Here is a 117,490-nt window from a genome sequence, read left to right as displayed (position 1 = left end):
AAGAAAAAAAAGCCTATACTGACCTCCTGTGCTGGCGCCGTTCCAAACACCTGCATCCAACACTACACTGCTCCAGACCAGCAGGAGGGGCAAGATGCACTGCTGCGCTGCTGAGCCCTGTCCCTGGCTGGAGTGGGGGGAACCATGTAGTGGGTGTGGGTGGAGGAAGAAGCTCAGGGGAGCACTTGAGAAGGAGGATATAAAAAGGGAAGCCATCTTGGGAGTTAGTTCAGTCAGAGGAGGACAGTGAGAGGAGCAGGAGCTCTGTAGGAGCTCTGCTCAGGAGGAGCGGGCCTGAGTTGAGAGGCCCAGGAGGGAAGGCTGAAGAGGAAGAGAGCGGAGGAAGGCTCCAGAAGTGAGGGGACCCCAGGGGCACAGAAGGTGCCCCCCGTGCGCCCGAATCTACCAGGACGTGGAGGGATCAGGCCGCAGAGGGGACCGGCCCCTAAACTAGTGGAGAACTACAAGGCTCAGCTAGAAACCAGAGGCTGCTGTACTTGCAAGGTGCAGCTGCCAACCACCACAATTACATCACCGAAAAGGTGGCCACAGAGGGTCCAGGGGACTGCAGGTCGCCCGACAAGATCCGAGGCTACCGGCTTGGGACACTGATTGTGAGACACAGGGCAGGAGGGTGAGAGCCAGCGCAGGAAGACGACCGAGGAAGGCACATAGAACAGGGTCCCGTTTAAGTACTCCTGAAATACTTGAGAGATTGCTGAACCCCTTCCTTGGTGATCGCAGGACGACGTGGGAGGTTACTCTGGTACTTGTAGCCTGGAGTTCAGCAACTGTGAGTAAACCTGAAAGACTGCACCCCACTGTGTCCTTGAGTTATTATCTGCGCATCACCTGCACTACACTGCACAGCAACATCTGCCTCATTAATCATCACTGCACCACCCTGGAGCTTAGCTCTACCTGTGGAGAGCTGAACCAACTCTGCTGCATCACCATTAGCTCCAGAGAATCTGCACCACAGAGGCGGCTCAATATAGCCGCATACCACAGGTGGCGTCATGAACATTAAATTATAAAAACTATAAAATCCCCTTTTATTGACCACCCTGGGTCACGGACCGGGTCACTGCCACTGTGACATCCCCTGCACCGACCGGCCTGGCACCGAGTATCCCACGGCCCAGTGGGCGCATCATATTTGGCGTCACGAACAGGATATAAACCCACCCGTTATCACCGGGTATTGTGCACCTAGAGACTGTGTTGTATACTGAATGTGGCGCCTGCCCCAGGAAAACGGGTGCCATTATGTGCGTTATCAAGGACAACAAAGAACCTCCCATCGTGGGCCGGGTCCCAGAATGGTGCCAAAAGCGCAACCCGCCCCATGCGCCTGTGGTCATATACCTGGATCTGTCCATCAGTCTGGGGAAGCCGCCTCCGGGTGCGGCCAACAGCAAGCAGCCATGTGACCACCCCATAAAGGGGAGAGGAGAGAAGAAACCTTGGAGACAAGGCGGAGTCTCCAGCAGTCTAGACGGACCGCACCCGGCAGGCAAGATGGAGAGAGGTCAGCCTTAAGCTCCGTCTTGTGGTCTGCAGCCCGCGGCAGAACCCCTCACCCTGGAGGGGATGCTAACAAAGTTGTCCCTGGAGGACACCAGCTTCATCCGGGATGAGATGCAAGAACTGGGCAGGAGGATGGAAGAGGCCCAGCAAGCTGCGATTGATGCCTGGAGGGCGGAGCTCGTGGATAAGATGGTGACCTGGCAGCAGTCGGCGCTGCAAGTGACCGGCGGCGCCCCGGCCCCGGTGGAGCTGCACACAGACCAGGAGGTGTCAGGACGAGCTGAAGCGGTCGCGGGAGCAGGTAGGAGTGAAGTCCCTGTCCCGGACGCGGCAGACGCTGCTCCATCTCTAGTCCCCCTGCAGGAACCTCCGTCCCCAGGCGCTCACGCCCTGGATCTGCTCCTGGGCCCGGAACGATCAACCCCGGGCGCTGGTGACGCAGACCTGCTCCTAGGCCCCCTGCTAGAGTCACCTGCCCCTACACCTGAATGGGTGTACGAACACATGGTCTGGGACTGGTCCGCGGAGGTGGAAGACCAGAGCCTCCCGTTGCTGCCCGCTCCTGAGTCCTCAGTCGCCCACCAGGAAGAGGGAAACCAATTCCTGTGGGAGAACCCGGGGGGGGACCTCATGGGTTTTCCCGGGGAGACCCGTAGGGTGGCTGCACGCCGGGAGGAGCATTGCTGGCAGGAGCTCCTGCAGCTAGAGAAGGAGTGGCGCATCCGGCGGGTGCGCTGGGAGAAGATGGAGGCGAGGAACATGGAGGAGAAGACTCGAGCCCGCAAGGCAAAAACGGCCACACCCAGTCCCCGCATAGAAGGGACTGTCGTGAAGTTCGACCCTGACGCCGGGTGGGGCTTCATCAAAGAGCCAGAGGCCGCGACGGATCTATTTGTTAACTGGAGGGACGTGGAGTCCCACCTCAAGCAAGGACATCCTGACCGAGATCTATACCCAGGTGACCGAGTCACCTACACCAGGCACCGAGGTGAGCAGGGCTGGTATGCCCTTCATGTACATAGAGTAGTGGAGGAGGAGGAGAGCATACCCCTGCAGTCAGAGGCTGACGACCCGGCTGGGCCAGCCTATAGCAAACAGGTGTCTCCCAGGAGGGAGCACCACTATTGAGTCAAATGGAACTGTACTGTATATAGTTACCCGGAAGGGTACATCCTTGTTTGAGTGAACTGAAAACTTTTGTGTGCATAATTACCCGGTAAGTGTATACAAACTGACAGGCTGAGGACTGTGAGCAGCCAAAAACTTTTACTCTGTACATAGTTTGCACTTATTAAAGTGCTTCTTATTGGTTTTATATTAAAAGACCACTGTACAAAAACCCGTTGGCGTGGCCGAAGACGTGGTCCAACACCTGGATTACCTATGCCCTGCAGCCATGCCCAGGGCCTAAGTTGAGAGTTTTCGGACGGGTCCCTCATGTTCATCAGATTGCACCTTCTCCAGTGAGATGAACACCCGTTTATGGATCTCACTGTGTTGAGTTGAAAGATGTGTTTTATGAGAAAAAGTGTTTTATAAATGTGAAGAAAATTGTATTGAAAAAGTTTTATAATGTTTTATAGAAATTAATAAGAAACATGTAACATTCAAGAAATGTGCCTCCCATAAAGGGAAGAAAAAGTTTGTTTATGATCTTATATGCGAATGCATTCTAAAATTTGCATGTCTTTAAAATACCTTGTGCGGGTTCAGTCGCCACAGAGGTACTGCATCTCACCCAGAGGTGTGGTATCTTACTCTCAGGTAAGGATGGAGTACTGCCTGGGACCTAAACACCTGCATCCAACACTACACTACTCCAGACCAGCAGGAGGGGCAAGATGCACTGCTGCGCTGCTGAGCCCAGTCCCTGGCTGGAGTAGGGAGAACCAAGAGAGGGGGAACCATGTAGTGGTTGTGGGTGGAGGAAGAAGCTCAGGGGAGAACTAGAGAAGGAGGATATAGAAAGGGAAGCCATCTTGGGAGTCAGTTCAGTCAGTTCAGTCAGAGTAGGACAGTGAGAGGAGCAGGAGCTCTGCTCAGGAGGAGCAGGCCTGAGTTGAGAGGCCCAGGAGGGAAGGCTGAAGAGGAAGGGAGCGGAGGAAGGCTCCAGAAGTGAGGGGATCCCAGGGGCACAGGAAGTGCGGATGCCCCCCATGCGCCCGAATCTACCAGGACCTGGAGGGATCAGGCCGCAGAGGGGACTAGCCCCTAAACTAGTGGAGAACTACAAGGCTCAGCTAGAAACCAGAGGCTGCTGTACTTGCAAGGTGCAGCTGCCAACCACCACAATTACATCACCGAAAAGGTGGCCACAGAGGGTCCAGGGGACTGCAGGTCGCCCGACAAGATCCGAGGCTACCGGCTTGGGACACTGATTGTGAGACGCAGGGCAGGAGGATGAGAGCCAGCGCAGGAAGACGACCGAGGAAGGCACATAGAACAGGGTCCCGGTGAAGTACTCCTGAAATACTTGAGAGATTGCTGAACCCCTTCCTTGGTGAACGCAGGACGAAGTGGGAGGTTACTCTGGTAGTGGTAGCCTGGAGTTCAACAACTGTGAGTAAACCTGAAAGACTGCACCCCACTGTGTCCTTGAGTTATTATCTGCGCATCACCTGCACTACACTGCACAGCAACATCTGCCTCATTAATCATCACTGTACTGCCCTGGAGCTTAACTCTACCTGTGGAGAGCTGAACCAACTCTGCTGCGTCACCATCAGCTCCAGAGAATCTGCACCACAGAGGCGGCTCAATATAGCTGCATACCACAGGAGGCATCACGAACATTAAATTATAAAAACTATAAAATCCCCTTTTATTGACCGCCCTGGGTCACAGAGCGGGTCACTGCCACTGTGACATCCCCTGCACCGACCAGCCTGGCACCGAGTACCCGACGGCCCAGTTGGCACGTCACCGCCATCTACTGGTCAAACACAATAGAGAAAGTATAAGCCGAAAGAATTGCATTAGTAGGAACGCAAGAGTGTAGTGCATGTTCCCTTGTGGAAGAGATTGGAGGAGACACCAAGTCAGGTGATAGATGTGGTGCAGTTAATAATTATAAAAGGCCCAGGAGAGCAGTAAAGGGGAGGAGTTGGCGCTCGAACCTGTAAGAGGACTGACGTGCAGTACAGTGATCTGGTTTATTGCCACCATTACGAGAGACCAGATCCAAGTAAAGGAGTCAAGAGACCAGATCTGAGTAAAGGAGAAAAGAGACCAGATCTTAGTAAAGGAGCTGAGATACCAGATTCGGGAAAAGGAGTCGAGAGACCAGAATCTGGGACTTGTGGCCTAGCGGGTAGCAATGTCGACTCCCGTTAGGGCCTGTGTGAAGTTTTGTGTAGCCTAGAGAGCGACAATAGTGACAGACCCAGAAGTGACAGTAACACCCTTTGGATTGGGATATTAAGAATAAGACATCACTGACAATAACAGTTATTTAATGGTAATAATAAAACGATAGAGTGTAAATAGAATTGTGTCATTATCCTGTTCATCTGAATTACTGTTTTCCTCTTGTAACATAACTTGTTTAATTTTCACTGTTTGCATTATCACCTGATATTGTGCCTGTCAAGGATAACAGCCGGGAGTAGTCCAGATTCAATCACCGCCTCCAATTGTAAAGGAAACGCAACTCCGCTGCCTCCAATTGTCAGGACAATTACGAAATTGACTGACAAATGATGGATGCGGTTGCTGATGCTTCCCCTACTAGGCCAGTTATTGGGGGACTCACAGTGAGCGTATGGTATATACACCTCCGATACAATCACGCCAACTCCACAATAACAAAAGGGATCTACTAGCTGCCACTACCAATTGTTTATACAGGCCGCTTGGACACCCATTACAGGTAGCATATGGCTTCAGGGATGCGGTTTACAGAGCAAGAGGATCAAAGATATTACATTTTGTATATTTAATCCGGAAAGGTAGGCAGTGTTTATAAAAAATAAACAAAGATGATACAAAATAGGATTAAAAAATACGGTACATATAATTACATGGCATAGAAAGGAATAACAAAAGAAAATTACTAATCCTGATGACACAGAAATGGCTCAGAGATTAGCGGAGGGAGGTACTCCTTAGGAAAATGGACAGAACCCACAGCAAGCTGCTCCTTCCAGGACTGATAAATGACCAAACCCAAATTTTGCTTTTTATTAGATCAAGAATATACCCACATACCTCCCCTTTGCGAGCTCATGTGGGGGCTGGTTGTGGGATGTGCTAGGTCCTTCAGAATTTTATGAGATACCCAACTTACAGAATATCTTCACCAAGGGGGTAGATGTTGTAGTCATATTTCTTATCGTGATTTTACCTCTCTATAGAGATGAAACATGACATGGATAGCACCATCTATTAGACTGATATTAAGTTGGAGGGGTTCTGCCGGCCTTACAGTCATAAGAGTGAATGCGCTCTGTATGTCCCTTTGCTACCACTCAAAAATATATCTCTGATAAATATCGAATTGATGCAAACTTCAATATTCATCACTGACCATTGACTCTAAAAGGATTGGGCGAGCCGTGCTTTGATCAGAGGATGCTTGTGCCTGAGAAGCGTACTTCCCCGCCTCTGTGTAAAGAAATCTAAGTCTTGCTATCTTTTTTCCAAAACAAATCTCCTGTGGTCATTACATGTTCACTGCAGGAAGCACCTACTTCAATGGGGTTGAATCTTAGTTCTTTCTTTCATTTACCCAGCTATAATTAGTATGTTTCTTCCACAGCTATAATTAAGCCTATATGTTCAATGTGAGGTTGATATGTCCCCTCTCCGTAGATGTCTTTTGGATTTTAATTTTTCTCTATGAGAGTGCCAAAGACACCCTTTTGACTGTGTTATTCGAATAAATAATTGTTGGTTTAAGTACCACTGTTTCCTCATTGTCTGTGACACGCCCCTGGGCCTGAGTCGCGCAGCGTTGCGCACGCGGGAGCCTACCCGGAGCCGGATCAGATGGGGGTAGTAGTCTCTTGGCGGTGACCCGGTCCGTGCCCAGGGAGTCAGACTAAGTGGCAGTCTATTAGCAGTAGATGGTGGATGACTACGCCACCCGTTGAATGCAGCTATGGAGCTGCCGCTGCAGGGCAGACCGCTGAGGCCGGTGGAAGGATGGTGCAGCGTGGATGGTATAACCCCCAACGGGAGGGGTATGGCCTCAGGGCAGCCGACGTGGAAGATGGGGGTAGCAGGAACCACTCAGAGACGGTGCGGTGTAATTCAGGGTCTTTACTGGTAACAACGATAGACCCTCCCGGAGTACTTGCTAGCGAACGGGGCCTGGTCAGTCCTTGAGCAGATGGGATCTCCCCTGGCCAGGCAGAGTTGTAGGCCTCCCAAACTGACTGTACTCTTCTGGCTACCTTGCTAGAAGCGGATATAAGTAGCCCACGTCCCTGAGTGTACTGTGTGGTGCTCACCCGTATGGCCGGTGACTCGGGGCCTTCTATTGGCTTCCGCTCCACGATGGCGGTGCTGGTCCCACACGTGTGACCGTGCCTTCGGGTTTCTGGGCCTGAGGACCTGAAATCCCCTGCCGGTCGGCTTCTGCTGCTGGGTAAGAGTTAGTCCCCACAGCCTCGGACGCCGGGTCCGGTAAGAAAGCTTCTCAGTCAGGGCGAGCTCTGCAGCTGCCAGCCCCTGACTCGTAGTAGTATTGCTCCCACTGAGCTCCAGCTGTTTCTTCCTATGACTGTTTCTTGTCTCTACTCTCCTGGACTCCTAACCCTGCTTCAGCCCCGGGTTTATATAGGGGAAGTTCTTCCCCTCCCAAGACTGGGCAGGAGGTGTGGCATGCACAGGATCCCTGACCAAAGGACCTCCCACCTGCTCTCAGACATAACATCTCTATCACTGTGGCAACCAGACCCCTGGGGTGTCACATTCCCCCCTAGTGAAATTTAGTACTCCGGGACTAAACATATTTTGGAAAAACATAACAAGATAAAAACAATAATAATACAATAAGAAAAACATATAAAGATGGTTACGGCATGTCCGTAACCGGGTGCAGTCTTTGAAGAAAAGCAAGGTGTCCATTTCACCAAAACAGGGAGACGTATCCAGGTAGGGGTTTGTCCTACCCCGAGTCCTTAACAGTCTTTAGTCCGTCCTGGGTTACGCTCCAACTATGTACACAGGATTCCCGGTAAATCCACCAAGGACTCCTACAAATAAGCTACCAATCTCACCGCCGGAGAGTTCCACCTGTTGCCGTCGCATCAGTGCCCGGATCTCTTTCTGGAGCACCCGCTGCTCGCCGGAGCTGGCGTTCTTGGCAACCTGCTGTAAAAGGAAAATCACCTCTGCAAGACAATTTTCAATTACATTAGTTCCTAGAGTTATTTTTGGGTGACTCTCATGTTTGTCAATATCTACAATGATCAGTCCCTGTGCTGCCAGTTCGACTCTACCGATTTTGATGGTCACCTCTTTAAATCCGATCTGTGGCACGGGCTGGCCATTGCTGGCGATGATACTCAAGTCGTCGTCAGGGTAGCGGGTAATATCCGAGTCATTCCAGTACTGCTTAAAGAGCACGTACGGGATGGTGGTGACCTGTGACCCGGTGTCCAGTAGGGCACTCATGGGAATGCCATCCAGTACCACAGGCAAGACTGGACGTCCTCCCACATATCTGTCGCGCCAGTTCGATGGGCCTGGTGATCTTTTTCCTGGGGGTTGGCCCTCTACCCCAGGTTGTGCCCGTTTAAAGAACAGTACCTTGCCATATGTCCGGGTTGATTGCAGCGGCGGCAGATGGGTCGTCCGTCCTCGGTGTATCGGTCACTGGGTCTTCCTCTGGCCGGTGGGGTCCTCCTTGGTCGACGCCACGGGATGTCCTCCGGTCCGGATGCCAGCTGGATCTTCCCTGGGGTGGAAACCTGTAAAGACTGCACAGTTCGGGTTAGCGCAGCAACGCTCTTAACTAGCTCTTGGACCTGATGGTGTAGGTCTGGAGCCGGGTCATTGTCCAAAGCCTGCGCATCAGCTCCCACAGGCCCTGCCGACAAGGGCGCCGCCTCCTGGTGGTAAGTAATAGCTGGGCGCCTGTGGGTCATAACGCCACCCGGTGCCGGTTCTCGGAGCACCCGGATAGCTCTGTCCTTGAACTGTGCAAAGCCCAGATGGGGATCCTGTAAGGCCATCGCCCGCAACTGGGTTCGGTGGGCATTACAATACAGTTCCTCTATAAATTGTTCAGTCAACAGCCTGTCCTCGTTTCCCACTCCATCAGGGTCGGTCTGCTTAATGGCCCTCAGGGCCTCTTGTAGGTTTAGTGCATAGTCCCTTATACTCTCATGCGCTCGCTGCTTGCACCCGTAGAATCTAAGCTTAATCTCGGCTGAGGTGCGGGTATCAAAGGTATCCTTCAGCCGGGTTAGTATCCCTGCGACAGTCTTCCTCCCAGGTGGCCAGGATTTTACTTCCCTTTTAGCTGCCCCGGTTAGTTGGGCCACCAGGATGCTCACTTTTTGCTCTTCTGTGAGGGGGTACACCTGGAAGAGGCTATCCAGCTTTTCTCTAAAGTCATGCAGGGTATGTGACTCCCCTGAGTACTGGGGTAGCCAAGCTGCTCCCGGGATATAGGGCATGGTGAAGGGCATAACTGCAGCAGCGGTGGCGCTGGCGGGGGGTTGAGGCAGTGAAGCTCTCCTCCGTATCCGACATCTTCCTCCCCCCTAGTGGACCGTGGCCTACCTTGCGATGATCCTGTTCCGTAGGCCGCGGCTCCGCAGTAGATCGTCAGGGTTGAGGACCTTCCGTCGCGCTCCGGTGACGTCGGCGTCTGCTGGGCTCCTTCCAGGACCTTACGCAACGTCCGGACGTGAGGCGGGGCTTCAGTTCTCGCGGCTTTCGAAGTCCACGCCCCTCTTCTTCCCGCGCGGCGTCCTCAAGATGGCGTCCAATGGCGGGAAAACTCCACGGATGGCGGGAAGAAGGCCGAAGATGGCGGGAAAACTTCGCGGACGGCGGGAAGAAGGCAGAAGATGGCGCCGGATGGCGGGAAACCTCACCACTGGTAAGTTTGAACAGTCTTTGCTTTTCAGGCACGCAGTACCCGGTGGTTGCGGGCACGAAATCCTGCCGACTACGCCAAAAGTTGACACGCCCCTGGGCCTGAGTCGCGCAGCGTTGCGCACGCGGGAGCCTACCCGGAGCCGGATCAGATGGGGGTAGTAGTCTCGTGGCGGTGACCCGGTCCGTGCCCAGGGAGTCAGACTAAGTGGCAGTCTATTAGCAGTAGATGGTGGATGACTACGCCACCCGTTGAATGCAGCTATGGAGCTGCCGCTGCAGGGCAGACCGCTGAGGCCGGTGGAAGGATGGTGCAGCGTGGATGGTATAACCCCCAACGGGAGGGGTATGGCCTCAGGGCAGCCGACGTGGAAGATGGGGGTAGCAGGAACCACTCAGAGACGGTGCGGTGTAATTCAGGGTCTTTACTGGTAACAACGATAGACCCTCCCGGAGTACTTGCTAGCGAACGGGGCCTGGTCAGTCCTTGAGCAGATGGGATCTCCCCTGGCCAGGCGGAGTTGTAGGCCTCCCAAACTGACTGTACTCTTCTGGCTACCTTGCTAGAAGCGGATATAAGTAGCCCACGTCCCTGAGTGTACTGTGTGGTGCTCACCCGTATGGCCGGTGACTCGGGGCCTTCTATTGGCTTCCGCTCCACGATGGCGGTGCTGGTCCCACACGTGTGACCGTGCCTTCGGGTTTCTAGGCCTGAGGACCTGAAATCCCCTGCCGGTCGGCTTCTGCTGCTGGGTAAGAGTTAGTCCCCACAGCCTCGGACGCCGGGTCCGGTAAGAAAGCTTCTCAGTCAGGGCGAGCTCTGCAGCTGCCAGCCCCTGACTCGTAGTAGTATTGCTCCCACTGAGCTCCAGCTGTTTCTTCCTATGACTGTTTCTTGTCTCTACTCTCCTGGACTCCTAACCCTGCTTCAGCCCCGGGTTTATATAGGGGAAGTTCTTCCCCTCCCAAGACTGGGCAGGAGGTGTGGCATGCACAGGATCCCTGACCAAAGGACCTCCCACCTGCTCTCAGACATAACATCTCTATCACTGTGGCAACCAGACCCCTGGGGTGTCACATCTGCGCTGTTGCATCCCCGTACCTTTTAACAATGACTGAAAATGCTACTGCCTGATCTACATGGAAAATAAAGGATATACAGTATACAGTCGTTCCCAAAAGTTTTGAGATTAACACAAGTTTTGGTTTTCACAAAGTTTGCTGTTTTAGTGTTTTTAGATCTTTTAGTCCGATGTTTATCTGGTTACTGAATACAATTATCAGCTTATCATAAGTTTGTAAACTTTTATTGACAAATACATCAAGTTTATGCAAAGACTCAATATTTACAGTGTTGTCTCTTATTTTTCAAGACTTCTGTCCTTCGCCTTGGCAGCTGGATATCAGCTTCTGGGCCAATTCCTGATTGATTACCGCCCATTCTTGTCTAATCAGTGCTTGATGTTTATCAAAATTTCTGTATGACACATGAATTGTCTCAGGATGCTTTACTTTTGGCATGACAAAGGACTCATGGTATCGCTCACCTTTTCTTCTCTGAACGAACATTCTTCCAGACATCCCAAGCAGACTGAAGGGGGCTTAATAAGAGAAAATTTGTTATTGAAAGTTTAAAAACTTATGAAAGCTGATAACTGTACTACAGTAACCATAGAAACATCTAACCAAAACATATAACACTGAAGCAGAAAACTAAACATTTGTGGGAGTCTCAAAACTTTTGGCCACTACTGTATACGTTTTGTGCAGAGTGACTCTACATTTAAAAAAAAACATAGGCCACTATGCTTATTAGTACAGCATAGAAACATGGTATACCTCTGAAACATACCAAAAACACACTCTGTGGGTGAATGGCAGCCTATGGCTACAATGAATGCATGCAACAGATATTCACTAGTGTTGAGCGAGCATGCTCGACACTGCTCGGTACTCGCCCGAGCATCTCACTACTCGGGATGTTCGGCGAGCACCGAGCATTTCCGTGTTACTCGGGCGGGAGCTCGGGTCTCCGCCCTGCACGTTTGGCGCTCTTTACAGAGCCAATGAACATGTAGGGATTGCCAGCCAGTCACTGTAATGCCGCAGCCATGTTGTTTGTGGGCATTACAGTGATTGGCTGGCCGCACAGCGTCACCTCGAATATTTAAAACCGGGCGCCGCCATCTTTGACACAGTCGCTCCGGATCAGACAGTGTAGGGACAGCGCTGCAGAGCTAGGGAGAGATTTATCCTGCAAAATAGTTAGTGTAGGGTCTGTAAAGGCTGCCAGATCAAACAAACAGTCCTTCTCAGGACTAATATCCATCCCAGATATCAGGCAGGCAGGCTGTATAGGAGACGCAGTGGTTATACCAGCAAACGCTGCATTACAGTCCTGTGTGCTCCTGTTGGTCAAATTGCTAGACTTAGCTCCAGGTTTCAGGGGCCAGGAAAAATCCTTTTTTTTTTTTCATCTAAATCCTGTATTTTTTTTTTCCTCAGTCAGACTGTACAAATACGAGTCTTATTAACCTTTTGGTATCCCCCCCCCCCCCGACAAAAAAAATAATTGAGTGTGTCTGTGACTGTTCAGACACCAATATATCTGTTTAAAAGAGTCTAGTGTAGGCCAGAGAAATAAACTGTGGTTTTGCAGTTCAACGGGTCAAATCTCTGTATTATCCTGCTTTTGGCATTTTTTGCCGTAAAAAAAAACTGTAAGGCTATATGCCCACGATGCAGAAATGAAGCAGAAAATTTCTGCAGCATTTCTGCATCTCCCTGGCAGAAAAAACGCATGCGGATTGTACATGCGTTTTTCCTGCGAAATACATGCGGATTCACATGCGTTTCCGCATGCGGATTTGTAGCGCCCCGAGGGTTCGGTCGCTACAGAGGTATTGCATCTCAACCAGATGTGCGATATCTCACTTCCAGGTAAGGATGGAGTGTGGATCAGGACCCTGACACCTGCATGCATTACACCACATTTCCAGGGGGCAGGGCGACCGATATGCTCCAAGTAGAGCAAAACAGTCCCTGTCCCCGGCTGGAGTGGGGGGAGGGAACACCGAGGAAGGGGGAACCCTGTAGTGCATAGGAGGGAGAGGGCAGTTCCTGGGTGCACCTAGAGGGAGGTATAAAAGGTGGGCACCATCTTAGTTCAGTGGGCAGTCTGAGAGAAGAAGTGACAGAGTAAGGGCCTCTGCATGGGGCTCTGCTCCGGAGGCGGGCCTAGCCTGTGAGGCCCAGCCAGCACTGAAAGAGCAAGGAGAGAGAGAGTTCAGTCAGAGGAGAAGACAGGGAGCAGAGGTTCAGACCGAGCTCTGCTCCGTAGGCAGGCCTGAGAGAGCGGCCGGAGCCTGGAGGAAGGAGAAGGAAGGAAGAGGAGCGGAGGAGGCTCCAGGAACAAGGAACGAAGGGACCCCAGGGGTGTGGACGGGCGAGTCGCCACCGCACGCCCGAATCTACCTGCGTAGAAGGGTCAGGCCAAAGGGGGAGACCGGTCCCCGAAACTAGTGGAGGCGGGGAACTACCCTCAGCTAGAAACCAGAGACTGTGACATTTTATGTGGCGCAGCCCCTCGCTACACCCGCTAGGAAGGCACCACATAGGGTCAGGGAAACTGGCGCCAAGGTTTACCAGAGAAGGCCCGAGGCAGCCGGACAGAAGCGAGGTCACTGGCGGGGTATGACAGGCCAGAGAAAGGACACACAAAGGGGGTCCTGTGATACGCTCCAAAGTTATCTGGGAGTAGGCCGAGCCCCTCACCTGGTGAGCACAGTGCGACGTGGGACGTTATGACCAGCTGTAGTAACGTGGATAAAGAACTGTGAGTAAAGACCTGAATTGCATGACAGACTCTGTGTGTTACTGCTGCTCCCGCGCACCATCACCCCCAACATCCACGCTTGCTGCCCTGAGGCTATACTCCTCCCATGGGGAGTTATACTATCTTCTGCTGCACCCACAACACCAGCCTCAGCGGTCTGCCCTGCACACAGCCTAATAGTGTCTCCCTGACTGGTCAGACACCAATATATCTGTTTAAAAGAGTCTGGTGTAGGCCTGAGAAATAGAACTGTGGTTTTGCAGTTCCACGGGTCAAATCTCTGTATTATCCTGCTTTTGGCATTTTTTGCCATAAAAAAAACTTCTAATAGTGTCTCCCTGACTGGTCAGACACCAATATATCTGTTTAAAAGAGTCTAGTGTAGGCCAGAGAAATAGAACTGTGGTTTTGCAGTTCCACGGGTCAAATCTCTGTATTATCCTGCTTTTGGCATTTTTTGCTGTAAAAAAAACCTGTAACAGTGTCTCCCTGACTGGTCAGACACCAATTTACAATGGGCAAGGCACATGGCAAGGGACGTGGAACTGGACATTCTGGTGATGGTGCGTGTAGAGGACGGGGCCGTGGCCAAGGTGAAAATGTGCCACAACCAACAGCCACATCTTCTCGCTCCCACTTCTTGACCGAATTACTAGGGAACCACACTACAACACCAGTATTGCGAACTGATCAGTGTGAACAGGTTATTAATTGGATAGCAGATAATACTTCCAGTTACCTGGGCACCACCACCTCCGGTCTGTCTTCCACACGGTCAAGTTTTAGTAGCCGTGAGTCTCGACCGCATACTCCTCCTCACCCTGATGCTCCTTCCTCCCACCATGCCGAGTGTCGTCAGACAGCAACTGATCCCACACTTGGACACTCTGAACAGCTGTTCACTGGTCCATTTCCATATTTGTGCCCCTCGCCTGCTCCGCTTGAAGTGGTGGAACAGGAGATCCCACGTAGCGATGCCCAAATATTTTTACAGCCACGGCCACAGGAAGTCGACGCTGGCAATTTGTCACAAGAGGTGGACGATGACGAGACACAATTGCCAGGAAGTGAGGAGGAGGATCGTGGTGCGCAAGTGGAAGAGGAGGAGGTGGTGGATGATCTAGTAACTGACCCAACGTGGCAGGAGGACACGCAGAGCGAGGCCAGCAGCACACAGGGGGAGAGAGACAGAGTACCCCAACAGGCAGGAAGAAGCAGTGTGGTGGCCGCACACAGAAGGCGGGCAACAGTTCCCCGTAACACCAACATGAGGGACGTTGCCAGTACAACCGGTAGGTCTTCCAGAGTCTGGAATTTTTTTAAAGACTCTGCTGATAACCCCAAAAAGGCCATTTGTACCACCTGCCACGCCAGCTTCAGCAGGGGTGACAAAACTTCCAGCCTGACAACCACCAGCATGATCAGGCACATGTCAGCAAAGCACCCGATTTTGTGGGGCGAACCCCAGGGTCCACGACCAGTGTCAGCGGGTGTCACCACTGCTTCTTCCACTGTTGTGCGTATAATAGAACCCCCTGTTGTGCGTGCAAGGCAATCCCCTGTCCATACTGCATGCAAAGATGCCCCCTCCTCTCAGTCTTCACTTGTTATGGCAGTTTCTCAAGAAACAGCATCAACGTCCACGTCCACGTCCCACCGCAGCGTTCAATTGTCCATATCCCAGAGCTTTGAATGAAAGCGCAAATTCGCAGCCAATGCCCCATAAGCCACAGTCCTAAATTTGCAAATTTCACGACTGCTTGCGTTGGAAATGCTGCCTTTTAGGCTGGTGGAGACGGAATCCTTCCGCAACCTTATGGCGGTGGCCGTCCCTCGGTACTCGGTCCCCAGTCGACACTATTTTGCCCGGTGTGCCATTCCCGCACTACACAAGCACATGTCCCAAAACATCTGCCGTGCCCTCAACAACGCAGTTACTGGTAGAGTCCACCTGACAACGGACACGTGGACAAGTGCTTGTGGCCAGGGATGGTACATCTCCCTGACGGCACACTGGGTAAACATAGTGGAAGCCGGGACCCAGTCGGACCTTAGGACAGAACACATCCTCCCCACACTGAGGATTGCGGGCCCTATGTCAGTCAGAGTTGCCCCCCACAGTGTACAGCTCCTGCGCATCATCCTCCTCCTCCTCCTCCTCATGCTCAGCCTCCATCTCAGATATCACCACATCAGTTACAAGCTGGAAGCACTGCAGTACTGCCTCAGCCAAGCAGCAACAGGCTGTGCTGAAACTCATAAGCTTAGGTGATATACCTCACACTACTTGTGAGTTGTGGAAAGCTGTGAAAGAGCAGGCAGATCTGTGGCTGAGACCGCTGAACCTACATCCAGGCATGGTCGTGTGTGACAATGGCCGTAACCTGGTGGCGGCTCTGAGGCGAGGCGAGATCACACACGTACCATGCCTGGCTCATGGGCTTAACCTCGTGGTTCAGCGTTTTTTTTTAAATCGTACCCCGAGTTGCCAGATCTGCTCGTCAAAGTACGCCGTCCGTCAGCTCATTTTCGGAAGTCTGCTACAGCTTCCGCCGCCCTTGCTGTGTTGCAGCAGTGTTTGCAGCTTCCGGCACACCCACTGGTGTGTGATGTCCCCACACGTTGGAACTCTACCCTCCACATGTTGAAAAGAATTTGTGAGCAGAAGAGAGCAGTTGTGGAGTACCAGCTGCAACAAGGCCGTCGATATTCAGGTCAGACTCCACACATAAGACCTCAGGAGTGGACCTGGATGTCTGACATACAGTGGTGGCCAAAAGTATTGGCACCCCTGCAATTCTGTCAGATAATACTCAGTTTCTTCCTGAAAATGATTGCAATCACAAATTCTTTGGTTTTATTATCTTCATTTAATTTGCTTGCAAGGAAAAAACACAAAAGAGAATGAAGCAAAAATCAAATCATTGATCATTTCACACAAAACTCCAAAAATGGGCCAGACAAAAGTATTGGCACCCTCAGCCTAATACTTGGTTGCACAACCTTTAGCCAAAATAACTGCGAACAACCGCTTCCGGTAACCATCAATGAGTTTCTTACAATTGTCTGCTGGAATTGTATACCATTCTTCTTTGGCAAACTGCTCCAGGTCCCTGATATTTGAAGGGTGCCTTCTCCAAACTGCAATTTTGAGATCTATCCACAGGTGTTCTAAGGGATTCAGGTCTGGACTCATTGCTGGCCACCTTAGAAGTCTCCAGTGCTTTCTATCAAACCATTTTATAGTGCTTTTGGAAGTGTGTTTTGGGTCATTGTCCTGCTGGAAGACCCATGAGCTCTGAGGGAGAACCAGCTTTCTCACACTGGGCCCTACATTATGCTGCAAAATTTGTTGGTAGTCTTCAGACTTCATAATGCCATGCACACGGTCAAGCAGTCCAGTGCCAGAGGCAGCAAAGCAACCCCAAAACATCAGGGAACCTCCGCTATGTTTGACTGTAGGGACCGTATTCTTTTCTTTGAATGCCTCTTTTTTTTTCCTGCACACTCTATGGTGATGCTTTTTCCCAAAAAGCTCTACTTTTGTCTCATCTGACCAGAGAACATTCTTCCAAAACGTTTTAGGCTTTCTTAGGTAAGTTTTGGCAAACTCCAGCCTGGCTTTTTTATGTCTCAGGGTAAGAAGTGGGGTCTTCCTGGGTATCCTACCATACAGTCCATTTTCATTCAGACGCCGACGAATAGTATGGGTTGACACTGTTGTACCCTCGGACTGCAGGGCAGCTTGAACTTGTTTGGATGTTAGTCGAGGTTCGTTTTCCACCATTCGCACAATCTTGCGTTGAAATCTCTTGTCAATTTTTCTTTTCCGTCCACATCTAGGGAGGTTAGCCACAGTGCCATGGGCTTTACACTTCTTGATGACACTGCGCACGGAAGACACAGGAACATTCAGGTCTTTGGAGATGGACTTGTAGCCTTGAGATTGCTCATGCTTCCTCACAATTTGGTTTCTCAAGTCTTTGGTCTTCTTTCTTTTCTCCATGCTCAATGTGGTACACACAAGGACACAGGACAGAGGTTGAGTCAACTTTAATCCATGTTAACTGGCTGCAAGTGTGATTTAGTTATTGCCAACACCTGTTAGGTGCCACAGGTAAGTTACAGGTGCTGTTAATTACACGAATTAGAGAAGCATCACATGATTTTTCAAACAGTGCCAATACTTTTGTCCACCCCCTTTTTTAGGTTTGGTGTGGAATTATATCCAATTTGGCTTTAGGACAATTCTTTTTGTGTTTTTTTCATTGAAGACAAATTAAATGAGGATAATAATACCAAAGAATTTGTGATTGCAATCATTTTCAGGAAGAAACTGAGTATTATCTGACAGAATTGCAGGGGTGCCAATACTTTTGGCCACCACTGTATGTACCATCCTGACAAACTTTGTGGAGTCCACCAAGATGGTGAGTGGCGATGACGCCATCATTAGCGTCAGCATCCCACTTGTCTGTCTTTTGCAATGCTCTCTGCAGAGAATTAAAGAGGAGGCATTGCAGCCAGAGTATGATGAGATGGATCAAGAACCCGTAATGGGCGATTACACTCAGCCCAGCCTCATCTCATCCCAACGTGCATTGGGGGACAATGAGGGAGAGGAGGAGGAGGAAGAACAGGAGCTGGTATCATGCGCTGTAGACGGTAGTACCTGTACAACTGTCATACAGTCGGTTCAGTGTGGGTGGCCTGAGGACAGGGGGAGCAGGAGGAGGAGGAGGAGAGCATGGTCAGTCATCATCTTGGTGAGGACACGGAAGTCTTGCCCGTTACCAGTCTGGCACGCGTGGCTGACTTTATGTTACGCTGCCTTAACCGTGACCCTCGCGTTGTCAAAATGTTGGGTGACAGTCATTACTGGTTGGTGACACTTTTAGACCCCCGCTACAAGGAGAAATTTCACTCTCTTATTCCTGAGGAGGAGAGGTCTACAAAAATGGGGCATTACCAGAAGGCCCTTGCTGCAGAACTGTTAAAAAAATTCCCATCTTTACACGCCAGCGGCAGAGGTCACAGTTCGTTGCCCAACCAAGGTGTACAGGCGAGAGAGACGCAACTCCAATCCAGCAGAGGCAGGGGAACACTGTCAACATTCTGGGACAGTTTTCGGATACCCGCCCAGCTTGCAGGCCCTGAGGCGCGAGGTACTCTCACAAAGAGTGGAAAGTTTCAAAAGATGATGAGGGAGTACCTTGCCGACCGTACCAGGGTCCTCCATGATTCCTCTGTGCCTTTTAATTATTGGGTATCCAAGCTGGACACTTGGAATGAACTTGCTCTGTACGCCTTGGAGGTCCTGGCCTGCCCTGCCGCTAGCGTGTTATCAGAGCGTGTTTTTAGTGCCGCTGGGGGAATTATAACTGATAAGCACACTTGCCTGTCAACTGACAATGCTGACAAGCTGACCCTTATCAAAATGAACAAGGGCTGGATTGGGCCTGACTTCTCATCACCACCAAATGACAGCAGAGTAACATAAAGTCAAATCCACTGTGTTATTTCGGGAGGTGTATTCCCATGCACCGCTTCACACCCACACATGGGTATACGCTTCCTCATTTCGGCTGTATTTTGCTCTTCTCCTTATCCTCAGCCTCCACCACCACTATACCACCAGGGTGACCATGGTCCATGTTGCCAGCATTGCAAGTTCCACCGTCCTAATTTTTGGAAGCTTTTGCTTGGAAGGCATAGGTAAACACTATGGGAGACCCACTCCCCAATAATGAGAATAATGTTTTTAATATGCTGTACTGCATGGCTCTTGTAAGGAGAAGGAAAACCGTCTTGTTAAGCTACTGCGACCTCCACCACTTTTCCAAGGGGCATTGATGTTGTCTTTTTATTCCACTGCGACTTCCACCATTCATCCAAGGGGCATTAAAACCATCTTGTTAAGCTACTGCGACCTCCACGTTTCTTCCAAGGGGCATTAAAACCGTCTTGTTAAGCTACTGCGACCTCCACGTCTCTTCCAAGGGACATTACAACCGTCTTGTTAAGCTACTGCGACCTCCACGTCTTTTCCAAGGGATATTAATACCGTCTTGTTAAGCTTCTGCGACCTCCACGTCTCTTCCAAGGGGCATTAAAACCGTCTTGTTAAGCTACTGCGACCTCCACGTCTCTTCCAAGGGGCATTAAAACCGTCTTGTTAACCTACTTCGACCTCCACCACTTTTCTATGGGGCATTGATATTGTCTTTTTATTCCACTGTGACCTCCACCATTCTTCCAAGGGGCATTAAAACCATCTTGTTAAGCTACTGCAACCTCCACGTCTCTTCCAAGGGGCATTAAAACCGTCTTGTTAAGCTACTGCGACCTCCACCACTTTTCCAAGGGGCATTAAAACCATCTTGTTAAGCTACTGCGACCTCCACATCTCTTCCATGGGCATTAAAACCGTCTTGTTAAGCTACTGCAACCTCCACCACTTTTCCAAGGGGCATTGATATTGTCTTTTTATTCCACTGCGACCCCACCATTCTTCCAAGGGGCATTAAAACCGTCTTGTTAAGCTACTGCAACCTCCACCACTTTTCCAAGGGGCATTAAAACCGTCTTGTTAAGCTACTGCAACCTCCACCACTTTTCCAAGGGGCATTAAAACCGTCTTGTTTAGCTACTGCGACCTCCACGTCTCTTCCAAGGGGATTAAAACCGTCTTGTTAAGCTACTGCGACCTCCACCACTTTTCCAAGGGGCATTAAAACCATCTTGTTAAGCTACTGCAACCTCCACGTCTCTTCCAAGGGGCATTAATACCGTCTTGTTAAGCTACTGCGACCTCCACATCTCTTCCAAGGGGCATTAAAACCGTCTTGTTAAGCTACTCCGACCTCCACCACTTTTCCAAGGGGCATTAAAGCCGTCTTGTTAAGATACTGCGACCTCCACCACTTTTCCAAGGGGCATTAAAACCATCTTGTTAAGCTACTATTAATGATCTAGTGGAAGGGTTGCATAGTAAAATAGCAATATTTGCAGATGATACTAAACTTTGTAAAGTAGTTAATACAGATGAGGATAGGGCACAGCTACAGGAGGATTTAGATAAATTGGGGAGTTGGGCCAAAAAATGGCAAATGGGGTTCAATGCCGATAAATGTAAGGTCATGCACATGGGAAAGAAAAACAGCAGTCACCCATACATATTAAATGGGAAACCGTTGGGGAAATCTGACATGGAGAAGGACCTGAGCGTCTTGGTTAACAGCAAATTAAATTGGAGTGCCCAGTGTCAGGCAGCAGCTGCGAAGGCAAATAGAGTCATGGCATGCATCAGAAGAGGAATAGGGGCATATGATGAGAACATTGTTCTTCCTCTGTATAAAGCGCTGGTAAGGCCGCACTTAGAATATTGTGCACAGTTCTGGGCTCCGGTGCTCAGGAAAGACATATTGGAGCTAGAGAGGGTACAAAGGAGGGCGACTAAGGTAATAAAGGGAATGGAGGGACTAGAATACCCAGAGAGGTTGTCAAAATTAGACCTATTTACGTTGGAAAAGAGAAGGCTTAGGGGAGACCTCATAAACATGTATAAATACATCAGGGGGCAGTACAGAGATCTCTCCCATGACCTGTTTATACCAAGGATGGTGACAAAGACGAGGGGGCACACTATGCGTCTGGAAAGGAGGTTCCTGCACCAGCATAGAAGGGGATTCTTTACGGTCAGAGCCGTGAGACTCTGGAACTCTCTGGGAGAGGAAGTGATGATGTCCAACTCACTTAATGAGTTCAAGAGAGGCCTGGACGCCTTTCTTGAGAACAATAAAATTACATCTTATGCTTAGTGATAGTTAATTAATCCAGGGATTTAATCTGACTGCCAGATTGGAGTCGGGAAGTGAATTTTTCCTCAATGATGTAAATTGGCCTATACCGCATGGGTTTTTTTTGCCTTCCCCTGGATTAACGCTGTAGAATAGCTGCAGTGCACAAGAAATAGGCTGAACTGGATGGACGCTTGTCTTTTTTCGGCCTTATAAACTATGTAACTATGTACTGCAACCTCCACGTCTCTTCCAAGGGGCATTAAAACCGTTTTGTTAAGCTACTGCCACCTCCACCACTTTTCCAAGGGGCATTAAAACCGTCTTGTTAAGCTACTGCGACCTCCACATCTCTTCCAAGGGGCATTAATACTGTCTTGTTAAGCTACTGTGACCTCCACCACTTTTCCAAGGGGCATTAAAACCGTCTTGTTAACCTACTGCGACCTCCACAACTTTTCCAAGGGTCATTAAAACCATCTTGTTAAGCTACTGCGACCTCCACGTCTCTTCCAAGGGGCATTAAAACCGTCTTGTTAAGCTACTGCGACCTCCAACACTTCTCCAAGGGGCATTAAAACCGTCTTGTTAAGCTACTGCGACCTCCACATCTCTTCCATGGGGCATTAAAACCGTCTTGTTAAGCTACTGCGACCCCCACCACTTTTCCAAGGGGCATTGATATTGTCTTTTTATTCCACTGCGACCTCACCATTCTTCCAAGGGGCATTAAAACCGTCTTGTTAAGCTACTGCGACCTCCACCACTTTTCTAAGGGGCATTAAAACCGTCTTGTTAAGCTACTGCGACCTCCACCACTTTTCCAAGGGGCATTAAAACCGTCTTGTTTAGCTACTGCGACCTCCACGTCTCTTCCAAGGGGATTAAAACCGTCTTGTTAAGCTACTGCGACCTCCACCACTTTTCCAAGGGGCATTAAAACCATCTTGTTAAGCTACTGCGACCTCCACGTCTCTTCCAAGGGGCATTAATACCGTCTTGTTAAGCTACTGCGACCTCCACATCTCTTCCAAGGGGCATTAAAACCGTCTTGTTAAGCTACTCCGACCTCCACCACTTTTCCAAGGGGCATTAAAGCCGTCTTGTTAAGATACTGCGACCTCCACCACTTTTCCAAGGGGCATTAAAACCGTCTTGTTAACCTACTATTAATGATCTAGTGGAAGGGTTGCATAGTAAAATAGCAATATTTGCAGATGATACTAAACTTTGTAAAGTAGTAATACAGATGAGGATAGGGAACAGCTACAGGAGGATTTAGATAAATTGGGGAGTTGGGCCAAAAAATGGCAAATGGGGTTCAATGCCGATAAATGTAAGGTCATGCACATGGGAAAGAAAAACAGCAGTCACCCATACATATTAAATGGGAAACCGTTGGGGAAATCTGACATGGAGAAGGACCTGAGCATCTTGGTTAACAGCAAATTAAATTGGAGTGCCCAGTGTCAGGCAGCAGCTGCGAAGGCAAATAGAGTCATGGCATGCATCAGAAGAGGAATAGGGGCATATGATGAGAACATTGTTCTTCCTCTGTATAAAGCGCTGGTAAGGCCGCACTTAGAATATTTTGCACAGTTCTGGGCTCCGGTGCTCAGGAAAGACATATTGGAGCTAGAGAGGGTACAAAGGAGGGCGACTAAGGTAATAAAGGGAATGGAGGGACTAGAATACCCAGAGAGGTTGTCAAAATTAGACCTATTTACGTTGGAAAAGAGAAGGCTTAGGGGAGACCTCATAAACATGCATAAATACATCAGGGGGCAGTACAGAGATCTCTCCCATGACCTGTTTATGCCAAGGATGGTGACAAAGACGAGGGGGCACACTATGCGTCTGGAGGAAAGGAGGTTCCTGCACCAGCATAGAAGGGGATTCTTTACGGTCAGAGCCGTGAGACTCTGGAACTCTCTGGGAGAGGAAGTGGTGATGTCCAACTCACTTAATGAGTTCAAGAGAGGCCTGGACGCCTTTCTTGAGAACAATAAAATTACATCTTATGCTTAGTGATAGTTAATTAATCCAGGGATTTAATCTGACTGCCAGATTGGAGTCGGGAAGTGAATTTTTCCTCAATGATGTAAATTGGCCTATACCGCATGGGTTTTTTTTGCCTTCCCCTGGATCAACGCTGCGGAATAGCTGCAGTGCACAAGAAATAGGCTGAACTGGATGGACGCTTGTCTTTTTTCGGCCTTATAAACTATGTAACTATGTACTGCAACCTCCACGTCTCTTCCAAGGGGCATTAAAACCGTCTTGTTAAGCTACTGCGACCTCCACCACTTTTCCAAGGGGCATTAAAAGCGTCTTCTTAAGCTACTGCGACCTCCATGTCTCTTCCAAGGGGCATTAAAACCGTCTTCTTAAGCTACTGCGACCTCCACATCTCTTGCAAGGGGCATTAAAACCGTCTTGTTAAGCTACGGTGACCTCCACCACTTTTCCAAGGGGCATTAAAACCGTCTTGTTAAGCTACTGCGACCTCCACCACTTTTCCAAGGGGCATTAAAACCGTCTTGTTAAGCTACTGCGACCTCCACCACTTTTCCAAGGGGCATTAAAACCGTCTTGTTAAGCTACTGCGACCTCCACCACTTTTCCAAGGGGCATTAAAACCGTCTTGTTAAGCTACTGCGACCTCCACGTCTCTTCCAAGTGGCTTTAAAACCGTCTTGTTAAGCTACTGCGACCTCCACGACTCCTCCAAGGGGCATTAAAACCATCTCGTTAAGCTACTGCGACCTCCACATCTCTTCCAAGGGGCATTAAAACCGTCTTGTTAACCTACTGCGACCTCCACCACTTTTCCAAGGGGCATTGATATTGTCTTTTTATTCCAATGTGACCTACACCATTCTTCCAAGGGGCATTAAAACCGTCTTGTTAAGCTACTGCGAGCTCCACGTCTCTTCCAAGGGGCATTAAAACTGTCTTGTTAAACCACTCTGAACTCCACAGCTCTTCCATGGGGCATTGAAATGTTGTTTTTAATTAACTCTAACCTCCATGACTCTTCCAACGGGCATTGCATTTCCTCCTAATTTTAGTCAGCTTTTGCTTTTCAATGCATAGGCGAACACACTAAGGGAGACCCACTCCCCAATAATGGGTAGAAGGTTTTTAGTATGCTGTAATCCACGTCTGTTTCAATGGGCATTGCTGTTCCTCATATTTTTTGGAAAGCCTTCCATTCACTGCTTAGGCCAACAGTGCACAGGAGACCCAGTTGCTATAAATGGAAAAACCGGTTTAGTTAAGGCCCTCTGACCTCCATGTCACTTCCAAGGGGCATTGGAGTGCCTCGAAATTTTTGGTAGGTATTGCACTCACTGTATTCCCTATAACTGTGTAGCCAGCCACTCCTTTTGGTACAGAAACATATCCTACAAGACATGTGTGGTTGACTGGCCTGATATTTATGTGAATGGTCCCTGTTCCTCCTGCTCTTTCTCCTTTGACACCACCTCATCCATCATTCATCACCTGAAGCTTTGTTTTAACGGGAGTCATAGAACTGGGATAGTAGCAGGAAAACACCCAGCAATCCTCGGAGGAGGTAGGATATGCGCCAAAACGCTGACCACCTCAGTGCTAGACGCTACTACATACATGCGCTTGCTTTCCAAGGAACAGAAAGCTAAGGAGATAGATGGCCTCATGATCATGAATAATTTACTCGTTGTGTAAGAGGCCGACCACTGCTGCTGTCTACCTTCTGAACTTTGTGTTGAAGCCTGATTGACCCAGGACCCGCAATCCTCTATGTCTGGAGGACGTGTTGCATCCCAGTGTCCAACTGTGTCCCGGCTTCCACTATATTAACCCAGTGTGACGGCGTCAGTCAGATGGACCATCCCTGGCCACATTCACTTGTCCACGTGTTTGTGGTTAGGCTGTCCTTCAAATAGGGGCGGCTGGGGACCGTGAGTGGGCACCCGGCCGCGGGGCGGATGGGGACTGAGTATGGATACCTCGTTGCCGAAGAAGCCATGAGGTAGTGGCCAGCTTCGGCCTCCTCCAAACAAAAAGGCCCCATTTCAAGTGCAAGCTAGCAGTATGGTATTGCAGCCTGGGGGTGGGTGGCAGGTTGCACACTTATGCTTGCATTCCAAGAAAACAAAGCAGATGCTAACTTCTACCATCATCATCATGCTCCTCACCTTGGCACTCTCAATTCCCCTGATGGAGAAGCCAGGGCCCACCGGAGGAGTCTGGTTCTCTGGTGGGCTCGTCCAATGCTGCCCTAAAGCAGGCCAGGCTAAGAAAAGTGTGGGGGAAGTTGACAGGAGAAATAGGGGCGGCTGGGGACCATTTATGGACACCCGGCCGCCCCCAGGTGGCTGGGGACCGTGTGTGGACAATCGGCCGCCGGGATGGCTGGGGACCGAGTATGGACATCTGGCCGCCCCCTGGGGACTGAGTATGGATACCTCGCTGCCATGAGGTAGTGGCCAGCTTCGGCCTCCTCCAAACTGAAAGGCCCCATTTCAAGTGCAAGCTAGCAGTATGGTATTGCAGCCTGAGGGTGGGTGGGTGGCAGGCTGCATACTTGCGCTTGCATTGCAAGGAATGGGGGAGGTACAATTGAACACTGCCCTGGGACGTGGACTTGCACAGGGATAGTTGCAAGTCTGCATCTTCTGATGTGGCAAGGATCACTTCTGATGGGCACACTTTTAGGCAGTGACCTGGGTGTCAGAGATGCTTCCAGGGGGTCTTCCCCATGCTGTTCCCATGTCTTTTCAGCACTGTATTCATGTGTCACACAGCACATGGCGAGATATTATTGTAAAATGTTAAAATAACATTTCCCGGTGAATGCATTTGTCCCGGTTGAAAGCAATACAAAAGTGCAAAAACGCATAAAAAATGCTACTTGTGAACATAGCCCAAGGTGTGGAGGAGTATTTTTGTTTTTGGTTATTTATTTTACCTTATACACAAGTCTTTACCCTGGAAAGGAACTTCTTTGCATATTTCACAGTAAAACCGTTTCAGTTTCGTTTTTGAACGTTTTATTGTGAGCCCGTAAAAGTGGTTTAATACCTCTGACCACGATGTTGACAGCAGTGACCTGGGGGTCAGAAATGCTTCCTGGGGCGATCCCCATGCTGTCCCCATGTCATTTGAACACTGTCACTATCGTTTTGGGCACTTTTTAGGCTTTCTACAGACTGCCGGGGGAGCGGCCGCAAAAATGCTCGGGTCTCCCATAGACTAACATTGGGCTCGTTGCTCGGGTCGAGCACCCGAGTATCACGGTGAGCTCGGCCCGAACTTCGAGCACCCGAGCATTTTAGTGCTCGCTCAACACTAATATTCACCCAATGTAAAAAAAAAAAAAAAAAAGGACTCTCTGTGAACATATCCTTACAAGTAACCGCATGACGTTTTTTACACAGATTTTAATGCCAATATAAAAAAACTGTGTTTGCACATACCTTCAGGTTATATTCAGATGGAATTTTTTTCATGTAACTTTGGAGAGGATTCTGCTTCAAGATCCATGTAAAAAAACCTTTTTCAAATTCTCTATGGATGAGCTTCCTATTAATTTCAATGGGAAAACATACCTATAATGCTCACAATGTTTTTTTCACTGAGTCTTTTTACATAGTTTTGGGGAGGAAAATAGTCTGAAACTTTAATTTTTTAAGTAGTTTTGTAGCTACATAATGTTAACAAAAAAGATTCAGTGTGAACAACATTTGAGGTGTTTCTGCTTCGAAAAAACAACAATCTAAGGGCTCATACCCTTCACCGTTAAAAAAATTGGTCTGATGTTGTTCCTGAAAAGTCGGACGAGTGTCATGCGAGTACAATGCGATTTTTCTCACCTAGCATCCAAATGACATGCAAATGCAATCCATATACAATGCGATTTTTACATTAGCTTTTACATAGAGTAATTCTCTATGTCATTTAAAGATAGTGTGACGGGGTCACTGACGATGTATGTGAGGGGAGATATGTGCCATGAAGGTTGCTATCTCCCGTGATATGAAACCCAGAAAATTCTCTCCAGCATGTTATGTGCTGAGGGGTTAATCAGTCATGACAGGGTTGGTTTTTTGTGAGTTGTAAGAGATGGATGGGACAGCTACTCACCATATCTCCACCTCAAGGGTGTGGTTTGGCAGGTTGAATGGCCACTGAGTTTTTTTTCTGTCTATGTGTGTTTGAAGGCAAGGATGTCTTTAGACTAGAGCTCAAGTGTGAGCTAAAAGTTTATTGTTTCCCACAAGGCTGGAGCCGCAGTGGAAAGGCCTCTCTACTTGCTGTTTGTTTTCAGATGTGATAGAAAGGGCAGTTTTGTGTTACTATTTTGGTTTTGTTGGTTTATGACGTAATAAACCATGGACTTTAACCCCAAGTGTTCCTGTATCTACCTCTGTGAGCAGCCGAGTGAGCCAATTTACCACACTTGGTGTTTCGAATGCGGACAATGTTCCAGTTCCTGCTACAGAGAACGTTATACAGTTGTGCTCAAAAGTTTACAATCCCTGGCAGAATTTTTATTTTCTTGGCCTTGTTTCAGAGAAGATGAATGATAACAAAAAAACTTTTTCTCCACTCATGGTTATTGGTTGGGTGAAGCCATTTATTGTCAAACTACTGTGCTTTCTCTTTTTAAATCTTAATGACAACCAAAAGCATCCAAATGACCCTGATCAAAAGTTCACATACCCCAGTTCTTAATACCGTGTATTGCCCCCTTTAAACACAATGACAGCTTGAAGTCTTTTGTGCTGGTTGTGGATGAGGTTCTTTATTTTCTCAGATGGTAAAACTACCTATTCTTCTTGGCAAAAAGCCTCCAGTTCCAGTAAATTCCTGGGCTGTCTAGCATGAACTGCACGCTTGAGATCTCCCCAGAGTAGCTCAATGATATTGAGGTCAGGAGACTGAGATGGCCACTCCAGAACCTTCACTTTGTTCTGCTGTAGCCAATAACAGGTCGACTTGGCCTTGTGTTTTTGATCGTTGTCATGTTGGAACGTCCAAGTACGTCCCGGCTGATGAGTGCAAATTTGACTCCAGTATTTGCTGATAACGTGCTGCATTCATCTTTCCTTCAACTTCTACGAAGTTTCCTGCACCTCTAAAGCTCACACATCCCCAAAATATCAGCGATCCACTCGGTGCTTTACTGTAGGAATGGTATTCCTTTCATCATAGGCCTTGTTGACCTCTCTCCAAATGTAACGTTTATGGTTGTAGCCAAAAAGTTAAATTTTGGTCTCAACACTCCAAATTACCTTGTTCCAGAAGTTTTGAGGCTTGTCTCTGTGCTGTTTGGCGTATTGTAGGTGAGATACTTTGTGGCTTTTGCGCAGTAATGGCTTTCTTCTGGCGACTCGACCATGCAGCCCATTTTTTTTCAAGTACCTCCTTATTGTGCATCTTGAAACAGCCACACCGCTAGTTTTCAGAGAGTCCTGACTTTCAGCTGATGTTATTTGTAGGTTTTTCTTTGCATCCTGAACAATTTTTCTGGCAGTTGTGGCCGAAATTTTTGTTGGTCTACCTGACAGTGGTTTGGTTTTTACAGAGTCTGTCTGGATCCCAGAAACTCACTCAGCTTTTATGCACACGCACTGATTACAAGCAAACAGGTCCCAGATGAGGATGTTACCTTTAGTAGCCATTCAAACCCATTTGTGTCAAATTCTGTGCATGTTATCACGCCAAAATCACCAGGGTATGTGAACTTTTGATCAGGGTCATTTGGATGTTTTTGGTTGTCATTAAGATTTAAAAAGCGAAAACACAGTAGTTTGACAATAAATGACTTCATCCAACCAATAACCATGAGTGGAGAAAAAGTTTTTTTTGTTATCATTCATAGTGTAGTATCGGTGTCTCTGCCCCCTGACAGGCAGAGACGCTGTCCCTCTTACCGCCGCGCTCCCCGCCCGGCGTCCTCGGACGCTCCTGCTTCTGCTTCTGCTGCTGCCGGCGTGAGCAGCTTCCCGGGCACTGTGCTTAGGGCGCGCGCGCTCCCTCCCTCTTAAAGGGGCCGCGCGCGTCGTCCTAAGGATTCCCCGGCCAATGGTCAGAGGACCTCTCATATAAAAGGCACCTCCTCCAAAATGGAGGTGCCCGTGCAAGGTTGTAGCTTTGTGTGTTAAACTCTGCTTCAGCCCTCAGGTCCAGTCTGCCTGCCTGACTACAAGTCCAGTCCGCCAGCCTGACTACAAGTCCAGTCCGCCAGCCTGACTACCAGTCCAATCCGCCAGCCTGACTACCAGTCCTGCCCGCCAGCTTGTCTACTCTCCAGCCCAACAGTCTGTCTACTGTCCAGTCCACCAGTCTGTCTATGGGCCTTGCCCGCCTGCTTACCTGGAAGCACCTGCATGTTACCTGCCGTGCCTACCTGCCAGCCTACCTGGAGGCTCCTGCTTGTTACCTGCCGTGCCTGCCCGCCCGCTTACCTGGAAGCACCTGCTTGTTACCTGCCGTGCCTACCTGCCAGCCTACCTGGAGGCTCCCGCTTGTTACCTGCCGTGCCTGCCAGCCTGCTTACCTGGAAGCACCTGCCTGTTACCTGCCGTGCCTACCTGCCAGCCTACCTGGAGGCTCCTGCTTGTTACCTGCCGTGTCTGCCAGTCCGTCTACCCTAATCACCCATCAGCCTGCCTCCCGTGCTCATCTGCTGTACCGGTCAGTCCCTGCCTACTGACCCGTGGGAGTCACCTGCTCTCATACAAGGTCAGTCCCAGAGTAGCACCTGGTCCCTCTGCTCGGTCGTTCCCTGGTCACGGAGTCGATTGAGGCACCGTACGACCTTGGTCAGTCCGAGTTGATACCTCGTTACGCCCCTCTGGTCCCTCCTTGCACCGCAGCACAGAGGTTCCACCACCCGGATCCGCAACACATAGTCTCTGAAACAAGGTCAAAAAAGCAAAAATTCTGCCGGGGTATGTAAACTTTTGAGCACAACTGTATTTCCTGGGTAAATGCTGCCAGCCAGCGAGAGACATGAAAAGAAGCATGGCATTCCTGGGTATTTTACGATGCGCAAGTAGTACCCCAATCCGTAAGTAGTATACAAGAAACACTTGGCACTTGTTGGCTTCATTCAAATAAATGAATTTTAATTGCTTATAGAATATCCAGAATAAATGAGACGTTTCGATCAATCAGACCTTCATCAGTCCTCTGGAGTGTGCTGAAACTGCATGCTACAGTGCTTTAAGGCTATCTGTGGTATCCACAGCTCAGATATGTGGCGCTCAAATTGATATTCTATAAGCAATTAATATCATTTATTTGAATGAAGCCAACGAGTGTCAATTGTTTCTTGTACAAGCCAGCGAGAGATGTCAGGGAGCATGGAGGACATAATCAAACACCTGATCCAGACACAGCAGCAGCAGGAGACAAACAAGCTACTGCTACAGCAGATACAACAGCAGCAGGAAAAGCGGCAACATATGCAGCTTCTGGCGAGCGCAATCAAGGTCAGGTTGACTGCCCCACCCCAAGGTCTGGCTGATGACTCCCACTTCCGGAAGGCGGTAAGTCGGGCCATGCAGAAGATAACCCCAGGGGATGTGGAAGCCTTTCTCACATTTTTCGAGAGGGTAGCTGATTGGGAGAAACTTACTCCAGAACAGTGGGCGGAGGTGCTGGCACCATATTTGACAAGTGAACCCCAAAAAGCGTATTATGACTTAGCACTACAGGATGCCAAGGAATACGCCAAGTTAAAGACTGAAATCTTGGCATGCCTGGGAGTAACTATGTCGGTTATAGCCCAACAAGTCCACCATTAGGAATATGCCGGCGACAAACCCCCTCTCAGATGTTTGACCAGAAGTGGTTGCATCCAGAGTCTTCCACTCCTGCCCAGATGGTCAAGCGTGTGGTGATGGACAGGTTCATCCATTCCATACCCAGGACAGTACAGACCTGGCTTGCCCATGGCGATCCTTGGAACGCGGACGACCTAGTTGGCCTAGTAGAGAGGTACCAGGTTGTAGAGAAATCCCTAGGGAAACAGGACATTGTCACGTCCCCATACTGGAATACCCAAAGGGAGGCGGGCTCACCACGGAGGGGGTCTAGAATCAAAAGTTGGGGGTGTCCCAATTCCACTGAATGTCCACCAAAGGCTGTTGTTAAGGCCGTGGTTTGTTGGCGATGTCACAATCCTGGACACCAGCATGGAGACATCTGGGCGTAGAGAAAAGTAAAGAAAGGATAATGCGGAGGTTCTATTGGCCCAGATATTACAGGGAGATCCTACATTATTGTAGGTCCTGCCCCACCTGCCAGATAACTGCTCCCTCTTCTCACTTCCGAAGTCCCCTAGTCCCATTACCTGTGATAGACGTCCGATTTGAGAAAATTGCCATGGACCTAGTAGGTCCCCTAATTAGGTCAGCATTGAGACATCAATATATCCTGGTGGTCATGGACTATGTTATACGTTACCCAGAGGCTGTACCACTAAGGAACTCATCTGCCAAAAGTATAGCCCGAGAGCTTGTCCATATTTTTTTTTAGGACGGACCTGCCAAAGGAGATCTTGACAGACCAAAGGGACACCCTTCAAGAGCAAGGTAATTAAGGTGCTGTGTAAGGTCCTCCAGATTGCCCAACTGCGAACCTCAGTCTACCATCCACAGACGGACGGCCTAGTGGAGCGCGTCAATATGACCTTAAAGGCTATGCTCAAGAAGGTCATTCAGAAGGATGGTCACGACTGGAACTATCTACTACCATTCCAGCTCTTCTCTGTCAGGAAAGTTCCTCAGGCCGCTACTGGCTTCTCTTCGTTCGAGCCCCTGAATTATCGACATCTGCAAGGGCTCCTGGATATTGCCAAAGAAACCTGGGGAGCCGAGGTCACGCCCCATCGGAGCATCATAGAGCATGTCCCCATATGCAGGAGAGAACGGCGAAAGTGATGAATATCATGAAGGCGCATCTCCTCTAAGCATAAGAGGCACAGGCAAGGTTTTATAACTGGTTAGCGAAACTGAGGCAGTTCCAGCCTGGGAACTGCGTACTGGTTCTTATTCCCACCATCGAGAGCAAGTTCCTGGCCAAGTGGCAAGGCCCATACGAGGTGGTGGAAAAACTAGGTGAGGTTAAATACAAGGTCCACTGGCCAGGACGAAGGAAACCTCAACAAGTTTACCACGTGAACTTGCTCAAGCCATAGCGAAATCGGGAATCACTGGATGCTCCTTACCTGGGAGCCTGTTCCAAAGCTAATTTGGAGGATGTCACGATTGCGGAGACTCTATCGCCGGCCCACAAGCAACAGTGTCGAGAATTGCTGCAGCAGAACCGTGACCTATTCTCAGAGTTGCAGGGGCGTACGCAGATGGTGGAGCATGATGTCCTGACAGAGCAGCATCAAAGGGTGAGCTTTTAACCATATAGAATACCCGAAGCATGCCGTGAGATAATCTCAAACGAGGTGAAGAGAATGCTAGACTTCGGCATGATAGAGCAGTCAAAAAGTGGATGGTCGAGTCCCATCATTCTCGTACTGAAGCCCGACGGTAAGTGGCGCTTTTGTAATGACTACCGCAGGCTGAATTAAGTGTCCAGTTTTGACGCGTATCCAAAGCTTCACGTCGATTAACTTATTGAGAGACTTGAACCCGCAAGGTATATCACCACCCTCAACCTGACAGGACTACTGGCAGATCCCCATGTCCCAGAGTGCCAAAGGGAAGACGGCCTACTTCACACCTGATGGGTGTTTTCAATACACCAGAATGCTTTTCGGACTACAGGGTGCCCCAGCCACCTTCCAAATGGCCATGGATCGGATCATAGCTCTGCATTAAAGTATACCACATTCTACATAAATGACATTGTGGTCTTCAACCTAGACAGGGGTAGTCATCTACCAAAGGCGGTCTTCAACCTAGATTGGGGTAGTCATCTACCAAAGATACAGGCAATTCTGGAAGCTCTGAGAAAGCCAGGGTTTACCATAAATCCAAAACAATGTGCAATAGGGAAGGAAGAGGCCAAGTACTTAGGCCTTAGGCTATATTGTTGGGAGAAGCGAAATCAAGCCACAAGTAATCAAGGTCGAGGCAATATAGAAGTGGCCGTAACCGCTTTCCAAGAAGCAGGTGAGGGTGTTCCTTGGTATTGTGGGATATTACCCGTTTACCCCAAAATTTCGCCTTAATTGCCGCACCGCTGACAGATCTCCTTAATGGAACCAAATCGACAATAGCCAAATGGACTGCTGAAACAGAGGTGACATACACAGCCACTTGTAGATTTTTTTTTCTCAGTCTGATCTGAGAAAAAAATTGCAGATGAGCAGGCAATCGTAGAATAACATTAGTTATAACGTGCAATCCAATTTTTTTTTTTTTACTGATAGTATGGGGGGTATGGGAAAACCATATGATGTGGTGGTTTTCACCCATTTCCCCTGCAAAAATTTCACCACAAAAAAATGTTTTGCTTGTGATTTATGTGTGGAAAACGAGTCAAAGAATTGACTTTTTTTTAACACGCGTTAAAAAAACGGGCGGAAGAAACAGCGTCACGTCATTTCTTGCGGAAAGAGTTGACACGGCGACATTTCTAATAAGAAGACGAGAGGAAAAAATGAGCACTATAGGGGGGTTTCTTATGCAAATGATTCGGGGCTTGTTGAAAGCAGATTTCAAGCCCTTTTTTTCTGTCACGTTCAGTATTTGGTGAGTTTTTTACCTCAGTATTTGTAAGCTAAAACCAGGAGTGGAACAATCAGAGGGAAAGTATAATAGAAACACGTCACCACTTCTGTATTTATCACCCACTCCTGAGGTACTGAGGTAAAAAACTGACCAAATACTGAATGCGAGAATGTGGCCTTAATATGTGGATTCTGGTGTGAAACCAGAACCAAAAAAAAGCTTCAAAAAGCTCAGACGGAACATACCCTGAGAAGTCACTAAGAGTTTTATTGTAACTTGGTGTGTGTACCTGATATTTACACTGTACATGTAATTATCTCCATATTTCCGTTATTAATGAGCTTTGTGAATGAGTTTTCTCCAACACTGCTCCCGCTCTCACCCTGCACTACCGACAGTGGCCAGTAGATGTCGCTGCACTCTCTGGTTCTACACCTGTAAACTTTCTCGCTGCTCTAGCTGCTGTTTCCGGTCTCCGTTCTCCGGTTGCTTGGTTACTGTGACGCTGCCGGAAGTTGTGATCAGAAGTGGAGCGCTGTGTGTCTACAGGGATGCCGTAAATCGGTAACGGGATGGAGGAGAACAAGCTGCGGGCGGGGCTGGAGAATTACAGGATCATACGTGTCGTGGGTAAGGGGAGCTACGGGGAAGTCAGCCTTGCCGCACACCGAGCGGAGGGGAAGCAGGTAATACGTGTGCACTGTGTCCTACTGGTATATGGGCTGTGTAATGTACAGAGCTGTGCTGTATGGTGTCATGTACGACCTATAACACAGTGTACTGTTATACAATGTGTGATCAGACTGTACCGCAGTGTGTGTATGTATGTATATATACAGGGTGGTCCAAAAGTAGGTGGAAAGTAGGTGGACAGAAAGTGTAATCAGGTTATGAAGGGGGAGATTTATCAAACATGGTGTAAAGTGAAACTGGCTCGGTTGCCCTTAGCAACCAATCAGATTCCACTTTTCATTCCTCACAGACTCTTTGGAAAATGAAAGGTGGAATCTGATTGGTTGCTAAGGGCAACTGAGCCAGTTTCACAGATCTAGTTTTCACAGATAGATCTCCCCCAAATCTGTTTTCTTTTCAGATAATTCAGATAACACATAATGACAAATAATTTAAATACAGATCAAAGAAAATGGATTTTAACAGAGTATTGGAAATCTCAAAATGCTGAAACCATTAGAGCAAATTAGGCTGAAACATTTGGTAATCAAGCCCCAAAGAGACAAACCATTTACCTCATTCGTGACAAATTCAATGCCACTGGCTCAATCCTTAATGCTCCAAAAACTGGTCGACCCAAAACCGTCTGTACAGAAGATAATAAACAACTTTTTGCTGAAACATTTGTTCAGAGTCCAAAAAAGTCCACCAGAAGAGCCTCTTTGGAATTGGGAATTTCACGAGCTTCTATCATGCGAATCCTGAAATCTATTGGGTGGAAAGCTGATCGTCTAATTCATGGTTTATTGGAGGATGATCCAGACAGGTGGCTGCAATTTAGTGTTTGATAAATTTCCCCTTCATAACCTTATTACACTTTCTGTCCACCTACTTTTGGACCTCCCTGTATATACATACATATACAGTCAATGTGAACTGAGGTCTAAGATGGCAGACATACAAGAAACAGAGGCATGTTCACACTAGCAAAAAAGAAGCAAGACAAAAATATATCTCATACCCTACCATAATTATATATAAATGTAAAGCAAAATTGCATAATAAATATAGGGTACTTAGTGAACTATTTTTGATCAAAAAAAGTATACAAGCCGTCCCACCAGCGGCAAGGTGACCCTAAATTGGGACGGTACCTATACTGCCTATATTAAAAACCTTACTGTATATCAAAGTTGAAGTAATGCATATAAAAGGGTAGACAAATAGGACCGGGTCCCAACTCCAGACCACCTAGGCCCGTGGTAAGCTACATATATACCAATCAGTTCAACAAAGGGCATGCCACACCCTTAAATTGTACAGAATGCAAACAAGTCAAAAAACCAGACAATGTGAACTGAGGTCTAAGATGGCAGACATACAAGAAACAGAGGCATGTTCACACTAGCAAAAAAGAAGCAAGACAAAAATATATCTCATACCCTACCATAATTATATATAAATGTAAAGCAAAATTGCATAATAAATATAGGGTACTTAGTGAACTATTTTTGATCAAAAAAAGTATACAAGCCGTCCCACCAGCGGCAAGGTGACCCTAAATTGGGACGGTACCTATACTGCCTATATTAAAAACCTTACTGTATATCAAAGTTGAAGTAATGCATATAAAAGGGTAGACAAATAGGACCGGGTCCCAACTCCAGACCACCTAGGCCCGTGGTAAGCTACATATATACCAATCAGCTCAACAAAGGGCATGCCACACCCTTAAATTGCACAGAATGCAAACAAGTCAAAAAACCAGACAATGTGAACTGAGGTCTAAGATGGCAGACATACAAGAAACAGAGGCATGTTCACACTAGCAAAAAAGAAGCAAGACAAAAATATATCTCATACCCTACCATAATTATATATAAATGTAAAGCAAAATTGCATAATAAATATAGGGTACTTAGTGAACTATTTTTGATCAAAAAAAGTATACAAGCCGTCCCACCAGCGGCAAGGTGACCCTAAATTGGGACGGTACCTTGTTTGCATTCTGTGCAATTTAAGGGTGTGGCATGCCCTTTGTTGAGCTGATTGGTATATATGTAGCTTACCACGGGCCTAGGTGGTCTGGAGTTGGGACCCGGTCCTATTTGTCTACCCTTTTATATGCATTACTTCAACTTTCAAAGCAAAAGGTAGCTACTTTGAAGAACCTAGACTATAAGACATATTTTCAGTTGTTTCACACTTTTTTTGTTAAGTATATAATTCCACATGTGTTAATTCATAGTCTTGATGCCTTCAGTGTGCATGTACAATTCTCATAGTCATGAAAATACAGAAAAATCTTTAAATGAGAAGGTGTGTCCAAACTTTTGGTCTGTACTGTGTATATATATACATATATATATATATATATATAGATATTACCACAATGAATTTTAAACAAAACAATTCAGATGCAGTTGAAGTTCAGACTTTCAGCTTTCATTTGAGGGTATCCACATTAAAATTGGATGAAAGGTTTAGGAGTTTCAGCTCCTTAACATGTGCCACCCTGTTTTTAAAGGGACCAAAAGTAATTGGACAGATTAAATAATTGTAAATAAAATGTTAATTTCTAGTACTTGGTTGAAAACCCTTTGTTGGCAATGACTGCCTGAAGTCTTGAACTCATGGACATCACCAGACGCTGTGTTTCCTCCTTTTTGATGCTCTGCCTGGCCTTCACTGCGGTGGTTTTCAGTTGCTGTTTGTTTGTGGGCCTTTCTGTCTGAAGTTTAGTCTTTAACAAGTGAAATGCATGCTTAATTGGGTTGAGATCAGGTGACTGACTTGGCCATTCAAGAATATTCCACTTCTTTGCTTTAATAAACTCCTGGGTTGCTTTGGCTTTATGTTTTGGGTCATTGTCCATCTGTAGTATGAAACGATGACCAATCAGTTTGGCTGCATTTGGCTGGATCTGAGCACACAGTATGGCTCTGAATACATCACAATTCATTCTGCTGCTTCTGTCCTGTGTCACATCATCAATAAACACTAGTGACCCAGTGCCACTGGCAGCCATGCATGCCCAAGCCATCACACTGCCTCCACCATGTTTTACAGATGATGTGGTATGCTTTGGATCATGAGCTGTATCACGCCTTCGCCATACTTTTCTCTTTCCATCATTCTGGTAGAGGTTGATCTTGGTTTCATCTGTCCAAAGAATGTTCTTCCAGAACTGTGCTGGCTTTTTTAGATGTTTTTTAGCAAAGTCCAGTCTAGCCTTTTTATTTTTGATGCTTATGAGTGGCTTGCACCGTGCAGTGAACCCTCTGTATTTACTTTCATGCAGTCTTCTCTTTATGGTAGATTTGGATATTGATACGCCTACCTCCTGGAGAGTGTTGTTTACTTGGTTGGCTGTTGTGAAGGGGTTTCTCTTCACCATGGAGATTATTCTGCGATCATCCACCACTGTTGTCTTCCGTGGGCGCCCAGGTCTTTTTGCATTGATGAGTTCACCAGTGCTTTCTTTCTTTCTCAGGATGTACCAAACTGTAGATTTTGCCACTCTAATATTGTAGCAATTTCTCGGATGGGTTTATTCTGTTTTTGCAGCTTAAGGATGGCTTGTTTCACCTGCATGGAGAGCTCCTTTGACCGCATGTTTACTTCACAGCAAAACCTTCCAAATGGAAGCACCACAGCTCAAATCAACTCCAGGCCTTTTATCTGCTTAATTGAGAATGACACAACGAAGGGATTGCCCACACCTGTCCATGAAATAGCCTTGGAGTCAATTGTCCAATTACTTTTGGTCCCTTTAAAAACAGGGTGGCACATGATAAGGAGCTGAAACTCCTAAACCCTTCATCCAATTTTAATGTGGATACCCTCAAATGAAAGCTGAAAGTCTGAACTTCAACTGCATCTAAATTGTTTTGTTTAAAATTCATTGTGGTAATGTCTAGAACCAAAATTAAAAAATGTTGTCTCTGTCCAAATATATATGGACCTAACTGTATGTATGTATGTATGTATGTGTATGTGTATATATATATATATATAGATATATATATATATATAGATATATATATATATATATATAGATATATATATATATATATATATATATATATATATATACATATACATACATACAAACACACACACACACACACACACACACACAGTGGTCCAAAAGTAGGTGGACAGAAAGTGTAACAAGGTTATGAAGGGGGAGATTTATCAAACACTAAATTGCAGCCGCCTGTCTGGATCATCCTCCAATAAACCATGAATTAGACGTGGACGATAAGCTTTCCACCCAATAGATTTCAGGATTCGCATGATAGAAGCTCGTGAAATTCCCAATTCCAAAGAGGCTCTTCTGGTGGACTTTTTTGGACTCTGAACAAATGTTTCAGCAACAAGTTGTTTATTATCTTCTGTACAGACTGTTTTGGGTCGACCAGTTTTTGGAGCATTAAGGATTGAGCCAGTGGCATTGAATTTGTCACGAATGCGGTAAATGGTTTGTCTCTTTGGGGCTTGAGTACCAAATGTTTCAACCCAATTTGCTTTAACGGTTTCAGCATTTTGAGATTTCCAATACTCTGTTAAAATCCATTTTCTTTGATCTGTATTTAAATTATTTGCCATTATGTGTTATCTGAATTATCTGAAAAGAAAACAGATTTGGGGGAGATCTATCTGTGAAAACTAGATCTGTGAAACTGGCTCAGTTGCCCTTAGCAACCAATCAGATTCCACCTTTCATTTTCCAAAGAGTCTGTGAGGAATGAAAAGTGGAATCTGATTGGTTGCTAAGGGCAACTGAGCCAGTTTCACTTTACACCATGTTTGATAAATCTCCCCCTTCATAACCTTATTACACTTTCTGTTCACCTACTTTTGGACCACCATGTATATACACACACACACAGTGTATAAACATATATATATATACATATTATATGTACACATTTTATATATATATATATATATATATATATATATATATATATATATACATGAAAAAAAAAATATATATATATATAGCAAAGGCTCACTTGCTTTTGTTCACATGGGCCTATAAATACACCAGTTTTTTGCACTGAATCTGCTATTGAGCGCTGGCCCCTTTTTTTTTGCTTATGTCCCATAGGTACACAGCAAGATTACATACAGGTGCATCTCACAAAATTAGAATATCATCAAAAAGTTTATTTCAGTTCTTCAATACAAAAAGTGAAACTCGTATATTATATAGAGTCATTACAAACAGCGTGATCTATTTCACGTGTTTATTTCTGTTAATGTTGATGATTATGGCTTACAGCCAATGAAAACACAAAAGTCATTATCTCAGTAAATTAGAATACTTTATAACAACAGCTTGAAAAATGTTTTTAAAATCCGAAATGTTGTTCTACTGAAATGTATGTTCAGTAAATGCCCTCAATACTTGGTCGGGGCTCCTTTTGCATCAATTACTGCATCAATGCGGCGTGGCATGGAGGCGATCAGTCTGTGGCACTGCTGAGGTGTTATGGAAGCCCAGGTTGCTTTGATAGCAGCCTTCAGCTCGTCTGCATTGTTGGGTCTGGTGTCTCATCTTCCTCTTGACAATACCCCATAGATTCTCTATGGGGTTAAGGTCAGGTGTCTGTCATCTTCCTCTTGACATTACCCCATAGATTCTCTATAATAGATTTTCTATGGGGTTAAGGTCAGGCGAGTTTGCTGGCCAATCAAGCACAGTGATACTGTGGTTTGTAAACCAGGTATTGGTACTTTTTGGCAGTGTGGACAGGTGCCAAGTCCTGCTGGAGAATGAAATTTCCATCTCCAAAAAGCTTGTCGGCAGAGGGAAGCATGAAGTGCTCTAAAATTTCCTGGTAGACGGCTGCGCTGACTTTGGTCTTGATAAAACACAGTGGACCTACACCAGCAGATGACATGGCCCCCCAAACCATCACTGATTGTGGAAACTTCACACTAGACCTCCAGCAGCTTGGATTGTGGCCTCTGCACTCTTCCTCCAGACTCTGGGACCTTGATTTCCAAATGAAAATTGGACCTCTGGGACCTTGTGGAGTGTGTCAATGACTGCCTTCTGGACATCTATCAAGTCAGCTGTCTTCCCCATGATTGTGGAGACTACTGAAACAGAATAAGGGACCCTTTTAAATGCATCAGAAGCCTTTGCAGGTGTTTTTTGTTAATTATTTTAATTTACTGAGATAATGGCTTTTGTGTTTTCATTGGCTGTAAGCCATAATCATCAACATTAACAGAAATAATCACTTGAAATAGATCACTCTGTGTGTAATGACTCTATATAATATATGAGTTTCACTTTTTGAATTGAAGAACTGAAATAAATTAACTTTTTGATGATATTCTAATTTAGTGAGATGCACCTGTATATGACTGTGTCTTTTATATCAGTGATGTACAATTTAGCTTGTGTACCTTTTAAATATACGTCATGCGCGCTTGTGTTACTGCTTTATGAACAGAAACATCACCACATGGGCCAGTAAAGTCCAATAATTTAGCACTTTATCTTCTTGCTGTGCTGCCTCCATTTGGACATTCTACTTACATCTTCTTTACCCCAAAACAGTAGCAATAAAAACTGCCGCTAACTTCACAGAAAACAAGCCCCAACACCGGTCACTAACGTAAAAATAAAAAAGTTTCCGATGTCAGAAAATAACGACATAAAGCACTTTTTTTTAATATATATATATATATATATATATATATATATATATATATATATATATATATATACCAAGTTTTGAATTTTTAACTATTAGATTCTTCTTTTTTTATTTATATAGTGCCAACATATTCAGCGGCAGTTTACATTTCAGACAATTTACAGACATTATCATCACTGTCCCCATTGGGGCTCACAATCTACATTCCCTATCAAGTGTGGGAGGAAACCAGAGAACCCGGGGGAAATTATTAATAAAACTCTGCAAGTTTGGTATCACCGTAATCGTAGTAACCTGAAGGATCATGTTGTCATCTAATTTTTACCATACAAAGAGCAGCGTAAAAACAAAACTTGAAACGCAATGGAAAAATGTATTTTTTTTTTTTGTTTTTTATTCACCATTTTACCTAAACTTGGATTTTTACCCATTTTCCAGTAAATTTATGGGAAGGTGAATGTTGTCATTCAAAACTACAACTCGTTCCACAAAAACAAACCCTCAAATGGCTATGTTGAAGGGAATATAAGAAAAGAAAGTTATGTCTCTTGGAAAAGGAGAGAACAAAAAGACAAATGTCCAAAAACAAAAAGTGGCTCAGTCTTATAATGGTTAAAGTATTCTGTTTATTTCAACATTTCTGCACATGGCCATTGACCTCAATTGGATTTTTGACAGTTCCCATCAGTTTACACATTTTTAATAAACACTTGTCGGTGGGCTGTAGTGCTCCGACAAGGTTGGGCACCAACTTCTGTTACCCTAGGTTCCCACATATACAATGAGCATGTTGGGGTTTCCATTGGACTTCCTGAAAAACAGGATTCTGCCCTGATGGGGCCATTTAGCCTGCAAGATGAACAATGCCAGGATAGAGGCCAGACAGCCTAAAATGACTCAGCCGCCCTCAGGGCACAGTTGCCAGCTCAGTGTTCAGCTGAGAACACAGTATGTCTAAACCTAGCATTAGGGGATGTGCACACTGGACTTATCTGCTGTGTGTAATCCACAGTAGCAAACAATGCTGCAATTTTAAATTTGCTGAAATGCTGCAGTTGTTGCTGCACATTTGACATTTGCATTACAAAATGACATGCTGCGGATTTTAACCACTTTGTACGTATGGTCCTAACAGTAGATCCTGCGCTGAGGTGACCATTTGTGAAGAAGACAAAAGAGCTGAGTTCCCTCCACAGGTGGTAGATGCTGGTTATTTTACATAGCCGGCATCTGTTTCTGACAGCAGCGTCCCTCACTGAACTCCGATCCGCTGTTGTTAACCATTAAGATACCGCTGTCAATCTCTGATGGCAGCATTTACATGATGTAATTACTGGGACAAATAGGTCACAGGGCGTCGATGGATTAGTGTGACAGTTGGGTCCCCGTTGAAGGCTGTGGTATTGCAGTATGTAGTCTAAGCGATCGGTTGATCACAGGCTCCTGTCCCCTTAGGCAGGGGTGGGGAATCTTTTTTTATGCCAAGGGCCATTTGGATATTTATAACATCCTTCGGGGGCCGTACAAATTGCGCACTATCTTCACCCACAAAGTACGTCCTGACGCCGCCGGCACTGGTGTCAGGATGTAATCTTTCAATGCACGTGCCTCAGCGTTCAGTAGTGAACACTGCGTGTGCGTGATCACAGAACAAATACAACTGCCGGCCCAAGCACCAAGGTCCAGTTAAAAGGTCATCACGGGCTGTAAACTGCCTGCGGGCTTGAGGTTCCCCACCCCTGCCCTAAGGGAACGAAAAAGTGTGTAAAAAAAAAATAATAAAAAAAAACATTCAAAATTAAATCAACCCCTTTTCTCCCATGAAAAATAAATTCATCTAAAAAAAAATAAACCTCAAAAAGTCCGATCTATCACAATATAAAATTAACTTCTTAACGACCACCGATACGCATTAAAACTGCGTCCATTAAGGGGCCTTATTCCCTCATTGCCGTTTTAAAAAGGCTGTGGCGCCCCCCAGAGTCTGAAATTCTCTGGTGTCTCAGCTAACCGGGGTACCTGAGACCCTGAAAAGCATGATCAGGGTCTTTTTTTCCCCTGATCACGTGATCGCCGTTATTCCGTGAATAACAATGATCACCAAAAAAAAAAAAGTGTGCCCGCGGTTACAATCATTTCTCTCTCCTCTGACATGATATACATGTCAGAGGAGAGAGAAATTATGCCCCCTGAGCCCACCCGTTACCTCCGCAGTCCCCTGTATCTCCTGATCCGGCAATCCGTTATTTTCCTGTAAAAAAAAATTGGTGGACGCCCGCTGAGATTTGCCAGTCGGTATCTGGCAACAATAGGAGATTTTTCCTATTGGTTCCTGTTGATCATTGTGATAGACCCTATCACCGTGATCAAAAGCAAAAAAAAATTGTAAATCAAATCCCCCTTTGTCACCCCTTTAGTTAGATAAAAAATTATAAAATATATATATTTTTCCATTCTTTGCTGTTAGGGTTAAGATTAGGGTTGGGGTTAGGATTAGGGTTGGGTTAGGGTTGTATTAGGGTTGGGGTTAGGATTTTTTCAAAAGTAAAGAAAAAAAAAATGACGATGTGTTGAGCGTAAGTGCTCGCTATTTGAGTTTGCATTGCTTGCTCAGGTATACACCGAGCATCGTGGGTGCTGGTGTGACATGCTCGAGTCCCCGCCCCACATATTTCACGGCTATTATATAGCCAAAAAAAACACGCAGGGATTGCCTGCCATACACGGGCTATCCCCTCATGTTCTTTTTGGGTGTCTAACAGCCGCAAAGCATGCGGTGCGGGGACTCCCACATCTCACTCGAGCACCCGCGATACATGGTGCATACTCGAGTACCCGATGCAAACTCAAGGAGCGAGCACTTGCGCTCAAGACTAATGACGACATATTCAATATGACGACTAATGATGAGCGAGCATGCTCGTTACGCGAGATTTACGAGCATGCTTGGGTGTTTTCCAAGTATCTTCGGCGTGCTCGGGTGTCATGTTTGAGTCTCTCTGTGCGCATAATTTGCCATAATTTGCGATTGTTTGACACCTTTAATACATGTGAGGAATGCCTGTTTCTTAGGCATTCCTCACATGTATTTAAGCTGTCAAAACAGCCGCAAATCATGCACACGGAGTGACTGAAGCATAACACCCGAGCACGCTGAAGATACTCGGCGAGCACCCGGGTATGCTCACCGAAAGGGTTAACAGAACATACTCACTCATCACTAATGACGACCTAATGTTATCAAATTCTGTGTCGTACCTCTGGGTTCAAAATGCTCACTATACCCCTTAGTAAAATCCTTGAAGGCTGTAGTTTCCAAAATGGGGTCACTTGTTAGGGGTTTCCACTATTTAGGCACGACAGGGGCTCTCCAAACGCAACATGGCGTCCGCTCTCAATTTCAGCCAATTTTGTGTTCAAAAAGTCACACAGTGCTCCTTCCCTTTCAAGCCCTTCTGTGCACCCAAACAGTGTTTTTTCCCCACATATGGGGTATTGGCGTACTCAGGAGAAATTACACAACAATTTTTGGGGTCTATTTTCTCCTGTTACCCTTGTGAAAATAAAAAAAGACGGGGTTTGAAGTAAAATTTTTGTGAAAAAAAAGTTAAAATGTTCATCTTTTCCTTCCATGTTGCTTCAGTTTCTGTGAAAAACATGAAGGGTTGATAAACTTTTTGAATGTAGTTTTGAGCACCTTGAGGGGTGCAGTTTATAGAATGGTGTCACTTTTGGGTATTTTCTGTCATATCGACCCCTCAAAGTAACTTGAATCGTGATGTGGTCCCAAAAAAAAATGGTTTTGTAAATTTTGTTGGAAAAATGAGAAATTGCTGGTCAACTTTTAACCCTTATAACTTCCTAGCAAAAAAAACATTTTTGTTTCAAAAATTGTTCTGATCTAAAGTAGACATGTGGGAAATGTTATTTATTAACTATTTTGTGTGACATAACTCTGATTTAAGGGCATAAGAATTCAAAGTTTGAAAACTGCAAAATTTTTATTTTTTTTACCAAATTTCCCATTTTTTTCACAAATTGATGCAAGTGATATCGAAGAAGTTTTACCATTATAATGAAGTACAATATGTCACAAAAAAACAGTCTCAGAATATATTTTCACAGTGGCAGTGCGCTCTCTCAACGGTTCAGATCAGCAGTAACAAACCACCACCAGAGTACACAGTTAGGCCTCTTTCAGATATTTCCGGTACTGGAAAAACCAGCACCAGAGATATCTATGTCCGTGTGCACTTGTGTGGCAACTGTGTGCCGAATCAGGATCACATGTACCAGCACCTGGGAATCAGGGGTACAGCTAGTTTCCACGGACCGTGTGTCTGTGGGCAAAACATGCTGACACGTCCATTTTTTTTTTCGCAGCACGGGCAACAAAATGTCCCGCACATGTGCACAGTGATGACACATACCGGCGTCTGGGAATCAGCGGTACCATTAGCGCTGTTCCCAAGTGCCGGTGCTGAGCGCTGCCCTTATCATTGAGGATCCTATCCCAATATGTAGTAGGTGTAATAATATGAGCAAATATTGAGGAACGAGACATAGCGAATCAGAATACCTATACAACATTTCTAATTGGAGGTATTTGCTGATGATATTATTATCATTATTAATAATAATAATAATAATATTAAACCTACTACATATTGGGATAGGATCTTGGAGATGGGAATAGCCCTTTAAATAATTAAAAAAACTTTCCAAATGTGGTATCAGTAATCATACTGACCTGGAAAATTGTGTTTCCGGCTCATTTTTACCACTTAATAATTCTATAAAAAGAAAACTTTAAAAACCAGTGGTAGAATTGCATTTTTTTAACTATTTGGATTTTTTTTTCCCTGCTTTTCAGTACATTATATGGTAAAATGAACGGTGTCCTTAAAAATTGCACCTTGCCCCGCAGAAAATAAGTCCTCATGTGGCCATTCTGTGTTGACAGAAAAGTTAAAAAAAGTGTTCATTATATGTCTTTTTCTCACAGTACGTGATTAAGAAACTGAGCCTCCGCAACGCTCCTCGCAGAGAACGGAAAGCGGCAGAACAAGAGGCGCAGCTACTTTCTCAGCTGAAACATCCCAACATTGTGGCATATAAGGAATCGTGGGAGGGTGACGATGGCCTGCTCTACATCGCCATGAGCTTTTGTGAAGGGGGAGACTTGTACCATAAACTTAAGGAACAAAAGGGCAAACTTCTTCCAGAAAGCCAAGTAGTGGAGTGGTTTATACAGATCACCATGGCACTACAGGTAGAGTTAAAAGGATTTTGGGCAACTTTTTGTAACTTGATGGTAATAGTCTTTGTGGTGTGAGGACAAGCTCCAAGTGTATTTGGTCACTTAGGTGCCCTCTGTGCGCCCTGTCCTTGGATCTACAAGATTTCTCATTCTGGAATTGTCTCCTTAGTAGCGGTCATCCCCGACATTGGCCCAGTTTTACTGGTGCTGATGCTATAGCAATGGGGTCATACGTTGTGTCCGTTTCACACTTCCGACATTCTCGATCCGAGTTCAGACCACCATGTACAGACTGGCCTCCTACATGGCTGTTGAGGTCAGGTCAGGAGATCTGTTGTCAGTCCATACATCGCGGTCCATGCTCAGACCATGAATGTCAAACGTGTAAAACCGGCTTTACTTGCAATTTCCTTAGTTAACTGGTGTCTTTTGTGAACATAGCTCTCCATTAACTGTTCTGCTGCATTTTATCAACTCTTTAATGTCTAGGCCTGTTTGAGCCTTAAAAGGAACCTATCATCAGAAAATAGAACTATTATTGAAATGGTGTTTTTGTTTTAAATATATTTTTTACATTTTGGGGGCATTTTTATTTATTTATTTTTCAATATCACAATCTGTATTAAAAATAAAAAATATATAATTCTTGAAATTTACACGCTAACCAGTGGGGCTTTTTTAGACTTTAATGTTCTGTTGTTTCAGGAAACAACACATGTACATTAGCCATAATCCGCTATAGTCTTTTGCATTAAAATACCTAATGAGCTTGTGTAAGGTGGGCAGCAGAGTCAGCTATCACATCGCCTATTGTGATTGGTGGGTCTTGTGTTATCACCTGTCATTGTAATTCTGCCTTTGATGATATTGAGCCTGCTGAAAACTCTGCCTGAAAGGACATGAAGTATAAGTCTAAAATAAGCCTCAATGGACAGTGTGAAAATTGCAAGATTGCTAATTTTGTCTTTCAATAAAGATCATGATATGTAAAAAACAACATTGCAATTTTTTTTAAATACATGTAACAGAAAATTGTGTCTAGGGAGGTAATCACTATAGAATTAAAATGGTCACCAACTTGTTACACTGACAGAAACCTGTCCTAGAATTTTGATAGGACAGATGCCTTTGAGCATGTGCAGTAGGACGCGTCATTGCTGTCATCTCAAGATACTTAAACTTTGTACTGTCATTCTGAAAGACAGTGTCCTCTTCTTACCTCAGCCCCCTGGTAGCTCCAGTTTTAGATTAGAAATATATATTGGATAGCAGTGTGAGCAGCCTCTTATTACCTCAGCACCCTTAGTTTCTCCTCTATGAGATCAGATAGACAGGGTGGACAGCAGTGTTAACAGCCTCTACTTACCTCAGCACCCCTGATATCTCTATTAGATCAGAGGGACATCAGTGTGAGCAGCCTCTTCTTCCTTCAGCCCCCTTAGTATCCTCTCTATTAGATCAGATAGACATGGTGGATAGCAGTGTGAGTAGCTTTTTCTTATCTCAGCACTCCTTGTATCTCCATTATTAGATCAGACAGGCAGGGAGGACAGCAGTGTGAGCAGCCTCTTCTTACCTCAGCACCCCTGATATCCCTAGTATTAGATCAGATAGACAAGGTGGACAGCAGTGTGAGCAGCCTCTTCTTACCTCAGCTCTCCTGTTATCTCCAGTATTAGATCAGATAGACAATGTGGACAGCAGTGTGAGCAGCCTCTTCTTACCTCAGCATCACTGGTGCAAAGCTCCAAAGGCACATACCAGTCCACAATATATCCAGAAATTATAGAAGCAGCACTCCAGTTCAGTGAAAAAAGTTGATTTTAATTGCCCATATGGCGACGTTTCGGTCCACAGTGGGGACCTTTCTCAAGGGCACCTGTCAGCTGATTCATGCTGTCCAAACCTCAGGGAGCATGAGTGAGAACCTGGCTGCACAATTGCAGCCAAGTAAATTTCTCTCTGAAACACTCCATCGTTTCAGAGTAGGTATAGTTAGAAGATCTAACCGCAGATTAGACTAGTCCGGCTCCTCCCAGCATCGCTCCAAGTGAGTGACAGATATCTCTCTATGGGAGAGACCTATCAATCACCTGTAGCAGTGCAGAGAAAAGCCGGCCAGGGGGTGGCGCCAGACTAGTCTCGCCTCTTACTTTGGTCCGGAGCATTTCAGAGAAAAACATTACTCTGGTGCAATCGTGCAGACAGGCGCTGATTCATGCTGCCAGTGGTTTGGGCAGTATGAATCAGCTAACAGGTTAAGCTTTATTTCAGCTAACTGTACAAAAAGAAAAAAAAATCCATTTTCTTTACAATTTATTGTTTATTCTTTATTCTTGAAATTTGATATCAAAATAAGATGTTTAAATTCTCTCCTTTATTTTGGTTGTGTGTTACTTAATGTGTGAAGGGAGTGGTTATAACAACTCCCGGCGTCATGGTAATTGACTGTTGGCTCCCCACAGTTAGGCAGCAGAGAGCCGGCTGTCAATCAGCGTGACATCAGCAGTCATACCTGGTCAACAGAGTAGAGCGAAAGAGAAACTGCTGCTCAGTCTACGTGACATCAGCGGAAGCTGCAGAATCGCCGTCAGGAGCGTTCAATGACCACTCTCTGCCAGTATAGCTCAGCGCTGGGCAGAACAGGCAGGTAGATAGCAGCTACCTGCCCGATAGATCTTAGACCAGTAGTAAAAAAAAAAACCAATATGGGCGGTTGTTAATGGGTTAACCAACCTTTTTTTGCAAGTTTGAGCATTCAGCTGATTGTTTTTGCACTTATAAAGCTGTTTCATGCAATGTCCTTGTCATTGTCTGCCATTAACGTCATTATGTCCTCTTTTCACAGTATTTACACAATTTGCATATTATGCATCGAGACTTGAAAACGCAGAATATTTTCCTGACTAAATCTAACATCATCAAAGTAGGAGACCTGGGGATTGCTCGGGTCCTGGATAGCCAGTATGACATGGCCAGCACTCTCATTGGGACCCCTTACTATATGAGCCCAGAACTGTTTTCTAATCAGCCATACAATTATAAGGTACTGACCCATCTACTATACGTTATTAAATGTTATTTGTATTGAAGGGAATCTGTCACCATGTTTCTGCTACCTAATCTGTCAGCAGCAGAGACTGATACCCTGATTCCAGAGATGTGTCACTTACTGGGCTGCTTGCTGTCGTTTAAATAAAATCAGTCTTATCAGCCAGAGATCATCACTAAAGAAGTAGTAAACCTGCTGCCATGCAGTCCTCTATATTCATAAGCTCTATGTAGAGTCCGCCCCCACCACTGATTGGCAGCTTTCTGCCTATGCACAGTATACACGGAAAACTGCCAATCAGTGGTGTAGGCGGGGATACAGTGTTGGCCAAAAGTATTGGCACCCCTGCAATTCTGTCAGATAATACTCAGTTTCTTCCTGAAAATGATTGCAATCACAAATTCTTTGGTATTATTATCTTCATTTAATTTGCTTGCAAGGAAAAAACACAAAAGAGAATGAAGCAAAAATCAAATCATTGATCATTTCACACAAAACTCCAAAAATGGGCCGGACAAAAGTATTGGCACCCTCAGCCTAATACTTGGTTGCACAACCTTTAGCCAAAATAACTGCGAACAACCGCTTCCGGTAACCATCAATGAGTTTCTTACAATGCTCTGCTGGAATTGTAGACCATTCTTCTTTGGCAAACTGCTCCAGGTCCCTGATATTTGAAGGGTGCCTTCTCCAAACTGCCATTTTGAGATCTCTCCACTGGTGTTCTATGGGATTCAGGTCTGGACTCATTGCTGGCCACCTTAGAAGTCTCCAGTGCTTTTTCTAAAACCATTTTATAGTGCTTTTGGAAGTGTGTTTTGGGTCATTGTCCTGCTGGAAGACCCATGACCTCTGAGGGAGACCCAGCTTTCTCACACTGGGCCCTACATTATGCTGCAAAATTTGTTGGTAGTCTTCAGACTTCATAATGCCATGCACACAGTCAAGCAGTCCAGTGCCAGAGGCAGCACAGCAACCTCAAAACATCAGGGAACCTCCGCCATGTTTGACTGTAGGGACCATGTTCTTTTCTTTGAATGCCTCTTTTTTTTCCTGTACACTCTATGTTGATGCTTTTTCCCAAAAAGCTCTACTTTTGTCTCATCTGACCAGAGAACATTCTTCCAAAACGTTTTAGGCTTTCTCAGGTAAGTTTTGGCAAACTCCAGCCTGGCTTTTTTATGTCTCAGGGTAAGAAGTGGGGTCTTCCTGGGTATCCTACCATACAGTCCCTTTTCATTCAGACGCCGACGGATAGTACGGGTTGACACTGTTGTACCCTCGGACTGCAGGGCAGCTTGAACTTGTTTGGATGTTAGTCGAGGTTCTTTATCCACCATCCGCACAATCTTGCGTTGAAATCTCTCGTCAATTTTTCTTTTCCGTCCACATCTAGGGAGGTTAGCCACAGTGCCATGGGCTTTAAACTTCTTGATGACACTGCGCACGGAAGACACATGAACATTCAGGTCTTTGGAGATGGACTTGTAGCCTTGAGATTGCTCATGCTTCCTCACAATTTGGTTTCTCAAGTCCTCAGACAGTTCTTTGGTCTTCTTTCTTTTCTCCATGCTCAATGTGGTACACACAAGGACACAGGACAGAGGTTGAGTCAACTTTAATCCATGTTAACTGGCTGCAAGTGTGATTTAGTTATTGCCAACACCTGTTAGGTGCCACAGGTAAGTTACAGGTGCTGTTAATTACACGAATTAGAGAAGCATCACATGATTTTTCAAAGGGTGCCAATACTTTTGTCCACCCCCTTTTTTAGGTTTGGTGTGGAATTATATCCAATTTGGCTTTAGGACAATTCTTTTTGTGTTTTTTTCATTGAAGACAAATTAAATGAAGATAATAATACCAAAGAATTTGTGATTGCAATCATTTTCAGGAAGAAACTGAGTATTATCTGACAGAATTGCAGGGGTGCCAATACTTTTGGCCAGCACTGTATACACATCTCAGCATTCAGAGAACTGGTAGATCTGGGGCAGATAAAACATTGATTTTACCAAAACTGCAGCAAGCAGCCCAGTAAGTGACACATTGCTGGAGTCAGGGTGTCTGCCCCTACATCATGTTGCTCTCACATGGGTTAAGAAAAAACTGGTGAAAGATTCCCTTCAAAAAGATATCCAGTGAAAAAAAACAAGTTATTATCTATCCACAGAGTAGCTTATCGGTGGGTGTCCAACCTCTGAGACCCACACTTATTGGCAGAACAGAGAATTTTTATCCCCGACAGGGAACGTTTATGCTTGTTACGAAATGCAGAGGCAGTTTGATTGCCCAGCCACTTCTCCATTGATTCTCTATGGGGCTGCCAGAAAAAGCTGAGTGTGGTGCTCGGCAGCCCTATAGGGAATGACTGGATCGACGGTTGGGCATGCATGTCTTCACTGGACAACCCCAGGGTATCTGTCAGCAGGTTTCTGAGAGCAGCCTGTAGGCAAAGAGAAGCCTAATCCAACGATGTATCACTTACATTACTGGGTGCAGCTGTTCTGACACAATCAGAGCTTTTAGATTTAGCATGAAGCAGAGCTGAGAAAGCTAATCCCACCCACACCATAGCCAACCCCGCCCACACCAGGCTCTCTGTGTACACAGTCCATAAACAGTGAGCTGCTTATCACAGGAGGGGGCGTATGGGACCAAGGCTCACACACCAGCTAGTCACAGCAATGATAAGCTCCTGGTGCTAAAACAATCATTGTAAGCAAACAAAACAGCTGAGTTTGATAAGAGCTACATTGCTGAAATCTGTGTTTTAACCCATACAGCAAGCTATCTTCAGATTACATAGCAAAAACTTGCTGACAGATTCCTGTTAAGTTATTTTTAATGAAATTCTGTTTTTCCTGTACATAGTATTTTTTTTGCATGTCACCACGGCCATAGTATCCTTAGGATCATGTTGCATGTTTGAAAGCCAAAACTAGAGACAATAGTAACCGATGCCCTCTTGCTCTGTAATCTTTCAGTCTGATGTGTGGGCCCTTGGATGCTGTGTGTACGAAATGACGACTCTAAAGCACGCCTTCAATGCCAAGGACATGAACTCTTTAGTATATCGGATCATCGAAGGAAAGGTAACTTCTAAAACGGTGGTTACATTTGCAATAATATATTAAATTATCATTGATTACACAAGTATGATGCTAAAATATAGATCCATTACTAAGGACCAAGCAATGTGCTATCCCAAGAACGTCTATCCCCTACAAAAATTGCTTGCTTATTAGTCCCTGACACTGTTTGGGGGCTTATATCTTCTGATACATGCTAAGGGACTTATCCCTAGATCATTCTTCTCCAAGTTGATTGCCCTGATGTCCGCTTTTATTTGGAATTAATTGCTTGTCTTTCATTAGACTAATGTCGGCCAAACCCTCTGATAACAATGGGTTTGCCTGACATTCTAATGCCTATGGCTGCCCGAACAATTCATTGTCGGGGTTGTTAAGGATCCAGCATGTCCAATTTCAGACTGCCGATTAGTGATGAGCGAGTATGTTCTGTTAACCCTTTTGGCGAGTATGTTTGGGTGAGTACCGAGTACCTTCAGCGTACTCGGTGATATGTTTGAATCACTCCCGTTTGCATGATTTGCGACTGTTTGACAGCTTTAATACATGTGAGGAATGCTTGTTTCTTTCGCATTCCTCACATGTATTAAAGCTGTCAAACAGTCGTAAATCATACACACGGGAGTGATTCAAACATATCACAGAGTACGCTGAAGATACTCGGTACTCGCCGGAACACACTTGCCAAAAGGGTTAACAGAACATACTCGCTCATCACTACTGCCGATCCTTTTGTTCTCCCGGAGGTAAGACGGCACCAGATATGTCTGGCGGTGACTCTCTCATAGAGAACACAAGTGCTCAGCCAGGCGAACGCTCCTGTTTATGGGAAAGATGGCTGCGAGCTGAACGATCAGCTGAACTGTTATTCTGCCAATAACCATTTATGGGTATGACTGGCTTTAATGCCACAGAGGGGCTACAGTGCCAGGCTGTCATTCTGTACATTGGGTGGGCACTATATTATTGGGTGGCAGCCTCCACTCTAACAACAGACAAATATGATTTGCGTCAACATTTTGACTTGTCCAACTGGTGACCCTTGTTGGCTTTGTGCTGTCGAAGGTTGATTCCCGTATATGAGGGGGCCAACCAGTTCTGCAAGGAGTCATAGGACATTCCTGACTACAGAGATGTTATTGATGATGCCCAAGATTAGAACAACCCTATGTTCTCTAAACTACAAGATCCTGAGGATATTATGTTTTGGTAGCAGCATGGAATCCTTTTTCCTAATAGGTAGATATACCGATAATTATCTTTTGTCATCTACCCAGATCTAGGCGAGATGTGTGCCCCTGTCTGAACTGCGGCGTGCACTTCTCTTCAAATTTCCCAACAATAATAGGAGCATCTTTGAATACACCCTAATTTGCATCCTGAAAACAAAATATTCCCGAGGAACAGTATCTACTTTATGCACCCTTTTTCCTGAAAAACTCGCAAATTTTTACCCATTGTAGCGAGCTAGAGGCCATAGAGCCTCATTTACTTATTTCTCCCTTAACAAGTCAAATGCTGATTATAATAAATTTAGTACATCTATCTTACAGACTGAAAAAAATGAACCATTTGACTCGCTTGAGGGGCCGTAGATGTCAGTCGCAGCGCCACCTTTTGGCATCTGATTCGGGAGTGCTCTTTTGTCAAAGTTTTTCAAGAGGAAATCATAATGGTCCTCTCAGTCTTGGTAGCCCCAACAAGAACGAATTACCCCAGAAGTTTGCTTTCTGGTACTATTACAAAAACACTGGCTTAGTGGCATAGCGTGGGGAAGGGGCAGTGTAAGGGAAACACATTGACTATGTCTACCACATTGACATGTCTATGGAGGCGCATGATCCAGTAGTGTCTTGATTCATTACGAAGAGCTGCTTTTACATTTTTTACACTCGTCAAACCCTATGTGGAGCTATTGTTATGGCTACAGTTAATGTAGGGGCTAGGGTTAGACATAGGGCTGCGGTTAGGGATAATAAAATTGTTACACTATAACCTAACAAATGCGAGGGCTTACAGAAAAATGCAGGCAGAGAACTTATGAGTAAAAAATAATGACATTCTTATTACATTTTTTAAAAGTTAAGAGTTAAGGGATAAAAAAATAGACACAGGTGAACATAGAAAAATGACCAAAGGACAGCACCACGGTGCTGCCAGGTCAATATAATGTAATAAGAGACATGCAAAATACATAAGGTAAGTTCATGATCATATGAAGTGTTATCAGGCAACTGAAAAGTCGAGCTATAATGAGTATCAAAATAGTATATGTATCACAAGATACTGACAAATGTCTAAATGGCAAGACCAATCACAATAAATACCTGGACTTATAAAATAGATCTTATTGCATGCTGAAACAAGACAGAGAAATATCAATATACCTGAGCTTTGCTTTGCAGTGGTGCCACTACCCCGACGCACGTTTTGGTGGGCGTGCCTTCTTCTGGGGAAGTGGCATCACACCAGAGCTACAGCCCTTAAATATCCACGATAGACCAATAGTAAGGCATCTTACTGCTAGATAGAAAGAAAGACAGCTGTTGATTGGCGCATGTACCGCCAATGCATACCACAAGTCAGCATCATCGAAGGCATCATCAGGAGAGGGAGTGGCCACAGCAGCAAAGCCCATGTGGAATCACATGAGCGGCACCACGGGCACATTATTCCTTCCCGCTGCCAAGGATGGAGACTCAGTCAATGATGCCAAGTATTGTCATCAGTTAATGTAGGAGATACGGTTAGTTATAGGGTTAGGGATAACAAAATTGTTACACTACAACATAACAAATGTAGAACTTTATTTTTTAAAATATTCTGCCTCATTTCACAAAAAGCAGAAAAAATATACAGGGTCAAAGGGCAAATTATAATTATACATGCACGTGTTTGGAGGACAAGAGGTTAAATGCTGGATTGTTGGAAAGGATTCGGGGAGTGCTAATTGTTCACAGGCTATTAGGCGCAAAATACTTGCCTTATTCCGGGCTCTGTCAGCATGACTACACTGGCCTCATCGTACTAGAATTCTCCTTACGGAAACACTTGTATTGGTTGGGTGCGCCATCATTCTCTCAATGGAGATACTTGGTTCATAAATTCATACCATGTGAAAAATTGAGCTGATAAAATGGTCACAGGCACCATATAGTGTATTTGAATCAAATTTAGGCCATTTCAGTTACCACATAAGCAAAATTGCAATTTCTTCGTTAACATGTTTTGGAAGAAGGAACTCATCAGAAAATGGCTATCTTGGTGCTCTATAGCTAACCATACACTTGAGATGCAGTAACTTTCATATCTGTCCCATAATTATAATCCAATCAACTGATCTTACATATTTGTTGCTTTCTCTTGGGATCCTTACTCCGGCTGTCCCCCGCCCCCCCCCCCCACATCGAATTGGCTATGGATACCATGTTAATAAATGTTAAGGATCAGGCATGTTGAATTTCAACATACCCAATCCTTACTGCGTCTGTGCCCTTACACATCGGATTGGCTATGGATATCATGTTCATAAATGTTAAGAATCAGGCATGTTGAATTTCAACATGCCCAATCCTTACTCCGTCTGTGCTTGGCTATGGATACCATGTTAATAAAATCTGCACATAATATTGGCCATGTACATAATTTATCTTCTTACCTTCCAGCTGCCACCAATGCCTAAAGATTACAGTAATGAATTGAGGGATTTGATTAGTACAATGTTAAGTCGGCAGCCTGAAAAGAGACCAACAGCGAATCAGATACTGCGGAAGCCATACATCAAGCAACACATTAAGTTTTTCTTGGATAACCGTAAACTGTAAGTAATAATATTAAAAGGGATCTTTACCAATGTTATAAACATATAAAATGCCGTCACTTTTAATATATTCTACGAGAGACGGCAGAGCAACTCCATTGCCCATCCAAGTCTGCATTAATAAAAAGCAATGGAACTGTAGTCATTCATGTGGCTGCTATCCTTCCCTAATCCTATTCTTCACATAGCCTTAAAAATCAGGGAGGCAGTAATAGAAGGCAGTAATAAAAAGATGGTCTAGGAATGTATAGAATGAGAAAATGGAAGAAAAAATAGAATTAAACTTACCGATAATTTGGTTTCTAAGACCCTCCATGACAGCACCCTAGGAGGTTGTCTCCCCATCCTAATTAGGGACAGGAAACACAAGAGGTTAAATAGCCCCTCCTCACAGCCATCCTCAGTGTTTTTCTAAAGGACCACACAGAATGAATGCTTCAAATATTTTAATCACACCGAGGAATTTCATAAAGAAATTAAAAATAAGGGCGGGAACTACCCGTGCTGTCATGAAGGGTCTTAGAAACCGAATTACCAGTAAGTCTAATTCTATTTTCTCCAATCCCCTCCATGACAGCACCCTAGGAGTAGTACCAAAGAATAATGTTTTAGGGAGGGATAACAGCTTGAAGGACTTTCCTTCCAAAGGCTAGATCACTATTAGCCGCTAAATCTAAACGATGATGTTTTGCAAAGGTATGGGCTGATGACCATGTCGCCGCTCTGCAGATCTGCTTGACTGATGCACTCGCTCTCTCAGCCCAGGAGACAGACATCGCTCTGGTAGAATGCGCCTTTAATGACTCTGGAGGGGTTAACCCCTGAGTCTTGTATGCTTCACAGATAATTTTCTTGATCCAGTTTGCCAGTGTATTTTTGGATATATTCTTCCCTTTGTTGGGCCCACCATATTGGCCAAAGAGATTTTGATCTTTCCTTCGTGTCTTGGTTTACTGTAAGTAATGCAGAATAACCCTCTTGACATCCAGGGTATGGAATACTTCTTCTCCACTGGTTGAAGGATTTTGACAAAAAGAAAGGGAGGATTATAGGTTGGGACCTATGAAAATCTGTTACAACTTTTGGAAGAAACTTAGGCTAAAGCTGGAAAACTATCCTATCTTCTGAAATCTTCAGATAGAGTTCTCTGATGGATAGTGCTTGGATCTCGCTTACTCTCCTAGCCGTTGTTATGGCTACCAGAAATGCAGATTTCCATGACAGTTTATCCATTTGTATCTCCGTGATTAGTTCAAAGGGCTGCATAGTAAGGCCTTTAAGTACAACATTCAGATCCCAGGGAGGGACTGTTTTTTCTCTTGTAGGATCTATTCTGGAGGCGGCTGTCATGAATCTTTTAATCCATCTGTGGTTTGCTAGATCTTTATCAAAGTAAGAACTCAGGGCTGATATCTGAACTTTGACGGTATTTGGACATAGTCCCTTTGACAGGCCTTCCTGTAGGAAATGCAGAATTTTGGCTATATTCGGATGGAAAGGGTCTCGTGGATGAACACCGTACCATGACCCAAAAGTCTTCCAGATCTTAGCATATATTAATGATCGGCTTCCTGCTTTTCTGGAGGATCTGGACCACCCCTTCTAAGAGGCCTCTGGCTCTTAAGATTGAGGCTGCAGAAGCCAGACCGCTACGCTTAGGCTCTGAGAGTCTGGAGGATGATCGGGCCCTGATGTATTATGTTGTGGACTGGAGGAAGAAGTAGAGGACCTTCTATCTTTAGGCTGTTCAGAGTCCCAAACCATCATCTTTTTGGCCAATTTGGAGCTATGAGGATTGTCTTGACTCCTTCTGCTCTGATCTTTTGTAGAAATCTCGGTAGTAATGGGATCATCGGAAATGCATAGGCAAGATTGGCTTCCCAAGGATGGGCAAAAGCGTCTATCCGTACTGAAGCGTCTTTGGGATCCATGGAGAAGAATCATCTCTCTTTTGCATTTTGTTCATTCGCAAATAGATCCACTTCCAGATAACCCCATCTTTCTGCAAGCATATGGAATATGTCTGTGTTCAGGCTGCATTGCCCTGGATGTATATCCCTTCTGCTCAAGAAATTTGCCTGGGAGTTGTTGGAACCTTTTAGGTGAAGGGCTGTCAGGAAGAGAAGATGATGTCCTGCCCAGGTGAAGATACTTGTTGAGATCTGCTGCAGCTTTTTGTATCTCGTGCTCCCCTGATGTCTTAAGTGTGCCACTGTCATTATGTTGTCTGAGTATACTTTGACATGGGTCTCTTGAAGCAGAGATCTAGCCGCTTTGAGGGTCTCTTCTACTGCCTTTAGTTCTCTGAAGTTTGAGGATCGATGAGCAATCTCTGGAGGCCAGATTCCTTGAAACATTGTTTGGGAGATTACAGCTCCCCAGCCTCTTGTTGGCATCCGTCCTTACTGATATCAGAGAAAGCTGCATCCATGACGTTCCTCTCCCTATGTTCTCTCGATTCAGCCACCAATCTAAGGATATCTTTACCCAATCTGGAAGGTGGATATTGCTTATGAGAGCCCATGGGACAACTTGAATGCAGTAGGTCATGGATCCTAGGACTGACATCGCAAACTGTATGGAGACCTGTTTTTCAGAGCATAAACCTTTGCTCTCCACTGTATCTGTTTTTCCCTGGATAGAAACGAGGTTTGCCTTTGTGAGTCTAATAGGATCCCCAGGAAAGTTTTTCTGGTTTTTCTGATTTTTCTCGATTTTACCAGCCAACCCAAAGATTCCAAGATGTGGAGGGTAGACTGCAGATCTTGTTTGAATTGAGGAACCAATGAGGCCATTTACCAGGAAATCGTCTAGGTAGGGGATGATAGAGATTCCACCGATTCCTTATGAATGCTACCACCTCCGCCATGAGCTTTGTGAAAAGTCAGGATTGCTGACGAAATCCCAAAGGGCAGGACGTTGAATTGGAAATGCATTATATTTTGCCCCTGTTTGACTGCAAACCTTAGAAACTTCCGGTAAGATGGATGTATAGGCACGTGATAATATGCCTCTTGCTGGTCAATAGTTGCCATCTCAAACCCTTTGCCAATTAAAGGAACCGTGGATCTTACAGATTCCATTTTGAATATTCTGTACTTGACATAATGATTCAATCGTTTTAGATTCAGAATTATTCTGTAGGCCCCTGAGGGCTTTTTTATGAGGAAAAGTCGAGGAATAATGACCTTTTCCTTGTTCCATGCGAGGTACTGATGATACCACCCCTGATTCTTGTAGATCTTGGAGACCTGCTAATAGAATCTTTTGCAGATTTGGGGCTGATAGTGATGTTATCTCTAGTTTCTGAGGAGGCTGTAAAGAAAACTCTATCCATGCTCCCATTCCGACCGTTTGTAGAATTCTCTGGTTTGAGGATATTTGTTGCCACTGTGGGAGAAAGTGAGCAATCCTGCCTCCTACATGCAAGGAGTCATGGTCTTTCCTGTCACTGGTTTTGGAAGATGTTCTTACCTATTCCCCCTTTCAGATAACTCCAGCAACTTGGTTTTCCTTTCCCTCTATACTGCAGGTTCTGAGCCTGTGATGGACGAAAGGGTCTCCTTTTAAACACTTTTGGCTCCGGTAGTGACTTCTTTTTATCTGAAGCTTTCTCTAACAGCTCGACGAGAGCTTCACCGAATAAATATTCTCCTTTTAAAAGGAATAGTACAAAGCTTAAATTTAGAAGTACTATCCCCACTTCACATCTTCAACCATAGTGCTCTTCTCGCTGAATCGGATAAGACCAGGGATCTGGCTGCCATCCTAACCGATTCTGCCGAAGCATCAGCTAGAAACCCCGTAGACTTTTTTCAGCTAGCTAGGTAATGCAGCTAGCTGCTCTTCTCTCGGTGTACCCTTGGCTGTTGTAACCAGCGAAAAACAGACCTTGCCACACAGATTGATGAGATGTTAGTATTCAATAACGTTGAGGAAGTTTCCCAGGATTTTCTTAATAAGCTGTCCGACTTTCGTTCCATCAGATCTCAAAGCTGAGATGAATTCTCGAAAGGTAGCGTAGTCTTTTCCGCTACTCTCACCACTTATATATCCACCTTTTGGAATGTCGTTCCAGTATTTTGCAATATCTACATCTAGGGGATACCGGTTCTTCATTTCTATGGGGATACTCAGTCTTTTTTCAGGATACTCCCATTCGTCTGTTATCAAACTTTGGATGTTATCATGAATCAGAAACACTAATTTCCTTCTGGGCTTTGGTCCTCCAAACATTTCATCCTGCTCCGACCGAGTCTTTTCTTCCTCCCCTTCCTTCGTATTTCTTACAGATGTTAATAATTCCTCCATACCTTCAGGAGAGAAGTAATATTTTTTATCTTCCTCCGAATATTGGCTCGCATTTAATTCTCCTTCTTCTAACCATTCATCTGATATAAATATATCTGCATCTGAGTCAGATGAAACTTTAGGGTCGTACTTTCTCTTTTTAACAGAAGGCGGACACCCAGACTTGAGAGAAGGTTTGAGAGAAGGAGGCTAGGGATGATTGAATTTCTTGACAGACCATCCCTCTTCTTCCATCATGGAAGGTTGTTCCTGTTTTATCATTTTTCCGTACACTTCTGGCATAGATGTTTTCTATGGCCAGAAGAGAGCTTTTTGCTACGTATGGCACACTTGCAACCTGTAGTTTTTTCCCTCACTCTTCATGCAGGCTCCTTGTCTCTATAAAAAAAGAGAGAGGGAGATAGACTAAATGTTGATCCTGCTGCAAGAGTGGAAATCTCCCCAAATCCAATTTTACTTACTGGGGCTGGGTCTCGCACTTGGCTCTGCAGATGCAGATCTTTGGGAACCTACACCTTCCATGGTCAAAGGGACTTTGTCCTGTTTTAAGGTGTCTTCCCATCAGGGTATTCTTTATAGGCAGAGACCATGATCCAGCGCTTCTTTCATTCAATGGAATGAAATATTCCTCCTTCTGCTTCATTGCTCCTCCAATCTCTACAGCGGTAAAGCCCTTTTTTTTTTTTTTTTTTTTTTAAATTTCCCGCCCGTGACGTCATATGTTCCACCCTGGAACTCATCGGAAGTGACGTCACCTGCTGTTGATGCCGGAACTTCCGGCATTTCCTGCATGCACGCAGAGGGTGATGGAGAACAGGAGGAAGATCGGGGCTGGGGAGCTACGGGAGGCCCCCAGCCCTCCGCACCACTCGGCGTTACGGCACAGGCAAGTGGCGAGGTCCCGCTCCGGAGAGCGGGAGCTGACAGAGGAGGAAGGCCGAAGCGATTGACCTCTGCAGCCTGGCTTCCAGGTACATAGGGGGTACTGCTCGCTGGCCACAGCACCCCATGGATAGCCTCTTCATCCCTTAGGGACAGGAAAAACACTGAGGATGGCTTTGAGGAGGGGCTATTTAACCTCTTGTGTTTCCTGTCCCTAATTAGGATGCGGAGGCAACCTCCTAGGATGCTGTCATGGAGGGGATTGGAGAAAAAGTCCATAACATTAAAATCAATGCTAGTACTTTTTTCTTTAGTTTTAATTTGCGGTTACTTTTGCCAAACAAGCAGATTTGTATCTCCTTTATCATACTTTATAAAAAGAGGGAATGGATGTGAAAACTGCTCCACTTGCTAGAATTATTGAATAGTGATATGCATCTTCAGTTGTCAGCGTGGATGAAGTCTTCTAATACTGTTTTCAGGACTTTCCAAGGTATATTACAACTAATAATGGAAGCCGGAACTGGTCTGGCTATATGAATGTTATGGTCTATTCTCATCACATCTTAGCCATCTGTCAAGAGGATTTATTGATGTATACTTTTGACGTATGCCACTACATACTCAAATAGTGGCATAATTGATAAAGAAGCACTCCCCCAAATTTTTTTTTGTGTTAATATTTTTCCCAATCGCTGTTTTCCCTGGTTTCCAGCCCTGCTCCAGTCTTCTTCTCACTCACTGTTCTGACTCGCCCTCCGGTCTGTGTGTGAGCAGGACGTCGCTTTTACAGTTTAAACCTATAGCGCTCAGAATGCAGTCCCATAAAAGCAATTTCCTGCTCATACATAAAGGCCCCGTCACACTAAGCGATGCAGCAGCGATCCCGACAACGATACGACCTGCGTCGCTAATACATCGCTGGTGAGCTGTCAAACAGGCAGGCTCACCAGCGATCAGGGGAGCAGCGACATCATGGAAAGAATCGTTCCACGATGTCCTGCTCCCAGTTACCAGCCTGCTGCTGAAGCAGGAGCAGGCTCGTAACCATGATAAACATCGGGTTACTAAGTGCGCGTGTGCCCCTAGTAACCCGATGTTTACCATGGATACCACTCTGCTACGGTGCGCGGGAGGTTACCGTTCACCTTAGCAGAGCCGTATCCATGATAAACATCGGGTTACTAGGGGCACACGCGCACTTAGTAACCCGATGTTTATCATGGATACGACTCTGCTACCGTGAGCGGTAACCTCTCGTGCACCGTAGCAGAGTGGTATCCATGGTAAACAGCGGGTTACTAAGTGCGCGCGTGCCCCTAGTAACCTCGATGTTTACCATGGATACCAGCCTGATCGTTGGTCCCGCTGGTCACACACAGCGATGTGTGCTGTCCAGCGGGAGGCAAACGACCAAAAAATGGTCCAGGACACTTTGCAGCGATCAGCGACCTCACAGCAGGGGCCTGATCGTTGCAAAGTGTCACACATAGCGACATCGCTGGTGAGGTCGCTGTTGCGTCACCAAAACCGTGACACAGCAGCGATCTCGCTAGCGATATCGCTATGTGAGACGGGGCCTTAAGACCCCAGTGTGATTTGGCGAATTGGAATATAAGTAATGTGAGTATGAAGAGGACCGGAGCGCTGCTGGAAACTGGGGAAGACATCGATCGGTGAGTATATTAACACTCTTACACTACATTATACTGACATCTACACAGTATCTCCACTGCTCCCTGGTTTTCCCAGCTCCCTCCCTTTCTCTGGAGGGATCCTGTTTCACATGCTGGGAAGCAGAGGGCACAGTGTCCAGAAAGGAGAATAGCAGAACAGACTAGTAGTAGTTACATGACTACCTAACTTAATAGAAGGGTGTATATGCAATATCTGTGAATGGGGAGAGGAATCATGGGAACTGTAGTTCTTTACATGGTAATCCCACAGGAATCCCTGGCGGCATCAAAACAAAGGTGCAGCACAAAGCTGCTTAAGGTCTATACTTTTCTGTCTTGTGATAAGCTCAGAAAACTCCTTTAAAAAAGGATGCAACCAGGTATATGTTTTGTGTGTGTAATGGCCCACTGTACAGGAAAGCACAGTCCAGCACAACAGAATGTCAATTTGGCCTCCTTCATGTGCAGCGGGCCTATCGATAATTCAGGATATGTGTCTTTCTAAAGTACAAGAAACACTTTGTGAACAGAGCCCCTGTCTTCTCCTTAGTACTGACATTTAGTTCAAGAAGTTGGAAGACCAGGAGGAACATTCACAAGTTATATTAAACAGGTTTGCCTGCACAATAAAGAAAAAAATATTGTTGTTTTTTTTGTTTGTTTTTTTAAGAAAAAAAGTCAAACGCCGAAAAAATTTGGTAGACTCCAGTGACAGTGGGGTCCCCAAAAATGGTGAACCGCATGAGCGGGAACTACGAGCAGAAACTGCCCCTGGTGAAAGAAAACGGCATAAAGTGGTAAAATTATTATTCATTTTTGTAATGTGCTTGTATGCTCCTCTGTTTAGTTTAGACAGTTACGCCATTCACACAGGGAACTTTGGGTCCCCAGTTCTCGGAATCAGTAGGAGTCTAAGCTTCTGAACCCCCAGCGATAATACATTCATCATCTATCCTATAAATTGTATTCTTTCTGTAGTGCATAAAGAAAATTGTATTACTTAGGACATGGCTTACAGGTAACTAACTATAAGTTCCTCAGCTGTTATTGAGTCCCACCACATTTATTATGACTTAACGCCTTAGCAACCTTTGATGTACATACAAGTCACTGCAGGGGTGTATGGAGCAGTCTCAGGAGCTGAACCTCTTCATACATGTCAAATGCCAGTGGTGTTACATAGCCAACATCTGCTCCGATTGCTGCTGTTAACCATTTAGATGCTGCTGTCAATCGCTAACCTCAGCATTTAAATGGCCTACTTACCGGAGCACTTCGATCGCCCCCCATTTTTCACCTGAGACACGATTGTGAGTAGCCGATGATTTACCATGGTAGCTGGGGACATGTGGTTGCCATAGTAGTCCATACTAGTCCACAGACTAGGTTTCATAGGAGAACCACAGTTACACTATATACTGCAATACTATAGTATTCCAATATGTAGTATAAGTGATCAGCAGGTTCATGTCCCAGTGGTTGGACTAAGAAAAGTAAACTAGAAAAAAGAAAAAAGGTTTAAAAAAAATTTCAAATAATATATTCCCCATTCAAATAATAAATAAACATATTTGGTCTTGTGTCCAATCTATGAAAGTAATAAAAAAAAATCGTAAAAACAAAGCCCAAAAAACAATGGTGGATTTATTGTTTTTTTTTCGCAGTTTCACCCCTCTTGAAATTTTTTTCCTGTTTTTAATTATATTGTATGTTAAAATGAATGGGAAGGGAAAAAAAAGCGCAAAAAACAAAAATGTCCAGGCCCTTGTTGGGCAAAAAGGTGATTTTTGTTTTGTTTTTTTCAGTGCCACTTCTGTCTGGCGATACAATTTTATGAATTTTAATCTTATCCTACAGATTTTATTTTCTACACAATGCAAGTGGCTTGTTGCCTAAAACTTCGAACATGAGCGTGACATAAAGCATGAGAGTAACTAAATGGCATTTTGCTGTATGTGTCAGTAAATGATCCATATCAGTTTTTTTGGGGAAACCGGGCCACTCTCCCAAAGGCCGAAATTAATTAAAACTGTCAATAGGAGTAATGCAGATTTGTTTTCGGACTCCTTTTATACACATAAGGACATTTTCGAACTAATGCTCAATTGTCCATTTTCTACACAGAATAAAGGAAGAAGCCCAGTAAAGACGAAAGCAGCCTGTATTCCTCCAGCTCTTCCCGACCTCCCGCACATGAACAATGCAGCAGCTTCTATTTCAACTCTCAGCAAGGTGGATATCGGTGTCCTGCCCGATGACAAAAGAGCACCGGCTGATGAACATTTGATCCCCGAGCTTCAGAATGACAGCAGGGACCCGCCAGGTAAAATGACACCAAACGGTCCAAAAGAGCAGGACATCAAACTAAAGCTGCAGGCAGCATCAAACGCCAACATGGAAAGCAAAATTTGCCCCGTAGCTAATCCCACTAGCACAGAGGATGAAGAAGACACCATGAAACTTTTACAGCCAGCCTGCAAAGGCGACCATCAGGCGAACCAGGTGAGCACAAATAACTAACTTCATGTTCTTGTTTTGTGTGCATTCTTATACAATTATAGAACAGAATTCTTAGTATTTCAATAACTATTGAGCTTTTTTAGCTTCAAATTTGGATCTTTTTTTAATGTGAAACCTCTATTTTTTTATGTTTGATTTTGTATTGGAATTCAGTCTATATAAAAATGTCTAATTTCTCACTACATCTAAACACTAGCAAAACCAAATAAATGAGCTGCAACACATGTTGGTATAAGTGCAATGTGTAGGTGCACATTCACACTGTGACCATTAAAAAACACAACCTAAGATAAAACAAACTGAGCAAACACTGCCGACTTTATGAAAAAAAAAGATAGATATAAGAGCAGTTGTACTCTTTCAGAAAAGTTTTTCCTATAAGCTCCGTTGGAAATTTAAAAAACAAACAAAATGTGCTTTATCCACCCTCACTGGGTCCAGCGCTGACCTGGACCAACCCCTTTAAGCAGGAACAGCGTCCACAGGCTGGGCTTCATAGAAGTACTAAGGTCTTCAGTAGGCCTGCAGCGGCCAAGGTAACCCATCAACACACCACATTGCATGGGGCGGTGGGTGACTTAACAGACCTCCAATCCCCTCCAAACTGAGGTACTTAAAAGGATATTCCCATCTCCAAGATCCTATTGCAGTAGCTTAGGTATCCATGGTTACGACCACTAACAGCTAACTGTCACTATACGAGTGGTCGTAACTCTTATGCCCTGCACATGGGGTAAAGCGAGATAGCAAATCAGAAGAACTATACTACACTTCTAATTGGAATATTTGTTATCGTTATTATTACACCTATTACATATTGGGATAGGATCTTAGAGATGAGAACACCCCTTTTAGTTCAGCTGTCAGAGATTACTAGAGACATTTAAGTGGTTAAACAGCAGATAGAGGCAGATGCTGGCTGTACAACACAGCCATCACCTGCCCTGTTATAGGTGGGCTTAGTTCCTGAGCTTCTTCCATACACCTATATCACATGTGAAGTGCGGATGTACGTCACATGTCAGGAAGGAGTTAAACACCGGGTAAAATTTAATTGCACAGTTAGTAATTTTTTAAAGATCTTGGTTTTAAATACTTTGCTTCTGTTTTCTTCTAGGAATCTTTGGATTCTACAGAGAAGCTCCTAGAGCCATTTCTACCTGTTGCAGAACCCGTACGTATAACAAACGTTTTTCTGTGTTTAACCCCTTGCTGACTTGGCGATTTTCCGTTTTTGCGCATTTGCTTTTTCCTCCCCTTCTTCCAAAAGCCATAACTTTTTTATATTATTTTTTTTTCCGTCATCATAGTATTATGAGGGCTTGTTTTTTAAGTTGTAGTTTTGAATGACACCATTCATTTTGCCATCCAATTTACTGGAAAACGGGAAAAAATTCCAAGTGCGTTGAAATTGGAAAACTCAATTACATAATTGTTTTGGAGTTTTGTTTTTACGGCATTCATTGTGCGGTAAAAATTACCTGACAGCCCAGCCTGATTTTCCAGTTCACTACAAAAACTGTGATATCCAACATGTATAGTGTTGAAAAAAAAATTGCTACCGTCACCATTTTCTGAGACCCTGACATTCTAATTTTTCAGTCAGTGGAGCTGTGTGATGGCTTGTTTTCTCTATCGCTTCATTGGGGGACACAGGACTATGGGTGTATGCTGCTGTCGCTAGGAGGTTGACACTAGGCAAAAAAAGGAAAATAGCTCCTCCTCCGCAGTATGCACCCGCCTACAGGCACCAAGCTCACCAGTTTAAGCTTAGTGTCTGTAGGAGGTAGACCTGGATCTTCACAGATCCAACCTGTTGTGTTTATTAATCCTTGTTTTTTCTCTTTCAGATACAGCTCTTCAGGCTAACAGGGAACACTGCGTCCCCTGTTAACCCACATGCGACCGAGAGAGCAATGTGGCTACCCCCACATCGCCCACTCTCGGACCCGCTGGGCAGGACTTATCCCCTGTCACCTTAGGGTGTCTCAGGGTGATTTCGGTGGCCAGTCCTAGCCTGTTCCCCACCCCAGCCCCCTCCTCGGAGCGGCCTGGGAGGGAGACGGTGGTCCCTGCGGGTGACCTTCCCCCAGTCTTCTTGGGTTGTCACCATCTCCTGCACTGTCTAGGACCGGACAGTGCGGGAAGGAGGAAAAGCCAGGATCCCCCCCTATCCAGGAAGACATCCTGAGACCATCCTCAACAGGAGAAAGGAACAGACGATTGCGCTAAGACAGGTACTTCCCTGTCTTTCAGTGTAGATCCCAGTCCCCCCGGCGTTATCTGCCCCCCCCCCCCCTTTAACCAAACATGGCGCGTTACAGCGCTTCCCTGGGTCACTTCCTCCCTCTTCTTCATTTTGTATGCGCGGCAGATGCCGCGCTTTTTTCCATCGGGGGGCGTGTCCGGTGGGCGGTACTTCCTCCTTCTTCATTATGTATGCGAGGCAAATCTGCCGCGCTTTTCTCCGTCGGGGGGCGTGTCCGGTGGGCGGTACCGCTCCGACGGCTATACGCCCCCTCCTATTTAACCAACCAGGGCCGAGGAGCATAGTGACTCTTCCGTCACGCCCTCGAGCCCTCCGCGGACCTATCTAGGGGGCCTTTAAAGCCACGCCCTCTTCCCATCCACCTATCGGAGCCTCGACGCGCTCTGTCATCAACGCAGCGTCCCCTGCTCCTCCCCCTACACCGACGCCATCACTCTGCCACACGCAGCTCCCTACTCTGTCGGCACCTACTGTGACCCGCTCCAGCCTAACCTTCGGAGTCTTTCAGGGGGACACGGGACCGCTTCCCTGCAGGATCGGGTAGGCTCTGTCCTGACACCGACCCACACCCTTTCCTGCCCACAGCGCCCTCCCCTGCAGTATCCCTGGTCAGGCACATATGCCCAAACCCAGGGAGCTCTCAGTCCGTCCCTCTCACATCGTCACATACTACGCCTGTGCTCTTTGCGGTACTAAGTGGCCCGTGGGTCTCACTACGGCCTTCTGCTCGACCTGCAAACCCCCCACCATGCTGGCACCCCAAGATCCCCCCGCCGCCCAGAACGTGGTAACCCCCTCCCCTCCGGAGTGGGCTGTTGCTATGTCACAGTCTGTCTCTGACCTCACCAAGGTTTCTCAATCTCTGGTGCATGTCTTAGAACGCTTGCCAGAACGTTTGCCTATGTTATCCACGGCCACTAGCGCTCCTCTCAGGGGCAGACTGACGGCACCTTTTCAGAAACGGACTCACGCAAGCTCATCCTCCAGCTCTCCAGACTCCAAGATGCTCCGTGCGTCTCACACCTCTTCCTCGGAGGTCGCTCCGGGATCTAACTCTGCTTCAGATTCAGACTCTGGTTCTGACACAGACAAGTATTCCAAGATCCAGGACATGATAGACAGCCTTATAACGGCTGTCAATCAGACTCTGCATGTTACAGAAGACAAGAGCCCTTCCCGTAACTACTCAGTTTCCTTCGAAAAGATTAAGCGTCCTGCACGCACTTTTTCTAACCATGCAGAATTTGACAGGGTCTTTCAGAAGCAGTGGGAGCATCCAGAAAAGCGCTTTACAGGAAAAAAACAGTTAAACGTCCTATACCCCTTTAACCATGACCTTGTCAGCAAATGGACGGAGTCCCCATCTGTGGACCCTCCCGTCTCTCGCCTTTCCGTCAAGACGGTACTGTCTCTTCCGGACGGTTCCTCCCTTAGGGATACCACGGATAGACAGGTTGAGGCCCTCGCTAAGTCAGCCTTTGAGGCTGCGGGCACCTCTGTTTGCCCTTCCTTCGCCTCAACTTGAGTATCAAAAGCGGTGTCCGCATGGGCCAAAGAGCTCAGACAGGGCATCCTAGCACGGGCCTCCCCGGACGATATGGCCAACTTAGCTGATCAGATCGGCCACGCTGGAAAATATCTACTTACGGCGTCCCTCGACTCCGCTGCATGCTCAGCCCGGGTTTCCAGTAATCTCTTTGCCTTACGTAGAATTCTTTGGCTTAAAGCCTGGAACGCCGACCTGGCTTCCAAAAGATCTCTAACTAATCTTCCTTTTCAAGGTTCCAGGCTGTTTGGATCCAAGCTAGACCAGATAATCTCTGATGCTACTGGGGGTAAAAGTACCTCTCTCCCCCAGCCCAGACCCAAACGCCCTTTTCCTAGGAGACGTCCCCTTCAGTTCCGGTCCTTTCGTCAGTTCGCTCAACCGAACCCCTCCTCTCAACAGGACCGTACTCCAGCACAGCTTGACAGTCGTAAGCCCTCCTTTAGGCCCACGCCTAACTGGCGCCCATAGAGTCGCTCCTCCAAGTCCTCTGGATCACGATCTCGATCCAACAGGTTTTCCTCAGCATGACGGGTCACTCCCACCTGGGACTTCTCCCAGGGTGGGCGGCCGTCTCCTTCTGTTCACAGATTCTTGGCTCTTGGCAACAGAAGATGCCTGGGTCAAAGAAATTGTGACTTCCGGATACAAAATCGAGTTCGATTCCAGCCCACGATCACGTTTTCTCAAGTCCTGCCCCCCACAACCATCTCTGCTTCCCGGTTTCCTTCAAGCCATCACCTCCCTTCTGCTCTCAGGAGTCATAGTCCTGGTTCCCTTTCAGGAAAGGTTTTCCGGTTTTTACTCAAATCTTTTCGTCGTCCCAAAAAAGGACGGCTCACTGCGTCCGATTCTGGACCTCAAACAGCTAAAACAACATGTACGCATCCGACAGTTCAGGATGGAGTCCCTCAGGTCGGTAATCGCCTCGATGGAGGGCGGGGAATATCTATGTTCAGTGGACATTCAGGATGCATACCTTCACATCCCAATCTGCGCGTCACATCAGAAGTTCGTTCGCTTTTCCTTCAGGAACGCGCATTACCAGTTCACTGCCCTCCCCTTCGACCTCGACAACACACGGTCCAGGGCCGGTGGAGTCCCCACAAAGTCTCCCTTCCCATCAACATTCTGGAGATAAGGGCGATTTACCTGGCGTTGCGTCACTGGCAGAAGATCCTGGCAGGGTTCCCAGTCCGTGTACATCGGACAATGCCACGGCTGTGGCATACATAAACCATCTGGGAGGAACGCGCAGCAAGCCCGTTTTAAAAGAGGTGACGAGTGCTACTTTGGCCCGAGAAGACGGTCCCGGCATCTCAGCAGTCCACATTCCAGGGGTTGACAATTGGGCGGCCGACTTCCTCAGTCGGCAGGGCCTCGCCTCAGGAGAATGGTCTCTCCATCCCGAGGTGTTTCATCAAATCTGCTTACGGTGGGGCACGCCGGACGTCGACCTCATGGCATCCCGGTTAAACCACAAGGTTCCGTCCTTTAATCAAAGTTTCTCAGCAGGTGCATATTAACTCATAATTAAAGCTCCATGGCTAGCACCTAATGACATTTACTGTAGACAAATCGCTAATCATAAATATACAGCGAAGGGAAAGATGCGATCAAAGCTACACGGCAGGTGATTAATCATAAAATATAGCTTTTATTAAATATATAATTAAGAAAAAATACACCACATAATATGGCAGAGACAGTGCAAGACATACATATCAAAAATATCTAAAATACCATCATGCTCAATGGACACAGAGGTCCACATATAAAACACCCACCAGGACTATAATATAGACCCTAATGCACCTGATCAATGGATCTCTAATATATATATCCAAGTAGTGTATCACTAGTGGTCAGCTCATACAACCTAGCTGTGTAGCGACATAACCATGTAAATGAGCATTTAATGTAATAATAGAGTCTACCTGGACAGAGGGCTGACAACGGGGATGCTTACATGTGGACCGCGCGTCCACCCCGACGCGCGTTTCGGCGTTACCTTCTTCAGGGGGCGTGGTTGCAAACTGGGGGTGTGTCCTTATAAAGCTATCGCCAGCCAATAGGGAGGTGTGGGCGGACATCTAATGACGCGCCCAGCGTCTCCGCTGCCTCGGCAACCCGCGATGCCGGCGTCATGCGAAGGACCTCCCAACAGTCACGCGGGCCCACGTGACCCGCAGGTCCTAGCAGGAAGACGCCGGGCAGCGCGAGCCAGCCTCAGCAACCGAGAGCGCCTGCACGTACCTGTCCAAGTGCCGCACCTATAGAATTAGAATTAGGTAAGGCATTCCTTAACACAACTAGAGGTCCATCTTAAGACTGCCCTCAGCTACCTCGGGGATTGCAAAATAGGGATGTATGTGATGAAATGTCCAATTATAAGTATATAGCTACCCACAACCATCTAGTGGTAGGGCATAGTACTAAAAGTCTCCCAAAGGGAAAGAATGCAAATATACATAGCAATATACATCAATATGGAGACAATCTCACACATATAACGGACCTCATCACATGTGTCAAATCATATCTGACATTAGTACAACATTACCACACCAAAGGTACTTATTAAATGTACATGATCATAATAGTCATAATAATATTATGTAATGTAATGTAATAATTAAAGACATATGATCACAGTAATATTGTGTAGATAAATTACATTAATAATGTTGTCCAATAGCCAGGACCAATAGCCACACATATGGAAGTCCCAACCACATACATCACAATATACAATCACCTCAAAGATGGAAGTGATACAAAATGCAATACTTCATTTAGACAAAGTTCACAATATGAGCAAAGAGGTTTATAGGCATTTGGCGATTGCTGTGCGACAATATCACGAATCCTTCTTCTCCTCCACAAACACTCATCCATAATGGAACGGATATAGTACGGACACAACCCTCCAGAAAGAAAGTTCACAGACCAATAATGATGGATAGAACTGTAAGTAATATATGATAAAAAAAGTAAATAAAACATTAAAAAACACAGCAATGATATGTACTAGGTAGAATGGAAATCAAAGGAACGGAGCAAAACTGAGACTCTCATTCAGTCCATGCGGGTGTACAGTACCCAATTTCCAGATCCATCTGGATTCTAGCTGAGCTAGACGTTGGCTAAGTTTACCTCCACGAATACCAATCTTCAAGGCGTCAATCCCCCTCACCCTCAATAGTGAACTGTCACAATTATGGCAGAGTTTGAAATGTCGTGGTATCGTCCTGAGTGTGGAGGGATCCATACAGTCGACTGCCGCCAAAATCCCCAACACATGCTCCCTAACTCTCACTTTAAGTTGCCGTGTGGTTAAACCAACATAGATTAGTCCACATGGACATGTGACGTAGTAGATGATAAAACGTGAGGTACATGTAATACGACTTCTAATGACATATGTCACCGTACCCGCAGCATTAGAAAAGGTATCAGTACGCTCTATATTCGGACAGGCGACACAGCGGCCGCATGGAAAACTTCCACACTCAGGACTAGAAGCACCAAAAATTGTAGCAGTTCCAGATTGAAATTGATAATGGCTATGTACCAGACAGTCACGAAGATTTTTAGAGCGGCGCACAGCAATAGATGGGCGATCTGGAAGAATTTTAGACAATACAGGATCGACCAGAAGGATGGGCCAAGCTTTAGCCAAACATTCCCTCATCCGACCAAATTGACCATGATAATCAGTTATAAATCTTGGTTTCTCTTCTAATTTAGGAATCTTTTTCTTATAGAGCAAATCATGTCTATTGGAATATTTGGCACGATGGTATGCCCTTTTTACCATGCGTTTACTGTAGCCCCTCTCATAGAATCTCTTATTCAAATCTTCGGACTGTCTGGCAAAATCCACATCATCCGAACAGAGTCTACGTAACCGCAGAAACTGTCCGATGGGAACAGACTGAATCACCCAAGGAGGGTGAGAGGATGACGCATGAAGCAACATATTCGTGGAGGTATTTTTTCGGTAGATGTTTGTTTTTATAAAATTGTCTTGATCTCTAGTGATAGCCACATCCAGAAAATTCACCACATCCCTGTCCCATGTATAGGTAATGCGAATATTCCTGTCATTATCATTAAGGGATTGCATGAATATCTTCAAGTCTTCTATGGGACCCTGCCAGATCAGCAGGATGTCATCTATGTAGCGCGTCCAGAAAGGGACGCGGTCCATAGATGTCCGCTGATCCGGCAGGGAGAGGTCCCTCTCCCACAGCCCCAGGAACAGATTAGCATAGGCCGGCGCGAACGCCGCGCCCATTGCTGTGCCCTGGAGCTGCAGGTAGAAGGACCCCTTGAATGTAAAAAAATTATGGGTTAAAGAAAATTCCAGCAAATCCATCACCAATTGAATCATGGCATTTTGCAAATTAGATGTTTCCAGGAAAAAGGCACATGCTCTCAAGCCATCAGAATGTTTAATACTGGTGTACAGTGATTCTACATCACCTGTCACCAGTATCATATCTGACTCCAGATATAGCCCATCAACTCTCTTAAGAAGCTCACCTGTATCCAGGAGGAAAGATGGGAGACACTCTACCAGAGGTTGAAGCTTACTGTCAATCCACCGATTGACGTTCTCTAGGAAGTTCCCAGTCCCGGAAATAATAGGACGCCCAGGTGGTATGGACAGATCTTTGTGCACTTTAGGCAACAAATAGAATGTAGAAACTACAGGTTCGCTAACAAGTAGTGCTGAAGCCAGCTCCTCAGTGATGACCCCATTGGTCGTGGCTTGATTAATGATCTTAGACAGTTGGAGGGAGAAGGAGGCCAAGGGATTAAATGTCAAACGTTTATAGCAGGTCTTATTATTAAGTTGACTAAATGCCTCCCTCTCATACATGTCCTTAGGCCACAACACAATGTTGCCCCCCTTGTCTGCTGGCTTCAGCACTACATCTGGAAGGTCCCGAAGGACCTGGAGGCGCTCACGCTCATGTCTAGTGAGGTTATCTCTCTGTATATAACGCGGAATCTGCTCGAACTCCTTCGTAACCACCTGAACAAACAGATCTATGTTGGCGCTTGTGGACAGTGGGGGAAATTTCTTAGACTTGACCCTAATAGATGCAGGGATCTTACCTCCTTCCTCCATATTATGTTCACTAGAAAGTTCCTCCAAAGTTCGTAAAGCTATTTGTTCCTCTTCTGTTGGAAAAAGATCAAATTGTGCCTCATTAAAATAATACTTCTTAAACAACAGAGTTCTCGCAAACAAATGGAGGTCCTTCACAGCCGAGAAAACATCAAAGCTACTCTTAGGTGAGAAGGAGAGACCCCTGCTTAGTAGAGCCAAGTCAGTATCAGTAAGTACATATTTACTAAGGTTAATTACCTTATTGTCCCCACTGTCCACAAGCGGCTGTTTATACGGTCGGCGTCTGTACGGATGGAAATTTGCATCTCGTGTCCTCTTAAGATTCAGTCCTGACCTCGTAATGATGGATGAGGACGTCATACTAGATGAGTCACTGAGAGATGAGATGGATGTAATAGACGAAGAGCGTTGTGCCATATGAGGTTGGATGATAGCCTTTCTCCAGTGATATACTGTATTAGTTGCAAAATCACGCTGGTCTCTTGCCATTTTTGTCGCTTGAGTGTCATGTAATTTTTTGACACAGAGATCCAGATTCCTATCAATTGATGCATCAAAGTCCTGGATTTTATCAGTAGGGCAAGTATTTCTCAATATACTTTGTGCTTCATCAATAGATTTATCCAGTACTAAAATGGCGTTAGTATTATGTTCAATCAATAACTGCATAAATCCAATGGAGCATGTATTGCAGAGGCCTTCCCAATTGGACATGAAGTCTTTATCATCAACTACAAACGTGGGGATAACCCGCACCCTCAGTCCTCTTGGAATCAACTTGTTGGAAATATACCTCTGCAAAAAGGCCCTATTCCACCACAATTTTGTCCGTTTGATAATTAAGGACTGTATGGACTGAACCTGATTGTCCCAGTCCCGCTCGTTCTCTACCCGTGGTTCTGCACCGCCTGTGCCAAGTACCTGCTCCATCTGGTCGAGCCAGGTCTGTTCCTTAGCTCTAAAATTCATTGCTATTGGAAACAAAATAGTAGTGCATAACACACAAAAAGTCATATAATCAAAGTTTCTCAGCAGGTGCATATTAACTCATAATTAAAGCTCCATGGCTAGCACCTAATGACATTTACTGTAGACAAATCGCTAATCATAGATATACAGCGAAGGGAAAGATGCGATCAAAGCTACACGGCAGGTGATTAATCATAAAAAGGTTCCGTCCTTTGTAGCTCGGTCCCGCGATCATGGTCACAGTTCCAACTGCCCTATCCCTTTCCACCTCTACCTTTGATCCATCAAAAAGGGCAAGACAGAGGGAGTACCAGTTCTCCTAGTAGCCCCAGATTGGCCCAGACGAGTCTGGTACGCAGATCTGGTAAATCTGCTTGTCGACTCCCCCTGGAGACTACCAGACCTCCCGGACCCCCTCTCTCAGGGTCCTATTCTTCATCAGAGTTCTTGTTCTCCGAATTTAATGGTATGGCCGTTGAGGCTGCGGTGTTGAAGACGGCGGGCTTTTTCTGACAATGTCATTCAGTCCCTAATTAACGCCAGAAAACCCGTTACCTCGCGCATATACCACAGAACTTGGAGAGCCTTTTTTCGTCACTGCGAACAGGATCAGCTAACTCCTATATCCTTTTCTTTGCCAGTCATTTTGGTTTTTCTTCAGTCTGGTCTAGAGGCGGGACTCTCTCTCAGCACTCTCTAGGGCCAAGTTTCGGCCTTGTCCATTCTATTCCAACGTAACTTAGCTAGCCGTCCTCAGGTCAGGACGTTTCTACAAGGGGTGGCCCATCTAGCGCCCCCCTATCGCCCTCCAGTGGAACCATGGGACCTTAATATGGTCCTAAGTGTTCTACAACAGCGTCCGTTTGAACCCATTCAGGACATTCCAGCCTCTTTCCTTTCCTGGAAGGTGGCTTTTTTGGTGGCTGTTACCTCTGTTAGAAGGGTCGCAGAACTCGCAGCCCTCTCTTGTCGGTCGCCTTTTCTGGTATTCCATCAAGACAAAGTAGTGCTCAGGCCGGTGCCTTCCTTTTTGCCAAAGGTGGTTTCCGCTTTTCACATTAATGAGGACATCGTTTTGCCTTCCTTTTGCCCTGCTCCAGTGCATCCACGGGAGAAGTCCCTGCACAGACTGGACCTGGTCAGAGCTCTACGTGTGTACCTTTCTAGAACGGCCTCCCTTCGGCGCTCGGATGCCCTTTTTGTCATCCCTGAGGGGCACCGCAAGGGTCTCCCTGCTTTCAAGTCAACCATCGCCCGTTGGATACGTTCGACCATTTTGGAGGCACATCGCATCTCGGGCAAACCTCCCCTTCCCGGAGTAAGGGCTCACTCCACTAGGGCGGTAGGGGCCTCTTGGGCGGCCCGCCATCAGGCTTCGTCCTCTCAAATCTGTAAGGCCGCAACGTGGTCTTCTCTTCACACCTTTTCAAGGTTTTACAAGGTCCACACTTATTCTTCGGCTGATGTCAGTCTTGGACGGAAGGTCCTGCAGGGGCAGTTGCCGCAGTCTGACCTAGTCTGTGACTATCTTCTGTTCTCCCACCCAGGGGACTGCTTTGGGACGTCCCATGGTCCTGTGTCCCCCAATGAAGCGATAGAGAAAGAGGGATTTTTGGTACTCACCGTAAAATCTTTCTTGGAGCCTTCATTGGGGGACACAGCACCCTCCGTGTTTTTGGTCATATGTCCAGTTGGCCCTGTTGGGCATCTCAGTTGGCCCTGTTGGGCATCTCATTTAGTTTTCATGGTTGTGCCCCGTTGGGCATTGCATAGTGGTTATTTTATGCTTCTCCTACTGCTCTAGCCACTAACTGGTGAGCTTGGTGCCTGTAGGCGTGTGCATACTGCGGAGGAGGAGCTATTTTCCTTTTTTTGCCTAGTGTCAACCTCCTAGCGACAGCAGCATAACACCCATGGTGGTCCTGTGTCCCCCAATGAAGGCTCCAAGAAAGAGATTTTACGGTGAGTACCAAAAATCCCTCTTTTTGTATGGTGAGCTTACGTTTTTATTTAACTATCGTATTTTTTGGACTATAAGACGCACTGGACCATAAGATGCACCTAGGTTTTAGAGGAGGAAAATAGAAAAAAAAATGTAAGCAAAAAATGTGGTCATGATGCCCTGTTAAGGGGGAGGGGGTCTGCTGCTGACACTGTTATTGGGGTAATGTCCCCCAATTCTGTTAATATCCCCCATCCTGGTATATATGACCCCCTCCTTCCTGTTATACGTGGCCCTCATCCCCATCCTGATATGCATGGAACCCCAATCCCCCATCCTGGTATGCATGGCCCCTTCATCCCTCTTCCTGGTGTGTATGGCACCCTTCAACCTGGTATGTATGCCCCCCCCCCCTCACACCCATCCTGGTATGTATGGCACCTTCATTCCTCTTCCTGGTATGTATGGCACTCTTCATCCCTGTATGTATGGCCCCCCTCATCCTGGTATGTATGGCACCCTTCATCCCTGTATGTATGGCCCCCCTCATCCTTGTGTGTATGGCTCCCCTCATCCTGCTATGTATGGCTCTCCTCATCCCTCTTCCTGGTATGTAGGGCACCCTTCATCCCTGTATGTATGGCCCCCCTCATCCTTGTATGTATGACTCCCCTCATCCCTCTATGTATGGCTCTCCTCATCCCTCTTCCTGGTATGTATGGCACTCTTCCTCCCTGTATGTATGGCTCCCTCATCCTGGTATGCTTGGCACCCCCTGATCCCCATCGCGCTGTACAGAAAAAAAAAACAATTATACTCACCGGGACTGCGTGCGTGGGGAGCAGTGACCATTCATTCTCCCTAATAGCGTGCACACTGTAGTCGCAGCGCGGCTCCTGCTGCGCTCTGCGGTCAGTGCGCCCGCTATTAAAGTCCATGAATATTCACCACACCCATATTAATTTTCTTTAGTAGCGGGCACAGTGTAGGGTGCAGCAGGCAGCTGCTGCCTCCTGTGCCCCGCTACTCAGCCGCTTCCCCCACCACCCACAGCCACAGTATTTATGTATATCGGACTTGGAGTTTTTTTGGAGGAAAAACGTGCGTCTTATAGTCCGAAAAATACGGTATATACAACATTTTGATTGCTTCTTATTGCATTTTTTTGTAGTGTTGCAGCAAACAAAAACAAAAAAAAACGCCATTTTGGTGTTAAGATTTTTTTCAGTTTATGGCGTCTACTTATCTGATTAACTAATTTTATATTTTGATATATTGAGCTTTTATGGATGCGGTAATACAAAATATGTTACGCACTGTAATTGCCGCTGTCAGAGATTGACAGTGGCATTTAAGTGGTTAACAGCAGTGGGTTGTTCTCAGCTCCACCCTCTGCTGTTAGAGATGGGCGATATGTCATGCCAGGTGTGAGTGCAACACAGAGGGGAAAGGGAAAGGGAGCCCAGACACTAGGGAAAGGGGGAAGAGGTGACCTCCTAATCTGGACTAGCATCACTCTGTCTCCCCCTAACGTCCCTATACGGCCTCCACAGCTGTCACCGATCACGTGCCTTGCCCTACTATCCCTGGCGTAAGGCTATGGCTGGGGGAGGAAGGAGATGAGCACTATTCAACCTCCGCTAGCACTCTAAAGACAAAAAGGAAGACAACACAGGGGAACAACAACTTAGCTTAAGAACTCCAACAGGGCACACGGCCTCAAGACTCCAGAGAGGACGTGGTGCTGCTTCAGCCAAGATCCAAGTAGAAATGAGTATAACCGGCGACGCCCACCTGGAGAGACCAGGTATATATACACCCAGACTAAAGGGAGATAGTCGCTGGGTCCTCAAGACAACCTCCTATCTAGGAAGCTGTCTGCAATGCCAAACGTGGAGATCTCTTACAGGCCACTGCAGGGCGACTGTCTGTCACCTCCGACACACCCGTGACACGATGGCTGTGTAATACAGGCAGAGTCTGCTGGCAGTGATGCATACTCAGCTCTGTGTTATGGATGGTTTTTCTGCCAGGTAAATGCAGTGAAGGGGCTGTTGCCCTTTGTAGCTAGCCCTGTAAGTGGCATCCTTAGGATATGTTGACATTGTAAAATCCCAGAAAACTTATTTAATGATATTACATAGTAACAAGTTTTCAGTAACATTATTCATGATGCACCTTCTTGTTTGGTTACAGGATGGAGTAGCTGCAAAATCTGAAATACAGCCCCTTAATTCCATATCTGAGCCATCCTTATCCAGACAGCGAAGACACAAGGCCAGAGAAGATGTGTCCTCACACTCCGAGCAGGTAAAGCTTCCCAACACAATATGGATACTGGCTTTAGTTAAAAAGGTTTTTGGAGAAAAGGGTTTTTAGTCCTATTGACCTGTGCTAGGTGAAAATAATAAACTGAACGGTTACTCATCTTCCCCTGCTCCAGTGATGCATCTATTAATAACGCCCATACTATTAGAGCCAATACTTGAAGGCCTTTACCTTACTGAGCATGCGGTAGAAGATTGCTGAAAGACGACAACCCCTTTAATTCATAGCTTAGGCCTAGCATCATGACCACTCTGCCGATCACAAAGGAGCAGTCGGGGTCTTCCCTGAGAATGAGGGTGGGTAGTTTGTGGACTGCACTGCCCTATCGCATAATAGTGAGAGTGATTTGTTTTCCACAAAATTATTTAATTCGTTTTTGTTGATCAAAGAGAAATTCAGATTATACAACTTGGGAAATGAACAATGTAGGTGAATCCAATGTTTTTGTGCCTAATGTGTTAGCGCTTGTGTTTTTAGATTCCTGTAGTTTTGCCAAGACGACTGCCTTCTCCTCCTGCCATAAAAGAGCGAGCTGCTCCAAAGTCCCTCAGCAGTCCTGAAAGGAAGACCTCTGCTGCCAAACCTGGCGGTGGTTGTCAACCTAGCACTCTGCTATCTCAGGTGCATAATGATTTCTTTCACTATTAGAATGAACATGAATTCTTGATTTTCAACAGGACTTCACTGAGAGGTCATGAAAATAGTTTGTTTGCCGTATAACTTTGTTGTGCGTTTCTGTTTATAAAGGATCATCGGCCTTTGTCAGCAAGAGAAAGACGACGATTAAAACAATCCCAAGAAGAAATATCAATATCTGGTGAGATATGTATCTATGACTTTAATACAGTGTAACAGTGTGTTGTGGAGTAGTGTATGTGAATGGCATTGGGGCTGGGATGTAGGCCAAATTATGATCAGTACAGAGTGGTAACCTAAACAAAGCTCAAAGGGGTTGTCCCACAAACAAAAGTGTTGTTTGATGAATAGATCATGGAAAATTAAGCATTTTCACAATCGGATGGGTTTGAAAAAAATGTTGCTGTGCAGAGATAAACTAATAATGGTGCGCCTGGTGTATCCAGTGTAACAGCTTGTCAGGGTGCCGTTTGTATTGATCGCACAAAAGGAAGGAGGGAGGATGAGTGAATATTCTCTGATGGCGCTGGAAGGGGCTTATTCCATGCTTACCATGTTACTCATCCCTGTCTTTTTCATTCATCTATGTACTTATGTTATGTGTTATAGCAGAAGACCTTTGTGCTCACCTCAATAAATCACATCTGTGTAGTACAACAAGCTTAGTAGCCAGACATATATGCTGTTTTGTCAGGGTTTTTTTGTTCGAGCTCGTTGTACTCCACTGATGTGATTTATTGACATGAGCACAAAGGTTCTCTGAAAAGACAGGAAGGTGTAACACTATAAACATGGAATATTCCCTGGCAGCGCACCATAGGTAGAGAATACCCACTTATCTGCCCTCCTTCCTTCTGTGGGATCAATAGAAACAGCATCTGCCAACCAGCAGCTAAAGCACCTCTACTTTTGTTTGTGAGCCAACCCCTTTAAACTGCGATATGTAAAGGTCTTTAACACCCATACCAGATGCGACTTTGTTTGGTACTGACACAGAAATGTTTTGTCATTCTTTTATTTTTTTTCCCATCTCTGTAGTTTGGAAAGCCTTAACTTTTTTCTACTGATGTAGTGATGTAAACAATTGTTTTTGCAAGATAGTTTTTATTTTTATTAGCACCATTTTAATTGCATAATTTTTTCGGAGGGGGTGGGTTATGTTTTTCTATTTTTGAACAATAGGAACTAATTGTTTTCTACAATTATTTCTGTTCTGGTATATGTTATTAAATTGGTAGTTAGATAGCATGAAAATAACCAAGTTTGCAACTGACTTGCTTTTTCTACCTACATTCTCCTCCTGTGAGAGCTTTTATCTTACATAGTGTTCCACTTGTTTCCAAGGAGATCAGCCACCCGAATCTGGCCGAGTGCGCGCAGCAGCTACATTCCAGTCTGAGATGTTAAGTTCTAAGATCTCAACTATCTTTCTTCAGCCCATTGACTTTTATACAGCAATTAGGTGCTCACCTCACTCTCAGATCCTGACTAGTGTTGAGCAAATTTGTTCGGCATTTCAAATTCGTATTCGGGGTTCCGGCTTGTTCCCGCCAAAAAATCGTCTCCGCCCACGAACATCCCTGATTTGTCACACAGATATTATCTGTGTGACAGCGTGGCAAATCAGGGATGTTCGTGGGCGGAGCCGATTTTTTTGGCGCGAACAAGCCAGAACCGCGAATACGAATTTGAAATGCCTAACAAATTCGCTCAACACTAATCCTGACTGAGCTGCTATTAGACCTGAATGATCGCAATCTCTTAGTCTCCACAATCCTAAGGCAGTTTCCAGTGAAGTTTTCCTAATTACAGCTTTGACCTTCCTGAGACATGTGCTTATACAGAGTCCCTTTAATCAGTACATGTAAATATAGTGATAAAAGTCTATACTTAACAACGACAGACTTTTAATGTGTCACGACAACAGTAGAAGCTGCTGACCAGAACTGTCACTCAAGGAGGAGTGCTTGCCGCCAGCAACCAGGAAGTAAGGAGACTTGCAGAGCTGAGTGCTGCTCAAGACACAACTTGAGAATACCCCTTTAAAGACCAATAACTTTTTTTCTTTTTCCATTGACATAGCTTTACAAAGTTGTAGCATGATTTGTAGTTCTCACTGGTCTCATGTAGAGGTACATTTTATTTTTCAGTCCTTTTTATTCAATTTTGTAGCTGTTGGAAAGAACACACAAATAGCAATTTAGGCCTCTTATTTTAACATTGTTCAAAAAAATGTGTTGATTTTATCACAGATCATTATGGATATGGCAAACAAAATTATGTCATTTTTTATGGGACATTCACACCTAATATTCAGTGCGTTTACTTGTTATACTTGCTTATATAGTTCCAACATTTTATATACAGTACAGACCAAAAGTTTGGACACACCTTCTCATTTAAAGATTTTTCTGTATTTTCATGACCAGTTTCTTTGTAGCGCTTGATGGTTTTTGCAACTGCACTTGGGGACACTTTCAAAGTTTTCCCAATTTTTCGCACTGACTGACCTTCATTTCTTAAAGTAATGATTGCCACTCGTTTTTCTTTACTTAGCTGCTTTTTTCTTGCCATAATACAAATTCTAACAGTCTATTCAGTAGGACTATCAGCTGTGTATCCACCTGACTTCTGCACAACACAACTGATGGTCCCAACCCCACTTATAAGGCAAGAAATCCCACTTATTAAACCTGACAGGGCACACCTGTGAAGTGAAAACTATTTCCGGTGACTACCTCTTGAAGCTCATCAAGAGAATGCCAAGAGTGTGCAAAACAGTCATCAAAGCAAAAGGTGGCTACTTTGAAGAACCTAGAATATAAGACATATTTTCAGTTGTTTCACACTTTTTTGTTAAGTATATATTTCCACATGTGTTAATTCATAGTTTTGATGCCTTCAGTGTAAATGTACAATTTTCAAAGTCATGAAAATACAGAAAAATCTTTAAATGAGAAAGTGTGTCCAAACTTTTGGTCTGTACTGTACATTGTCATCACTCACTGTTTCTACTGGGGCATGCAGATACGATCCAGGACCCCAGAAATGCCACCACTAAGCCACTGTGGTATCATGGGGTGAGGGAGATCAGCATTGTCCACGGCAGAGTTATATATATATGTTATATATGAGTTATATATATGTATGTGTTGGTGTAGGTATATACTCTTCAGAATGGGAAATGGTTAGATCCTCAATATCAAACAGAATTTTTGATATCTCCCGTGTTTTCCTGTCTCTTCAGCACCATCTGTCAGAACACACTCTGCCCAAGCCGTTGATAGAGGGCAAGCAATAAATCCTGTCTGTCAGTCATTGCCAAGTCTACATGAGGTGAGTTCTGCCAATGGTGGAAAGATAATATGAGAAGGTTTTCTTATTTTTCAAAGTTACTTTGTCCTTGGCATTGCTTGTAAATTCTAAAGTGGTGATCTACTACCGACTGCAGGGCCAAGTACCGATGAAGGGCCAGAAGGTGCGTATCAATTTTTTTTTTCACCTTCCTGGGCCTATTAGTAACTAGTTGACAAGTAATAGACAACTCCTTTAAGTAATATCTTTGCATTTCTTCACCAATTAATACACACTTAAAGGGCTTACCCAGGCTTGAGGTTCAAGTGTGCACTAACTCTGTGTGACTGCAGACTTGTAAATCGGCACACTGCGTGCTGTCAGGATTCTCTGGCAGCTGGAGTAGATGGGCGCATTACCACAAGTATGTGATTTACTTTCCGACTAGATGTGCGCGGCCTTAAGTATATTAAGCAAGGCCGGACAACTCCAGTTGGAATATGGCTGGAAGTATGCAAATTGCATACTTGCAGTTACATGACTGCCCGCTGCAGGCACCTCAACAGCGTGCGATGTGAGGATTTACAAGTCTGCAGTCACATAGACTGACTGCAGACTTAAGCCCCAAGTCTGGACAACCCTTTAAAGAATACCGATTTGGGCTGCCATTTTTATTTATTTATTTTATTCACTTATATAGTGCCATTAATTCCACCGAGCTTTACAGACATTGTGGGAACTGTCCCCATCGGGGCTCACAATCTACATTCCCTATCAGTATGTCTTTGGAATGTGGGAGGAAACCGGAGAACCCGGAGGAAACCCACGCAAACACGGGGAGAACATACAAACTCCTTGCAGATGTTGTCCTTGGTAGGATTTGAACCCAGGATCCCAGCGCTGCAAGGCAACAATGCTTAACCACTGAGCCACCGTGCTGCCCTAATTTTTTTATTTAATAAAACAGTGGGCAACCCACTCTGATTCCTTATTTTTCTAAATATAACCAAGTATCAAAACCCTCAGATGTGTTCCTAATGTCCCCAGAAAGGGCCTGAATTTCTATCAGAATCGATCCCAAGCTTTTGGGTTGTGGGATCCCGGCATGGAGAATAGGATCCCACTATTCTCTCTCCGCAGCTGTTCTCATAGTGAAAGAGTGAGAGCTTGCACTGATCCAGCGCTGCCACATATTTTATTTAGCTCATACATGTCAAACTGTGGCCAGCAGGGTGGTTTTATTTGGCCCGCAACACCAGAACCACCACCGCTATGTGGCGCCATTATACTGGACTATGTGGGGCCCATAATACTGTATGGAGGACTATGTGCTGCCCATAATACTGTATGGAGGACTATGTGGGGCCCATTATACTTTATACTGGTTGGCCCACAACTTTGTCCAAGTTTTTCATTTTGGCCCTCTGTGTGTTTGAGTTTGACATCCCTGCTTTAGCTGTTACCAAACGATAACCTCATTGCAGAGGTTTCCTTAACGGTAACAAAGAAAGCATGTGACAGCACTGGATCAGTGCAAGATCTCACCCTTTCACTGTGAGCGGCTGCGGAGGGTTATGGGATCCCACAACTCAGATGTTCAGGCCGACTTTGCCTGAGTGTTGGGTCCTTTCGGGGAGGTTAGAGACTCTTCTGCAAGGTTTGGTAGTGTATCCGGTGAATAGATTGTTAGGAGCTATTATGCTATCATTTACCAATATAATGCTCAATCACATTGCATAATAGTCGTAACGATAACGTGAAAGAAAAAAGAAGATCTTCCCATTTAAAATGTCACTTTAAATAAAAAAGATGGCACATGCCTGATTCAAGACTGTGGCCGGTGTGCAGCATATCCTATAGGTGCATCTCACAAAATTAGAATAGCATCAAAAAGTTCATTTATTTCAGTTCTTCAGTACAAAAAGTGAAACTCATATATTATATAGAGTCATTACAAACAGAGTGATCTATTTCATGTGTTTATTTCTGTTAATGTTGATGATTATGGCTTACAGCCAATGGAAACACAAAAATCATTATCTCAGTAAATTAGAATACTTTATAACAACAGCTTGAAAAATGTTTTTAAAATCCGAAATGTTGGCCTACTGAAATGTGTGTTCAGTAAATGCCCTCAATACTTGGTCGGGGCTCCTTTGGCCTCAATTACTGCATCAATGCGGCATGGCATGGAGGCGATCAGCCTGTGACACTGCTGAGGTGTTATGGAAGCCCAGGTTGCTTTGATAGCAGCCTTCAGCTCGTCTGCATTGTTGGGTCTGGTGTCTCTCATCTTCCACTTGACATTACCCCATAGATTCTCTATGGGGATAAGGTCAGGCGAGTTTGCCGGCCAATCAAGCACAGTGATACTGTTGTTTGTAAACCAGGTACTGGTACTTTTGGCAGTGTGGACAGGTGCCAAGTCCTGCTGGAGAATGAAATTTCCATCTCCAAAAAGCTTGTCAGCAGAGAGAAGCATAAAGTGCTCTAAAATTTCCTGGTAGACGGCTGCGCTGACTTTGGTCTTGATAAAACACAGTGGACCTACACCAGCAGATGACATGGCTCCCCAAACCATCACTGATTGTGGAAACTTCACACTAGACCTCCAGCAGCTTGGATTGTGGCCTCTCCACTCTTCCTCCAGACTCTGGGACCTTGATTTCCGAATGAAAATTGGAACTCTGGGACCTTGTGGAGTGTCAATGACTGCCTTCTGGACATCTGTCAAGTCAGCTGTCTTCCCCATGTTTGTGGAGCCTACTGAAACAGACTAAGGGACCTTTTTAAACGCTTAGGAAGCCTTTGCAGGTGTTTTTGTTAATTATTTTAATTTACTGAGATAATGACTTTTGTGTTTTCATTGGCTGTAAGCCATAATCATCAACATTAACAGAAATAAACACTTGAATTAGCTTACTCTGTTTCTCGAATTCTTAAGGCTTATATCTTTAGTCTTAAAGGGTTATTCCCATCTCTGCCTTTCACGGTGGAGATGGGAATAACTGCATCTAGGTCCCCGGCCACTAAACGCAGTGCTACAAAAACTTCCATCGAAACTAAATATGTGATGACAATTTTTAGACAGAGATTTTTTAAATGATTGTAATTGAAAAATTACATCTTTCATGTTCTTGCACAATTCTGTAAGACACTGTCTACTCTGTCGGGCACATACGCTCAGAAGGTATGCGCCCAACAGTGGGCACAGTCAGGATGAATGCCGAGGCATCGGTCCACCCTAGGGACCCACTGTAAAGAAATGTCTATACAGTATGGTGTAAGCTTCTTTACATGTAGTCCAGTGCTGACACAGGATACGCTCTCTCCTGTATCACATACAAGTCAGACATGTAGCTGCTGGTACCCGGGTCCAACGCTGAAGTCTTGAGGTCAGGGCACCTTTCTTAATACTAGTATATTAGTAAGTTTGTACATATTTATATTTTAGACGCATTACTTTTTTTTTTTTTTTTAAATTGGACAACTCTAATTTTTAAAGAAGCAAATTTTACCCTTCTTCTACATCTTTTTTTTTGTATTTCCTGTTCCATTTGTAAAGGAAAGGCGACATTCTGCACTCGGGCTTTATGCTGAGAGTGATCTAAGCTCCTCTACGAATTCCACGGACAAGTCTGATGGAGATTGTAGAGAAAGGTAATTACGAAGTATAACTGAACAGTAATGACCATTCAGTATTGAGCAATGAAAGTTTTAAATTCTCTTAGACATGATGAGGCTGGTGTACTTACTGTGAAAATCCATGTCTGGATAAGTGTATAATCTTTTTTTGAAAGTTTTAAGTGCAACGGAAGAGTGAGAGCTCATAAGTCCAAGTGTATTCATGAGCTAAACTCAGTCTCCATCTCCAGTCTCACTGTTTTGCTGGACTTAAATTGTGAAAAAAGGTTTATACAGTCATCCCGACATGGATTTTTAAAGCCAGTAAGCCAGCATCATCAGGTCTGAGAGATCTGTTTAATAATGCATGCAGCTTGTGAGATGTGTTGACAGATCCAGTTTCCGGACATGATTTGAGTTCTTTTTTTCTCTCAGAAGCTACATTGACCATAGCTAGCAATAGTCTGGAGATGACTCATTGTCTGGTTTTTTTTTTTGGAGAATTTTCTAATTATGTTCTGTGACCTGTGCAGGGAGGGCGAGGAGGTGAGCTGCGATGGTCACTGTGAACAGTTATGTGAGTTGAAGATGAAATGATCTCTAAAAGGGCTAAATTACAAAAAGGAAAATGGGCCGATGCAAAAGTTTGGGCACCCTGCATGGTTAGTACCTAGTAGCGCCCTCTTTTGCAAGTACCACAGCTTGTAAACGCTTTTTGTAGCCAGACTAGAGTCTTTCAATTCTTGTTTGAGGGTTGTTGCTTGGAGAATTCTTCCAGTTCTGTGAGATTCCTGGGTCGTCTTGCATGCTCTGCTATTTTGAGGTCTAGCCACAGATTTTCAATCATGTTCAGATCAGGGGATTGTGAGGGCCATTGTAAAACCTTCAGCTTGTTCCATTTTACATGTCATTGTAATCCTATCCGTGATGATAATGACACTGTTGAAAAGTGATCTCTGCAGAACAGGAACTATCAGCCTAATATTAGATTTAGTGGCCAGAGTGAAAATTGCAAGAATTTTTATTACGTAAATAAGTAGCAAATTTTATTTATTTATTTTTTTAAAGAAATGTAACATAACAATGTTATTTAAACAGTTTGTTGTTTGATGCCATAATGGGGCTGAATAACAAAACTACGTACAAGTTTGGTTTTGGCAGCGCATGGTACCTGCAGCGAGAAATCCAGCGGAGACCAAGCTTTTATATTCTCAGGGCTATTATGCCTCACGTTTGTTAGTGGTGGTTTGCTGGATTGAAGCCATGAAATAGAAATACAAGACATGCACAATTGATGTGTCATAAATATAATATTAATCCCTTCTTCAAGCATGTGTACAACTGTAAAATGCTATTGAAAAGCACGTCCAGGAAGTGAATATGAAACCTATTGGTGCGGCTTAGTCTGACAAGGTCATAGTAGAATTTTGTTTTTTTTCGTCACAGAAAAGACTCCGATTCTGGAGAAATGAACGATCTTGTAAATCTAATGACAGAAACGTTACACATGGAGAAAGACAACATTCAGATGCCGCCGGCTGCTTTTAAAGAATTCAGACTCAACAAGCGATACAGAGACACATTAATGTTACATGGAAGGACATCGGAGGAACAAGAAGAGATCTGCTTTCAAGACTTAGCACCAGGTGGGATATAGTTTCTGATTGGTGGTAATTAACAACCTACTTGCACACAAAGAGTAGAGCCACAGGTTGGGAACCACAGCGCTGACAACCTGTACATACAGTGGGGAAAAAAAGTATTTAGTCAGCCACCAGTTGTGCAAGTTCTCCCACTTAAAAAGATGAGAGGCCTGTAATTGACATCATAGGTAGACCTCAACTATGACAGACAAAATGAGAAAACAAATCCTGAAAATCACATTGTCTGATTTGGAAAGAATTTTTTTTCAAATTTTGGTGGAAAATAAGTATTTTGTCACCTACAAGCAAGCAAGATTTCTGGCTCTCACAGACCTGTAACTTCTTCTTTAAGAGGCTCCTCTGTCCTCCACCCATTACCTGTAGTACTGGCACCTGTTTGAACTTGTTATCAGTATAAAAGACACCTGTCTGCAACCTCAAACAGTCACACTCCAAACTCCACTATGGTGAACACCAAAGAGTTGTCGAAGGACACCAGAAACAAAATTGTAGCCCTGCACCAGGCTGGGAAGACTGAATCTGCAATAGGGAAGCAGCTTGGTGTGAAGAAATCAACTGTGGGAGCAAAAATTAGAAAATTGAAGACATACAAAACCAATGATAATCTCCCTCGATCTGGGGCTCCACACAAGATCTCACCCCATGGGGTCAAAATGATCTCAAGAACGGTGAGCAAAAATCCCAGAACCACACGGAGGGACCTAGTGAATGACCTGCAGAGAGCTGGTACCAACGTTACACAGATTACCATCAGTAACACACTACGCCACCAGGGACTCAGATCCTGCAGTACCAGACGTGTTCCCCTGCTTAAGCCATTACATGTCTGGGCCCGTCTGAAGTTTGCTAGAGAGCATTTGGATGATCCAGAAGAGTATTGGGAGAATGTCATATGGTCCGATGAAACCAAAGTAGAACTGTTTGGTAGAAACACAACTCGTGTTTGGAGGAGAAAGAATGCTGAGTTGCATCCAAAGAACACAATACCTACTGTGAAGCATGGGGGTGGCAACATCATGCTTTGGGGCTGTTTCTGTGCCAAGGGACCAGGACGACTGATCCCTGTACATGAAAGAATGAATGGGGCCATGTATCGTGAGATTTTGAGTGCAAACCTCTTTCCATCAGCAAGGTCATTGAAGATGAAACGTGGCTGGGTCTTTCAGCATGACAATGATCCCAAGCACACCACCAGGGCAACGAAGGAGTGGCTTCTTAAGAAGCATTTCAAAGTCCTGGAGTGGCCTAGCCAGTCTCCAGATCTAAACCCTATAGAAAACCTTTGGGTTGAGAGTTGAAAGTCCGTGTTGCCCAGCGACAGCCCCAAAACATCACTGCTCTAGAGGAGATCTGCATGGAGGACTGGGCCAACGTACCAGCAACAGTGTGCGCCAACCTTGTGAAGACTTATAGAAAACGCTTGACCTCTGTCATTGCCGACAAAGAATATATAACAAAGTATTGAGATGAACTTTTGTAATTGACCAAATACTTATTTTCCACCAAAATCTGAAAAAAATTTCTTTCCAAATCAGACAATGTGATTTTCAGGATTTGTTTTCTCATTTTGTCTGTCATAGTTGAGGTCTACCTATGATGTCAATTACAGGCCTCTCTCATCTATTTAAGTGGGAGAACTTGCACAATTGGTGGCTGACTAAATACTTTTTTTCCCCACTGTATAGATGAGATTACATTTCCCAACATGTATAGGAAATTAACCGGTGATATTGTCCAATCGATCGATAAAATAACCATAAATATTTTTCATTTGTTTAAAAATAACAGCCCTGCATATACTAAAATTAAAAAATATAATTTTACCGATCATCAGCCTCTCCTCTTCCAGTGATGACGGACTCCAGTGATTGGCTGCACTGATCACATATCCATTCAAGCTAGAGAGGAAGCATGGAGACCGGTGGGGGACCCTGGTAATTGTAGAAGAGGAGCCAGTAGTAGATCGTCATTTTTAGAGCACACTGAGCTGTTTTTGAAAACAACAAATTAGGGCAGGATGGGACAAACCCCTTTAATTGGAGTTAAAGCAGTTTCAGATTTGTAATAGTGTTTCATAACTCATAAAATCAAAGACATAATTATCCAGTTTGGTCAAATTAGACATTTTTGTGCTCCTTCGCTTAGATAATTTAACAGTCCAAGACAAATTCCGTCGAATGATTGAAGCGTTGAGGACTGATGTCGTACAGGGACTGGGAGTTAAAGTCCTAGAGGAAGCGTACAACATCATGGATGAGGAGGATGATAATCTGAAAGAGGTAAGCGATTGGTATCATTATGTCGAACTGTATCAAAGTGAATGGTCACAACCCAGGATCACTTCATATTATATAATGTATGATGTATGTGTGTGTGTGTGTGTGTGTGTGTGTGTGTGTGTGTGTGTATATTACCTTTATTATCAATTCAATCTTAATACATCATTGGCTGTGTATTTCTTGTACACAGCACTTACACTTAATCATTCAAATCCATAGGGAAAGTATTTTGACTCTCTATTGTTCTGTACAGCATTTGCTCCGCTGATCTCGTGTGCCCAACAAATGTTGGTGTCTCCCTACCTGGTTCTCATCGGTTAATATTTATGATCTACATTAGCATCCTAAGATTAAATATAGGAAACTTATATGCACAGCAAAATCAAGAGATGCCTATACAAAAAAATGTACGAAGCTCATCCCCTGATGAAACTTGTTGCGAAACGCGCATTGGGTTTGTTTTCGTCATAGGTGAGGCCTTACTGATACCACTCTCTATGTACTTTATTATATGTGACCCCCTTCTGTTTTTTACGATGTTTGCCTGTAAGCATTGATTAACCTGGGCTATTTGAGTCTATTCTTCCATGAGTTTCCTTCTCCAATGATGAGATATCAATTGCTTATACGATCTAATATATTGTTTAACATCGATGAGGGAGGTCTCATTGCCCACCTAGCTGTTATTTTATGTGTCTGACTTTGTAGGTCCATCAATTGTTGTTAATCATGTGTTAATAAAAAAATATACTATTATCTAATGTTTGAGCTTTGCACATTTTTTGTATAGGTATCTCTAAAAAAAAATGAAGCAGCAGCCTCTATGAAGATTTTTTAATTGCTGACTATGCTGTGGAAAAAGTGTGGACTTCGCGTAAAGTCCCTTTCTTGTTGCTTTCATTGGGGGACACAGGAAACTATACGCTGTGTTCCCCATTGAAGCGCCCAAGAAAAGAGGATTTTTACCATATAATCCCTTTATTGTATCCTTCGTTGGGGGACGCAGCACATGCTTTCCCGTGTCCCCCAATGAAGCATGCGAGAAAAGGAGAATTTTTGTTCTTAACTGAATAGGAGCCATTCTGCAGTACCTGGCAATGGCTACTACACATGGGATGGAGCTGTTCTGTGCAGCTCAGCTTAATGTGTTTACTTACGACTGCCACTGGACCTAGTATCAGCTAATCAGTGGGGGTGTTGGATGTCGGTCCTACCATTCTGATATTGGCCTAACCATAGAATAGATCATCAATATCTCATCACAAGACAACCCCTTTAACTGGATTACAGCTTAGTTGAATTATAGAAGTAGAGCATAAAAACAGCCTACACACTATAAACTCACATTTGTTTTAATCGCCCCTAAAGAAGGAAAACCCATTGTGGCCTTAAAACCTTGACAATGGAATGGTAAGACCCAGTTGTCAATTTATTGACGCCTGATTCCAGCGATGTGTCATTTGCTCAGCGGCTTGCTGTAGTTTCAATATAATCAGTGTTTTATCAGCACAAGATTATTACTGCCGGACTAGGTGTCACGTGCCACGCAGTCCAGCTCGTCTGTGTAACCCCGCCCCCACCACTGATTGGCTGCTTGCTGACAATGTACTCAGGAAGCAGCCAATCAGTGGTGTGGGAGGGGTTATACAGAGCTCAGCATTCTTGGGCTCTGCTAGAACTGCATCAGAGAAAACAGGGATTGTATCAAAACTGCACCTAGCAGCCCAGTAAGTGACATATCGCTGAAATCCGTTTCTCTGCCCCTACGTTATGCTGCTCTCAGATTCTATAGCAAAAACCTGCTGACAGATTCCTTTTAAAATACTTGCAGCTGTTTAAAGCCGTCAGTTTTTTCTTTTTACTTTTAACCACAAAGATAAAAATGATTAAAGCTTGTATTTCTTTTTTTTTTCTTTTTCAGTCGCGTTTACAGAAACTCCTGGGAGAGAAGTACGGCAGTTACAACCTTAAGATCCGCCAACTCAAGTTTTTTGAAGAAAATTCAAAATTTTAAGTGAATTGTGATAGGTCAATTCTTCAGACCCGAAGATTTTTACACATTTTCATTTTTATATATTCGAGTAGGTCATTTCCTCCTTCTGTTGAGGAAATATTAATGGCAATATATTTTCATATTGTCAGATTTTATACAGAGGATTTTACAAGCGATGGTGTAAAGTGTGAGCTGTGAGTGCCTGTATATGTGACTAACCCTATCATTGTCTTTTTACCTGTAGAAGAGGAAACCATTTCACAGTTTTAAAACATCATTTTCTATATGTTTTAGAACATTAAAATGATTGTAACCCACTTTGCATTTATGGTCTGTTGTTATCCTCTATTAAGTTTGATGTATTTGTTAGTTTTTATAACGTTTTGTGCCATCTGACAAAAGCCTGTGAACATGTAAGGCCATATTTCAGGATCCGAATATGGACTACAATGCCCAGAGTGACCTCATGTCATCTGACCCGATCTTACCTCATTTATGCTTTTGAGCTTGCATTGTGATAAGAGCATGGTACGTGTTTCACAGACGTCTAAAATTTACGAAAAGCCCCGTTTGTACATCTATGTTTTTTGCGTCTGAATGAGGCCTAAAGCTATTTAATGGATGCCTCGTTGTTTTACATGCTAATGCGGCCCATTTGTTACCCCTGTGTTTAGATGTACCACTGTGTTAGGCTTCATTCAGACTTCTGTTTTTTTTCACGTACGAGAAAAACAGACCAATTATTTTGATCAGATTTTGGTCCAAGTGTCATCGTTTTTTCTTGTAAGGGGACAGAAGAGAAGAAAATTTTCTCCACTTTCTTCTTTCTGACAGTCCGTGAAAATCGGACCACACTCGGATGGCATCCAAATGCAGTTCAATTTTTTCAGGGACTGATAGACTTGTACTGACGATTTTGATCCAACCCTCAGATTAAAATCGGACATGACTCCTTAATTTTCCAGTGACTACTTGGTCTGTGAAAGTTTACGGGCAAACATGTGGCCCCATAGACTATCTCCGGTACGAGTACCATCAATGAAAACCACGGATAGCACTCGTACACAAAAAACGGATGTCTGAATGATGCCCTGAAGTGAAAGCTTCTCTTAGCGATATTTTCAATAATATTATTTCAGCTATGAAAGAAAGTATAATCGTAAAAATATATATCCCCGTATTTGACGTATACAGGTCCTACGTGTAACAGGTTTATACAGCTCCTATTTCATAGTTACAGGCCCAAAACAAATCAGGGGCACTTGTTAGCTCAGTGGTTAGCATTGTACGGTGGCTCAGTGGTTAGCACTGCAGCCTTGCAGCACTGGGGTCCTGGGTTCAAATCCCACCAAGGACAACATCTGCAAGGAGTTTGTATGTTCTCCCCATGTTTGCGTGGGTTTCCTCCGGGTTCTCCGGTTTCCTCCCACATTCCAAAGACATATTGATTGAGAATCTAGATTGTGAGCCCCAATGTGGACAGAGATGATAATGTCTGTTAAGCGCTGTGGAATTAATGGCGCTATATAAGTGAGTGAAATAAATAAAATTATTCCTGCACATCCACTACTGAGCACTAGAGCAGCAATTGTGGTTAATGCAGGTAAGTATTATCCATGTGACTGCGCAGGTACAATAGGAGACACTGACTAGCGCACTGAGAGAACTGCAGCTTCACAGGAAATACTCTGAAGAGCTCTGAACTTGTAGGCGCATGAGCAGAGATGTCATAACAGATGGTGCAGTGCACAAACAAGATTACACCTTACACCTCTTCAGGAACATTACTACATGCAAAAGAATAAATACATTTTTCATGTCACTGGTTCATAAACATTTGAAAGTATAGCACTCAGCTCGTACCGTGTCAGAGATTTTGTCTAGCACCACACTCTATCCAGTATCCTTCTAGCTGCCATCTTGCAGCTGTGGGGAGCAGGGGACCAGTTTCCCTCTTTCTGAAAAAACGACGGCAGCAGTGGGACTCCAATTGCCTATCTAGTGAACAGGTAATACATGTTAAAGGGAATATCTCTTTAACGAGCATTGTTTTTAAATTATGTTCTACTCCCTTACCCAAGTCCTCATGTCTGAATATAAATATAAAAAAACTGACCGACATTTCCAATCAGAAAGAGACTATTGTGAACAGGTCCTAGCTAAAAGAGCAACTCTGTGTAACTAACAAATTAAAGCTGCACTCTGAAACACTATAATATGTAACCATTGAATAAATGAAATTGGAACTGCATTACTGTTGTAGAAAACATGTTAAAATATTAAGGTACTTAGTGCACAAATTGGCCAGTTCGTGTGAGCCCAACAGCCAGCGACAAGACGTACCCCTTTGTTGGGACCCTAAACCTAACATGATGCCTCTGCTGGACTAAAAGCCTACAATTACAGTGGTGTGAAAAAGTGTTTGCCCCTTCCCGATTTCTTATTCTTTTGCATGTTTGTCACTTAAATGTTTCAGATCACAAAACAAATTTAAATATTAGACAAAGATAATACAAGTAATCACAGAATGCAGTTTTAAATGAAGGTATTATTAAGGGAAAACCTACAGGACCCTGTGTGAAAAAGTGATTGCGCCCCCTTTCCCGAAAACAAATTAACTGTGGTCTGTGGTTTATCACATCTTTGGGAAGCTGAGTTCAATTTCCCTAGCCACACACAGGCCTGATTACTGCCACACCTGTTCTCAATCAAGAAATCACTTAAATATGACCTGCTTGACATAGTGAAGTAGACCAAAAGACCCTCAAAAGCTAGACATCATGCTGCAATCCAAAGAAATTCAGGAACAAATGAGAAAAAAAACATTTTACTGGAAGTGATGATGATCATTTCACCAATTGGTGTCTTGACTGTTACCATACCCTCTGTTGCTTTGAGAGACTTCCTGCTCCGCTTGTGCAGATAGTCAGTCAAGGTGCAGAGGGCGTGATTACAGCCATGGATGTCACCACTACTGCTGCACCACCCAGATTGCTGGAAAAAAATTATTACATGGCAGTGACTTCTGATTTTTCCTTGGACAGGTTTATGAAGTTATTTCTACACACTATACTATCATGGCAGTAGTTACAAGCCCAGATTTACGTTTTGATTAGAATCTTTTCAAGTAGCACAACATGCTACAACTTCAGCATTACCTACATCCCAAGAAAGATAATGCGCACCCCTAAGGCCCAATAATATATTCTATCTTTATACAAGAACACAGAAAATGTTCTATCTGTTGTTTCAAAGTAAGTTTTCAGAATAAGCAGTTATGCATGTACAGGAAGTATAACACCATATCTGGCCTTTGTATCCTGAATTTTTTGGCTTATGAGTATGATGTATTTATAATAAAGTTTATGCAAAAAATAAACAAGGAATTTTGCCATTCTGCCCCATTAAAAAAAAATAATTAAAGTACACCACCCAAGTGTTCTCTTATAGAAACCGGAGGAAAGGTGCCCTGTAATAAGGCTGAAAGGCTTTTCTAATTATTCAACAGAAAAAAAAAAGTTTTAATGATTTGTCCGTGGTGTTACGTACGTACAGTTTTGTCAAATATTTGTAAAACTCTCCGTTTTTGTATTACAGAGCTTAATTTAATAATACATTCAGACAATAGTATTTACAGAAAACAGGAAAAAAGAAGGAATTTCCTGGACATAGCTATTTGTCAGAGTTAAAGGGGCTGTGCAGGGTTGGGGATCAAATCTGCAATCACTCTATGTGACTGCAGAGTAGTAAATTATAAAATTCAAGTGAAAGGTATCTGTACTCCCACGAGAGATATAAAAACAGAATTTTCTTTATTAATATCTTCGTTAAAAAATCACATGTGCAATTCCATGATAACCCTCTGACATGTTTCCAGCGTGTTTCCAGCGTATCGCACGCCCTTAGTCACAGATAATGCACCTTAAACTGTGACTATAGTTTTAAAAACAGTAAAAACCAATCGTGAATAAGCACATAATGTGTATAATTGATTTAGGAAACACCTGTTGCACTAAGCATTACTATAGACCTGATCTTATCTTCAGTATATATACATTGTGAAGACCCGGGGTCTTCCTTGGGCGTAACACTACTCAGACAAAACAGGATGAGGGTAAAACAGTATGGCAATACTTTATTGGACCACAAAGCGCACAATAAACATATAGACCAGTCCCAGCAAATGCCTAAGATGGTACAACATTACACAGTCTCACCCTTCCGCTGACCTGCCTGGGATAGAACAGCCGTGACTTTTGAGACTTTCGGGGCTTACTATCTCAACCAGTGGCCCCCTGCTTCTGGCGGGCCCCCACCGAGGTAGATGCAAGCTTATGAAGCTAGCAGTCCATCGAGGTACAAGACCAGGAGACCTGAGGGTCCAAATCTGGCCTCTCCCGAGCGTTTCCATGGGGCCAGGTGACTGGTGGGTCCCTCCTAGCAACCCCAAAACATATCCATGGGGCCAAGTGATTTCTTCGTCCTCTCCTGGACTCCTCAAAATGTATCCATGTCTGTCTGATGGTTAATAGAGCAGATCCGAATCTTTCCAGTCAGGGCCGGTACCCTTAGACTAGAATAATATAGAATTCAAATCTGTGTCTTTTTGGTAATGCCATGCAATCCATCTGCTGTCCCGGAGGATGTCTCTCATTCTCCTTCCAACGTCCTTCTGAATCTCTGCCCCAAGACTCTCTCTGCTTCTCTGGGCTTAAGTCTGAATCTTACAAAAACACATGTCTCTTCTGCTTCTCTGGGCACAGCCCAGTGAATGCAGAACTGCTCTCACCCTCCTCCCCCAAAGCTAAGTGTGCATATCACATGTCAGAGGTAAAGGTGCAGGTCTCACCTATTGAGCTAATCTATTTACATAGTTGGTATCACAGGGGCTCTTGTAAATACAAATCATTGTTTCAGAATCAAAGAGCAGATAACATTCAGGGTTATACAAATAGTAGTCTGTGTTAATCAACTAAAGAAGAACAGAGATTAAAGAGTCAACATAAAAATAAAGGTGTGCTGCTCTTGCCATCAGAAAGTTTGTCTGGCATAATTAAGATTCACATATATTATATAATTTCTAGAATTTATCCCATTAGGTTGTTTGGTGTTTATCAGCAGAATCCAAAACATTTCTTGCATTAATAATTTTTTGCGCCAATCACCTCCCATTTCTGGGCAAGTAACCTTTTCCGACCCATAACATACCAAACTACTGATACTTTTACTGTGTTTCTCTATGAAGTGCTTGGTTGCCCCTGAAATACGTATTATTGCCAGTTATGATATTATGTACAGTATGTGTTCAGACACGGTTTTTTAAACTTCCTGATAGGGTAACCTAACTTACGTATAATACATTACATTCTGTGCATTTAATGCAGTATATAAAATGCTCTGTATCACAATTCATAAAGTCGTTAATAATTCACTCTTTTTTTTAGGAATTTCTATATTTTTTTTTCTTTAGTGTATAGAGACAAATGCCACATTTATTTTTTCCACACTTATAGAAACCTCACACAGTAGTGTTCAAAGTAATAGCAGTGTGTTCAAAAACATGAGTTAAGCACAAAATCTTTATACTAGTTTTTATTTCCATGCATTGGGAACATCACACACTGTTTTCTAATTCAAAACATGAATAGGAATGTATATAATTTTTAACCTCTTTACAGAAAATATTATACAACTCCCCATTGGGATCAATAACACCATAATTAGAGGGTCCAAAATGGGAACAATGCCCCTTCTGTCCCCCAAAGCAACTCCATATACATGCAATAAAAAATGGAGCCTTAAATTGCTTAGAACAATTATCAACATTTTTATTACATATAAAGATTAAAATCAGTTACAAAAAACACCCACATAACATTAGTACATAAAGATGTGATAAACACAGACCTCAGGCTGTAAGTAACCACCAATTATATATACAGTACAGACCAAAAGTTTGGACACACCTCATTTAAAGATTTTTCTGTATTTTCATGACTATGAAAATTGTACATTCACACTGAAGGCATCAAAACTATGAATTATCACATGTGGAATTATATACTTAACAAAAAAGTGTGAAACAACTGAAAATATGTCTTATATTCTAGGTTCTTCAAAGTAGCCACCTTTTGCTTTGATGACTGCTTTGCACACTCTTGGCATTCTCTTGATGAGCTTCGAGAGGTAGTCACCGGAAATGGTCTTCCAACAATCTTGAAGGAGTTCCCAGAGATGCTTAGCACTTGTTGGCCCTTTTGCCTTCACTCTGAGGTCCAGCTCACCCCAAACCATCTCGATTGGGTTCAGGTCTGGTGACTGTGGAGGCCAGGTCATTTGGCGTAGCACCCCATCACTCTCCTTCTTGGTCAAATAGCCCTTACACAGCCTGGAGGTGTGTTTGGGGTCATTGTCCTGTTGAAAAATAAATGATGGTCCAACTAAGCACAAACCGGATGGAATAGCATGCCGCTGCAAGATGCTGTGGTAGCCATACTGGTTCAGTATGCCTTCAATTTTGAATAAATCCCCAACAGTGTCACCAGCAAAGCACCATCACACCTCCTCCTCCATGCTTCATGGTGGGAACCAGGCATGTAGAGTCCATCTGTTCACCTTTTCTGCGTCACACAAAGACACGGTGGTTGGAACCAAAGATCTCAAATTTGGACTCATCAGACCAAAGCACAGATTTCCACTGGTCTAATGTCCATTCCTTGTGTTCTTTAGCCCAAACAAGTCTCTTCTGCTTGTTGCCTGTCCTTAGCAGTGGTTTCCTAGCAGCTATTTTACCATGGAGGCCTGCTGCACAGTGTCTCCTCTTAACAGTTGTTGAAGAGATGTGTCTGCTGCTAGAACTCTGTGTGGCATTGACCTGGTCTCTAATCTGAGCTGCTGTTAACCTGCAATTTCTGAGGCTGGTGACTCGGATAAACTTATCCTCAGAAGCAGAGGTGACTCTTGGTCTTCCTTTCCTGGGGTGGTCCTCAAGTGAGCCAGTTTCTTTCTAGCGCTTGATGATTTTTGCAACTGCACTTGGGGACACTTTCAAAGTTTTCCCAATTTTTCTGACTGACTGGCCTTCATTTCTTAAAGTAATGATGGCCACTCGTTTTTCTTTACTTAGGTGCTTTTTTCTTGCAATAATATAAATTCTAACAGTCTATTCAGTAGGACTAACAGCTGTGTATCAACCAGACTTCTGCACAACACAACTGATGGTCCCAACCCCATTTATAAGGCACGAAATCCCACTTATTAAACCTGACAGGGCACACCTGTGAAGTGAAAACCATTTCCGGTGACTACCTCTTGAAGCTCATCAAGAGAATGCCAAGAGTGTGCAAAGCAGTCATCAAAGCAAAAGGTGGCTACTTTGAAGAACCTAGAATATAAGACATATTTTCAGTTGTTTCACACTTTTTTGTTAAGTATATAATTCCACATGTGCTAATTCATAGTTTTGATGCCTTCAGTGTGAATATACAATTTTCAAAGTCATGAAAATACAGAAAAATCTTTAAATGAGAAGGTGTGTCCAAACTTTTGGTCTGTACTGTATGTCTTGATAAATACAGATTGTGCCACAAGGGCATTCCTATACATAATACATATGAATAATATCCAATGAGTCCATAAATCTTACCCTGAACAAAAAAAGAGAGGTATAGTACACACTACCAATGTTGAATCCTATCCTAATAACTGTTAATAGGCTCAGGGGAAAGTATCACCTAAATAATCGGACTCATAGAATTACCCAGAGATTAAGGATGGACACCAATGGAGCTGGCAGCCTGCTGAGAGGATTCCCCACGTACCCTACGCACGTTTCGCTTGTATAAGTGACCGCTTCATCATGGGGGAATATACATCTGTATTTTCCAGGACCTTCTTATACCATGCGGATGGGTCACATGATGTAACCTCAGCCAATGAGTGATGGTTCCAGTGGCGCATACGCACCCGCTCATCCGAGCCGCCACCCCCCCCCCACAGGTGTAGCGCATGCGCGGGAGCCAGGCCTCGTCACAGGGCTCCTGGTCATGCGCACAGCCCTATGCGACGCCGCAAGGGACACGGCGCCGAAAAATAGGCGGGCGCATGTGACTCTCCCCCTGGGCCATGGGGTACCCGGAACCGGGCTTCTGTACGATGCTGGGGGTCAGGGGCGGAACTACCGCCCGTGCAGCCGGTTCATTGAACGGGGGCCCCGAGGGAGAGGGGGCCCCTCCAGCAGGGCCGCCATCAGGGCATGACTGCCCTGACTCCAGTATGGGGCCCGGCCGGTAGGGGCCCCCTCGGGGGCCCCCCTCTTGTGCGTCTCTCTCCTCATGGGGCCCCCGGCCCCATGCTATGCGCCGGGTCCGGGACATTTCAGCGCTGAGCTGCGCTGTTGCAGCAGCGCCTTCATGATTCCCCTGACTTCCGGTCATGTGACGGTGCCGTCACATGGCCGGAAGTCAGGAGAACCTGCTGTCAGCGATTTGGACGAGCGCCAGGATTCTGCAGGGATCGCATGGGGGTAAGTATAACAAGTTTTATTTTTTTTAAAATACAATTAACTAGGAGTGGAGAGATGGGAGATGCACATGTATGTGTGTGTGTGTGTGTGGGGGGGGAGATGGGAGATGCACATGTGTGTGGGGGGGGATGGGAGATGCACATGTGTGTGGGGGGGGGATGGGAGATGCACATGTGTGTGGGGGGGGGGATGGGAGATGCACATGTGTGTGGGGGGGGATGGGAGATGCACATGTGTGTGGGGGGGAGATGGAAGATGCACATGTGTGTGGGGGGGAGATGGGAGATGCACATGTGTGTGTGGGGGGGAGATGGGAGATGCACATGTGTGTGTGGGGGGAGATGGGAGATGCACATGTGTGTGTGGGGGGAGATGCACATGTGTGGGGGGGGAGATGGGAGATGCACATGTGTGGGGGGGAGATGGGAGATGCACATGTGTGGGGGGGGATGGGAGATGCACATGTGGTGGGGGGGGGATGGGAGATGCACATGTGTGGGGGGGGAGATGGGAGATGCACATGTGGGGGGATGAGAGAGGTGCACATGTGGTGGAGGGGGATGAGAGAGGTGCACATGTGGTGGAGGGGGATGAGAGAGGTGCACATGTGGTGGAGGGGGATGAGAGAGGTGCACATGTGGTGGAGGGGGATGAGAGAGGTGCACATGTGGTGGAGGGGGATGAGAGAGGTGCACATGTGGTGGAGGGGGATGAGAGAGGTGCACATGTGGTGGAGGGGGATGAGAGAGGTGCACATGTGGTGGAGGGGGATGAGAGATGTGCACATGTGGTGGAGGGGGATGAGAGAGGTGCACATGTGGTGGAGGGGGATGAGAGAGGTGCACATGTGGTGGAGGGGGATGAGAGAGGTGCACATGTGGTGGAGGGGGATGAGAGAGGTGCACATGTGGTGGAGGGGGATGAGAGAGGTGCACATGTGGTGGAGGGGGATGAGAGAGGGGCACATGTGGGGGAGGGGGATGAGAGAGGGGCACATGTGGGGGAGGGGGGTGAGAGAGGGGCACATGTGGGGGAGGGGGACGAGAGGGGCACATGTGGGGGAGGGGGATGAGAGAGGGGCACATGTGGGGGAGGGGGTGAGAGATGTGCACATGGGGGGGATGAGAGCTGCACATGGGGGGTTTGAGAGCTGCACATGGGGGAATTGGGAGTAGGGGGATAATGAGCTGCACATAACGAATGTGGGATGGGGGAGAGTAAATGATAAATGATGATGGGGTGGGGAGAGCAGGACATGATATAATGAATTGGGGCAGGGGGTGCATGTAAATATTGAATGCGGGGAGCAGGAAGTATAGAGTAGAGGGCGTTGCGGATGCAGGAGTGTGACTGGTAAAAAATTGGCGGAAAGAGTAGAGGTTCTAACTAAATTATATATTAAGTGCCTATTTACAGTTAATGGGGGCACAGTGGTGGATTACAATTTATATTTGGAATGGTAGGTTGCATAATAACTAACCATATATTGATGGTGGATGCACGTCTGTATTCAGCTGCGTAATGTAGAAGTTGGGGAATGTGCTCTAGATAACTGTGTTATTTTATGCAGAGACGAGTCCTGGCTGGAAGACGTGATGGCGGTCTGTGCTGGATGAAGGAGAAAAGCGAAGATGAAGGACTTCACCTAGAGACGTCACCGGTGAGTCAGTCTATTACATGTACACTGTGTATAATGTCACTGGTGATCACTGTATTACCTGTACACTGACACTATATACAGAGCTCCTGTGTATAATGTCACTGGTGATCACTGTATTACCTGTACACTGACACTATATACAGAGCTCCTGTGTATAATTTCACTGGTGATCCCTGTATTACCTGTACACTGACACTATATACAGAGCTCCTGTGTATAATGTCACTGATGATCACTGTATTACCTGTACACTATATACAGAGCTCCTGTGTATAATGTCACTGGTGATCACTGTATTACCTGTACACTGACACTATATACAAAGCTCCTGTGTATAATTTCACTGGTGATCACTAGATTACCTGGACACTTACGTTATACATACCATGTATAGAGCTCCCGTGTATAATGACACTTATGGTAATATTAGTAATGTGGTGGTAATATTAGTAATGTAGTGGTAATATGTGGTCTGGTCATGGTGTGGCAGTTTTTCTCCCTTCTGTGTGGTATTATTCGGTCACTATGTTGTGGTAATATGTGGTCTGGTCATGGTGTGGCGGTATTCCCTGTATGTGGTATTATTGGTCATTTAAAAAAAAAATGTATATGACACATTCCCTTAAAGAAAACTAAATAAAAATATATCTAAAAAGAGTACTGGATATTTTAAGAAAATTTTAATAGGTTAGAGTAGGGCCCGCCCAGAAGAGTCTACCTTATCGTGGTGGCGGCTTTAAAAATCTTTTGGCCAAAACAAAAGCTGATGGCTATTTATGTGGCGCCGTCACATGGCCGAACGTCAGGAGAACCTGGTGGCAGCGACGTGGACGAGCGCCAGGATTCTGCAGGGATTGCATGGGGGTAAGTATAACAAGTTTTATTTTTTTTAAATACAATTAATTAACTAGGAGTGGGGGGGATGAGAGATGCACATGGGGGGGTGAGAGATGCACATGGGGGGGTGAGAGATGCACATGGGGGGGTGAGAGATGCACATGGGGGGGTGAGAGATGCACATGGGGGGGTGAGAGATGCACATGGGGGTGGATGAGAGATGCACATGGGGGGGTGAGAGATGCACATGGGGGGGTGAGAGATGCACATGGGGGGGTGAGAGATGCACATGGGGGTGGATGAGAGATGCACATGGGGGGGTGAGAGATGCACATGGGGGGGTGAGAGATGCACATGGGGGGGTGAGAGATGCACATGGGGGGGTGAGAGATGCACATGGGGGTGGATGAGAGATGCACATGGGGGGGTGAGAGATGCACAAGGGGGGGTGAGAGATGCACATGGGGGGGATGAGAGATGCACATGGGGGGATGAGAGATGCACATGGGGGGGATGAGAGATGCACGGGGGGTGAGAGCTGCACATGGGGGGGATGAGAGCTGCACATGGGGGGGTGAGAGATGCACATGGGGGGTTATGTTTACATAACTTTGTTGCCTTATGAAGGGCAGGGGGGGCCCCCCAAAATTTCTTGCACAGGGGCCCACTACAGTCTGTGTCCGCCCCTGCTGGGGGTAGTAGTGGCAACCCGATCCCGTGGCTCAGGGTGGTCAGACCAAATTGTGGCAGTCTATTTATCAGTGTTTTGAATGTCCGACTACGCCACCCGTGGATTGCGGTCAGGGATGACCGCCACTGCTAGGCAGACCGCTGAGGCTGGTGTTGGTGTGCAGCAGAGGGGTAGGATAACTCCCCACGGGAAGAGTGTAGCCTCAGGGCAGTGTAGGTGGATGCTGGGGGTGATAGTGCAGGCCGCAATAGTAAGAGCTCAGAGTCCGCTTCAAACAGTCCAGGGTCTTTATTGTAGGAGTTATTAATGACCCAACCGTTGTACCGGTTAGGAATGGGACTGGGTGTCTGAGAGCATTCGGGCGAGCCCCACTGGTCAGGGTGAGTGTGTAGGCCTACCGTTCTCTCTATGCTCTTTCTGACTATCCCCCTCTTCGTGGTGTAAGAGCCCACGTCCCTGAGCTGGCCGTGTACTTCTCGCTTGTATGGCTTGCGACTCAGGCCTTGGGTACCTTTTGCTTTCTCCTCGCTGTACTGGTCCCTCTGTGTGGCGGAGCCTCCAGGCTTCTTAGGCCAAGGGACCTGAAATCCCTCGCGGGTTGGTTCTCTGCTGCTGGGCTTATAACCCTGACAGCCTCGGACCCCAATGTCCGGTTAGATTGCTTCTCTGCCAGGACCGGCTCTCGTCGCCTCTGTCCCTGGCTTGCAGTTTCTCCTCTGCCTCACGGACTCCTCAGCTGCTGCTGACCTGTCCCTCTTCTCTGAGAACCCTTCTGGTCACTTCAGAAGTGGGTTCTGGTCTCTCTAACCCTGCCCCAGTTCCAGCTTTTATAGGGGCAGCCAGCTCCCCCTACTGGCCTGGGACAGGAGGTGCTGCATGCTAATGGTCCCTAACCAGGGAACCTCCCTCCTGCTCTCAGACACAGCCTTTAATATTTGTGGCATCCAGGCCTGGGGTGACACACATGCGCACCACATCACAGACACCACAAAAGGGCAAGAACTATCTGGTAAATCCCACCCCTCCACAAATAAAAATCACAGCAGATAAATGTGCAAATACACATATATATTACAAACAATTTAGAGGTTCACAAGGGAATTCTCCTGATGGTTTGTCCTATTAGCACAAATGCATTGTCTTGACATCTGGAACAGCAGGTTTCCCTGAGATGATGGCCCCAAAACAACTCTACATTGGCTTCCAAAAAGAGATCACTGTCAGATAAGAACAATAAGCAACAAATAACACATAAAAATGGATTAAAATATCTTTTATATATAATGAAGAAAAAAAGGAAAAGAAAAAAACAATCAGGGGAAATAGAGATGCTTACAGGAAGGGCACAAAACTAACGGTCTCATTGAGACCATGTGGTGCCATTGAATCCAAAATTAAGATCCATCGAGTTTCCTTTTGAGCTAATATCTTTTTCAGGTTGCCTCCTCTAATGCCACCATGCACAAGATCAATGCCTTTGATGGCCAGGGTTTTCGCATTACAGTTATGGAACTGTCTAAAATGCCGTGGCGTGTCTAATATAGAGGGATCGACCACTGTGCTGGCAGAACCAGTATCCCGGACATGTTTCCTAGTCCTCACCCTCAGCTCTCTGGACGTCAAACCCACATATACCTTCAGGCAGCTACACGTGGCATAATATACCACATGGGTCATGCCACAGGAGATGTATTGGTTGATTTTAAATTGGCGCATTCCATCAACAGAGCTGAAGGTGGTGGCACGGGATATATTGCCACACGTTGCACAGTGGCCGCATGGAAAGCAACAATGTAAAGGGCGTCTAGCGCCAAATGGATTGGGGATGCGGGGAGCATAGTGGCTCAGAGTTAAGATGTCTGAGATTCATGGAACACCTTGAAGTCATCAATGGAGCGGCTCCAAGGCATTCCGCCAAGTAGGGTTCCGTCATGAGGATCGGCCAATGTTTTTCATGGCCGTCCTCATGGTATCCCACTCGTGGTTAAATGTGGAGATGAGCCTGATCTTCTGATCAGATCCAAGTCCACCCACTCTAGGTTGGAGTAATTGGCCACGAGTGGTGTTTTTGGCCCTACTGTATCCCACCCTCACGCTCCTATGACTATACCCCCTTTAGAGGAACCTGTCCCCAAGATTGCCAGCCTGCTTCTCAAACCGCTCATCTGTGGAGCATATCCGCCTCATTCGGACGACCCTGATGGTAGCACTGTGGTGAGCTAATGAGGCATGCAGAAGAGAATATACCGATGTTTCCTTCATGAAGACATCAGTCTGGAGAAGGGATAGTTCATCTACCTCCAGACTGACGTCCAGGAAATCAATATGTTTAGTACTATATTTATAGGTAAGTTTAATATTTAGCGAATTCTCATTCAAGCTGTCCATAAAATTGTAGAGCTCCCCCAAGGTACCCTGCCAAAAAAACAAAACATCATCAATGTACCTCAGCCAGAACTGCACATGGTCCACCGTCTGCACGCCCCCGCCACCAAAAATACCTCTTTCCCAGCACCCAAGGAATAGGTTAGCGTACGAAGGCGCACAGGCCGCTCCCATGGCAGTGCTGCGTTGCTGAAGTTAAAAAGAGTCTTTAAAAACAAAAAATTATGCATGAGTACAAATTGGAGGAGCTCAACTATCAGCTCGCACAGTGGACCGTTCCGGTTGCTCCCCCTCAGAAAGAAGCGGACAGCCTTCAACCCATGATTATGGTCAATACACATATAAAATGACTCAATGTCCGCCGTTACGATAATCAAATCTGACTCCACAAAGATCCCGTCAACCCTATTCAGGAAGTCTGTCGTGTCCTTAACATATGAAGGGAGAGTTTCTACCAATGGTTTTAGATAGTAAGCTATGAACCTGCATATAGGATCACAGAGACCATCAATCCCTGACATGATCGAACGCCCCGGAGGGTTGACGGGATCTTTGTGAATCTTAGGAAGCAGATAGAAAGTCGGGATCCTAGGGCAGGATACCGTTAAACCCACCAAAACCTTCTTGGTAATTATGCCCATATCAAAAGCCTTGAGTAATATATCCTGTAGTTGTCTTGAAAAAGAGGACAGGGGACTATGGGGTAATTTAGTACATGTGTTTCTAGCACGTAAATGTCGGAAAGCCTCCTTTTGATATAATGTATTAGGCCAAATCACTATGTTTCCCCCCTTGTCTGCTGCTTTAATTACAACATCATCAAATTGTTGGAATTCAGCCACAGCTGATCTCTGCTGTTGTGTTAGATTATCAAAAGGTCTCCTTACGGATATATTCCTGAATTCTTCCGTGACTAATTTGGTGAAGATTAGTGATGAGCGAGCATGCTCGCCACTGCTCGGTGCTTGCCCGAGCATCTCACTGCTCGAGATGTTCGGCGCTCGCCGAGTATTTCCGGGGTTGCTCGGTGGGTGCTCGGGTCCCATCCCTGCATGTTTGGCGCTCTTTAGAGAGCCAATGAACATGCAGGGATTGTCTGCCACTCACTGTAATGCCGCAGCCATGTTGGTTGTGGCATTACAGTGATTGGCTGGCCGCACAGCGTCATCAGGTCTATATCAGACCTGGCGCCGCGATGCTCGTCACAGTCACTCCAGAATCAGGCAGAGTAGGGAGAGGTGCTGCTGAGCTAGGGAGAGATTTGCTTGTTTCTAGTTAGTGTAGGTTTAACAAACTATATTAGAGACACATATCCATCTCAACAAACAGTCCTTCTGAGGACTAAATCATCTGCAGAGATATCAGGCAGGCAGTGTATATAGGCAGGCAGGCAGTGTATATAGCAGACTGCAGTGCATATAGCACAAGAGGCTTCATTCCAGTTTTGTTTGCTGCTGCTGTTAGATATTTCTAGAGGCCCAGGTCTCAGGGGCCAGGAATAATTTTTTTTGGATCTTAATCCTCATTATTTGCTTAAAAAGCAATCCAGAGAACACTGTTTTTCTGCGCCATTTGCTTGTTGGCACTGCAGAATACAGCCAGGTCCTTTCCATATTACAGCGCTAAAAATACAGCTATTTAAAACTATGGTTTGTCCGTCACACAGATCACATATAATTGCGCTGAAAATACTGCCATTTCTGGCCTTCATTAAAAATTTGTTTCAGTGTGTCAGTGAAGCTATTGACACCAGTTTGCTGTTCAAAATAGTTACCTACAGGCCAGGTATTTAATACTGTGTATTCTCCGTCACACGGATCACATATACATTTTCAGAAAATACTGCAATTTCTGGCCTCCATTAAACATTTGTTTCAGTGTGTCAGTGAAGCTGTTGACACCAGTTTGCTGTTCAAAATAGTTACCTACAGGCCAGCTATTTAAAACTGTGGTTTGTCCGTCACACGGATCACATATAAGTTCGCTCCAAATTCAGCCATTTGTAGTGAGTGTGGAAGATATTGTCCTCTATTTAAAATGGGCAAGGCATGTGGCAAGGGACGACGAACTGGACGTGATGGTGATGGTGCATGCAGAGGCCGAGGCTGTGGGCAAGCTGAAATTGTGCCACAACAAACACCCACATCTTCTCGCTCAACCTTCCTGCCCTGCAGAACACCACTATTGAACACAGAGCAGTGTGAAAAGGTTATTGGTTGGATAGAAGATAATGCTTCCAGTCACTTAGCCACCACCACCACCACCTTGTCTTCCACACGATCAAGTCTCAGTAGCTGTGAGTCTGGACCGCATATTCCTCACCCTGAACCTCCTTCCTCCCACCATGCCCAGTGCCCAGAGACAACTGATCTCACACTTGAACACTCCGAAGAGCTGTTCACTTTTCCATTTATACAGTTAGGTCCATATATATTTGGACAGAGACAACTTTTTTCTAATTTTGGTTCTAGACATTACCACAATGAATTTTAAACAAAACAATTCAGATGCAGTTTAAGTTCAGACTTTCAGATTTCATTTGAGGGTATCCACATTAAAATTGGATGAAGGGCTAAGGAGTTTCAGCTCCTTAACATGTGCCACCCTGTTTTTAAAGGGACCAAAAGTAATTGGACAATTGACTCCAAGGCTATTTCATGGACAGGTGTGGGCATTCCCTTTGTTATGTCATTCTCAATTAAGCAGATAAAAGGCCTGGAGTTGATTTGAGGTGTGGTGCTTGCATTTGGAAGGTTTTGCTGTGAAGTAAACATGCGGTCAAAGGAGCTCTCCCTGCAGGTGAAACAAGCCATCCTTAAGCTGCAAAAACAGAAAAAACCCATCCGAGAAATTGCTACAATATTAGGAGTGGCAAAATCTACAGTTTGGTACATCCTGAGAAAGAAAGAAAGCACTGGTGAACTCATCAATGCAAAAAGACCTGGGCGCCCACGGAAGACAACAGTGGTGGATGATCGCAGAATAATCTCCATGGTGAAACCCCTTCACAACAGCCAACCAAGTGAAAAACACTCTCCAGGAGGTAGGCGTATCAATATCCAAATCTACCATAAAGAGAAGACTGCATGAAAGTAAATACAGAGGGTTTACTGCACGGTGCAAGCCACTCATAAGCATCAAAAATAAAAAGGCTAGACTGCACTTTGCTAAAAAACATCTAAAAAAGCCAGCACAGTTCTGGAAGAACATTCTTTGGACAGATGAAACCAAGATCAACATCTACCAGAATGATGGAAAGAGAAAAGTATGGCGAAGGCGTGGTACAGCTCATGATCCAAAGCATACCACATCATCTGTAAAACACGGCGGAGGCAGTGTGATGGCTTGGGCATTCATGGCTGCCAGTGTCACTGGGTCACTAGTGTTTATTGATGATGTGACACAGGACAGAAGCAGCCAAATGAATTCTGATGTATTCAGAGCCATATTGTGTGCTCAGATCCAGCCAAATGCAGCCAAACTGATTGGTCGTCGTTTCTGATTGGTCGTCGTGTCATACTACAGATGGGCAATGACCCAAAATATAAAGCCAAAGCAACCCAGGAGTTTATTAAAGCAAAGAAGTGGAATATTCTTGAATGGCCAAGTCAGTCACCTGATCTCAACCCAATTGAGCATGCATTTCACTTGTTAAAGACTAAACTTCAGACAGAAAGACCCACAAACAAACAGCAACTGAAAACCACCGCAGTGAAGGCCTGGCAGAGCATCAAAAAGGAGGAAACACAGCGTCTGGTGATGTCCATGAGTTCAAGACTTCAGGCAGTCATTGCCAACAAAGGGTTTTCAACCAAGTACTAGAAATTAACATTTTATTTACAATTATTTAATCTGTCCAATTACTTTTGGTCCCTTTAAAAACAGGGTGGCACATGTTAAGGAGCTGAAACTCCTAAACCCTTCATCCAATTTTAATGTGGATACCCTCAAATGAAAGCTGAAAGTCTGAACTTCAACTGCATCTGAATTGTTTTGTTTAAAATTCATTGTGGTAATGTCTAGAACCAAAATTAGAAAAATGTTGTCTCTGTCCAAATATATATGGACCTAACTGTAGATTCGGGCCTCTCGCGAGGTCCACTTGAAGTGAGGCAAGAGGAGATTGCATGTAGCGATGCCCAAATATTTGAGCAGCCACGGTCACACGAAGGCGACAGTGGGAAAATTTCACAAGAGGTGGACGATGATGAGACACAATTGCCAGAAAGTCAGGAGGAGGACCAGGGTACGGAAGTGGAAGACGAGGTGGTGGATAATATAGTAACTTACCCAACCTGGCAGGAGGACATTCAGAGCGAGGACAGCAGCACACAGGGGGAGGGAGGCAGAGCACCCCAACAGGCAGGAAGAAGCAGTGTGGTGGCCGCAGACAGAAGGCAGGCAACCATTTCCCGTAACACCAACACCCGTAACACCAACACGAAGGTTGTCAGTACAACTGTTAGGTCTTCCCGAGTCTGGTTGTTTTTTAAAGACTCTGTCGATAACCCCAAAAAGGCCATTTGCACCACATGCCAGGCCAGCATCAGCAGGGGTGGCAAAACGACCAACCTGACCACCACCAGCATGATCAGGCACATGGCAGCAAAACACCCGACTTTGTGGGCCGAACCCCAGGGTCCAGGAACAGTGTCTGCGGGTGGCACCACTGCTTCTTCCACTGTTGTGCATGCAAGCCAATCCCCTGTCCATGGTGCATGCGAAGGTGCCTCCTGCACTGCACCTGTCATTGCACACTCTCAAGCCGCAGCATCAGGATGCACGTCCTTGTCCCATTGCAGCGTTCAGTTGTCCATACCCCAGTCCTTGGAACGCAAGCGCAAATACGCAGCCAATGCCCCACAGGCCACACCACTAAATTCCCACATTTCGCGACTGCTTGCACTCGAAATGTTGCCTTTTAGGCTCGTGGAGACAGAAGCATTCCGCAACCTGATGGTGGTGGCCGTTCCTCGGTCCCCAGCTGCCACTATTCCTCCTGGTGTGCCGTCCCCGCATTACACAAGCACGTGTCCCAAAACATTAGCCGTGCCCTCAACAATGCAGTTACCGGGAAAGTCCACCTAACCATGGACATGTTGACAAGTGCTTGTGGGCAGGGACGTAACATCTCGCTGACGGCACACTGGGTTAACAAAGTGGAAGCCCGGACCCATTCGGACCTTGGGACGGAACACGTCCTCCTGACACCAAGGATCGCAGGCCCTAGGTCAATCAGGGTTGCCCCCACAGTTTACAGCTTCTGCACCTTATCCTCCTCAGCCTTCTCTTCAGCCTCCATCTCCGAAATGACCACATCAGTCACAAGCTGGAATCACTGCAGCACTGCCTCGGCCAAGCGGCAACAGGCTGTGAAGCTAATATGCTTAGGTGACAAACCGCACAATGCTGAAGAGTTGTGGACAGCTGTGAAAGAGCAGGCAGATGTGTGGCTCACACCGCTGAACCTACAGCCAGGCATGGTCGTGTATGACAATGGCCGGAACCTGGTGACGGCTCTGAGGCGAGGCGAGCTCACACACATACCATGCCTGGCCCATGTGCTTAACCTCGTGGTTCAGCGGTTTCTCAAATCCTACCCGGAGCAGCCGCATCTGCTTGTTAAAGTACGCCACCTGTGTGCCCATTTTAAAAAGTCACCTACAGCTTCCGCCGCCCTTGCCATGTTTCATCAGCGTTTGCAGCTTCCGGTTCACAGACTGGTGTGTGATGTCCCCACGGGTTGGAACTCTACACTGCAGATGTTGGGAAGGATTTATGAGCAGAAGAGGGCAGTTGTTGAGTACCAGCATCAACAAGGCCGTCGGTATTCAGTTCAGACTCCACACATAAGACCTCAAGAGTGGATATGGATGTCAGACATATGTACCATCCTCCAAAACTTTGAGGACTCCACCAAGATGGTGAGCGGCGATGACGCCATGATTAGCGTCACCATCCCGTATCTCTGTCTTCTGAAACGCTCTCTGCTCACAATCAAAGAGGATGCTTTGCAGGCGGAGCACGATGAGATGGAGCAAGGAACCATACACGGTGATTACACACAGCCCAGCCTCATCTCATCCCAACGTGGATTAGGTGACAATGAGGAAGAGGAGGAGGAGGAGGAAGAACAGGAGCTAGTTCCATGCGCTATAGACAGTACTACCTGCATAACTGTCATACCATCTGTTCAGCGTGGATGGCCTGAGGACAGAGAGGAGGAGGAGGAGGAGGAGAGCATGGTCACTCGTCCTCTTGGTGGGGACATGGAAGTCTTGCCTGTTAGCAGTCTGGCACGCATGGCTGAGTTTATGCTACGCTGCCTTTCCCATGACCCTCGCATTCTCAAAATATTGGATGACAGTCATTACTGGTTGGTGACACTTCTAGACCCACGCTACAAGGAGAACTTTATATCTCTTACTCCTGAGGCGGACAGGTCTGTAAAAATGGGGCAGTACCAGAAGGCCCTTGTTGCGGAATTATTAAAAAAATTCCCATCTGAAAACGCTGGCGGCAGAGATCACAGTTCGTTGGACAACCAAGGACTACAGACAAGAGAGACACAACTCCAATCCAGCAGAGGCAGGGGAACACTGTCAGAGTTCTGGGAGAGTTTTCTCAGTCCCTTCCATCGCACAGGCCCTGAGGTGCGGGGTACTCTCACAAGGAGTGCAAAGTTTTGGAAGATGCTGAGGGAGTACCTTGCCGACCGTACCAACATCCTCCGTAATTCCTCTGTGCCTTATAATTATTGGGTATCCAAGCTGGATACGTGGAATGAACTGGCTCTCTACGCCTTGGAGGTCCAGGCCTGCCCTGCCGCCAGCGTTTTTCCAGAGCGAGTTTTTAGTGCCGCTGGTGGAATTATAACTGATAAGCACATCCGCCTGTCAACTGAAAATGCTGACAGGCTGACTCTTAAAAAAATCAACAAGGGCTGGATTGGGCCAGACTTCTCAACACCACCGTATGATAGCAGCGTAACATAAACTCCAATCCAGTGTCTTATTTTGGGAGGTATATTCCCATGCACCTTTTCACACCCACACATGGGTATACGCTTCCTGATTTGGGCTATTTGCTCTTGTCCTCCTCCTTCTCCTCATCCTCATCCCCCACCACCATATCACCAGGGTGACCGTGGTCCGTAATGCAACACCCACATAATTTTTTTAAAGGGTCTTTATGATGCCCGTAAAAAGAAAATTTATACAGTATGTTCATGTATACCCACCAGGGGTAAATGTTTGTCAGCCCATACACTTAGTGCATGGGCATTACAAGTATAGGAGACCCACTCCTTTCTAATGGGAGTCTCTTCCAAGGGACATTGGAGTGCCTCCCAATTTTGGCAGCTTTTGCATTCACTGCATAGGCAAACACTATGGGATACCCACTTCCTAATAATGAGAACATTGTTTTTAGGAGGCTCTCCGACCTCTACGTCTCTTGCAAGGGGCATTGGAGTTCCTCCAAATTTTTGGCAGCCATTGCTTCACTGCATAGGCAAACAGTATGGGAGACCCTCTCCTTTCTAATAGGAATTTGTCGTTACTGTGGCCCTGCTCTATGTGTTGTGAGCCAGTGACCGGGATCGTATACTAGGGATGGTATATATCCCCCAGAATGTGTACAGAGACCTATTAAATCCATTGGAGTGCATGGCAGTCACAAACTCACCTGTGGCTGCAATGCAGGAATGAAGGTGAGCATTGACCAGGTCAGGCTATCTGGCTAAGGCAGATTAGTAAAACCCGGCACGGCCTTCATTTCTTGGAGGAGGCTACAGGAAGGCAGTGGGGCAGCCTCCTCCCTCCAACCCGGGTTGTCCAGTGGCTCTTGCCACAGGTCCTTTAAAAACCCTGCATTAAGGAGTAGTGTTGTTCAGTGTTGAGACCTGCTAGAAACATAGCATGAAAGCTTGGCAGAGCTGTGTGTAGCTGAACCCACGCCTGGGAAGGCTCTGCACCCATCAGGCTCTGAGCGGCCCAGCGTGGCCATTGCCCACGGCAACCGTTGTTTAAGGACTCATGTTTAGTGTTGAGCCACCCCCGTAGTGTTCGAGTTCGGTTCGGTTCGTCGAACACCCGTGTGTTCGCCGAACTGTTCGTCGAACTGTTCGTCGAACACCTTCGAACACCGTTAAAACCAATGGCAGGCAAACAAAAACACATAGAAACACATAGAAAACACCTTCAAAGGTGTCCAAAAGCTGACAAACTGCTCAGAAGACACAACTAACACATGGAAAAGTGACAAGTACATATAGTCATGCGAAAAGAAAAGAGGTGGAGGAGTAAAAGGAGGGGGAGACACAGATATAGGCATGTCATGCCCTTCTAAAATCCAAAAAGTGAGAAGCCGAGACGGCCAGTCCGCTCCTGCCCGTGCCACCTCCGTGTCGCCGGGTTTGTGCTAGAGCCGCGGTGAACCCTGACGGCCAGCCCCCCTCTCCCAATACTGGTGCCTGTCCGCTGGTGGGTCGAGAGAGCCCCCCTGTGGTGGAGGCAGCTCTAAGCTTTTTAATTTAAATTGTCCCTCTAATTTGAATGAATACACTTTAAATCCATTTACACGGATCTATTGGAGGGCAAGTCTCATGCCAGCAGCCGCGTAATTCCAGCTCCAGTAGCGTCCACTAAAGCTGCTGCAGTTAAAAAGCTTTTATAAGGATCGAGCTCGGCTGTCCACCGCAAGGCATCCTAGTGCCAGTCCCAGCCCCTATGCCTTGGGGTGCCTCCTGATGCTCTTCACTAAGTATCCCGTGGTCCCGAAGCATTTCCTTTGAAAAAATTAAGTGTCCAAACTACAGGTGGTGTAGCTTGCTTAACAGCCGGGATAATCCGCTGACTAGCAGACACTGCTACTAGGCACAAAGTATTTCCTGGGCTAGATGCAGTTAAAAATTTGTAAGTAGATACTCTCGTTGGATGCTGAGAAAGCATTCCATAGAGTCTCCTGGCACGCCATATATGATTCTCTTAAAAAGCTTGGGGTAGGGGTCTAGGGGACCCTTTTATAGCCAAAATCACGGCCCTGTGTCACAATACGTCACCTAGGCTGAAGATAAATGGAACTGTAGCACCGAGGGCTCGGTTGCTACAGACGTATTGCACCTCACCCAGAGGTGTGATATCTCACTCTCAGATAAGGATGGAGTGTGGATCAGGACCCGACACCTGCATGCATTACACCACATTGCCGTGGGGCAGGGCGACCAATATGCCCCTGAGATGGGCACGACAGTCCCTGTCCCTGGCTGGAGTGGGGGGAGGGAACACTGAGGAAGGGGAACCCTGCAGTGCAGGAGCAGGGAGGAAGCAGTTCCTGGGTGCATTGAGAAGGGAGTATAAAGGGTGGGCACCATCTTAGTTCAGTGCAGAGAAGTCTGAGCAGAAGTGGCAGGGAGCAGGGGCTCTGCATGAGCTCTGCTCCGGAGGCGGGCCTAGTAACAGAGGCCCAGGCCTGCAAGAGGGAGAAGGAAGGAAGAGGAGCGGAGAAGGCTCCAGGAACGAGGAATGAAGGGATCCCAGGGGTGCGGACGGGCGAGTCGCCACCGCACGCCCGAATCCACCTGCGTGGAGGGGTCAGGCCAAAGGGGGAGACCGGTCCCCGAACTAGTGGAGGCAGGAAACGACCCTCAGCTAGAAACCGGAGGCTCTGACATTTTATGTGGCGCAGCCCCTTGCTCCACCCGCTAGGAAGGCACCACATAGGGTCAGGGAAACTGGCGCCAAGTTTACCAAGAGGAGGCCCGAGGCAGCCGGACAGAAGTGTTGGTAAGAAAGGCCAGACAAAGGACACACAAAGGGGGTCCTGTGAAGCGCTCCAAA

At 45.4% G+C, this 117,490-nt stretch overlaps 1 protein-coding gene across 1 annotated transcript; it reads left to right on the top strand.

Moving 5' to 3' along the window:
* The first annotated feature begins 34,369 nt into the window (after positions 1 to 34,369).
* Positions 34,370 to 95,142, top strand: NEK4 (NIMA related kinase 4). Its single transcript, XM_073644448.1, has 16 exons — positions 34,370 to 34,588; positions 46,260 to 46,526; positions 49,363 to 49,560; positions 52,554 to 52,661; positions 56,324 to 56,478; positions 64,018 to 64,144; positions 65,472 to 65,849; positions 66,985 to 67,041; positions 79,933 to 80,046; positions 80,542 to 80,685; positions 80,812 to 80,881; positions 83,948 to 84,036; positions 87,560 to 87,654; positions 89,065 to 89,264; positions 91,428 to 91,561; positions 93,483 to 95,142. Exons 1-16 carry the CDS (start codon positions 34,475 to 34,477, stop codon positions 93,573 to 93,575), a joined length of 2,343 nt encoding a protein of 780 aa, XP_073500549.1. The 5' UTR covers positions 34,370 to 34,474; the 3' UTR covers positions 93,576 to 95,142.
* The last annotated feature ends 22,348 nt before the right edge of the window (positions 95,143 to 117,490 follow it).

This window comes from Phyllobates terribilis, unplaced genomic scaffold (assembly GCF_046119375.1).
Source record: "Phyllobates terribilis strain yellow unplaced genomic scaffold, ASM4611937v1 Scaffold_8__6_contigs__length_399053987, whole genome shotgun sequence".
Taxonomy (NCBI): Eukaryota; Metazoa; Chordata; class Amphibia; order Anura; family Dendrobatidae; genus Phyllobates; species Phyllobates terribilis.
This window is presented reverse-complemented; position numbering and strand designations above follow the sequence as displayed.

Bases quoted from the DNA above. Each gene is read 5' to 3' on its own strand.
- NEK4 (XM_073644448.1), top strand. From the start codon at position 34,475: ATGGAGGAGAACAAGCTGCGGGCGGGGCTGGAGAATTACAGGATCATA. The intron at 80,047-80,541 runs GTAAAGCTTCCC...TTGTGTTTTTAG, and splicing joins TGTCCTCACACTCCGAGCAG to ATTCCTGTAGTTTTGCCAAG. The intron at 84,037-87,559 runs GTGAGTTCTGCC...CCATTTGTAAAG, and splicing joins CATTGCCAAGTCTACATGAG to GAAAGGCGACATTCTGCACT.